Here is a 144,179-nt window from a genome sequence, read left to right on the forward strand (position 1 = left end):
AGAGGGCACTCCTGTTATGCTAGCTAGTCAACCGGAGGTCTAGAAGTTCTAGTTTACCAGTAACGACATCTAGGTAGTGTTTGATATGAAGTTAATGATTGACCGAATGGAATGAATCATTTCAAATACATGAAATAAAACATGTTTGCTGTCATTAATCAATGGAATGAATCATTCCTAATAAATGCAATTCCTTCTATATATAACATTTTTTATTCCTTAGTAAGAATTGAAAATGTTAAAAAATTATTATTATTATTATTATTATTTTATTATAGTATTAACTATTATTAAATTATTATTATTATATCGTATTATGTTATTACCGTTCCATTAATTGACAAAATATTATGTGTGTTGTTTACTATTTAATAAACAAATAATAACAAAGATGTGATTCATTTCATTGTAAACCGGTAATCAAACAAGGCAAATAAATAGTAATGATTCATTTCATTATTTTGTCCATTTCATTCCATTATCCCAACAATTTACAATGTGATACTTGTTTATGTTAGTTTATTAATCCTCTCGTGATATAGTGTATATTACTTATCCATACATGGTCAAGTTATTCTACAAAGAGAGATAAAAAAGAGAAAAATGAAAAAAAGTTTATGGCCATAAAACAAACCCCTCAAAAAATTAATTCATAACTCAAAATTAAATAAAAATAAGTAAACAACAGAAAACAAAAATGTTTCTCCGTCTTTTTCTCGTTCTAAAAAAATTGTTGAGAAAACATCATTGTGTTTTTTTGTTTATTTCGTCATTGATTGTGTATTATTTTTTATTGTTATTGTGTCTTTTTTTATATTGTATTATACCACCCAATATTGTGTTATATATTGCTCGGCATTGTGTTATATTATTTTTTATTTGTTTTTATTTATATTATGAGTTATGATTTTTTTAATATTTTTTTTAACTTTTAAGGGTTTTTTTAGGTCACAAATATTAATCACACTTCCCATTTTTGTCTCCATTTATGTATTAACCTTTTGTTTTCCTATACTTATGTTAGTTTTCTTAATCGTGTAATATTTTACAAAACTTTATTGCGGTAATTGTTTAATTGGTTCGATTGGTACATGTATGTAGGGTTGTCAACGAGCTGAGCTAAGCCGAGCTAGGCCAAGCTCGAGCTCGACTCGAATACATTTTGAGCTAGATCGGCTCGAGCTCGAAACTTTAGGCGAGCTGAGCATGGGAGCTTGAGTTTGGCTCATTCATAAATTGAGTCAACTCGGGTCCATTCGAAATGGCTTGAACCCTTTCTTTTAGTTGTTTTTGGCTTTTTTTATTAGTTTGAACTTAGCTATAAGATCTTACCAGAAAAATTACAACTCATATCCAAAATAATATTAGTTGGAGTTAATTTTATTCATTTAATTTTGTAATTTGAATTATTTAAATAGAAGGATTGGTTTTATATATTATGATTTTATAAAGTAAAACTGAGTGCATCTTTATGCGTATAAACATTTTATAGGTTCACAATGCATATCTAAGTTATACTTCAATGCTTTATTGACTTGTAAGTTATAATCTACACATTGATGTTGTAAATTTTTATATCTAAACATCGACAAAAACATGCACGTTGCAATATAGGTTTTGGTTTTTTTAAAAAACATAGTATATTTAAAGATATTGAAGGAAAAAATAAATATATAGATTTATCAAATTATTGGTTAAAGATGAGGGGTTAAATATGCAACAATTTCTAAATATTACAAACGTTATATAAAGTTTAAGGGTAATTGTTGTAACTGTAGAATGTGAATGAGAATTTATTTATAAGTTTATAGTTGCATATATATGTTGTACTTTGACGCTTCATTGACTTGTACATTAGAATCTACACATCGGTTTGAATTTTCTTTTATATCTAAACGTTGAAAAAAATAAATGCGTCGTAATGGTATGTTCGATTTTTTAAAAAAACATAATATATTTAAATATGTAGACGGAAACAAAAAAATCTTTAAATACTATTAAAGCAATACATTCTTCCACATGTCATTCTACTAGTTTGTCCACCTATGCCTCCAACTCACCATATTTCCATTCTAAGAGTCTCTCTAATGATGTCACGTGTCATATTAACCACAAACCTTAAATACATAACTCCCTCCATTTTTCATAACCCACAACTAATGCAACCAGTCATTTTTCTCTCTAACCTCTTCACGAACATACTAACCCTAATTCCGCCGCTCATATTCAACTCTAATTCCGACGGTCATATTCCGACTTCTACATTATTCACCATCAATTTTTTAATCTACCATGTTATTCTTCACTTCCATAGGTGGACATGTCTCCAATCGTTTGGATTCCGTTCAATTCACCGTTTGTCAGAGGAGATGTTATAAGGCTTTTTTTTTCCTCAATTGATAATTCTTATAACAAATCTATTCTCCGATTAGTATATTAAAGGTAATTAACAATCCATTCTTGCGCATATTGGTTTAATAGTATAATAAGATCCGATGAATATACTCCGGGCACTTTGTTTTGTTATAATATCCGATGAATATATTCCGGCCACTTTATTATAAGCATATTTTTATGTTTAATAAGATTTTCCGGTGAATTTGTTATTTTTTTTGTTTAGTGAATATTCATAATTGAATTTCCGTCCAAATTCTTAATTGTTTTCCGGGCAATTTTTTTATTGTTTTGTTTGTCCAGTTCTAAAATTCTGTCTACTTTATGTTTTTTTTCTGTCCAATTTTTTATATTTTTTCTTTACTAAATATTAAGAAACATAATTTCCGTCCAATTTTTAATATTTTTCCGGCCAATTTTGATTCAGTACACTTTAATATTTTTCCGGCCAATTTAATTTAATATTCCTGAAATATTAATTATAAAATTACTAATTTTTTATTAACATTTACTAATTATAAATATACTAAATTTACTAAACTAAATATAATATTAATTTTAAAATTAAAATACATATTAAATTATAATATTCACCTTCCACATATAATTTATTCGAGAATTTAATAAAGATCTTAATGTACATAACTGATTCCATTATTAGTTGACCTCTTGACTATAATTTGAAATTCAAATTCAAATTATTACTGACTATATTTAAAGGTTTGACTAAATTAACTATAATTAAGAAAATAATTTATGTTTTTATATAATATTAAATAAAATTATATAACCGTATATAATCATAGAGTTTCTAAATTTTTATTAATATTTACTGAATTATAAATTTAGTAAATTTACTAAATCATAATAGTGATTTTTAAAATTAAACAAAAAACAATAATATTGATTTTCCAAGTATAATCTATTATAGAAGTTTCTAAAATATTAATCTACATTAAAATACATATTAAATTATAATATTCACCTTCCACATATAATTTATTCTATAATTTAATAAAGATATTAATGTACATGACTGATTCCATTATTAATTGACCTTTTGACTATAATTTGAAATTCAAATTCAAATTATTACTGACTATATTTAAAGGTTTCACTAAATTAACTATAATTAAGGAAATAATTTATGTTTTTATATAATATTAAATAAAATTATATAACCGTATATAACCATAAAGTTTCTAAATTTTTATTAATATTTACTGAATTTAAATTTAGTAAATTTACTAAATCATAATAGTAATTTTTAAAATTAAACAAAAAACTATAATATTGATTTTCCAAATATAATCTATTCTATAAGTTTCTAAAAATATTAATCTACATTAAATTAATCCGTTATTATTCCAGAATTTTGTAATTTAATAATAATAATAATTGACATTTTTATAAAAATTTGAAATTCAAATATATTTAAAGGTTTGACTATAATAACGATAGTTAATGAAACTATTATGTTTTTTATTATTGTTATTATTATTTCATTTCTAAATTAAGCAACATATTATTATTAAATATTGAACGATTTTGATTAACCTTAAATATTGAAATATTAAATTTATTATATAATACTACATTCTAAATATACATTTTGAATATAATCAATCGTTTATTTTAGGAAAAAAAAAGATTTACAATAAACCGCTTTAATTATATTCAAACTTATTGTTTAGTCAAATATTCAGTTACCTACTATATGCTAATTGATATCATTTTAAATTTACAATTATACCTAAATTATTTCTAATCTATATTCAGTTATTATCTATAAATATATTACCTTGAGTTATGCATGTTGTTACGTCTAATATTAAATTTCATTTATAACAATTTCTATGTTACGGACTTTAACAAAAATAAACTATTGTCCAATCAATATATAACATACATGATGAGTAGGCAATTCTTCACACCATTTCCATAATCGACCCTATAACCTACCCTCTGCAATGTATGTAATGTAAATAACCAAATGACCCATTTTCTTTTTTGTTATGTAGTATGCACGCGGAGTTCGTGAAGATGACCCGTTTGGATGGGATGCCCCAAATATCTCCATTAGTTCATAGCAAAGGTTGTGGTGCGCATAACCCTCTATATCTATTAGTCATGTTGTGTTGTATCATTCGATTATAATAACAACAGTTCCATCTTGATTTATATTTTTTGTTTGGAACTTAATTGCATTTCAAAATTTTATTATCTTTATATTCTTTTTGGTTTCTCGTGCAGAAAGGACATTGTGAAACAAATGCTGCAATTGAATTCTTTATGAATAATCTTCAAGTAAGTCTATATATATCTGTACTATATTATTTACACTTTATTTGGTTTATTCTTATATTTGTTTAGTAAGTCTCATAAAGCAAAGTTTTCCCATCGACCAAAATCTTTGCTCACATCTTTGGATATGTTATATGATGATATCATTAATTTTGAGAATTTGGTTGAACTCAGTTACAGTTTTCTATTACTAGGCAATGGGCAACTTCAAACTTAAAATATGTGCAACAATTCAACGTCAACTGCAGGTACTAATTAGAAACATGGTTTTTATTACATGTTTTTCTTATATTTATTATTTTAGAAATATGGGCAACTTTGTGTGGCTTAAATGGTATTGCTTAGAATGATGCATAAGCCTTTTGATTTCAAAGTTTTAAAAGTCTGACATTGGTAAATATAGAAAGCTAGCCTTGGATTTCTAATTGTTTAAAACTGACCGGTTTACCCATAACTGGTAAACGTATCGGGCCACCTTTTCGTTTTCAAAATCAACATATTTTATTATTTATTATTTATCTCAATTAAACTAATTATGACTTTCTTACGGTTATATTATTAACAGTCTCTAATTATATAGATATTGTTATATGAGAAAAGATTGTTAAGGTATTTATTCGTGATCTGAAATTATATAATAGTATATACTCATAGATTCTAAGTATACTTTGTTTTATGATCAATCTTTTATTTTTCCAAATATAATATATTCTAGAAGTTTCTAAAAATGTTAATATTTTATTTTACACTAATTTGAAATTCAAATATATTATAATGTTTGACTATAAAAACGACAATTAAGGAGAGAGTTTAATGTTTATATATTATTCTTATTATTATTATTTTATTTTTAAATTAAGCAACTTATTATTGTCTTTGTTAACTGATTTTGATTAACCTTAAATATAGTAAACCATTCTAACTATACATTTTCAATATAAATTCTTTAGATATTGTTGTTAGATTTAATACAAGTAGTAGATGGTCAACACCCCTTTATATTTTCTAATAACTATAATTTGGAAGTTAAGATTTATTGGTTCCATATAACAACTTTAGTAATGTTTATATGTTACTAATTATTATACATGTTGTTTTGTGTGGTTTATATTTTATATAATCTGCTATTGTGTTGTAACAATTTTCAGGTGTGTTAGGAAAAATGATTTTCTTTTGGTTGAAGTTTTCAAGATGTTGATGATGGTTTAATAGCGAAGAACATTATGAGCTATTTTGTTGATGTGTAATGGTTGTTATGCTCAAATAAACTTCTTGTAATTTGAAAGTTTTAATATTAAGACAATATAAATTTATTAATTTTTTGTTGGTATGGTGATGTGTTTAGTGACAATGTAAATCTGTCAAGTTTTAATAGTTAAAGAAACATATGTTTGTTTAAATTGATTATGTTTAGTGACATGTTATTTCACCTGCGTATCACTCGGGCTATACCCTAGTAAATAAATATGTCAAGTTCTTGGATAAAGATGAAGGGTTAGGTGTGTAACTATTCTTATATATTACAAAAGTTATCAAAAGTTTAAGGGTAGTTATTGTAACTATTGAAGGGTAATTAGTGTAACTATAGAATTAGAATGACGGTTAGTGAAGTGTTGAGCAAAGGCATAAATGCCCTCAAATTTTTTAAAATGTTAGCATTCATAGTTGTACATTTTACATAATTAATTGGACCTTTTAAATTTTAAGAGTTCATTCACTCACTCTTTATATATAGTAGAGATAAACCCCTAATGTTTATTTCTGAAGAAACGTGGATCTACTCACTGGTAGCAGATTTACTTTCCTCGGGTGTGATTATACTATTTCACCGATGGTTCTTCTGGATCTGTGTTCTTCCACCTACAAAATGAACAGCGCCGTTACTTACCCCTCAGAAAGGGACAGAGGGGTCCTCTTTGGGGTAACCCTCCGGCGTGAGAATCAGTATATTGTGGAGAAGATGATAATGTGTGTAAGAGAATCTCAAGAGTATTGCTTAATAGCTGAATACCCTCTGATTGTGAGACTGTGTGTTTGTATGTAACTGACTGTGAGTGAATGTAATTCAATATGATTGAATGTGATATCACTGCCTGTAACTGTCAATGATTGAGTATGAATGTGTCATCAAAGTGGAGTTGATGCTGTATTTATAGTGCTAGGGTTTCCACTGATTTGGCTCAACCTCGTTGGCCTCCTCCAATCGCACTGCGCCACGTGTCTTCTGGGACACCTGGCGCTTTCTATTTGGTTGTAATCACGTGGTAACACATGTGTCATGCTGAGTTGTCGACCTTTCATTTGGCAGCTGTCAACATCAGCATATTCTTACTCCTTAAAAAGATGCCTTCTGGAAGGTTGTCTGACGTGCACAATCAAGGTTGCCCTAATCCTGATTTGGATAAGGACGAGGTTGATTATGTGCACGTGTGATATGCGCCCATCCTGAGGATGCGCGAGGTCTTCTCTTTATTCTCACGCGCAGATATTTCATGCGCAGATGTGATATGCACGAGCATGTGATATGCGCCGCGCGCTGATGCGCTGCGCGCATATGTGATGCGCGAGCATATGTGTGCCTGGGCAGATGTGATATGCACGAGCATGTGATATGCGCCGCGCGCTGATGCGCCGCGCGCATATGTGATGCGCGAGCATATGTGTGCCTGGGCATATGATGCCTGAGCATGTTTTGTATGCGCCATGCGCATAGGTTTTGGCTTTGTGCCTTCATAATGTCTTTGTCTTGTGGGTTGACCCGCCTTGCTCGGTGTTGAGGCGGGTACATACCTCTTCAAGCCCTCCCAGTCTAACGTGTATCTTATCTCGCGCAAGCGCGGTAAGATAGATATTAGACTTACTGATTTGGTCTTTTTAATGTGGTATTGTCGTTTTCTTGGTTGTTTTCATCGTTGCGCGAAGTTCTATCCATTTGGTTGAAACGAAGGGTCCAAACACGTGGTTAGTTGGTGGTGACGTGCGCCGTAAACGTGTCAGACGTTTCGTGTGCTCGAGGTGCTACAGTTGCCTTTCATGTCCCCTCGCACAGCTGTCTGGAACACGTGTCGCGCTCTCATTGGTTTGCACCTGCGAGTGGGGGCGCGTCTCTGCTCCGTGGCAGGTCCGTTACGTTTTTATGTCCCCTCAACAGTGTTAGGGACACGTGCCGCGCCCTCGTTGGCTTACACCTGCGAGTGGGGGCGCGTGAAATCCGATCAGTTACCACTTTTCTCTCTCCTGGGCCTATAAAAGCAGGCCCTTAAGAAATTTTCTATCTTCATCTTCATTGTTGCAAATTTTCGAATTTCTACCTTTCACATTCTGATTTGAGTGTATTCATCGATTCGAATCCTCGATTATCTGCTGCTGCAGTTGTATGTCTGATAGTTCAGACTCGTCTAGCCCCTCAATCACCTCTATTGCCTCTCGAAGACGCCGTGTGAAATCTGTGGTGATGTCGACATTGAAGCAAAAGGGGAAGGGGAAGAGGGTTGTTGAGACCACATCGGAGGAAGTAGGGAGGACCAAGGCCACCAAAAGGTGGAATGAAATCCCTTGCAAATTGAGGCAGGCCGATCTCGACAGCCTCATCGCCTCTCAGGGCTTTCCCACCCTGTTTGGCTGCATGTTGCCTGGGGCCGGGCAAACGGCGGCGGACTCGTCTCCCGGCTATATTTCACTGTACACCCATTTTTTCACCCACTGCAACCTTCGTCTTCCGATGACAAGGTTTGTAGGCGCGGTGTTACGTTTTTTCGGGATTCATATATCCCAAGTCCATCCGTTTGGACTTGTGCGCATGACTCATTTCGAGTTCATGTGCAAATCACAGCGCGAGGAGCCCACCCCTCGGCGCTTTCAATTTTTTTACAAGCCCAAGATCCAAGATTCTTGGATCTCTTTTATTCCTCGCAGTCAGAAGATGAAGTGCTCCACTGTTTCATTCAAGAGCCTTCATGACTGGTCTGAGAGGTTCTTTTACATAAGGGCTGGTGTGATCCCCATCCGCATGACGATGCGCGCGATCGATTCTGCGCCCGCGGATGCGGATGTTATTAAGAACCCAACCGGCGCCTGGGTTAAGAAACTGACCGCCGAACCATCCCCCGCCAAGAAAATTTGCGAGGAGGCGCTGGTGGGGGTCGGCATGAGTAAGCTGTGGGCCGACAGCGCGCTTGAGCCCGTTATCCAAGTCGACGGGTTGTGTAAGTTTATTTCATTGCTTTATTTCTTTTTCTGCGCGAACATAATTCTTTTGCTGATATCACTTGACTTGTTTTTGCGCAGTCACCATGGATGGCGCCAATGAAGAAACGTGGATCTACTCACTGGTAGCAGATCTACTTTCCTCGGGTGTGATTATACTATTTCACCGATGGTTCTTCTGGATCTGTGTTCTTCCACCTACAAAATGAACAGCACCGTTACTTACCCCTCAGAAAGGGACAGAGGGGTCCTCTTTGGGGTAACCCTCCGGCGTGAGAATCAGTATATTGTGGAGAAGATGATAATGTGTGTAAGAGAATCTCAAGAGTATTGCTTAATAGCTGAATACCCTCTGATTGTGAGACTGTGTGTTTGTATGTAACTGACTGTGAGTGAATGTAATTCAATATGATTGAATGTGATATCACTGCCTGTAACTGTCAATGATTGAGTATGAATGTGTCATCAAAGTGGAGTTGATGCTGTATTTATAGTGCTAGGGTTTCCACTGATTTGGCTCAACCTCGTTGGCCTCCTCCAATCGCACTGCGCCACGTGTCCTCTGGGACACCTGGCGCTTTCTCGTTGGTTGTAATCACGTGGTAACACATGTGTCATGCTGAGTTGTCGACCTTTCATTTGGCAGCTGTCAACATCAGCATATTCTTACTCCTTAAAAAGATGCCTTCTGGAAGGTTGTCTGACGTGCACAATCAAGGTTGCCCTAATCCTGATTTGGATAAGGACGAGGTTGATTATGTGCACGTGTGATATGCGCCCATCCTGAGGATGCGCGAGGTCTTCTCTTTATTCTCACGCGCAGATATTTCATGCGCAGATGTGATATGCACGAGCATGTGATATGCGCCGCGCGCTGATGCGCTGCGCGCATATGTGATGCGCGAGCATATGTGTGCCTGGGCAGATGTGATATGCACGAGCATGTGATATGCGCCGCGCGCATATGTGATGCGCGAGCATATGTGTGCCTGGGCATATGATGCCTGAGCATGTTTTGTATGCGCCATGCGCATAGGTTTTGGCTTTGTGCCTTCATAATGTCTTTATCTTGTGGGTTGACCCGCCTTGCTCGGTGTTGAGGCGGGTACATACCTCTTCAATTTCCATAAAACTAATACGAGTTTAAGTATTATAAAGTGGGCAGTTGGCTAATATTAGAAGTAGGTTTTAAGTTAGTTTGCATATAGTCACCCTTAGAAAAAAAAACTTACGATTACATGGACAAATCTAATCTCACAAAAAAATAGAATTAATTGTGAAATTTTATATATCAATATTTATATACTCCATGTATGCCAAAAATAATCAATTTGAATTTTCCTTAACAGTTTTTTATTATTTAGAAATTAGAATCGATTCAGAATTTCAATATTAAAAATTAAGAAAAAAAGAGAGAATAAACACATAGAAATCCATGTCATCAATCCACAGTCTCAATCAACGGTTCAAAATCACCAACACAATTTCACACGGATCACCAACAATACATTCATCCTCCCAATTTTCAAAACCTCCCTCCAAAAACCTCAACTATAAAACCACCTTAAAATCACTCATCCTCACCTCACCTCACCTCACCTTAACTCATTCAAAACAACTTCAAATCTTATACCCCCCAATCTCATTTCAAACATGTCTGGTCGTGGAAAGGGTGGAAAAGGCCTCGGCAAGGGCGGCGCAAAGCGACACCGCAAAGTCCTCCGCGACAACATTCAAGGAATCACAAAGCCCGCAATCCGGAGATTGGCGAGAAGAGGCGGAGTTAAGAGAATCAGCGGGTTGATTTACGAGGAAACCCGTGGCGTGTTGAAGATATTTTTGGAGAATGTGATTCGTGATGCGGTGACTTATACCGAGCATGCTCGTAGGAAAACTGTGACTGCTATGGATGTTGTGTATGCTCTCAAGAGACAAGGACGAACTCTTTATGGATTTGGAGGCTGATTATTTCCTGTTGTTATTTGTTTGTTAATTCGTAATTTGATTGTTGAATTTGAATTTTTGATTAGATGTTACTATGGGCATGTTTTGGATTGAGTTTGAAAATAACTTATTGGGTTTTCAAAAATCAATTTTGAAAAGGTTTGTATCTATGTTTGTTGAAATGTAGTTGATTTTGGCAAAATTGTTTGTTATTGTTGTTTTGGGACATGTGATAACATTTAAAGATGAGCTTGATATCATATTGTTACGCATTAGTAACATTCATTTGAATTTCTTGTTAAGATTTTCTTAAAAACTTTTTCTTAATAAAAAGCTCACCGCCCTTTGATGGTGTACCGTCCGAGTCATTTTAATTAATTTTTTTTATTCCCTACCTTCCTCTTCCCCCCACTTCACACACACCCGAACTACCAAGTACCTGAGTTTTTTTCTAAATGAGTGTTGATGGAAAAGTTATTTATCAATATGATATTGATTAAAAATTATTTATTAAAAGAGTGTTTAAAATTTTTTTATTTCTCACTTCTAATCTTATTGGATAACTTATAGACTTTAATACCATACCATTAAACTTATTTCTGTATAATTTTAATCTTATTGGTTACTAATTATATTTTAATACCATTAATTAAACCTATTTTTTTTATAATTGACCAACCAAATGTATTCTTAATATGAATAACAAAAATTAGTGTACGGTTAAAAGAATTATATGTTTTTTTTTTATATTCTCCCAATGAAATTCATTCAAAATAACATTTGTGCATCTGAAAAAGTAAATTAATTCATTGTGAAACCGTATAAACTTTTAAGCATAAAAATACTCACGCAATAGATTTCCTAGCAAAACATAAAAGTTTTTTTTTCAAAAGTGTTCCCTAAATCTTTAACTGAAAATGGTATTATTTTTTTTACACATTTTCTTTCTGTAAGTTTTTTTTATCAAGATGCGAAGTTCATATCTTATTCACACACACATGCAAAGTGAAGAAAAAAATGACCAGTGCCAATTTCGTAATTACGTTATTACGCTGCAATATATTTTTCAACTCGAATAATTTTATTACGCTAGTTCAATATGTTTTCTGTATCTTTATAAATAAACTTGTGTTTTTAATATTTCTCTCCAAAATTACATATAACAATTAAATAAACTTAGTTTTAATAAATCTCTCTATATAATTCTATAAATTTCCAAATAAGAGGTTTCTTTAACATATTACAATTTTGTATATTACCATAATTATATAGTTTATTTGTATATCATACGCAATATATAAAAATTAAATAATAAGTAAACTAAAACATAATGAATTGCATCTTGAATTCTTGATTATGCTTATAATAAAAAAAAAGTTTAATCAACTTTCGCTTGACGTTTTTGAAAAACAAAATCATTTTTTTTATGTTTTGCTAGGAAATCTATTGTGTAACTATTTTTTTTCCTAAAATATCTATATAGCTACAGAATGAAAATTTTACCTTTTCAGATGTTTAAATACTTAATGCTTAATAATTAATTTGACTTTTTCAGATGCATAAATATTTTTGTGCTTAAAAAATATTTTTATATGGTTTACTAAGAAGGTTTTTGCTTTTCAGATGTATAAATTATGCAGCTGATTCATTTTACACGTATACGGATTTTATTATTAATGCAAAAATTACATTTGTTTTGACTAATTATAAAATATAGGTTTAATGGTATTAAAATTTAAAATATAAGTTATCCAATAAGATTAGGAGTGAGGAACCAAAATTTGTCCAAAATCTCTATTTTGATAAATATTTTTGAATCAACACCTAATTAATAAATAATTTTCCTACCAACATTTAAGAAAAAATTCCAAGTACCAACCCCCGTATATTTTGGTCAATGGTCTTCGAATTCAATTATTTATATTTCATGGTTTAAAGTATTGTACAAGTTGTAACTAGCAGGCGATGATTTGTAGGAGTTTTGTGCTTATTAACCTGGCTATTGAGTATGTATATATCTCCATTTTTGGCCACGTGTTCCTTCCAGGTTTAATATACTATTGTGTTCAACAACAGCTTCCTTCTTGTGCTTTTTCACACTTTTCTTAGTAAGCAGCAGCACATTCAAATTTCAAACAACTTCATCTCTGATTACGTTGTTTGGGGGGTTTTTTCCTCTTTATAACGGTTTCTTCAATTTTGAACAGAATTCGAGTTGCTTCATCTTCGGTATGTAATGTTATATATCCTATTTTTCTCTGTTGGAAAGATATTAGATTATGAGTCTTTTTCTATATGTTGATTTTGGTTGAATGTGTATTATATTTAGACATTTTCTGTTCTGCTCAGATCATTCAAACATTATTTTTAGTTTGTTGAATCCATCTATCATTACTTTAGTTTCGTCAGGCTAATACAAATCTATCATGGTATAGTTTTGACTTTTGATAAAAGAAAATAACCAGATTCATTATAATTTAAAATAAGCCTCTAAAACTAAAGCATTGTTGAAGCATCTCTTAAGCGTTTGAAGATGCACGTCGATTATTAATTTCTAATAGTTGATTAGCCTCGATGCATGCTAACAAATACCTCAACTTACACAAGAGTAGCTGAGACCATTTTCCATGTTTGTTATTATTGTATAGAACTTATCTGTACTTGCAGCATATGAAGGCACCCATTAATTTATGTTCGAATTCTCTGTCTATGTTTATCATCTAGAAACTTCATATTTACCTTATGATGGAGTTGACTTCTGAAAATGGTCAAACTGGTTTTGGGATGTTCACTTACAACGTTGTAAATTTGGTTAAAAACCCTTATCATTATTTTGGACAAGTTTAATACGGATTTTGAAAGAAGAAATGGAGGTTCACCATTTTCTAATTCAACATCTTTTCATTTCATTTTATGTTAATATTTGTTTGTTTAACTAAATGACAAAAAATATTGTTCATGTTTGTTTGTTTATTAGATATACGAATATAAAGAATTGATCACTGAACGTTTGCTAAAAGTATGCTGACTCCATCTGAAGTTGCCATTAATGAATGGTTCAACTGTTCAAGTGAGTTTTTTGCTCTTTAATTTGAAATTTTATCTGTTAAAATTCAAGTCTTTATTGTCAGTTTCTTTACCTTTATGCAATTAAATTCTGAATATTTACTGTTAATCTATGTTTGATCCATGGAACCTCAGTTATTTGGCTAGAAAAAAAACATGAATTTGCCTCAAAACCAAACTGCCAACCAAGTGTTTGATAAAATGCTTATGAGAACCCGTGTAATACGTTATTGGCCTGCTCTAGCAGAGCTTTAATTGAAAACTAATTGAAAAGATCTGGTTATGCATAGTTAATAATTAAGAATAATTCTTCTTGAAAAGGGTTAATTTGATAAAGGGTTGTAAGGGCTAATTTGATGAAGGGATTCATGTCTCATGTTATAGGGACACCTGCTTTGGAGTCATATAAACTGTGTCAACAGAAAAAAGTAAGTTGTTTTATAAGACCGACTATATTTCTTTTTTATGTTAGGCAGCATAATCATTTTACGGGATATTTTTTAGCTGATGTGCTTTATTGGCTTGTAATATCAGGAGCTTGGAGGTTTCTCCAGTCTTATATGTTCCGATCATCTAGCAGGTTTCCAGATTTTTAAGAAATCAAGTGGAAGTTCTGTTTTTGAATTGATCACTAGACCAACTAAAATAAATGGTGTGCATTATGTTCAGGTAAGGCTTAGTTATGATTATATTGTTATATTTCAAGATTGGTAGCTTCAAATAATTCTTTCACCTTTTTTGTTACAAATGTTGCTAGAAGAATGAAAAGTTAAAGTTTCTGGTCAAAAGATGCTTTCTTTTTCTTTTTACTGTAAATAGTTCTAAATTCGTAACATAACGTTTGGTTCTTAATATGACAGTGTGTAATTATTTCCATGATATGTTTGATAATGAACGAGAAGGTCGTCGTGTTCACATTAGAGTTAAAGGAGTATATATATGGTTGTTCAAACAACTTCGAATGGTAATAACAGGTAGCATATCTTCTCTATTTTCAAGCAATTGAACATATATTTGTGAGTGCTTGTATACCTATGTACGTGTGTGTATGTATATATTTGTATATAAGTGAATATATAAACATGTACTTTTATTAAGTGCGCCATATGTATACATATGTATGCAGCTGATGATGTGAACATATCTGATAATGTATATTGTGATATTGTTAATTGCAGCGAAAGAGACGGAGAGTCTGGTCAAGAAGAGGATTATTTACTATCCAATTCATACCACCTGGTAATCCTTACGTTTTGCTGATGCTTATAATATTAAATGACAATCTAATAATTTTATGCATCTTTAGTTCTTTACACAATTCCAGCTTGGACTTTATTCATCACTTGGCTTCCAGGAGTCCACACAGATAAAATCAGAAAGAATACACAATGTAGATTGTAAATTGTGCACTCATAATAGTTGAGCATTATTTTAACAAATGGACGTATACAGCCTTAACTTTAATGCTATATTATTCTGACTTGACTTTAGAGAGTCAATTATATTGTACTTTTAGTCAAAGTAGACAAGATACCATTTATTTTTAGAATCCAGATGTAATTTTAACTCCAGGCTTAATATGTTGGCCAATTACCAATGCGGTTGATGGCCCGTTGGCAAACACAAAAATCTTTAAACACCAAGGTTTTGAAGTTCTTGGGTTTAAGTCTCACAAATAACATAAATTCGTCATTCAAGAAAAAGTTGTCTAATTAAATGGTTTTAGGTAAATTTATCATGAGTGTGGTTTAATTGACTTTACAAAGTTTGATATATAGTTTTTGGCAATGCATTTACCTAGACAGTTCCATGAATATAATTTCTCATAAGTTAAATAAGTTTTGTGTTTTTGTCTTAAGATATCTTATTTTGGTCATACGTAAAGAAAAATAGTTTTCACGCCATGACATTAAAACATTGTGTATTGATGATTTTAAAAGGAGAAAGAAATATAAACGTACATTGGTTGCTAAATAAACATACAAAATTTAAGTTATTCTCTTCGAAATCCAGGTTAACTTTTACATAAAGAAATAACTTAAATTTATTATCATAATAATGGATTCTATTTAATGAAATTGAAAATATGTTATGTTATAAAAACATGTTCATTTTTTGTAAATTGTATTTTAGCCCGTGTGTCACACGGGCATATAACCTGGTATCTTAATATATGTTAAAACTAACACACTCTATGGCTATTGAGTATCTATATATATCTTAATCTTAATATATGTTAAAACTTGAACACACTCTATAATAATAATATTAAATTATAAATTTCGTCTCTTTATTCATGGCTGAAATCACAAAATAAGTTTGAAAATTTGAAAAAAATGCTGCTAAACGTACCTCTTCATTTCATTCTTAATAAATATATCTGTCTCTAAAATTTTACACTAATACAATTTAAATATTTTTGTTGTTTCTTTTGTCATTTTTTATGCTTTATTATCATTGTTATTTTAAAAAACATCTTTTTTTAAATTTTTTTGAAAGTGTTTTTTGCTATTTTTCTTTTTATGTATATTAAAAACATTTTTTTCTTATTTAGAATTATTTTTCTAATTAAAAAAAAACGTTGTTTTTTCTTTAATAATTTTTTTTTCTATTCTTGCTTTAAATTTTTTTGAGAGTATTTTTTAAAGCAATTTAAGAGATAGTTTACATTCTTTTATAAAAAATCTCATATAATACTAATCTAATGTATCCGAACCTAACAAAAAATTTCAAATTGTCTTGATACCATTTTTATTAAAAAAAACTGAAGAAAGTATACAAAATTTTTCAATACATGAAAAAATAAAAAAAACTTTTAATAAGATTTCAAAAAAATAAAATAATAAAATCATTAGCCAAAATAGGCCGAATTGGTTCAAAGAGGATGAAGACTTCAATTTTGGGAGACCACACCACATCGGCTTAGACGCATATAAAAGAAAACATAGGATTTTTGTGAAAAGTTACGAATATGAATTGAAACTAACGTGAGAGAGTTTATGAAGGTTTACTATTGTGAATACTATAAATGCACCCATTGAAGATTTGAAGATGGTCTACAGTTCCATCTTGATATTGGTATAGCGCACGCGCTTTGTATAAATTTTTGTTACTTTACCACTAAACAAGGACAATCATGTTAAAAAGAATACTTTTAATTTATTTAAAAAATAATATAAATAAATGTACGAATTGATTCCGTAATGATACTAAAAATAAAAAAAAATGAGCACTTATTAATATATATGCAAAATGTCTCAGGCTTATTATTATTATTATTATTATTATTATTATTATTAATTGAAGACCTTAACATTAGTTTTCTATAATTTAACGTTGACGTTGGAATTCTATATGAATGCTAGGACAGTAGGATGCCGCTTCAAATAATCACATCTCGAATTACATTTGTTTTCACACATTAAAATCAATCAATAGGAAGCAAAGGTATTATCAATTACATCCACTAGTCTGTCTGTTCATAGTGTGGAGAAAATAGGCTTTAATGAATAATTGCATCGCTGTGCAGATGACTAATCAAACAGGTGTGCAGTTAAGTCAACAGCAGCAGCCACCACCACCGAAACTAGCTCGTTCAGACCTGATTTACGGTAATTTAGAGCCCTCAATTTCTTTCTTAATGCTGTATCATTGTGCACATCATCATTTGACATCTTTGAGTGCTAATATATGATTTTGAAATATTTAAGGAACTAGAGACGATTACCTCAAAATCACTGTTTCGCTGTACGAGGCATCAATAACATGTGACTGGAGGGCGGCCAAAGCCCTTTTCGACAAGTACCCGGATAGGAATTTGGTAAGGTGTGCAATCACCGAAAATGGTGATACATCACTTCATGTTGCTGCATCAGCAAGCGTTTCTAGAGAAGCGGTAGAGTTTGTAAGAAATCTAGTGGTTTTGATGTCAAAGGATGATCTGGAACTCCAAAATAAAAATTACAACACTGCTCTCTATTTAGCGGTCACAGCTGGAAACATTAAAGCGGTTAAAATTATGGCCGAAAAGAACAGGACCTTACCTACCATTGCCGGTGCAAATGGACAAATGATGCCGTTGTGCGCAGCGGCCTTGTATGGAAATAAAGACATGGTGAAGTATCTATACAATAATTTCAAGGGGTTGCGCGATGATGGCTGGACAGATGCAAATCGTGGTTGGTTGCTTGAGAAATGTGTCGAGAATGATATGTTCTGTAAGCCTTTAGCATGTAGAAATTTGTTTACTTCTCAAGGAAGATTAAGAATTGATCTAGGCTCTTGCATCTAGGATCTAGTAGATGAGATTACCAGTTTTCAAAATACCAAATTTTATATCTCTAACTCTTTCTAGAAAACTATGTATTTTTATTTTAACCGTTATATATATATATATATATAGAAAGCATTGAAATAGATTTGGGCCGTTGGATCTAAAGGTGTACAAAATCAGTTTTTTTTTTTCAAAACCAGGCCGGTTTAGTCAACACATGGTCAAAATCAGTTTGACCTAAACAGGTTGGGTTTAGTAACAAGTTTAAGAGTAGAACTTGTTCAAACCGAGCAAACATGTTAACCGGTTTTAGGAAAAAAAAACCGGTTTGTTTGTGAAATGCACGAACCGTCATACGAAGCGGCGGTTTGGTTTGACTGAAACCAGAATTAGATTCAAACCGGTTCGATTTCTAGTTAACCGGTTTTTATCTACATGTCTCCTTGGACCTAGGAGTGGTTGAGATTAATGGTTTCTAAAAACTGTATAGTTTTTTATTTACATGGTATAATTTTCTATTTATGTGGTATGTTTTACTTTAAAGTCTTCATACACTTCTTAGGAAACAATGATTTTCATAAACCCTTACACACAATTACTCTAGTTTTAGGAATAATTTATAAGAATAATTACGCTTAAAAACATAATATTACTCTACTTGTAATAATTCTTATATATATAGAGTAATTATCTCGTGTTGTTATATAGTTATAGTAATTATGATGTATAAGTAGAGTAATTATTGAGACACGTAATTTATAAAATAAAATTACTCTAGTTTTATGTTAAAAATTGTTCAAGTGTTAATGATTAACATCCTAATTGTTTTATAAGCAAAAATAGTTATTGTGTATAACTAAATAATTATTGAAACACAATTAATTACTTTACTTATGACACAAAATTACTCAATTATGTTGGTCATAATATGTTCGTCTCTTTTAGCATAATTACTCTATTTATGAAAGATAATTACTCTAGTTATCATCTAAAATATTTGCAAATGTTCTGTTATTTCAATTTTTTTTTATAAAATTTGATTCGTAATTTCAATTCATCATTCGATTCGATATGCAATGCTTCAGTTGATCAATTAGCCCAATCCACTAGCTTGAGTTAGTATAATTGATTGATTAGGTACAATTGGGTTTGCAACAGTTTGGTTCTCAAAAGCTTTAAATGATTGATTACTACTTGATGATGATTGATCGATTGAATTACTACTTGATGATGATTGATCGATTGAATTAATTTCAATCGATCGATTTTATAGAAGAAACCATATACGCAAGATTCAATTGATCAGTCTTACAACACGAAGCCAGATTCGATTGCATGTTTTCAAGATTGTCACCGAGCAATTTCTATTTTTCTCTTGATTGACACGATTACTAGGTTAATTAGTTTTAGTTTTGAACCTTAATAGAAGAATAATATTGTATAAAATGTTCGGTATTTATATGCATAGTACATTAGTACTTATTATTAAAAGATATTGAAAACATTTCCCTCACAAAGCGGTTATAAAATCTTTCTCAGATGTCGCATTAGAGATCGTGAAAAGTTAACTAGGACTTTGTAACGGGAGTGTACTTGGACTTTTGGCTCAAAAGCCTGAAGCCTTTAATGAAAAACCACTTAATATCATATCGAAGACCATCTCGTTGACTATACATATCTTCTCCAAGATGCTTATTTTAAACCATGCGGCGAATGACGTTGATAGCGGAAGTGGACATATAGAAACATCTCGAAGGTCTAGCTATGAACCAAATCCTAAAACAATCAAGTCAGGTAAACATCTCTGAGCGTTGTTTATTAGGCATCAATAGGTTCACAATAAGTCATTATATTCTATTGTGTCACGAATTTTGAATCTTATCTTATTAATTAATCCCAAACGAAATTGTCTTTAACCCCAGAACAATACAAGAAAGAAAAACACAAACTGGATATTTAATACACCAACAATTAGGACTAGTGGGTTGAAAACACATTAGGCCCAAATAGATCTAGCTGCTAGTATGCTACTAGGCTGCTACATTTCATTGCATCAATACCCTAGTTGATACAATATTAAACTGGATATTTAATACTCTATGATGTAATTATATAATTATTTTTACTTGTATATGTAATTATTCTATTTGATTCTCACGTTTATCACATTAAATTTATTTGTATATAATCCAAACCCTAGTAATCTACACAATATGGTGAGTTGATTTTTAATTTCTCATTATAAAACAAAAAATATTCAAAATTTATAAATACAAATAGATAAGAATAAATAAGAAAAATATCATAAATTATTATCTTTTCTATAAATATTGCATATTTTAACATATCTAATAATTAATAATAAAAAAACATTAAAATGCATTCAACATTTATAGTCTGGTCTGGTTTCATATGGTCGGTTGCCAGTATAAACCGCGAACAAACCGTTCACTACGTTTTGAAAATTTTGAAACCGACCAACAAACCGAAAGTAAACAAAGAAAAAGAAAAAAGAAGTCAAACCAATGACCGGTTTAAACGATTTCAAGGTTTTAACCGAACCATAAACACTTATTTGTTACGTGATTAACATGTTCAAACACCCGCTTGATCGCGCGGGTACCCGTCTAATCATAAAATATGAACTTGATCCACAATTCGAATGAACTAAAACACAACTATAAACACTATTTAATTTAATGAACTAAAGCACCATAACATTATTCAATAAAACATAAACCATCGAACACTTTTTAATGAACTAAAACACTATAATATACTAGCAAAACACTATAACTATGAACTAAAACACAATTTTCGTACAAACAACGATCACCACGACAACGATCTTTGTCTCAAGGCTAGAGGTGCAAAAAAACCCGAACCTGGAGCCAGACCTAAAATAAAACCCGGAACCGGTTTTTTTAAACCCGGGTTTTTAATACCCGACCCTACCCGTAGGGTACGGATAGGGTATGCATTTCTGTACTAAAACCCGAACCGGGCCCGATTTGTATCCGGTAATACCTGAAAACCCGAACCGGTTCCATACCCGGAACCGGGTTTTTCCAATACCCGATGTATACCCGAAAAATACCTTAAAAATACCCAAAAAATATCCCTAAAAAGTGCAACATTTTGAAAAATTCAATCTATACCCTAAAAATACCCTGAAAAAAGCCCGAAAAAACCAACAAATAAGGTTTTTTCAATACCCGAAAATAGGGTATTAAAATACCCGGTTTTAGAATACCCGACCCGAACCCGATGCATAGGGTATGGTTTTTAGAGGCAATACCCATACCCGAACCCGACCCGGTTTTTATCAATACCCGATTTTCCATACCCGGCCATACCCGAACCCGGTTCCATACCCAAACCCAGGTATTTGAAAAACTTGATTTGTGCAACTCTACTCAAGGCTATAGCTTGACATTCCAAACAATTCGCCACCATAGTTTAGGTCGCCGTCTTCGTCGATCAAGGATGGAGCAGTTGAGACCACCACATCGGACCACTTGCTTTTCTTTTGGCACGATAACATCAGTAACTGAAACCGATAAAAACTATAACGAATATGACGGAAACCTACAGAATTCGGGTAGACTTATCGCCTCAAAGCCCGGGACCGACAACACTCGAGGTTTACCAACGACCGATTTTTACCGACCAATATCACCCCATCAGTCCAGCTCAATTTTATTTTATTGTTTTTGCTTTGGTTTATGATTAGTTTTAGTTTTGATACCGTAACGAATGTAACAAAATCGATCAATTAACGTCGGGGCTTTACCGACCAAATGAATGTTGTTTTAAATTTTTTATATGTTACTTTTTTTATAAGTTAATTTGACAAATTTATTTTTGGGTTTTGACGCTCGGTTTTCCCAACGTTGTTTATACCGTAACCAATACTGACCGAATTCACGTCGGCTCACCGTCGTAACACTCGGGTTTTACCAACACCCGGGTTTTACTGGATAAATAGTTAAAACTAAATAATTAGTTATCTAAAATTGTCTTCTAATATTTAATAACATTACTAAGATAATTCTAATATAATATTATAATTCTTAAATCATCGTCATTCACTAATTATTATTTTCAAATCTTATTATTTATTAGTTCACCAATGAATCATGACATTTAACATGCAAATCTTCACATTGGAATTATTTAACCCCCAAATACATTGAGTTTTAACCTAGTCATATTATAGATATTTTTTCCCCACCTTTATAGATTAACGCGGTGATGGATGAACTACTTATTGATGATCAACATGTTATTTCATGTTTTATATTTAAAGAAAGTGAAATTAAAACTGGATTCTAAAGAGATTTTTGGTCGAGTCCTGACCCGTCCAATGAATGTAAAGTAACTTTTATATTTTGTGTTTTAGGAGGTAGAGGCTATGATGCCTTCTTGTAATAGGAAGCAGAAGAATATAGATGGTCTAACACCACATGAGTTATTCAGAGAGGAGCATAGAGAGTTGATGAAACAAGGCGAGAAGTGGATGAAAGACACTGCTAGCCAAGGTATGGTTGTTGGAGCGCTTATTGAAACAATCATATTTGCTGCAGCTTTTACGATTCCTGGTGGATACAACCAAAATGATGGGATCCCTATGTTTCGTTCAAAAGCAACCTTTATTGATTTCGTTATGGCAGATGCCATTTCCCTATCAATGTCTACTACTTAGATCATCGTGTTCCTATCTGTCCTCATGTCTCGGTATGCTGAACGTGATTTCATAGAATCATTACCCAAAAAGCTGGCGCTCGGTCTAGGAACCCTTTTCCTGTCTATAGTAACCATGGCCATAACGTTTTGCCTCAGTTTTTTTGTACTTTACCAAAAGGATTTATTATGGATGCCAATCCTCATTAGTGTGTTCGTCTTGATTCCTGTCTTCCTATATGTATTTTTTCACTTCGGTATGTTAGTTGATCTAGTTAGATTGACATACCGTTCTAGGTACCTCTTTAAACCCCTTAAGAAGATGCTTTACTATAAACACCCGATGGTCTAAGTGTCTTAACAACCGTCATTTTCCAACTGTAATGGCTTGTTTCACAATGTAATTTATAAATTTTATATAAAAGACTATGTATTTAATTTTTTTAATCCACATTTGTATTGTTGGCATAGTTATTTTTTCTGCTTCCAAGTCCTTGACTGTTTTGGCTTGTGGGCATCACTATACAAAAGTAATGTATATTAACTCAAGCATTAATGCTTGAGCACTTTGATAGTCATTACAAATTTTAGACTGCAATATGAAACACCAGATGTGCAGCGTTAACCATTTTAATATTTTATATATACTCCATTCCAGGAAAAATTGCATTTAAGATTGTAGAAAAGAACTAGAATAAGAAAAATGAACAAACAAGAGAACTTATTGTTAAAACTAAAAAGGTTCACAAGTGGATCACAGAACCAGAACAAGAACTCAGATTCTAAACATGCAGTTCCTTCTTGACTAACAGAACTTTGGGCTGCAGGTTTCTTAATCGAACAAACCAAATTGACAAACACAGGGTTCTTGTGTTAATGATAAAAAGAACAAAAAAACTCAATTTGAGCTAAACACAAATAGTATTAAAAGTAGATAAGATTAACTTAGTAATTATTATTTAAAATTCTTCTCCACTGAACCAGCGACTTTGTAGTGACTTATAATTTCAAGTTCAAGTTAATAACTCTCCGGAATAATTAAAACATATAATAGGATAAATTTATTTTAAATATATTATAATATCTCACTCATAGGATGGTGAAAACTAAATAGTAAGGGTGAGCGTGGGGTACGTTCGGTTATTAGCTAAATCTGAAATCATACCCGAACAAACTACCCATCAAAACACCATAACCGATCGATTCATCTAATCGGTTATTCGTGGTTAATTCGTTTCGGTCGGTTAATCAGTAAACCAATTTTTTTTTTTACATTGGCTAAAATTTTTTGAACTTAACAAAAGAATTTGACTACAAACAATCAAATCTCAAGGGGAGTAAATAAATGAACAAACATAAGTGAGGTCTAAGTTATTCCACAGTAAGGGAAAAAAAGGAAGGGGAATGAGAAGAAGTTGTTGAAAAAATTAAAAAAAAAAATACACTAAAAAATAATTTTTAGAAAAAATCATACTCAAAATAAAACAAATGAAAACAAGTAAAAAAACAAAACATGTTTACCTTATCTTCCTCGCTCTAAAAAAAAAGATAATGCTGAGGAAAAAAATCGTTGTATTATTTTATTTATCATTGTATTTTTTGTTTATTTTCGTCATTGATTGTTTCTTGTTTTACTTAACATTGTGTCTTTTTTGTTGATATTATGTTATATTTTGCGATCCATCGTGTCTTTTTTTATTTGTTATTGTGTTTTTTGTTTATTTTCGTCATCGTGTATTTTTTCTCAACATTGTGGCTTTTTCGAGTTTTTTTACGAGAAAGACGTAGGAAACATTTTTTTTTTTTCACTTTTTTTCATTTTATGTTTATATTTATATTTTAAATTATGATTTTATTTAAATTTTTTTAAAGAGTTTTTCTTATGATTACAAATCTTTCTCACACTTTTAATTCTGTCTTCTTATGTAATCTAACCTTATATGCAATTTTCTTTTATAGTTTTTAGTCAAACGATGTGGAACAACAAAACAATTGAATATAAGTATTCGACACACTAAAACACATGTATACACATTAAAAGGGTGCTCATGCAATGGACGGGAACTGATACGATCATAATAAAGATATTAATTAAGTTTAGTATATATTAATTAAATTTGTGTATTAGGCTATGTGTAGTGAAGGGCTACAATCAAAGGTGAATTATGACACGTGACGTCCAGTCAGCATGGAGTGGAAATTTGTTTTTGGGGTGTAATAGTGTAGGTGGTACAAGTTGGGCCCACAGTGTCTTTTTTATTATTTTTTTTTATAATTAAACTAATTAAATAAAAAACCAATTTATTTAAATAACTAAATAAAAATGCATTAAAATTAAAAAGAAATACAAAAAAATACATAACTAAAAATATAAAAAAACATAACTATAGAAAAAAATTAAAAAAAAAACATAACTAAAAAAAAGAAACTAATATCCGTAATATTCGCGCATTTCTTCACGTCGTCGTTGAAACAATAATGCGGCATCCTCGTGAAACCCCTCCGCTTTGAGGGATTCGTAGTAGTCTTTCATTTGACGTAATTCCAACGTCTGGTTCAGCTTTTGTTGTTGTTTGTTGGATGCTCGAAGGTCGTTTTCAATTACGGTGGCATTTGTTTCCAAACGACCGACCAACTCGTTTATTTCAACGGGCTCGTATTGAATCATGTTGACGACGAGCATTCCCCCTTATTTTTCCTCGATCTCCCGCGTGGTCGAGGCAACTCCTCTACCTCATCGTTGTCGGGTATATTAAAATCGTCGGCTAAATTAATCTTGTCGTCCAGGAAGAAGCTACGAGCATCGGAGGGTGTGTTTGGTGTGCTCGGATTTGTCGACGACAATGTCTTCGACCTTTTTGATTGTAGGGATGAGCCGGCTCGTCGGGCGACGGGAACGGTTGGTGCCCCGTCCCATGTTGCGCAAACGCGTAGTTTTTTACAACAATTTAAATACTTGAACGGTTTCCCGGGCCGCTCAACAGTTTGGCTCTGAGCTCGAAAGTCGCTCAAAGCTTGAGTTATAATGTCGCCGTCGTTATGCCCGCTACGCCAGCCGGGCCCCTGCAACCGATTAATTATCCCGACAAATTTTTGACTATCGGCGTTAAGCCCCTTCCAGTGGGCTTGAACCGCTTCTTTTCCCCGGTAGTCTTCGGGTTTATTGGTTATCGCGAGCCAAGCTTCAAAGACTTTCTTCCAAAACACCCCAGTGACTTGAAAGTTAGCTACAAATTAAAATTATTTGTCACAATTAGTATACATTTTAATAAACACTAAATACATTTTTAATAAATACTTAATATAAAAAACTTACCGACGTCGGGATCCTCCGAAATGACGATCCAAGCCCTTGCGAGGGCCACCTCCTTCTCCTCGCTCCAATGCTTGTATGGATCACGTTGCGCCATCGGCTCCTCCGGTTGTTTTTTTTTGTGTGTTTACGGGTCGGCCCGAACGCCGGCATTGTGTTTTGGGGGCTGAGATAGTTAGCGTACATGTTTAGGTTCGGGTCGGAAAATTGATACGGATAGCTCGGTTGGTTCGGGTTCATCGGGTTCCATTGTAAGTTCGGTTGGTTCGGTTGGCTCGATTGCGAACCATACGTTTGACATAAACCAGGGAATTGGTAGTTCGGTTGGTTCGGTTGGCTCGATTACGAACCTTACGCTTGACCGAAACCAGGGAATTGGTAGTTCAGTTGGTTCGGGTTGTTTCTAGGATTCATTTTGTTAATATTTTGTAAGATTTTGGGTATGATTTGTGTATAAAATGGAGAAGGGTGTATGTTTATATATATATATATATATATATATATATTGTTTAATTAAATAATTTTTTTTAAATATGACCGTTGTAACGGTAATATTTATATAATATTATTATTATTAAACTCTAGCTGGCGACAAGTTAACCCCGCCCCCGCCCCAAATCGCCCAAAAATCGCTTGGGGGCGGTGTTTGCGCCCTTCCTCGCCCCAAATCGCCCCCAACCTTCGCCCACTACACATGGCCTTATATAGTTTTTTTATTAGGAAAAGTTTAAATGCTAAGAGAGAGATGAAAAATGTGATTAGGATTTGTGGCTAAAAAAACCTTAAAATTTAAAAAAAAAATACAAATAAAAATCATAACTCAAAATATTAATAAAAATGAAAAAAATTAAAAACTAATATGTTTCACCGCTCATTCTGTTAAAAAAAATAACGAAAAGACACAATGGCGAGAAAAAAAGATATACTAGCGAAAATAAACAAAAAACACAGTGATAACTAAAAAAGACACGATAGATCGCAAAACATAACACAATGTCAAATAAAATATAACACATTGTTGAGTAATATAACATACTATCTAGAAATGGTCGTGGAAAGGGTGGAAAAGGCCTCGGAAAAGGTGGCGCAAAACGACACTGTAAAGTTCTCCACGACAACATTCAAGGAATCACAAAACTCGCAATCCGGAGGCTGCAAGAAGAGGCCGAGTTAAAAGAATAAGTGGATTGATTTATGAAGAAACACGCTGTGTGTTAAAGATATTTTTGGAGAATGTGATTCGTGATGCGGTGACTTACACCGAGCACGCTCGTAGGAAAACGGTGACTGCTATGGATGTTGTGTATGCTCTGAAGAGACAAAGACGAACTCTTTATGGATTTGAAGGCTAATCATTTAAGGTTATAATTAGTTTGTTAATTCATGATTACATTGTTGGAATTGAATGTTTGATCGGATGTACTATGTTTGTTGAAATGTTGGATTATGTAGCTGTTGATTACTATTGTTTTGGAACATACGTAGCACCATTTATGGATGAGCTCGTATCATATTTTCTTAAAGCTTTACTATCAGTCAAGTAGATAAAAATTTAGTAAATACCGGTATCAATAGGTACTAGCACCGATACCGAATTTCTTAAACACTTAGTATCAGTATTAAGATTCTCGATTTGATACTAATATTAGGTATCATTTACTCATCCATAACGCCATAATATCTTCTCGTGTTACATGTACTAAAGCTAATAATAGTGCAATCAGATAATGCACATGTTGACAATCCAACATATTTGAGGTTTTAGAATTGAGAAATCTGCAATTTGCCTCCCTGGTTTATATCGTCGCGAGATGGAATAATCACTGAAAAAGAATTTGCGAACTTTGACTCCCTGTGTTACTCCGGTGGGTTCTTCTGACTCCCTCCGTCAGTTGACCTTCCTTTGACCTGTTAAAAATTGTGAAATGACTCAGTTACCCTTATATCTTCATCTTCATCATCTAACCTAATGTGTGTTTTTGGTGTAAACGACCGACCAAATCCTTCACCGTTCATGATCCATCAAATTAATCCCACCAATCTTCAATTCAACCCTCACCATGACAAAACCCCAAGCGACGAAGACAAAGACCCAAAAAAACCGAAAACGTGGTTTTCTCTCCGGCGACTCGTCGGCCGGCCAAAAACCCAACAAAACCCGACATATACCAACAAACCATAACAATAACAATAACCCACCATAAACAACCCATAAAGACTCCACAATGTTATGTAAAGACGAGAAACGAGATGGTCGAAGGATTTCGGCGCCGCGGTGGCCGAAAAAAAGGATTCCGGCGCCGCGGTCACCGGAAAAACGAGATTTCGGTGGCCGAAACAACCCATAACCCACCACAAAACCCGAAGGATTTCGGCGCCGCGGTGGTCGGAAAAACGAGATATCCGGAATCCATGGCGGCGGTGGCTGCCGTGGCGGTGGCGTGGTGCCGAAGGTTAGGGTTTTTGATCGGAATGATTTATGGGTGTGGTGGTTGAATTATTGAAGCGATTGGTAGTGGGATTTGAGAGATTTGAGGGTTTGAGTGATGAAATCTAGGGTTTGAGGATTTGATTAATTGTTATGAAACTGATGATGAAGATGATGAGTTAGAGGATTTGATTAATTGTTATGAAACTGATGATGAAGATAATGAGATTAAGAGTTGATAATGAAGATGATGAGATTAAGAGTTGGTGGTGGGTTTGAGGATTTGAGGTTGATGACGATGAAGATGAGATCTGGTGATAATGATGAAGCTTACGATGCTGCTGCTATTATTATTATTCTTATTATTATTATTACTATTATTATTATATTTATTATTTATTAAAAGAAGATTACTAAAATACCCTTAATATGTTGGTATTATTACTAAAATACCAACAGTCAACTGACGGCAGGAGTTAGAAGAACCCGTCAGAGTAACACAGGGAGTCAAAGTTCGCAAACTCTTTTTCAATGGTTATTCCATCTCGCGACGATATAAATCAGGGAGACAAAATACAGATTTCTCTTTAGAATTAAAAAATCAAGGTTTCTCGAAGGGGTTTTTGATCGTAATGTGCTTCAGAACAATATTTTAAAGCATTAGCAATGAAGTCATATTTGGGTTTTTTTTAAGATACGAGTCATGCGTCATGTGATATTTGGACACTAAGCTAGATATTAAGACATCATCACTGACTTATGCGACATGTATAAGTTTATACGGGTCGTATTTGGTTAGCTTTAGTCATACTAAATGGACAACCTACGAATAATATGAACAGTTCGTGGTATTGACCTTTAGTAGATGACTTTAAAATTAGTATTTATAATTATAAATTTACAAATAAAAGATAATTCAGATTTAGTTAGTTTTAAATTATTACGATTAATATGGTAGTGACAAGTGCAAAAATGTTATAGGTTTTTATTCTATAGTATAGCTTAGATATTTATATAAAATGTTTCGAAATATATGAAACTAGTGTTTTACGTGTCGGGGCAAGTCGGTAGAACTTGACTGTGGTAAATCCAAGTGTTGCCGGTCCAAGCATTGAGGCGATAAGGCGACACAAATTCGGTTGATTTCGGTTACGTGCGCTATTATACCAGAAGTAAAACAACAAATATTAAAAAAGTTGAGGCGAATCAATGGGGTGACATCGGTCGTTAAAAGTCAATCATTGGTAAAACCTGATTGTTGTCGTTCCATGATGTTTAGAGGATCAGCATACGCGAATTCGGTTGGTTTTTGTCATGCTTGCTACAATACCAAAACTAACATTTGGTCGCTTTTCGTTACGTTCGTTACAGAACTGGGATTAAAACAAAACGCGTTGAGTTTACGCGAATTCGGTCAGTTTTTATCATGATCCTTAAAACACCGGAACTAAAACAAACAAAAACAGGAAAAACAATTGGCATTCGATCGGTTTTCGTTACGTAACAAGGACAGTAACTAAAAATAAACAATAAAAAACAAAACGTAAAGTCAAAATACCACCAAAAAGATGCCACCAAGTGGGGCTAATATCAGCTTTGCGACAACAAGGTTTCAAATTGTTTTATATAAATATAATAATAATTCTATGAAAATGTTAAAAACAAATTCTAAAAAGTTGGAAGTATTGTTTAAAACCCAATAACAATAAGATTTATCTCGATTGGTATAGAAAGAGTAATAGATTTTGGTTGTAAACTGTACGCAATCAAGTTCGAATCTGATTTAAAAAAGTTTCACAAGGTGATAGGTTTTTCTAAAACAAAAAATAGTGGACTATAATTACCTAGTAATATATGTTGGATTTTATCATTAGACCATGTGTAGTCATAAGGTTTATTTTTGAGTGTTATGCGTCATGTGACGTTCAGACAGAATTATGGTTTTTTACAAAAATAGGGTATAGTCATAAAGCTTCCATAACTTTGTTTATTTGTTTTTTTTAAATTCGTGTGCCTTCCACCAGCGTTTTATATAAAACGCCACCCAAAAAGCCTGAACTAAAACGCCTTCATAAAGCCAGGGGACGATATTCCCAGGCTTTATGACCTCATAACGTCTTCATAAAGCCTTCATTACGCATTATCTTAGTTACCTCAACTAACTTGGCTTTGTTCATTATAAGAAGAGAATGGTAAACCAATAGGAAAGCAACATCGTGGGCACTCTTTACCATGAATGTCATTGGATTCTATTTACGGGAACTGCAAAGGTCATGGCCGACCATCAAAACGAGGGCATTTTCGTAAATTTGTTTTATGTAGAAAACCCTAGATCCTTCCCCCTTTCACGTTATAAATAGTCACAATCCAATGGAGGCAACAACAATAGAGAGAGAAATTCAATATCCCTTGAGATCATCAAATTTGGGTCTTATCTTGAGGAAGAAATGAAAATTGATTTCAAATAATCTCTTGGAGATTACACAATTGTGAAGAAAGGTTTGTTATATTTCATCTTTTGATGTTTATTTTTAATTTATTCTTTTAGTGATATTTATTTTGATACACTCCTCTCTCTATATAAGTTATTAAGGGTGTGTATGAGTCCGTTTAGATTCAAAATAAAAATTGTAATTGATTGGTTAGGGCCGTTTTGATTAATCGGTTTTGAAAGTTACAGTGAGTCTTTTATGAGTTAGTTCACTCAAAACAATATACTTAGAGCATGTTTGAGATTGAGTTTGAAAAATGTTTATTGGTTTTTTTAAAAAAAACCATTTTGAAAAGCCTGTATTTGGAGCTTTTTAAAAATTGTTTTTTAACTTTTTTTAAAAGTTAAAAAAAATTGTGATTGCCAAAAAAACTCAGGCTCGTGGCTCGCTTGATAAAAGTTCGAATAAAAAACTTGATTTGAAACATCCTGAGCTGAGTTGGCTTATTTTTGTTATCGAGCCATAATTGACATAAGCTCAGCTCGATCATGGCTCAGCTTGTTGGCTTGATCTTAATCTCATTTACTTCATTTAACTTCAAAATCGAGCTAGAGCCTTAATTGAGTTGCCCCGTTTAATTTTGAGCCCGAGCTAAAACCATCCTGGCTCGACTCGTGAACAGCCCTAGCCAAACATATTTTATCTTATTGGTTTTTTGAAAATACCAATAAACCAATAAACAGTTTTAAACTTAATCTCAAACATGATCTTAGTCATTATTTTGGCTTGAAAGTTTGTACTTGAGTATTTTATTGCTATACTTTTTCAAAATTTCAAAAATAACATATTGCATGACAACCAATTAGGACCGCAACGGGTCAGCTGTCAGACCAAGTTACATGTTCACCAACAATGGTACACGCCCATCACCGCATTATACAGATACTATGGTCGGCCTACATGCGTACTATTGTGAGGGTACTGATTACACAGCACGATGTTGTGTTTGCGCATGTACCTCACCAGATCGTACATGCAACCAACTAGTATTTGAGTCAGACATGGGATTAAAAAAATACATAATAAAATTTATAATATTAAAGAAATACATGTAATCAGTTCGGTTTTGATGGACATGAAAACCTTCTTAACCGTTACCAATACAACGTTGTTGATTATCAAATGTACATTTAATCCTTCTGTTTTTCATACGGTAATTTGGTTATGGTTTTGTTAATTCGGTTTTAGGCACACCATTAGTTATGATAAATTTTAAAACTAAAGGATCTCTAGCGGTATCAAGGTGTGTCAAATGGAGTTTATAAGAAGGTTTGAATCGTATGATGGACAATGATTTAGAATTTAAGAGTTGTTTTAAAGGGTGTTTGTTAGCCGTCCAAAAAGAAAGGTAAAAAGAGTAGAGATTATATATAATTCCACCTATCGTTTTGGAGACGCCGAAAACAAATTATAAATTAAACTATGATTAAGAGTTAACATGTCAGGTTCAGGTTGACCCGACCCATTTAGAATTACTATCCAAACTTGAAATCAAATGTCTTATTTTCTGTTCCACAAGTTGTAAACTAAAACACAAATCTCATAAAGTTGAGAATGCTAGAACTAAGTCAAGTCCTTGTAGAGTCAGCCAACTCCCCAAAATCAATGACTGCTTGGTGCATCGCGTATATGATCATCTTCTTTATCTGCACCACACACCAGATTAGAGTTACAACTGTTGTTTCTACTAGTCGAACAAAGCAGGCCCAACAACAATGCTATATGTAATTAGTTAAATGTTTTGACTGTGATAATGATAACAGCGTTAATATAGTCGTGAATTGTGTGTTACCTCTAGTTTGTCTTCTTTGGCTTTGTGATTAACTGGCAGCTTACGAAACTCCTCTGTGAGTTGGATGCATTGTTGTATGTTTTCTGGTGAAACAAAATCTACAGCTACTTTGGTGCATGCCTGCAAATAAGAAGCACACGTTACAACTTTGTGATAATATGCGTGTGTATACACTACACACAAAGATGCATGATGTTGATGTTAAAACAATATTTAAACATTACTGTTACCAACTTCAATGATTGAATTAAAACATCAAGAGTATGGTTACCAATGTTGAACGATGGCCAAGAACAAATTAATCGCCAAAATTTGGGCTTAAAAACTTTCTGCCTAATTCTATTTTATATTTTTGTTAAAAATGATTGATTTAATTATTAAACGTTTTAAAATTAAGATTTTTGTACTAGTGTATGTATTGTTTTCTAACAATGCATAAAACTGGTTGGGCTTCTTTTAAGTTTCAATTTCAACAATTATACGATACAATCATACAACTATGCCCATTATTTTAGAACCGGAAGTAGCTTCTTTATACATACGGTGTAAAGGTAAGGTTGTTTACATCTTACCCTTCTCAGACTCTATCATAGCTTGCTATTGATGGGATATACCAAGTATTATGATGATGATGATGATGATGATGATAAACTTTTTATAGAAAAGCTAAACGTTGTAGTGCATAATGCAAGTGTCGATACCATGACAATCCAAACAATTTCAACAACAAAATCGATACACTGACATTATCGGAACAAATAATCGTTTGTATGGATTTCAACTAATGTTAAACAAGTGTCATTGTCAATATCCATTTGGCGTATCATAACTTTATATTTTGGGTTTTCTCTTTTGGTTGCTATAACGAGTGTTGATACGTAAACAAACCCGATAGATACCCATCGAATTCTTGCCGCATCACTATGAGGAATCATATCAAAAGATATACTCACTTGATATTAAATTAGACATATTCTCAAGTTTTTAATAGCATTTGTGATGAAATACAAATTCGCAATGTCGAATGGCCAATGACTAGAAATGAAATCATATTTAAATTATCAAAATAGACATTTTTGTCAAACCGTCAACCAAACTATGATACTAGATCTCGACTAGCAACATCAGTTGACTTATTTAGACGAATTCAATTGTTTACAAACAAATTGATTTCGAGGGAGCCTTGGAGTCAAGGCATTTAGAGCGAAAGCAAAAAATAAGGATATGCATGAAACTGAAAAAACCAAACTCCAACTGAAACAAGTGAAAAAAATACAAATGCTTGATTTTGGGTGGTTTTGGGGGTAACTAAAATCGAAAAAACCAAAATCAATGACTTTCAGAATCCAAAATAGTGAAACACAATGTTTGATACACAAGAATGACGTGTCGAATAAAATGTATAGTGTGAGGGAACGGGAATGAGTATTTGGTTGGTCAATAAAATTGAATCAACGATTATACGAGGAATCTCATTCACAAAAACAATTCATTCACACTTTTTTTTCTTCATGTCACCCTCCTTTCTCATCACCACAATCTAGCCATCATCGCCACTGCTATTGCCACCATCGTCACCACCACCATCGCTCTTATTCGAAAGGAGGTTGATTTACTCCAACTATCTTTATGCAAACAAAATTGTTGCATCTCTTTTTCATTACACTACTTAAAGCACAAAAGATACAAAACGAAGAATATATACTTGACAAGGAAATTTGATATACTATTGAGTTGAGTTTTCAATGTTACAATACAATAAAGAAACAAAAAACCCTTTAAAATCAAGTTGAGATTTATGGTTTTTCATGAGTCTTGCACACTATCATTAGTCGTTGTATGAATACAATAATTGGGATATTTGTCCATCATCACTCGACCAAAACATAACTTTGTTTTTAAAGGCATGAGGAGCTTTGATGGTCGAATTTTTTTAAATTCTGGTCAACTGCATAAGGCGTCACATTAGAGCACACCCCCATTACATTTTTAGTGTTAGCAACTCGTCTTTTTTTTTTCTTTTCTATTTTGACCAACCGGTCTAACATTGTGTTAGACCGATGGGGAATCACATGTACTATGGAATTGTAACTAGGGGTGTTTTCGGGGCTTTTTTAGGATTCGGTTGAGGTTGTTCATGCTTTTGGCTTGGAAAAAGGTGACTATAACCTACCAATTTAAAGTTCGTGTTAATCGGGTTTATTTATAAAATGAATTTTTTTTTACAAAAATTGAAATTCAAATATCAATAAAAAATATTGGGGCTTGAATCAAATACAAATAAAATTAAGTGTTAATTGTGAGAATCAAGTAGAGTAATTATATATACAAGTAGAGTAATTATGTAATTAAATTATACTCTACTTGATTCTCACAATCAACACGTTAATTTCATTTGTATGTTAACTTTTCTTATATATAATTTGGAATATTAAGTTTTGAGAATTTTGAACCTTATATTTTAATATAAGTAAAGTTAACATACAAATGAAATTAACGTGTTGATTGTGAGTATCAAGTAGAGTAATTATATAAATTAATTACACAATTACTCTACTTATATATATAATTTAAGACACCAAACGAGAACTCATCTATAAGAAATAAAGGCAATAAATGCTCGATTATTTAGGTTGGGTTTCTTTGGGTTTTTTGGTTCGAAAAAAGTGGCTCGATGACTGACATTAAAGATTCATGTCTAATTGTTACCCGTCTACTACATCCATTGTTGTAGAAAGCGCTTGTTACTATTCGGGCGGTGAGGATTAGCGAGTAATCGGAATTAAATGAGATTAACCAGGAGGATTAACTGGAGTCTAGTCGGGATTTTTACAACCGTGATTGCAGCGACACAAACTCGTCGTCACATCATGCACATCATATGCTTGTGATGCGCGGTATCGTTTTTGTACTTGAATAGCCATGAGACATACTATCTTATAGTAAGGAATAGGAATGGAGGTCGAAAGTCAATGGATTGCTTGGTGAGGGTGATCGAATTGTAATGCCTATCTCACACCACACAACCATGGTTCAAGACAAACCACATGTTCATGCATCTTCTTTCTTTCACAAAGGAATGAGAGCGAAGCCGAACCAATATCGTAATAAATTTTATAGGTTGGTATTGGTCGGTATCAGTACCATTAAAGATACCAAAAATACCCAAACCTTAATGGTACCAAACCCAAAGACATGAAAACCGATGGTTTTAGGTCAGTACCGGTTTGGTAACACTACCGGTACTCGACACATAATTGCTCATCCATGCTTTCACACGGGATTCATTCTCCATGTTTCACACTTACAAGCGTTACTCATATTCCTTGTTTTTATACTAGCTATCTATGGGTGACCATAGGCCTGGCCCAAGGGTGTGGCTGGGTAGTCGACGGCCATAGGCCCGACACCCCGATAGGCCCGAATTTTTTTTTAAACATGTATTTTTATGAAAAAAAATATGTATAATCAATGTTTACACACATTTATATAAACACTGGTTTGGTCTAGTGACAAAAATGTATGACTTATAACTAAGAGGTTGTGGGTTATAGTCTTATTTAAGACATTTCTTAGTGTTTTTTACACAAGTTTTTTAGATAACTCAAATCATAACCAAGTAAGCCCATGTAAAATTAAATTGTTAAAACACAACAAAATGTTCCTTTTACTTAAGGCCCTAAAAAATTTCGCCTTTAGCCTAAAAATTTTTTTGACTTCTCGGAGCCGGCCCTGGGTGACCACATGGGCGCTCACACCACTAGTCACCTTGACGTATACACGCAAGCGAATGTCTTGATCAAGTGTAGATGACGCGAGCATCTTGGTCCAAAAGTTAGGGAGATGCTATACATCAAGAAGATCCAAAAGCTTGAAACTATGTTTTAGATGGAGAAAATAAGGCAGGTGCTTGATTAGGGTTTCGATAGAAATAAATGAATTATGTTGGTTGGCCTGATAATTTTTCTTGATGAAAAAAAGGAAACGTGTAATTATGTAAAATATTATTAAAAAAATAATGGATAGGTGACGCAACAATTAGGTACGTGGAATAATTCTCCACTTGTTATTTTAGTTTGTTTGGGCCTCTCTCTCTCTCTCAATTGGAGAGACTCATGATACCACTCTAGCCGGACTATGTTGTCTTAAGCAAACCCACGTTGGCTTCAGAGTTTGGTTTGGCGTTCCCCTGAATAACCATGCTACTACCGTGACAAAAGTAGAACTTTTTAGCGTTACATACAGTGAGACGAAACCTGGACTCGGGATTCGAACTGACAACCACACAAGGTCTAGTTCACATCCTTCGTTCTCATAATCCACTAAAAGTGACACGAGTGAGGATCAAACTTTAGTGGAGTTTAGTCTCCACTAGAGAAACCAAACCTTCCTACCACTAGACAACAAATGGTGGGTATTAGAAATTACATATTTTGTAAATTAACCGAATATTACAAATTACATGCCAATATCTAAATTTTGTTTAAATTACACTGTCTCATTTTCCGTAACTATCTTTATCTCATTCATAAACAACATTTATTATGTAACAATTTATTATGTAACAGATACAAAAATTAAGCAAGCGGTGTATAGCAAGTAGTGACTATCCATAAAACTTTCAAGATTAGAGACACAAACGGAGATAAAGATGAGAGCGCTCAGAGCATTCGCATCCTTTCCAACAACTATCACCTTATATAATTTATCTAAAAGTCATATATTTTAAAACACACCACTTTTTCTATATCTATATATTCTAATATAAGATAATGACTAAGAACACATGTCACTTGAAAATTTATTCATATTATAAATTTGCTGGTCAAATTATTTATCTATATTTAATGAAAAATTATTTATGTTAGTGGAATCTAAAAATGTCAATTTATCATTTAATCAAATCGCTAATTACCTATATTAAATATGCGAGATTTATATAAATATAATCAAAATATTTATATATTTAATGAAATCAGATCTATTATTTTTTTATTAAATCAATTTATATACATTTTTTAGTGTAGGAGACGATGTTGTAAAATTTAATGAACAATATTTACATATCATCTAAGATGAAAAAGACAAAAAGAAATTATGAACGAATAGCAATTTTATTCTTGCATATTCATTCAACATATATGGATCAATGGAGTTTTAATCAATCTCTTTTGAAACTATAATCTTTTGTTATGATTTTTTTTTGTTGTCATTGTCATGAAACATTAGATCATCTTTTGTTGGAATTCACTATTTCATTAAAACATAGTTATATATGATGCTCTTTTGTCATGTCATTTGTAATGAAACATTTTATCATCTTTAATTAAAATTCGCTATTTCATTAATATATCGTTATATATGATGTTCTTTTGTCATGTCATTTGTAATGATACATTTTATCATCTTTTGTTAGAATTCAATATTTCATTAAAATATAGTAACAGATAATAAAATCACAGTTGCATCTTTTTTGTGATTATAAAGATATTCGTACGAATATTTCATTAGAAAATATAATTTGGACTTATAAACCATTTAATTTGATAAAATATAGATTTTTATTATAAATATAATAATCTAATTTCTATAGCTTAATTGTATTAGTTTTAAACATCTCATGTATCATACGGATTCTAAAGCTAGTATATATATTATAGAAAAAAAAACACCCACATCCCATTCATCATACTTATCTCTATATCTATTTATTATCATTTATTTTATATTTTTCTCTTTCCTACACGTTTTTACATAGTTCTAGGAAAGGATGTATAGTTTTATATAGAGTTACGATTACCCTCCACTGCTATACATTTTAGAGATGGGATAAGTTAAAAAAATGGGATGTAAAAGCTAAATGAGTAAAAAATGCTATCTTCTTACATATTTAAGAGATGGAGGACAGTATAGATTATGATGTTAGAGCATTCTCAACCCATCCTCTAAGATTATATGAGGGAATTTTTGCAAATTATAAGGTGAAGATAGAAATTGTAGTGATTTTTTGTAAATTTATGAAAACTTTGTTTGCCCCTATTTATTTTTTAATATTTGTTGAATTGGTTGTGAAAATAGGATAAAGAAAATTGTAATGATAAAGATATAAATAAATATTATTTAATTGAACAAGAGAGAGAAATGTTGTCTTATTATGTAATTAAAGATGAAGATGAGGGACGAATGCTCTTATTAGAGCATTCTCTAACCATCCAAGATTTAGAGATTCCTTTATTTTGTAAGAGCATTCATATTTTATCCACCAAATTTTGTGTTAACCCTTAACACCCTATCTAATGAGTGAAATGACACCATCTCTTCTCAGACTTTTTAGAAAACATTGTCTTCTTATTCCAACTCCACAATAGAGATATATATCCTCTCTATATTTTTTTTTATTCTCATTCTTTCATGCTTGAGGTACAAACCGAAACGCTTAAGATGTGATATTTTGAATAGTGAATCTTGATGTAAAGATATATGTAGGAAAATCTCTAAAATTTAGAGATGGAGATGAAGATTCGAATGGAGAAGAAAAAAAAGATAAATTTCTAAAATACGAAGATGGAGAACGAAACCAAAACTCCGTTGTGAGTGATTGATAAAGAATTTTTTTAAGTATAGTTATTGCGTCTTTGAGAAAATATATTATAAGAAAAGTTTTATTGCATTTATACAATAGTGCTACATTGTTAATTTTCTACGTTTGTCATATTTATACAATAGTATTGATTTATTGTGTCCACAAGCACATGTTTACATGGATACAAATCATGTCATGTTAGTGTGTTGAAATTAATAAACCCAAAGACGACTCATTAACCATAGCCAATTTATCAGCCGGGTTCTTTAAAAAGTTTGCTTTCACTCTTTCATATAAATGACATTGTCTCGTTTTTTTCCCTTTTGAGGCCATCCAAAAAGAGAGTTAAGCCCCCTCGCATGCGCCAGCCATGTGAGGGCAAAATAGTAATTTAGTATTATAATAACAATAATAAATATAGTAAAATTATAAGACTAACAAATTATCTGGGTGCCACCACCATTGCCCATGGGTGTTACAGGTATGCGGTGACGCGAATAGAGGGGGAGAAAGAGAGAGAGAGAGAGAACCTCAGAACGATGGGTGTTCCAGGTCACATTTTTTCGGTGGGTTTCGCAGGTGTGCGGGATTTTCCGATGGGTCTTGTAAGTCTCGATTTTCACAAGGTGGTTGGTGGTGGCTGGTTCACGTTAGGGATTCCGAGTTGGGGTTAGGAATTTAGGGGTTCGTGTAGGAAGATGGTGCCAACGTGATGGCGGTGGTTGCCGGCGGAGACGGTGGTTCATGTTGCCAACATGATGGCGGTGGCTGCAGACCATTTGAAAACTAATGGTAGTGGTGGTGGCTGGCTTTAATAAGATCCTGCCAACATGGAGGTGGGCGGTGAATAAAAAAAAAGTGTCTTTATTTTTGAGGTTGCCTCATGGCTAGTACATAGCACATGCCAGGATTTAACGGAGAAAGAATGGTTCGTTAGTTAAAAGGGTACAAGGAAAAACAATTTGCCATTTAAAGGACAGAGTGAAAGTGAACTTTTTAAAAAAGAGTCGATCCATAAATTGGTTATGTAGTAATTTTGTCTTTATGTAGCACACCCTCAACGATTAAGGCGATGTGTGTGTAGAGAGAGAGGAACGTTACCTTGAGATTTCGCACTTGATGTGGACATCCAGCAGGAATAAAAACCGCCTCTCCCAAACTTTGTTCAAATGTCCAAGGTTCAATACCTAAAGTACACACAATTAGCCAATTACTTAATTGTTATAAATTTACATGACAGAAACTAAATTAACAAGTACTAACTACTAACCATATTCCTTTTTTAGCTTCTTTTTATGTTCCTCCGTCAAGTAAAACGCTTGATCATGAATCGGGTGATAAACCTACAAAAAACCCATAAACCCTAAAAAAGTTTCCCAAAAAAAATTCAAACTCTAGCAGTATATATTACCTGCTCAACAGGACAACAATATGTATGTCTAAATTCTTTGGAGTGCTTCAATAAATATTCTTCTAACTTTGCTGTGTCTTCTCTTCGGAAGATGTCCCAAAGAGCACTAGCTGTACCCTCAGCAACATCAAAATCAGGTGAAATGTCACTAGGTTGACTCTGTTTGACTGCCTCCATATTTATGCTTGAAACATTATTATATTCTTCACTCCTTCCCCAAGATCCAGCAACACATTCATAGAGTGAACCCTTCTTTTCTCTTACATCCTGAGACCGGTGCCGTCTCTTTAACTCTTGGATTGCCATCTTCTGATCGATACTTACAGATACTTCAGCTGTGTGTGTCAATATGTTCACCTGCACGTCACAATTATTAATTAACAAAGAAAGCTAGGGACAAATTCATTATTTTGTGCCATTTTCTTTTTCGGCCCAGAAAACTTAGTTCAACTAATCAGGCCCAATACTCCATTATTTGTGCTATTTTCTTTTCCGGCCCCAAAACTTAAGCCCTAATAGCAAAACCGAACCCATCGTAAGACAACGAAAAGACAAAACCAAACCGTTTTCAAAAACTAAAAAACCAAATTTTCTGTTTTCGGTTCAGTTTGAGCCTAAAGCCGACCAAACCAACCCATGTCAAAGTGTGTAATTAGGAATGAGAAAAAAATATAAAAGCATACCGCGTCTGCCATATCACAATGAAGTTTAGTCACAGAATCCCCTCTTCCAAGCTCTTCAGCCATTCCATATGCAATATACGTCTTTGGACCCAAATCAGGTTTTATGACAGATGGCGGTAACTTTACAGCAAGATTGAGAAAACCCGCTCTAGGATCGGTGCATGCTTGAAAAGGTAATGCACTGATAAACTCATCACAATGGCGCGGTAGAAGATCCTCGAACTTATCAGATGGTGGCCAATCCTTTAGTTTTAGCATCTCGGGCCACGAGTTCAAATATTGTCTTCCTTCTGCATAACCTTTAAAGAATTTCCGAGTGCTAATTTCAACCTGCAAAATAACAATTAATAAGCAATTTGTATATATTAATATTGCAAATTACACTTCAAATGAAGTAAAATAGGAAACCACATTAGATTGGTCTATATTATTACAAGGATAGGCTAAATAATTCAGGAGGTTGTACGCATTAAAAACAGATGTTGGGCAGCTGTCAACGTGTTTGACCTGTTCAACTTATAAGGTTTAAATTTTTTATTTTCAGTTATATAACAATTTAATATATAGTGCAACCCACGTATTTTAGCCCAAATGTAGAAGAATCAATTAATTATTAACTAACACATAAAATTAGGCCCAAATTCAAAATTTTGCCCGCATATGTTTGGCCCAAAATTGCGAAAGCGAAAAAACAAAACCCAAACCAAAAAGACCAAAACCAAACGGTTTTCAAACATTCAAAAACCGAAATTTCAGTTTTTGTTTGGTTTGAGCCTAATATCAGCCCGTTTATCATTTACCAGCTAACTTATATACGTTTATAATTATTTAAATATATTTTTTATACTTGTAATTTTAATTAGTAACGTAATATACACCATTTAGTTAACTTTAGGCTCGAGCTCGAATAAGCTCAGTTCGATCGAGCTTTTAGCGAGCCGATTTTGAGTAGATCACAACCAGCTGCCTGTAAGTCTGTAACTACACGTACGAGAAGCTTGAATTACCTCACAACCAGCCAAGCAATCGATTGCCTTCACTTGTGACATCTTTGAACTCACATTGGGATCCACGTGTTCGCATAAGGCACGCCACATAACCGTGGGCTCCCAGCTCAAACCACGTGTCTGATCTAGAACCTTCCTTACAATTATGGGTTCACCTTTAGCCAAATGGTGTCTAAACCGAATAAGCTCCTCACCACTAACAACTTCTTTTGAAGAAGGATAATATAAGCAGTTATCCTTTGAACCTTTTCTATTGGATGCTTCAAGATACATCTTCCCACCAGTCGTAAACAAGCTCGTCATAATATCCGGTTGTTCAATTTTAAACTTATTCAATAAAAGCTCGGCTTTTGATTCCAAATTTGAAAGCCAGTCATTTTGTAAGATGTGTCTGAGCTCCAATAAACAATTGCCGCATCCGCCCATCTCTTTTGGTGCACAAAATAAACTTCCATCATCGTTAGCCACCCATCTAATTTCAGAATCACTGGGGCAATTTAGACTTTTTACATGGAAAGAATTTTGTAGCGGGTCTGGATCTGGGTCTGGGTCGCCCCCGTGAATATAATCAAAACCTCTGTCTGAGTACCCAAAGTTGACTTTTGTTTGACCATGAAGACCTGTGTTTCGTATCTCGTGACAGCAACTAAGACATAGCTCGTATGAACAATTTGGACAGCTTCTATGAAGATCAATGATTGATGTTGAACACTGGTTGCTGTGAAACCACACAAAATTATGGTAGCTGAAAATGATATACTCGATTATTTTATAACTTAATAACATTAATTATGAAAAATTTACCAAAAGACGCGTTCATCGGTGAAACATTTAGTCTGTTCTACTATAACTGAAGATTCGGATACCCCTGCATATTAACGAACACGTTTAAGCTGCAGAATTATTTATATTGCATAGAAAAGGGTTATTTAGGTTTTTTTATATGATTACCGCGAATGCGCGCTTCGACTGCTATCTCGTTTTTTTGTTCATCACATATTTGCTTTAGAAATGGGAGGAGTGATTGGATAACATAGTGAAGATGCTGTAACTTTTCATCGTCGGTAAGATCTATGTTTGGCATCTGTTGTTTGAAAGTGTCATAATAAAATGGCCATAACATACTAACATGACGTTCAATGACATGTTAATGTTTGCAGAAAAATCAAACCTTTAAATTTGAGTGTAAGCACAAGTTGCAATTGCAATTTCCACGACAATAAGGACATAACTTTGCAACTTCTTCTTCTGATAATTGAGGATACCTGTCAATATAATGTGACATTAGCAATGAGAATATGGAAAAAAGTAAAACTCTGAAAGAAGGGATGTTAGCATAGGAGTTACCATTGTCTGATGCACTGGATACAGTATATTTTCTTGTCACAATTTTTGCATGGAACAACAAACTTTCTATCATTTCTTTTACATTGATGACACTTCGAATCCCCGTTTCCATTTATCTGATCCTGTTAGATTATAGTGGCGAATATAAGGGGAAAACTATAAAATGTAAGAGGATCAAAGAGAGAATCTTTACCTTGATGTTGATAACAGTACTTGATATTCCACCTGATGAAGCAGAACTACAATCGCCTGTGATGTTATTTATTATTTTCATTATTGTATCATTTGAACTACTGCTTCTACTAGAATTAAACTTCCACATATGACTTTTCTCTTCTATAAAGTCAACATCTTTTTCCACTCTCTTGCCTTTGATGCTTCCTTTTGTCTTAACATTATTCATTGCTGATGAAAATACATTTGCATCTTCATCATCATCTTCTTCTTCATCGATGTTATATTCAGAATCATACTCGTTTACTTCATCCTCATCATCATCTACCCATACACCATAGAACATACCGTTTTTTACAAGTTGGTTTTTGTTAGAAACAAAACGACGCCTTCTTGATATGCGTACATCATGTTGGCTGCTGCTAACATCACTCTGTTTGCTCTTAATGCTGTCTGTGAGTTCCTCTTCCTGATTGTTGGTTGTTGAACATTGTTTTTTGTTTAAAGATTCTTCCTTGCTTGAATCAGCATGTTTTCCTTTATATTTTGAAGCCTTCAATCTTCTACATGATGATTCATCTTCATCATCTTCTTCCTCATTATAATCCTCATCAGAGTCACCATAGTCATTTTCAACTTTCACAGATGTTTTCTTGCTTACGGAGCATTTTGATTTATTATATAGCCCTTTAATTCCACGAGTTGTCACTGTCTTGATTACTTTTTTGGTTTTTGGTGCGTTTTCCTCCTCAAAATGTCTAGAAATACATCTTTTAGGCGAACTGCTGCGACTACTGACCATTTCTTTCTGGCTAGAAGTTTTTGCCCTTTTCATTGTTGACCCCTGGTCAACCCCTTTTCGAAAATTCATAACCTTTCTCTTTGTTTCAAGTTCAGAAACACTGGTTGAGGCTTTATTCCACATATTTATTTCGTTAGTAACAACTGTAGCATATCCACTTATTTGACTTTCCTTCTGAAACATAACCCCCACCTTCATTCTTCACTGCCAACACACAATATAGGTAGATATATTTAGCAAAACAGCAACATGTGCAAAGCCTGATATCAGATCATCTAATATTTTTAAATTATTTAAAACTGAACTTGATTAAATTAAACCGAATGAATGTCATAGTTTTGCTACAATCTGCTATCAAAATATCATAAACATTGTACAGCATGCTATCGACGTCATTGGATACCCAAAATTGAGGCTAAATGGACTCAGATATCAATAAAAATTAATTTTGAATTTTTTTTTCTAAATGATGAACACTGGAACATTGAGTCAAACACGGTTGAATCAAGTAAACAGAAATCTTAAAACCGAAGAAACTTATTATGTATTAATGTATATGCACCATTGTTATTAATATCTGCATGTATACTGTATAGACATCCATTACATAAAACCATCACACATATTTGACTTTCTATAAACTAAAGTTAAACAAATATATCCCTTTCAAATATTAACCAAATAAACAATTGCTCTATACCTACAACAGAGTCAACAAATCAATATTCAATCACACATGCATATAAAGTTATAAACCCTAATTGAGCTTGCACACACACCTTATACATCCAAATTCTTCAACTACATGCACCGTCTAGACGAATGCGTTTGTATAAAATTGCTCGCATTTACGTACAATCGAGAAAAAAACAGAACGAGTAACAGCTAATCGTAAATAAACGAAACTGAATGCAATAAGTACGAATTACTCACCGAATTTGTTAAATCGAGTATGTTTGAGCAGACGGAATCACGAGATTGGTACTATCGACTGAACAGACTTTGCAGCGATCGGATGGTTGGATGAATTGTATTGTATATTGGTATTGTAGGTGGAATTAGGTCAAAGTATAAAAGAGGAATTTCACAATTTCCGATCGAAATCTTCGATGTATTTATGGAGGTTGAGAGAGAAAGAATTGTAATTGTTAAACCTAATAATAAAGATACCATGAGATTTTCTATACATAAATATACCACGCTATCTATAAGTTGCTTACTTTTTTTTATTTTGTTATAAATTTATATGAGACTCATCCTTATCTTTAACTTTTTATCTAAAAAAAACATAATTACATAAAACATTTTTTTTTTCTTTTAAATTCGTTTACATTTCAATAACTCATGTATCCAGCTTCGTAAACAGTTATTTAATTGTTTTTTTTTATCATTTTATACACTTACAACAAAATACAAAAAATTAATTATGAAAGCATTTACATTGAAGTTTTTATATGTATATAAGAGAAAAAATAGAAGAGACAATTAAAACACCACATTTGATTCTCTTTAATAAACAAAATGTTATCGAACACTAAAATACATCTTTGTACTTTTCTATCTTTATATTTTGTTTTAAGTGTATAAAAAAGATAAAGATAAAAAAATAATTGTTCGTGATTAAGGTAGAGAATCGGACAACTCCTGTCAAGTGGGCGGACAACTTGACAGGAGAGCTTGCTCTTGTGGGCGGACAACTCTTGTCAAGTGGCAGGGGGCTCGAAATTTTCTCGTGGAACGCCTAGCCAAACGCGAATGCCAAGCGTGGGCCCGGTTAAGACAACATAGTCTTGGCCCGAGTGGGGCGGTTGGGACTCTCTCCGAGAGCTGTGGCTGATTATTCAACCACTATGAAAGTCATCGTTCAAAAAAAAGGTAGAGAATCGGAGATAATGGGTTGGATATTAAATGTTTTTGAAAAATAAATAAAATTAAAACGAAAGAAGATTGTAATTTTTGGTTTAATTATAGAGAAAGAGATAGAGACTCCAGTGTGAATGCTCTGTGCCTATAAATACAGTGATGCATTTTAGTTTTCTATTAAATTTTCTCTATTATATATCATAGAATGTAGTGGTGTTTTAGTTATTTTATATTATATAAAAAAACATGTATCGTATATAGTATTATGTTGATCGTGTTAAAATCGATCGGCTAAAAAAGAGGCTCAAAATGGCTCAATGAAAAATACTAATGTAAAGAGATGCTTAAATCAAATATACCCAGATTTCGTTCATTATTTCAGGCATATGACACGATCTCACTATTTATTGGAGTTTTGTGTGTTTCAGCTACATTATACTCTTATGTGGGTCATAATTCATCCAACCCATCAATTATATTTCATCAAGAACCTGTGATAAGTCCATAAATTTGGGTTTTAGGTTTAGAATGACTTAGGGGCTGTTTGTTTACATCTGAATGGAATCATTCAGATGTAAACATCTGATTCATTCAGACTTTAGACTGTTTGATTTCAAATATAAAAACACTTGAATGGTTAAAATTATGTCTGAATCATTCAGACTTGTTGTTGCTGCTGAATGGGACAGAGGCTCATTCAGACCTGACTCATTCAGATCTGAATGAACCAAACAGCCCCTTAAGTGTTCTTATTTGGTTGTATGTGGATTACAATTACATTCCTTAATTTATAAAGAGTTAATGACAATTTTCGTCCTTGTGGTTTGCAACTTTCGTCACTTCAGTCCAAAGTTTGAAATTTTGTCAATTTAGTCATCATAGTTTTAAATATTAGCCAATTACGTCTCATCCGTCTAACAGCATCCAGCTATGCCGTTAGTTTAAGGGTATTTTTGTCTTTCTCCTTTTTATTTTGAGTTAATGGTCATTTTCGTCTCTGTGGTTTGATATTTTTGTCATTTCAATCCAAAGTTTGAAAATTTATCAATTTAATGTTCAATTTAGTTCAGTTTTTTTGTCTATAACCCTGAAAAACATAATTCAAGCTCAAAACCGTCGAGCATCAACCAAAACAGGTCTGCATTTACTCTGTCGACAACAGTAATCATACACCTTCCCCTCGTATTTAGTTTCTAGACGGTTCCTAAACTCTTCCCCATGGTGGATTTCAATGGTAAAGTGGTCAAAACAATTCTCTGAAACCGTATTGTATGGAAAAAGCTAAAAATCGTTTCTTTGATGAATGCATAATAGTTAGGGGTTAGAGATTAACATATCATAACGAAAAACTGGGTCGAAAACAACCATTATACATTAATCAAAGAAACGATTTTTAGTTTTTTCTGTACAATTCGGTTTCAGGGAATTATCTTGACCACTATGCCATTGAATTCCACCATGGGGGAGAGTTTAGGAAATGTCTAAAAACTAAATACGATGGGGTATGATTACTTTTGTCAACATAGTAAATGCATACATGTGTTGGAAGTTGCTCGATGGTTTTGGGCTTAGATTATGCTCTTCAGGGAACTGAATTAAACTGAACATTAAATTGATAAATTTTTAAACTTTGGACAGATGTGTCAAAAGTATCAAACCACAGGGCCTAAAATAACCATTAACTCAAAATAAAAAGGAGATAGACAAAAATACCCTTAAACTAACGGCATAGTTGGATGCCGTTAGACGAATGGGATGTAATTGGCTAATATTTAAAACTATGAGGACTAAATTGACAAAATTTCAAACTTTGGGTTGAAGTGACGAAAGTAGCAAACCACATGGAGGAAAATGGTCATTAACTCATTTATAAACTATACTGCTAATCAACTTTTGTCTTTTGACGTAGGATTTTTCAAACCATCATCTGGTGCACTAATGGGCGTGCCATTCGTTACTTGCAACAACTTTCATGACAAATTATTATTTTAAACACCAATTTAGTACTCCTTCCATCCCATTAAAAGTGTCCACGTTTCCCTTTTTACTTGTTTCATTACAAATGTTTACTTTCAAAATTTATTAGTCAATTTTCAAGTTTACCATTAAACACACAACTAACATTAATAAATAATATTGATTGACCTAATTTCCAATGACATTATTGTCATTTGATAAGCAAAGAAAATAATAATTTAATCTACCTTAAACTTTGTGTTTTTAAAACCAAGTCATTTTAATCAGGACAATGGGAGTATAATTTAACACGTAACACCAAACTAAAGTACGAATACCTCGTGATCAACATGCATAAACTAGTTCAAGCAAATTCATTAAACAAGAACTTTAATCACCATATAACAAACACATTTAACATGCAATAATTGGGTCACGCCACACTATTGTGACCACTTTAATCACTTTTGAGCTTGTGATTTGATATCATGTGTTCACACATTGATCACGGCACCAATGTGATTCAAACTCTTTATTAGGATCACAAACACCGTCGCTAATCAAGTTCAGTTTAATATGCACATGGAACGTACACATAATAGATTAGTTATGTAGTTACACTCACATTCTTCATTGAAGTTAAACGTATGGATTGAGGGTCCCTTTAACTCATCTTTGACATAAGGGTCGATTTAAGACATACCACCTTTAGTCAATATGTAGCACACATATTTAATAGTTAGAACTTGTTTATCCAAGCTTTACTTATGTTTGGGTTTTAAGTCACATATCACCCTTTATTGACCTGTTTACTTGTTCCATTCATCAACTTTTCCCAACAATGGTGTTATCCACACTTAAATCACGGGATAACTCATTTTAGCACATCATTTCACTCGGCAAGCTATTTTTCATATAATTTCCATTTATCAAGTTTTCATATGACGCTTAACAACTTCACATCTAGATTCACAACAAATTAAAAGTTGTTTACCAAAGCATAATTCTTTTAAAGCATGGACTAAATATAAGGTGGCATCAAGTTTTACTTTATAGTTTAATTTACATAGTTATTTTCGAGCATATAACCTCGTCTCACTATATTACCCAAAACCCCCATATTGTAAACATAGTTCTTTAATAATTTATGAACTTTTGTATGCCTTAACAACATTGATTATACCCTTATGTGAGCCATTATTCATTCAAATCATCAACTATATTTCACCTAGAAACTACAATAGGTTAATAAATAAACTTGGAATTAATTAGAATGGCTTGCATGTTTTATTATTTGCTTGTACACAGATAAAGTATTTATACCGTTGATTTATACAGTATACTCATAATCAATTGGTGATCTTCTCCACATGACCACCAAGATCTGTCGTTCTCCCTCTATATATACAGTCTTCACACAATCACACCACATAAGGTTGGTAACTTGTAAAACAAAGATAAATATGACTCTCCCCAAACTTAACCAACTTTCAAGTTAAGTTTGACAAGTTAACATGATTAGTACCTATGCACTTTCATTATATATGATTTTCATCTTAAGTTCGTCCATTTTCATCCATTCACCCCGAATATGCATAACAAGTCTCATTTAAAATTGTAAACCTTAAAGTTAATAGACAATAAACGTAAAATAATAACATCCATCAACATGAAACATTAACTATCTTAGTTCGAATCATATAACTAAAACGATTTCATGTTTTTCTTTTTACATCTGATTCCATAGTAAAAAGTTGTATAAAAATTATCTTGGAGGGCATTTATTTAAGAACCAATGGTATGTTGAAAATCACATAATTCACTTGTCCATAGTGTTGTAAATATAATACACAAACGGTTACACACCACTCCCATCTTCTCTTCAACCACTTTAATTATCTTCTATGCATTATGTACAAATAAGTTATGCGTCATATGTAGAGGTGCACAAACCGATTTAAAACCCAAAACCAGTTCGGTTCGGTCAACAAAAGTCAAAATCCAGTTTATGATCATTTTCGGTTTGTGTTGAAACCAGTGTTCTTAACCGGTTTTGGCCGGTTTCAGTGGTGAGAATTGCAAGCCGGTTCTGAACATATGGTATAACCGGCTCCAAACCAGTTCTACATAAGACTATGTGTTATGGTTGAAGTCACCACCAAAATTCATCCTATCATATTCTACCACACGACGTTGACTGAACCTAACATTTCACCCCCTTGTCATTCTTCACTTTTTGCCCATCGCGGCCACTAGCCGGCTCGCAGCCGCCATTGAAGCCATCCCGTTGTGATGTGCGCCAGCCAGGTGGTTCACCTAGTTCAGTTGCGGCTGTATTCGCTACTCACAACATAGAGCCTAATTGGTTTCAAACCGATTCAGTTTCGATTCAATTTTCAGGTTTTGTTTCCCACCTATAGTCGCACGTTTCCAATAAATATATTTGTTTGTATACGGAAAACCCATCAAGAAACATACCACCACATTGAAAGTTATCTCTAGGGCTATAATGATTCTATAAATAACCAATTTCATTTTCATCAGTCTACCATACCATACCATACCATACCATACCGCCGTATGAACCCTCACTAACTTACACATACACAACAATGCCCCTAAATCCTTGATCTAACGCCTCAAATCCATCCACCAATAATCTATCAGCTTTCAATTCAACGGATCTCTGATTGCAATGGCGAAAACCAGACCAGGCAAGCGAGACTTGGACTCCTACACCATCAGAGGCACCAATAAAGTCGTCAGAGGTACTACACACACGATGAACCTTTATTATTGCTCTAATTTGTTTATTCTGCTTCAGATTTGGTTTCTAGATTTCGAAATCGACTGTTTTAGGATCTAGGGTTTTAGACGATACGAAAGCCCTAATTTCGTGGTTTGTTTAAAAATACTCTGAGCGTCATTGCATGCATTTACATCTATTGTGGATTGTTGCTTGTTGTTCTTAGTTGTATGTTTGTGTGTGTAAAGTTAGGGTTTGAACTGTTTAAAAGGTGAAATGGTATATGTTATATTGTTACCTTTTTCAGAAGATATCTTCAGTTAGGGTTTACTGTTATGTTATTACTATTTTTAGAAGATATGATTTGATTAGTTTCCTTTATAATCTCTTCCTTTGTTGTAAGAAAGGGTTTTATGATTCTATATCATATTAGAGTCTTAGGGTTAATATTGCCTTATCTAATATTTTGTGTATTTGAACTTATGAAGTTCTTTTTGAATTGTTTAAAGGCTCATTATATTGTTTGTGTTAGAGAGAATATGTTAGTCAGGATTTATTGTTATATCATTACGATAATAATGTTACATGATTTGATTAGTTTCCTTTGTAAAGAGAGTTTTCATTCTTGTATATGATATTAGAGCTTTAGGGTTCTTGTCTTCTTTCTCTTTTTTCCCCTCTCTAAAAGTATGTGTGTAAAGTTCATTTTGAAGAAGGGTTGAATAAGATCATTAATGCACACACACGCACACATCCTAGCAATGTTGTGCATTCAGATGAATGGATTGGGGACTCCTGCATTCATGACTAGTTGTGTTAGGCTGCTCTAGATGCTCTATTTTAAGTGTGAATTCATATAACTTGGTCTATTATACCCTAGTTCAAGTGATTTTCTTTATACAAGACCTAAGTAATTTCATAAAAAAATAGATGCATCTACATGGAATCTAGTATGCACATGCATATATGTAAAAGAGGTAAATTATAACCAACTTTGATATTATCTTAATTTGAGTAATTGTCTTTATTTTCACCCTTTAAAATCCAGAGACGTTTAAAAGCTTTAACAAGAACACTCAAAACATTCCAAAATTTTGATTTTGGGTGATCGTCCTTGTTATCACCATAAATTGACATTTTAGAAAGTTGGCTACATTTTTATATGTTAAAACAAAACTAGTTACCCGAAACATAATCAGAGTTTGTTACCTATTTAATATTTATTTGAATTATCTCTAAAAGAATTTGTTATGCTCAAGCATTCTCTAAAACAGTTGTTAACTTGAATGATAATCTTGGATCCACATTATTTCATTTTCATTTATGAGAAACATTCATTATTGTTCATAAACATGTGACGTGCATAACATAGTTATCAGTTAGCATGGTTCACTAGTGTTTTGTTCTATACATCTTTATTTACATGATTATACAATAACATTATGTTTTCATATGGTTTTGAAGTTGGAGATTCTGTGTTGATGAGATCATCCGAGAACGAAAAATCCCCATACGTGGCTCGTGTCGAGAGCATTGAGGCTGACGTTAAGGGAAATGTGAAGGTCCGAGTTAGATGGTATTACCGTCCCGAAGAATCAATCGGAGGAAGAAGACAATTTCATGGAATAAAAGAGTTATTTTTATCCGATCATTATGATACTCAAAGTGCTCATACAATTGAAGACAAATGTATTGTTCATACTTTCAAGAATTACACCAAGCTTGAAGATGTGGGACCCGAGGACTACTTTTGTCGGTTTGAGTATAAGGCTGCAACCGGAGGGTTCACTCCTGACCGTGTTGCTGTGTATGTTTTGACTTTTGGTGACTGATTTAAGTTCTTTTATGGTGTGACTTTTGATTATTGTTTCATGAATTCTGATTTGATTTTTAAAGGTATTGCAAGTGTGAGATGCCGTATAACCCTGATGACTTGATGGTACAGTGTGAAGCTTGCAAAGACTGGTATGTAAATTGCATTTCAAGAATCGAAGTTTAGTTTTCAACTTAAAACTCCAAGCCGTTGGTGAGCTTAAAGGAGCTTGAGCCTAAAAATAAGCTTGTTTAATACATGAGCCTGAGCCCAAGCTTCACTTATTCAGCTTGAGCTGGCTCTAAAACCTAAACGAGTCAATGATTTATGTAGTTTTTATTTAATATATTAAATATGTGTTCATATAACAAATTAATTATTATCAATATACAGAATATTATGATAAGAATAATCAAATAAGGTATATTATGTTATATATAAAAGCTATAACTAATAATATAAAAAATAATTATAATTGTTTAAAGTAAGTTTAATAAATAACAAGCAAGTCAAGCCTGAGGCCTTAGCTGAGCTCGATCTTGAAAAATTACTCAAGAGGTTTGCACGGGGTTTAAACAAGAGGCATGCCTCTTGTACAAGAGCAGATTTTGTGCATTGGGAGGTTGTACATATAACGTGTTATGTTGTATACAAAGGTTATTCATATATTAAACCATATATAGAGGTTGTTTATATCCAAGTTTTGGATACCTGATGATAGAAACCTATATTTAATTATAAAAAGTTTTAGACAAATACTTTACGTCTCGCGTACGTGATGCCTGCACCTCACATTGTCTTTAATCGCCTCTGTGCCTCATGCTTTTTAAAACCAACTATTTTCAACAACTGTTTTTGTGTTTATGGATATAGTTTTGAGCAATTCTGGGACGAATTTCACCGTAGCATAATAGTTTGATTGGACTTTTGATTTGCAGGTATCATCCTGCTTGTTTAAACATGACTATCGAACAAGCAAAACAGCTAGACAGCTTTATGTGTCACGAGTGTTTATCGTTAGATGGTAAGAGACCTCATAGTAAGAGTTCTGCATCTGCTCCAGCCAATGGCAAGGTACTATCGTATTTTTGACCATTATAGTTTAGTCTCGTGGTTTTTTGTCAACTATGTGGGGGTGATAAGAGGATGTTGTTTTTCAGGTGGAAAACAAACGCCAAAAGAGGTGAATAAGCCTTTAAGGTGCTTGAAGATGGTTGTACCATGTGTTATGGGTGTTGTACAGTACGGATTATCTTGCTCATGCCCTTGCTAAAATAATCTTGTAGTTTTAACTTTATTTAAGTGTGACTTTAACTCATCGCCTCGTAATTTGAGAATTCTTATGTTCCAACTTCAAAGTATGGTGGTTATGCATCTTAGGACATGATGATGAGAAACGTAATACGAAAATAATTAGTCTAAGGTAAGGTCAGTTAACTAATGTAACCTACCTATCAAAACAGCCTTTTCAATGAAATAATTAGCGGGTGGTTTTGGTTGGTGGCGGAGGCGGCAGTGGGTGGTGGCAGTGATAGAGGCGGTGGAGGTGATATAGAGGGATGAAATGAAAAAAAAATAAGGGGTGGATGGAATGAATTTGAGGTGTTTTAGGGGTAATGAAATGGAAGTGATAATGGGTGACTTAATTCCATCGACCAATCAAAACACATTTTTTTCATTCCATCGTAATGGTTCAATATATTACGCCTCTCATTCATGCATACCAAACGCTATCATTGCAGTAACATGATTTGTCAAAACTCATAACATGCCAAAAATATACACATTTGATTAAGATGATTAGTTGTCAAAAGTTTATATACCAAATTAAAAATCATATGTATTTTTATTTTATTCGTATAAAAAAACATCAAACCTTTGACTTGTACGTAATAAAAGTGTGAAACTAGATCATGATTTCTCAATCCAATACCAATGGCTTTGTTATTTGTAGGATTTGTTGAGTACAATTGTTGTTTTGTGTTAAATGAATTGATAGGTAGTAATCAGTTGTAAACATAAGGTTTAAACAGGCAAAGGCACCAGTTAACCAAACTACTATAGATTCAAATGATAAAAAATGGTTATTGCTAATAACTGGTTACAGATCTTAACTAGCTTTTGAGTGGAAACAACACTAACCGTTGAAGCACGCTAGGTTTGGTTAATGACTGGTTAACATTATTAAAATTAACCAATTTTGTTGTTCATATGTGAAATTCTTAGACTGACCCCTAATAAAGAGTTAATATCGATTATAATCCGGTTTCTCATTTACTAATTAATAATTAGTTTCGATTTCGGATTAATTTTGATTCGGTTAACTGGCTAGGATTTGTACCCCTACATTTGACTAAACAAATAAGTTCAAACACCAATATGTTCTGAGATCAAGTCTTTAATAAATTAAATTAAGGGGGTGTTTGGGATTCCTTATTATATACTTCTTTATAACTTTTCATTAAGTTTGATAAGTTACAATATTGTAACTTATGAAACTTTTTCTTTACAATACAATCAATCTCAGACATCTTATTACTTTTCAGAAAGTTAATAAGTTATAAGTTAGTGAAAATAAGCAAATCCCAAACACATGTAAGTTTGAACATATAACATTATAACTTTTTTACAGTTTTACTAACCTAAACTAACACTGTATTCTTGAGTTTTTTTCAATGGGATAAGAAAGGAAATGATAAGATTTTAGTTTAAATCTTCATTCTTGAGTTTTTTTTTATAAAAGAAATGATAGGAAAACTTGGGTGTTTTAAGTCCCAAAGTTTTCTTGCTAATTTGGCATGATTTAGAAAGAAAGGAAAGGATAAATATTTAAAATTACAACTTTACCCTTTAATCTACATCTAATAATTGTTTTGAAAAGGCTATATTTGTAAAACTACACATTTTTTTTTCCTTTCCTTTCATTTAAACTAAAGAATGTAATTAATAATTTCTTTTTTTCCTATTTCTTTCATTTTTCATTAAACTTGAGAATGCATTATATGCATTTACTTTCTTTTCTTCTCTCATTCTATCCAATCTTGTACTTTCCTTTCTTTTAATTAAAAACTCGAGAACGAAGTGTAAATATACGTGACGTATAAATAATAATTTTAATTAGGACTATTGGTTTTTATTGGTCCCAAGTATTTCATTTTTGCCGGCGCTGGTCCCAACTATCACTTTAACTGCCAACGGTCCCAACTTTCACACATGTGTCTGCCACCAGTCCACGACTAACCGAGTACTAACTCCGTTATGTTTTAGCTGACGTGTACATCCTACGTGTTAAAAAACGTTGACGTGGCTGCCTGCGTGTATATTAATAACAAAAAGTCCTTCTCCTCCTTCACAAATCCACAAATCTGCAAATTAAAGTCAAAAATCAAACTCATACCCACAAACCCTAGACTCCTCCGTACCATCACCTCAACACCGGACCTCCACAAACCCGAATCCGCAGCCGAACCGGATCTCCCGAAGCGGACACCGATTGCCGGAGCCAGGGTTGTCTCGAATTGGGGAAACTGCAGCCGGAGCCTCCGTGGTGCCTTTCCGACTCGAATTAACCGATCCTAAAGCTACCGAACTTGTTCCTAATCCACCGCCATGGTCTCCGGTAATCGAACCTGAGTTATTAACATTCTGAGCTTCAGTGGCGGTGGCGGTGTGTATCGATGTCTGTGAGGAGTTGTACGGTGGTGGATGATTGTTGGATCCGTCAGGAGATGAGGTATCGGATGATGATTGCATGGTGGTGCCGATGTCTATGAGGAGTTGTACGGTGGTGGCAATTCGAGATTTGGTTGGATTTGATTTGGTTGAAACTGTGGATTCTCGTTCTCTGTGCGACTTGCCGGGATTCGTAACCGCGATGGGGAGGCCGACGTTCTGGAGCGGCGGCGACGGCGTGGTTATTAAGGTAGGCCGGAAACTGAAGCGACAGAGGGGGGGCTGCTGTGGTTGCAGGTGGCCGGGGAGTGGGTGGCGGCGGCGGAGTGGTGGTGACGGTGAGTAAGAAACAGGAAGAAAGAAGGAAGGAGAAAGTTAGGTTGAATGGATTTGGTTTGGGGGGGTACTTGTATATAATAATAATAATAATAATAATAATAATAATAATAATATTATTGTTTTATTAGAAAAAGCCACGTCAGCAATAAAAATGACACATCAACGTTTTTTAACACGTAGGATGGACACGTCAGCTAAAACATAACGGAGTTAGTACTCGGTTAGTCGTGGACTGGTGGCAGACACATGTGTGAAAGTTGGGACCGTTGGCAGTTAAAATGATAGTTGGGACCAGCGCCGGCAAAAATGAAATACTTGGGACCAATAAAAACCAATAGTCATTTTAATTATGATTAATAAGTTATTATAAATCCTGAGACGACCCTAATCCTAATCTCATAGTTATTATTAACATAAAATGGCAATTCAGCACAAGAGCTCCGATCAGCCATGGATCCTTGAGGCATCAACGTTCGTGACGCTTGTCTTGATCGCAATTCACGTCCTTGCATTGGTACCTCGTCAATTTTAAACTTTTTTTCAATTCATTGGATCCAATTAAATCACTAATTTCTTGAACGTTTTTTTTTCTATTGAAGGTTTTTGCGATTTATAAATTAGCGACGGCGAAACAGCCACAGGGAAAACCAGAGCAATTGAAGAAAGTTAATTAGGGATTTCATGTATGCAGTAAGTGTTATTATTATTATTATTATTATTATTGAATAAGCAACCACAAATTTCTATTACTGCTGTTTTTTCATATGTTTTTCATTGGGCATGTATGGTGTTCGATGAAATGCCTCATAGAAACATTTTGGGTTTTAGTATAATTCTGTTATGATTCTTAGCTTCATTATTCTTCACTATAACTTGTTTAATGAGCGTGTCGTGTTCGATTTAACAATTAAACGGTTTGTTTTTGGTTGAACCAGCTTGTTATTCATACTGCAATCTGTTTAACTCGTTTTAATTAAATAGGTCGACCTGGTTTAAACTGGTTAAACAACCACCCGACTCGATTAACACTTTTACAAATTTATTACTACTCATCACCCCGTTTGAAGAAACACTAAATGACCCCGGCAGATTATGGATAATCTTACGGTTAAGTAGATGTTTCCCACGAGGGTTAGGTCCGGCAAAGATAGTTATTCTTCTTGACCTGCAAAACAGACACCGTGAGCCCGTCACTGAGAAGGGGGGGGGGGGGGGGTTCCTCCTTGTGACCACCCTCCGGCGTGAGAGTCAGACTAGATTGCTCTGAATGTAAGTGTATATAGAGAGAAATAGCTAAAGATAAGATTATATGAGATGCCGATACCGTTCCAAGGTGTTGGAGTATTTATAGCCGAAGGTAGGTTTCCAAGCAGGTACGACCAGCTGTATAATATTCCTTTTCCACCAACTATGGGCTATGTACGCGCCACGATGGGAGTTGGTGGGCAGGCAGCGGCTGATAGTGACATTTTGTACTAGAGTGTGCTCCTCCTCGTACTATTGTCGGTGAGCTGTCACCCTGTGATTGGTTCATGGGCTGCTTTGGTCAGATCTTGTCTATTTTGTCCATACCTTGGCAGGTATAGTACAAAAGATCTTCCAGAAGCGTACGGACTGGCTCTTTTGGGCGGGAATATTCCCGCCTTGCTCATTCCTTCAGGTGGCATTGCTGAAGTTAAGAGTTAGTGCCTTATGCGTGTAGTCTTACCGTTAGTGCGGGTAGCCTTCCTTCTTGGCTTGTACCCATAGCTGCGGGAACAGGCAGGGTACTGTACCAAGGGAGGCTTTCCTGCGGGAACAGCTGGCTTACTGCGTGTAAGGTCTTCATCTTTGAGCATGGTGGGTCCTGCAGGACCAGTTAGTCTTTGCGCAGACGTACCTCTTCAAGGTGTGTCTTGCGGGTCCAACTGGGCTTTGCGGGGACCTACCTCTTCACCGTTTGACACGTTTAGATAACTAAGTTAGTCGGTCATGTTTGAGTTACGCATTTAGTCTCTCCAGTTTCAGTTATACTTCCAATTCAATAAAAAATGACAACTCGAAGAGTAACTACATGATAATTTGCGGTATTTGATATTTCTCCTCAATCGCAAATCTCAAGATTCGCATTTTGAAATTCTAAATACTTAAGTGCTTCAAATTACCTGGTCATGTATGAGATGTTTGTCAAATTTTTCATAACCTTGGTTATTTTGTCTTTTATTATTCAATCTCCTATTTGACTTGATTGAAATGCTTTGTGGTTTTGTAAGTTTGACAGTACTTCTAGCATAAAGTTTGCCAAGGTTTGTTGAAGGGCCTCTAAGATCTGCACTTAAAAATATCTACACTAATTAGGTACAAGTTATCTATACTGACCAGCATAAAGTTTATGTTTATCGAATCCGGCAAATGCACTTATTGTATAAGTTGAACAACTCATGTACTAGATCAAGTGGAGCTGTTCAACAAATAATTAAATTTACAATGATGGTGTTTGAACTTGGCTTATATATTGATTACGTGTGATCACAAAGGACATGTCGCCTAATGGTATCATTGTATCAAAGTGTAAGAAAAATATGTCTTCTGACTCTCCTCCTATGAGATTGAAAGTTCAAGTCTAATTGTGGACAAATGACGTAATATAAAGATTAAAGTATGTGTTCTTCAAATGTTTCATAAAAACTTATTTGGGTTGAAGCTGCTAGCAACTCATTGGTGATCAAGGCTTGCACGGTGCATATGCGTATAGAGGGAAACCGAATTGGCTTCTAAAAACATACTCTTTCTAAGATCACACCTAAATGTTGTTTCATTGCAACAACCTACGGATAATTTCTTGTTTCTTTGTACCTAAAGCAACCGGGTGTGATTTAAATGTTGTTTTTTGAAACAAATTGTAGGTAAGAGTGTTCAGAATCCTCTTCCGCTTTCATATAATTAACTAAAATAAGATTTATCATAAAATTTGCTCATTTTTAAAACACTTCACATCAATTTCCCCATGTATATTCTTATAACAATATTTAGCTTGATGCCCGGACTAACAATATTTAGCTTGACGCCCGGACTCTTAAAAATCACATTTACATAACATCTCTATAAAGATCTATCTTTATTAGAAGAATGATCAATTTTGGAGTCTTTAATTCAGAATCTCCAATAAAATAAGTCACTTTTATAAAAAAAATATCATTTTATAGAAATGAGTCACATTATTTTATGTCATGCCGTAACAATTAACCATAATTCACATGGATGACTCGTATAAAGTTGACCTAGGGGCATAGAATATTCCCACCTAGATTCAACTATAGAATAAATAAAATTTAATACGCAAGCAAACCAACAAAATATATGATGAAAAATAAACTAGAAAATAGCACGAAACAAATCATTAGCATAGTTATCACTTATCACTGTGTTTCAAACTTTAGTGGCTTGAAAATACACCACCCTCCAATTTGGTCATCTTTAATGGTATCATATATTCATATATATGAGGAAAAAGTGCTTTCATTTTATGCCATCTATAATGGTATGTGAGAGGGGACGTGGCCCATGCATGTGGTGTGCGGGGCGGGAAATATCGCGTCACTCCACTGTGACTGTACGTGCATCATCACACTGTCACTGCATGTAACACCCCGACCAAAGGCGGATTATTCATCGGGGCGCCACATATTGTTTCATTACTCGTGACACTATTGGGTGTCAATATTTAATAAATATATTCATTCACGCACGCGCAACGTAAACACAAGATAACATAAATCAACATAAATCAATATATTATAAAACAAAATACTCGAACAATAATAACTTGTCTTGATACATTTTAAACTAGGTCCAAAAGTAAAAACATCCTACGTGTCCACAAGCTCCAAATGTAGCTACAGCAAACCTGAACATGTGTTAAAATAAACGTCAAACACTTGCGTGTTGGTGAGAAATCAAGTTTAATACAATACATAGATAACAATAAATCTGCGCGCAACATGTGTATGTCTGGTTTCAACAAGGGTGTAATCCGATCGGGACCAACTCTAAGATTCATAGACTGCCAGTGCTCACAATTGAGCTCACAAACAAGAAAGACTGTGCAAGTGTAAACAAAAGAGAAAATCATAAACGATTGTTCTCCCGTGTTCATCTAATGGTACCATGAGAACTGCGGAATAGACCGACAAGACGGTTAATGATCCACACATACAAATAAACAGCCAAGTCTACGTCCTCAACACATGGGATACTGCGCGACGAAAGTTCATAAACAGTTTAAGACTCTAAGTTTGTATGAACACATGAACATCCCAAAACATTAAAAATAAAAGGGATTAGGTACGAGATTACTCACTTGATAAATGATGCGGTGTAAGATAAAGCAAGAACCAACTTTAAACAAGCACAAGTTAACCTATAAATAAGATTATTGTTTTAATGATTGGTTTTAAGTCTAGATTATAAGTTAGCATAATTAATAAGTAACTTAAACAATTTATTATAATATATATGTATTGCCGGAAAAGCAGGGCAGAACAGGATAGAAGGCGAAGGCAAAGAGAAAGGAGACGGCAGAGGATCAACGGCAGAGAGCAAGGAAGAGGAAGATAACAAGTGTTTGTGTGTGATGTGTTAGAAAGAAAATAAGATTATTATTTATAGAGAAACCCTAGGGAACACAATCCCTAGAAAAGGGGAAAAGATCTCAAAAAGCAAAAGATTCCAAAAGCAAAAGATATCAAAAGATATGGCAGCTGCAGGGGGCAAATGAAAAGCTGACAGGTAACAGTAAACAGGCATGGGCGAGTCAGATAAAGGTACTGGTCAAGCATGGAAAAGCAGATCTCAAAAGATAATGTCAGTCACTTTTTCTGTCAACCAATGGGGTTGGTGCGCATGCTGCGCCAAAAGTGGCTTTTCAGACATAAGGCAGGTTAGGTCAACAGCACAGAAGATAAGACATCACAAAAGTAAACGGCTAGATTAAACAGAAGAAAAGACTCAAGACATAGCGCGAGAAAGCATCGAGCGCTGGCGCGAGGGCGAAGGCAGACAGAGAACAGTCCACAGCGCGCCGCGGAAAGAACTAAAATCCTTAGCGCGTCGCGGGAAGAACTACCATTCTTAGCGCGCTGCGAGAAGAACTACAATTCTTAGCGCGTCGCGGGAAGAACTTCCGTTCTTAGCGCGCTGCGAGAAGAACTACAATTCTTAGCGCGTCGCGGGAAGAACTACCGTTCTTAGCGCGTTGCGAGAAGAACTACAATCCTTAGCGCGCTGCGAGAACAGTTCGCCTCGCGTATCGCAGGAACAACTGGTCTTCGCGCAGGCTTCCTTGTAAGGAGTCTGGCGCGTGGAGCTGCGCAGACAACCTTAGGCGGGAAGAAACAAAGGACACAAAAAATAAGAGAAGGGGTTCAAGGCTTAAGGGCGGGACGGCGACAAGAGAGAAAAGAAGGCGGAAAGAGAGAAGAAGAGGGACGGGACGGCGGGAAGGAAAAGAGAGAAGAAAAAGGAAGGAAAATATATTATTATTATTAAAAGTAAAATATAAGTATAAATAAATATTATATCATAAAAGAAAGAGATCGGATAAGAGAAACGGGTACCTGGGTCGGGTCGGATCGGGGCAGATGTCACAGTCTCCCCTACTTTAAGAAATTTCGTCCCGAAATTTATCTCGAAGTAGGTTGCGCAGAGAACAGGTGCGGGTACTTGATCTTCATTTGATCTTCCCTTTCCCATGTAAACTCGGCTCCGCGCTTGGACTCCCAGCGAACTTTCACGATAGGGATGCGACTGCGCTTGGTTTGCTTAACCTCGCGATCCATAATCTCAACAGGCTTCTCAACGAAATGCATAGATTCATCAACTTGAACTTCATCAAGTGGAATGTGAAGGTTCTCGTCAGCTAAACACTTCTTGAGATTGGAAACATGGAACGTTGGATGCACATTGCTGAGCGCGGGCGGCAGGTCAAGTCTGTAGGCAACTTTTCCCACACGCGCGAGAATCTTAAATGGTCCAACATATCGAGGAGCAAGCTTACCTTTCTTCCCAAAGCGGACAACACCCTTCCAGGGCGACACTTTGAGGAGAACAAGATCACCAACTTGAAAATCGAGAGGCTTTCGCCTACAATCTGCGTAACTCTTCTGTCGGCTTCTGGCAGTCAGCAGATGATCACGGATCTTGGCGATTTTATCGGTTGTCTCTTGAACAAGTTCGGGTCCTGTGATTTGAGCTTCACCCACTTCGCTCCAACAAATCGGGGAGCGGCACTTACGACCGTAAAGTGCTTCAAATGGGGCCATACCAATACTGGAATGATAGCTGTTATTATAAGAGAACTCGATCAAAGGCAGGTGCGAATCCCAATTACCTCCAAAATCAAGAACACAAGATCGGAGCATATCCTCAAGAGTTTGAATAGTTCGCTCAGACTGTCCGTCAGTCTGAGGATGATATGCCGTACTCATGTCCAAGCGAGTTCCTAGCGCAGATTGGAGAGATTTCCAAAAGCGAGATATAAAACGGCCATCGCGATCGGATATGATGCTCAAAGGAGTACCATGGCGGCAGACAATTTCCTTGACATAAAGCTGCGCAAGTTGCTCAACACGGTAGTTTTCACGAATGGGCAGAAAGTGAGCAGACTTAGTCAATCGATCCACTATTACCCAAATGCTATCATGTTTGCTTGCTGTCAAAGGTAACTTGGTAATAAAGTCCATCGCTATACCTTCCCATTTCCACGTAGGAATTTCTGGTTGTTCGAGCAAACCAGATGGGCGTTGATGTTCAGCTTTTACCTTAGAACAAGTCAGGCATTTAGCTACGAACACAGCAATATCCTTTTTCATACCGGGCCACCAATAAGTAATGCGCAAATCTTTGTACATCTTATCAGCGCCGGGATGAATAGAATACCGAGATTTATGCGCTTCACTCAGGATATTAGCGCGAAGATTCTCATCAAAGGGAATCCAGATGCGATTGAGATAGCAGAGAATTCCACTCAGATTAGGGACAAAGTGCGCTTCCGCGCCACACGCTAACTCGGCGCGAAGGTTACCATTACTGATGGATGCGCGCTGCGCGTCGCGAATGCGTGATTCAAGATTGCTCTGAATCGGCGCAAAGTGAAGCTGCGTGCGCGGCAAGATACAGTTAAGCTGGCTGGGTTTACGGCTGAGCGCATCAGCTACCACATTAGCCTTACCAGGATGATACCGGATCTCACAATCGTAATCGCTGATGAGTTCGTTCCATCGGCGTTGTCTCATGTTGAGTTCCTTTTGATCAAAGATATGCTGAAGGCTTTTATGGTCAGTGTAGAGGATACACTAGGTAGTGTCTCCAGATCTTCAAGGCAAATACCACTGCGCCTAGTTCGAGGTCGTGAGTTGTATAATTCTTTTCATGAACCTTGAGTTGCCTTGATGCGTAAGCGATAACCTTGCCTCGTTGCATAAGAACACAACCGAGACCTTGGTTGGATGCATCGCAATACACGACAAAATCATCATTACCCTCAGGTAGCGCAAGAACAGGAGCTTCACACAACAAACGCTTGAGCGTCAGAAAGGCTTCTTCTTGCTTCGAGCCCCAAATATACGGTTTACCTTTGTGCGTTAGAGCTGTTAGAGGCAAAGCGATCTTCGAGAAGTTCGAAATGAAGCGCCGGTAATAACCAGCTAAGCCCAGAAAGGAACGGATCTCGGTAGGAGTGGATGGCGTAATCCAGTTCTTGATTGCTTCAATCTTGGATGGGTCGACATGAATACCCATCTTGTTCACAACATGGCCAAGAAACTGTACTTCATCAGACCAGAATTCACACTTGGAGAGCTTGGCAAAGAGCTGCTCGGTTCTAAGCTTTTGCAATACCAACCGAAGATGTTGCTCATGCTCGGCCTTGGTCTTAGAATAAATCAGAACGTCATCGATAAACACAATCACGAATTTATCCAAGAAAGGCCTACACACCCGATTCATTAGATCCATGAAAACGGCGGGTGCGTTGGTTAAACCGAAGGACATGACCAAGAATTCAAAGTGGCCATAGCGAGTACGAAAAGCAGTCTTCGGAACATCTTATCGCGGATGCGCAACTGGTGATAGCCAGAGCGGAGATCAATCTTGGAGAAACAAGAGGCACCTTGGAGTTGATCAAAGAGGTCGTCAATACGCGGTAAGGGATACCGGTTCTTAATGGTGAGCTTGTTCATCTCGCGGTAATCAATACACATGCGAAACGTACCATCTTTCTTTTTAACGAACAACACCGGAGCACCCCAGGGCGAAGAGCTAGGGCGAATGAATCCCTTAGTGGTCAACTCTTGAAGTTGGCTTGCCAATTCTTGCATCTCAGCGGGCGCAAGACGGTAAGGAGATTTAGCTACGGGGGAAGCACCAGGGACAAGATCAATACGGAACTCGACTTCACGAGCGGGAGGGATACCAGGAAGATCATCAGGAAAAACTTCAGGGAAATCACGCACAACAGGGATATCGCGAAGCTTCTTTTCTTCAGCAGGTTTAACCACATGGGCTAAGAATGCAATACACCTTTTCCGCATGAGCCTTCGGGCTTCGGCGCAAGACATAAGTTTAAGACCACTGGAGGGTTTCTCGCCATAGATGTGAAGATCACCAATTTCTCGAGGAATGCGAATCAACTTCTTGGCGCAAATAACTTCGGCGCGATTATTCGAGAGCCAGTCCATACCAATGATAACATCGAAACTTCCAAGAGGCATGGGGATGAGGTCGATCAGAAAATCATTTTCGTTAAGGTTAAGCGTGCAATCTTTAATCACTGAGTTAATTAAAACAGTTTCACCATTAGCCAATTCAACTGAAAAATTTTCTTTTAAATCGCTGTGCGGTCGCGCAAGCTTTTGCTCAAACGCGCGAGAAATAAAACTTCGATCGGCGCCAGTATCAAAAAGTACAGAAGCATAAAATCCGTTAAGCAAAAATGTACCATTAACTACGTCATTATTCGCTTGCGCTTGGTGCGCGGTTATGTTAAAAACTCGTCCGCGCGTCACTTGATTCGAAATCTGGTTCACCGGATTCGCTTGCGTAATCTGAACTTGTAGTCTCGGGCACGCGTTCCGGAAATGACTGGGATCACCGCAGTTAAAGCACGATCTGGGTCGTGGGTTTTGGTAGGTTGGTTGTGGGTTCTGCGGGTAGACTGGTGGTGTTGGCGCAATTGGATTGGCGGGAAGAACTCTACAGTTTTCCGCCATGTGACCAGCGCGGCCACATCGGTGACAAAGTCGACACGGGGTTTGGGTTGGGTGGTGAAATCTACAGGTTGGGCAAAAGGGGTGGTTTCCTGTGTAGGGTTTCTTAGTTGGCGGGGCAGGGAGTGCGGGATTGGTTAGGGCATAGTTGTGGACTATAGGGGGTGTTGGGTAGGTCGACAGTGGGTTAGGCGCGTATACTGGGGGTTGGTAGGTGGGTTGCTGGACAATGGGCGGGCTGTTAAGCGCATAGGCTTTGCGCCTGCGCTTGAGGTTGTTACGACTTGAGGGTTCTGGTTTGGTTTCTGTTGGTTCAGGGGCAGTCTTGGTGGGTTTGGTCTTCTCAGTTCCCCGCAGGAACAGGGTTCCTGCTCTGACATGGTTGTCGCTGAGCACAGCGGCCAACTCGATGGCGTCAGAGAGGGTTGCTGGGTTTCTGGCCCATACAGAATCTTGAATTTCCATGGGGAGACCCCCAAGGAATTTTTCTATGGCTCGGCGGGAAGGGGTAACAAGATGAGGGACAAGCAGGCTTAGTTCATGGAAGCGCGTCGCGTACTCGCGCGCTTCGCCACTGTATTGCTTAAGATTCCAAAATTCCTCCTCCAGGCGCTTAACTTCGTTGGGAGGGAAGAATTCTCGCGTCAGAATTTCCTTGAATTCCTCCCATGTCATGCTAGAAGCAGCTTCTGCGCCACGCGCATGAGCTACTCCATTCCACCATGTAAGCGCTCTAGATTCCAGGACACTGGAAGCATATAGGGTTCGTCTGTCAGGAGGGCATTGGGTATGGAGGAAAGTGTTTTCTATCTTCTCGAGCCACTGGAGCATCACGGTGGCTCCTTCAAGCCCTGTGAACTTTGGAGGGTTACCCGCGTTAAAGGACTTAATGTTATAACTGGAGGTATTGTTTTGGCTCAATATATTTATTAAATATTGACACCCAATAGTGTCAATAGTAATGAAACAATCTGTAACACCCCGACCAAAGGCGGATTATTCATCGGGGCGCCACATATTGTTTCATTACTCGTGACACTATTGGGTGTCAATATTTAATAAATATATTCATTCACGCACGCGCAACGTAAACACAAGATAACATAAATCAACATAAATCAATATATTATAAAACAAAATACTCGAACAATAATAACTTGTCTTGATACATTTTAAACTAGGTCCAAAAGTAAAAACATCATACGTGTCCACAAGCTCCAAATGTAGCTACAGCAAACCTGAACATGTGTTAAAATAAACGTCAAACACTTGCGTGTTGGTGAGAAATCAAGTTTAATACAATACATAGATAACAATAAATCTGCGCGCAACATGTGTATGTCTGGTTTCAACAAGGGTGTAATCCGATCGGGACCAACTCTAAGATTCATAGACTGCCAGTGCTCACAATTGAGCTCACAAACAAGAAAGACTGTGCAAGTGTAAACAAAAGAGAAAATCATAAACGATTGTTCTCCCGTGTTCATCTAATGGTACCATGAGAACTGCGGAATAGACCGACAAGACGGTTAATGATCCACACATACAAATAAACAGCCAAGTCTACGTCCTCAACACATGGGATACTGCGCGACTAAAGTTCATAAACAGTTTAAGACTCTAAGTTTGTATGAACACATGAACATCCCAAAACATTAAAAATAAAAGGGATTAGGTACGAGATTACTCACTTGATAAATGATGCGGTGTAAGATAAAGCAAGAACCAACTTTAAACAAGCACAAGTTAACCTATAAATAAGATTATTGTTTTAATGATTGGTTTTAAGTCTAGATTATAAGTTAGCATAATTAATAAGTAACTTAAACAATTTATTATAATATATATGTATTACCGGAAAAGCAGGGCAGAACAGGATAGAAGGCGAAGGCAAAGAGAAAGGAGACGGCAGAGGATCAACGGCAGAGAGCAAGGAAGAGGAAGATAACAAGTGTTTGTGTGTGATGTGTTAGAAAGAAAATAAGATTATTATTTATAGAGAAACCCTAGGGAACACAATCCCTAGAAAAGGGGAAAAGATCTCAAAAAGCAAAAGATTCCAAAAGCAAAAGATATCAAAAGATATGGCAGCTGCAGGGGGCAAATGAAAAGCTGACAGGTAACAGTAAACAGGCATGGGCGAGTCAGATAAAGGTACTGGTCAAGCATGGAAAAGCAGATCTCAAAAGATAATGTCAGTCACTTTTTCTGTCAACCAATGGGGTTGGTGCGCATGCTGCGCCAAAAGTGGCTTTTCAGACATAAGGCAGGTTAGGTCAACAGCACAGAAGATAAGACATCACAAAAGTAAACGGCTAGATTAAACAGAAGAAAAGACTCAAGACATAGCGCGAGAAAGCATCGAGCGCTGGCGCGAGGGCGAAGGCAGACAGAGAACAGTCCACAGCGCGCCGCGGAAAGAACTAAAATCCTTAGCGCGTCGCGGGAAGAACTACCATTCTTAGCGCGCTGCGAGAAGAACTACAATTCTTAGCGCGTCGCGGGAAGAACTTCCGTTCTTAGCGCGCTGCGAGAAGAACTACAATTCTTAGCGCGTCGCGGGAAGAACTACCGTTCTTAGCGCGTTGCGAGAAGAACTACAATCCTTAGCGCGCTGCGAGAACAGTTCGCCTCGCGTATCGCAGGAACAACTGGTCTTCGCGCAGGCTTCCTTGTAAGGAGTCTGGCGCGTGGAGCTGCGCAGACAACCTTAGGCGGGAAGAAACAAAGGACACAAAAAATAAGAGAAGGGGTTCAAGGCTTAAGGGCGGGACGGCTACAAGAGAGAAAAGAAGGCGGAAAGAGAGAAGAAGAGGGACGGGACGGCGGGAAGGAAAAGAGAGAAGAAAAAGGAAGGAAAATATATTATTATTATTATTAAAAGTAAAATATAAGTATAAATAAATATTATATCATAAAAGAAAGAGATCGGATAAGAGAAACGGGTACCTGGGTCGGGTCGGATCGGTGCAGATGTCACAGTCTCAATAGTGTCACGAGACTGGGAACGTTGCGGCGGCCATTTCCTGGGAACGTTGCTGTCTACGCCTGCGCGAGGCTTCTCTTCTCTGAAATCGGCGAGATAGCGGAGGCATTCTATAAAAGTTTTAATTTTTTAGTTAATATCTTGGTTTTAGCGCAAAGTTTAATCTTATAAAGCTTGGTTTCGAGGGGTTAGATACCATCAACAGTTAAGGTAAACATGAATTTGAATGCAAACTTAATACAGATAACAAATTCGAATCGAGAATCGACAATTCATGTATCACCATGACTTTCCGAATTCTCAATTTAAAATGACGAGTAAACGAGTATTGGAGATTGACGATTCATGTATCACCATGACTTTTCAATCTTCAATATAGAATATACAAGAAAATGAGTATTGGAGGTTGACAATTCATGTATCACCATGACTTTTCAAGTCTCCAACCTCAGAACATAATCGTAAATGGAATTTGAAAATCAACTATTCATGTATCACCATGACTTTTCGGATTTTCAATCCCAACAAACGAATATGTAAGTAAAATCAATAAAAATCGAAATTCAGCAAAAATCGAAATATCGCGAAATAAAACATAAAACCATACGCTGCGTCTGCGCAAGCATATTTATAAATAACGAGTAATTAACAATAAGCGCGCAAACATGAGATTTCTCTCATGCGCTAGAAGGGACTCTTAGGTATTCTAGGCAGTTACGTCTAACCACCTATCCTAAAGTCAACGAGCTCTGATACCAATCTGTAACACCCCGACCAAAGGCGGATTATTCATCGGGGCGCCACATATTGTTTCATTACTCGTGACACTATTGGGTGTCAATATTTAATAAATATATTCATTCACGCACGCGCAACGTAAACACAAGATAACATAAATCAACATAAATCAATATATTATAAAACAAAATACTCGAACAATAATAACTTGTCTTGATACATTTTAAACTAGGTCCAAAAGTAAAAACATCCTACGTGTCCACAAGCTCCAAATGTAGCTACAGCAAACCTGAACATGTGTTAAAATAAACGTCAAACACTTGCGTGTTGGTGAGAAATCAAGTTTAATACAATACATAGATAACAATAAATCTGCGCGCAACATGTGTATGTCTGGTTTCAACAAGGGTGTAATCCGATCGGGACCAACTCTAAGATTCATAGACTGCCAGTGCTCACAATTGAGCTCACAAACAAGAAAGACTGTGCAAGTGTAAACAAAAGAGAAAATCATAAACGATTGTTCTCCCGTGTTCATCTAATGGTACCATGAGAACTGCGGAATAGACCGACAAGACGGTTAATGATCCACACATACAAATAAACAGCCAAGTCTACGTCCTCAACACATGGGATACTGCGCGACTAAAGTTCATAAACAGTTTAAGACTCTAAGTTTGTATGAACACATGAACATCCCAAAACATTAAAAATAAAAGGGATTAGGTACGAGATTACTCACTTGATAAATGATGCGGTGTAAGATAAAGCAAGAACCAACTTTAAACAAGCACAAGTTAACCTATAAATAAGATTATTGTTTTAATGATTGGTTTTAAGTCTAGATTATAAGTTAGCATAATTAATAAGTAACTTAAACAATTTATTATAATATATATGTATTGCCGGAAAAGCAGGGCAGAACAGGATAGAAGGCGAAGGCAAAGAGAAAGGAGACGGCAGAGGATCAACGGCAGAGAGCAAGGAAGAGGAAGATAACAAGTGTTTGTGTGTGATGTGTTAGAAAGAAAATAAGATTATTATTTATAGAGAAACCCTAGGGAACACAATCCCTAGAAAAGGGGAAAAGATCTCAAAAAGCAAAAGATTCCAAAAGCAAAAGATATCAAAAGATATGGCAGCTGCAGGGGGCAAATGAAAAGCTGACAGGTAACAGTAAACAGGCATGGGCGAGTCAGATAAAGGTACTGGTCAAGCATGGAAAAGCAGATCTCAAAAGATAATGTCAGTCACTTTTTCTGTCAACCAATGGGGTTGGTGCGCATGCTGCGCCAAAAGTGGCTTTTCAGACATAAGGCAGGTTAGGTCAACAGCACAGAAGATAAGACATCACAAAAGTAAACGGCTAGATTAAACAGAAGAAAAGACTCAAGACATAGCGCGAGAAAGCATCGAGCGCTGGCGCGAGGGCGAAGGCAGACAGAGAACAGTCCACAGCGCGCCGCGGAAAGAACTAAAATCCTTAGCGCGTCGCGGGAAGAACTACCATTCTTAGCGCGCTGCGAGAAGAACTACAATTCTTAGCGCGTCGCGGGAAGAACTTCCGTTTTAGCGCGCTGCGAGAAGAACTACAATTCTTAGCGCGTCGCGGGAAGAACTACCGTTCTTAGCGCGTTGCGAGAAGAACTACAATCCTTAGCGCGCTGCGAGAACAGTTCGCCTCGCGTATCGCAGGAACAACTGGTCTTCGCGCAGGCTTCCTTGTAAGGAGTCTGGCGCGTGGAGCTGCGCAGACAACCTTAGGCGGGAAGAAACAAAGGACACAAAAAATAAGAGAAGGGGTTCAAGGCTTAAGGGCGGGACGGCTACAAGAGAGAAAAGAAGGCGGAAAGAGAGAAGAAGAGGGACGGGACGGCGGGAAGGAAAAGAGAGAAGAAAAAGGAAGGAAAATATATTATTATTATTAAAAGTAAAATATAAGTATAAATAAATATTATATCATAAAAGAAAGAGATCGGATAAGAGAAACGGGTACCTGGGTCGGGTCGGATCGGGGCAGATGTCACACTGCAGGTATAACCGGCGGATTGTGAGCATGGTCACAAACTTGGAGCATGAAAATTGTACCGTAAAGCAAATTAATTTTACCCCCTAGTACCAAGGATACATGTTTATAAATTAGTTTCACCCCCTAGTACCAAGGATACATGTTTATAAATAAGTAATGGTTATTGAGTTGCATTTAAATTTAAATTATAAATGAGTACTTGTCCAATTTTGTTTTTGAAATGTAAACTTTTATAAACAACTGAACACCCAATAGGCAACCTTCACAACCCATAGAGAAGCCATAAAATAAAACCCAAAGAGAACTACTTGAGAATTTACACCAATTCAACCAATTTATACTTCTATGTTTTGACCTATATTTGAATCAACGAAATCCAGAAGACTTGATATCCCCAATTAACTCTTCAATCTTAACCTCTTTTCCTTCAAAATAATTTCTAGTTCCTCGCCTTCCATAATCTCCTACAAACAATATACAATAGGTTTATATGTTAATTAATAGTTAGTTTATAATTTATAACATGTTAACTAATAGTTAATGCATAATAGGTTTATATCAATAAAAAAATTAAATTCTAAATCATTTTAACTTGGGTCGGTGTCAAAATTCAATGAGATCGGTGTCAAAACTCATCAAGGGTGTTCATGATCATGTCATATATATTAAGACTTGTATGTCATTTCCAAAACTTAAGGAAAACTCTTGTAACTTGTCTTAAAAAATGTATAATTAGCAAATAGCAATTAGCATCCATCCACTCCACAAATCACAAAAACTCATCAATGGCGGAACAGAGAGAAGCACTAATTACAACAATCAACAAAAACAAGTCAAAGTCAAACTACTGGATCATCAACACTCTGGAATCCACAACCTTCTCCGGGATCTTCATCGGCCAATCCAATTCAAACCCTTGGAAATCAGCTATTTCATATATAATCTTCTTCATCTTCACAATCGGAGTTCCGATACTGTCACATATTGTATATCAATGCAACGATTGTGACGACGACCATCGCCGGCCGTACGATTTGATCGTGCAGCTGTCGTTATCGGTTTGTGCAACTCTTTCGTTTCTTAATTTGTCAACGTTTGCTCGGAAGTACGGTCTCCGTCGGTTTCTGTTTCTCGATAAGTTGCCGGATGTTAGCGTTAAAGTACGCGATGGATATTCCGATCAGCTTCATGTAAGTTTCCCGTTAAAAGCATTTTATTTATATTTAATTGAGGCTCACTTCATTTTATTTTATTACTATCAAGGAACTCTATAAGATAATAATAATCAAGTTTTGAAACTGTTTCAATCACTTATAACATGTTATGTTCTAATAATTTATTTAAGTTTTCCTTTTGTTATAATTTTAGATATTTTACATAGATAACAAATTATGTAGTTTTTTTTAAATAGTTTGACATTGAAAAATAATTTTTAATAAACAGACAAAATTAGTAAAAATTAAGAAAACTTGCAAAAAAAAAAAAACTAATTTTGTCAATTTAAAAAAAAATATTTTTACTAATTTTGTTTACTCAATTTTTACTAATTTTGTCAATTTTTAAAAAAATATTTTGTAATGTCAAAATATTTTTTTTAAAAGCCTATATAACCTGCTGTCCTGATAAAATATATAGGATTAGAATAAAAATGAAGCTTTAGTTACCTGATTGAAACAAAACATTTTATAAGTAACTTGATTGAAAAAGTTTAAAAACTTGGTTACTATTTTATATAGTAATCCCTAATATCAATATATAATAATAGTATATCAATAAAATACTAAAATAAAAATTATTTAGACTTGTGAGCTAGCTAGCTTGATCTCGGTATGTGAAGTTTGACTTGAGCTCGTTTGCTAAACGAGTCTCAATAAAGCTTGAACTCGGGCTCAATTAAGCTCGGCTAATGATTAGTTTTTAGCAAACTGATTTCTCGTATGTCACGAACAGGCTCATTTACTCCACTAGGCGTCACCCTAACATGACTTTTGTAATCTGTTTATTTAAACGAGTCAAACGAAAATATAAGTTATGACTTATAATGAAGCTAAGCTGTAAGCATGTTATAATATATAGTTAAACCAGTTGTAAACAGGGTGAACGTAAGAAGTATATTATATTATTTTAAATATATTTTAAAGGGGTTAAAAGGGTCGTAACGTGTTGGAAATTGGAAGGTAGGTTGGGTGAGGTGAACGTTGACCGGTGGGATTGAGCCATCTGTTTCTCCTTTTATTTAATGAGCCACTTGCGTAACCTCAGACGAACCAAATTAGTACACGATGAGGATGTTGTAAATATAAAATGTTTGGAATATTTCTTTTTTAGATCAAATTTTAAATCAGACCAGGCAGATTTATTTAACTAAAGAAAGAAGGAGGATTCTATTAACTTTTTTGTTAAAGTTGTTCTTTAATTTTTTTTTTTCAAAATATGTTACTGTTAAAACCTATCTTAAAGTATTTATTTGTTTATTTTTTAAAACAATTTTTTTTAGAATTTCTCTTTTTTAAAAAGCTTAACGTTTCATAACAATAAGTTAAAAAATGATTGATTTGGGTCACCTAAATGTTGACATTTATATGATATATGTTGGAAATCAGGCTAAAGAACACAAGCATGGTATTTGGTCTTAACTAAGATCGACACTTTCTGTTTATTATTCTTGACACAAATTACATGGTTCTAATCTATTTATATTAATATCTTTCTAAACATATTTGGACTCAAAACTGCTAACTTCTAGACTAGATAAACTTGCAATTTGATCAAACTATTAAACCAATTAGCATACTAATACATTGATCATATCTCTTGACTCTTACCAATTAGGATTAACTTTCAATTGACTACATGACTGTTATAAATGGATCATATCTCTTGCAATTTGATCAAACTATTTAGTGCGGGTCAAACTAAGATATTGACTACATGACTGTTTATATATGCAGAGATCAATGAAGCTATTGTGTTCATTCATTATTCCATGTTTTGTTGCTGACTGTGCTTACAAGATCTGGTGGTTCAGTTCTGTTGGAAACCAAATACCCTACATTTCCAATATTTACATAAGCCACACATTAGCTTGTGTTCTGCTTCTGTCCTCTTGGCTATACAGAACATCACTCTTCTTTCTCGTGTGTGTTCTGTTCAAGTTAACATGCGGGTTACAGATCCTTAGGTTTCAGGATTTTGCTAAAGTGTTCGAGAGACAAGCCGATGTGGGGTCCATCTTGAAAGAACACCTTGCCATTAGAAGAACTCTTCGTGTTATTAGCCGCAGGTTTCGTGTGTTTATTTTATCGACTTTGGTTCTTGTTACTGCCAGTCAGTTTGCTTCTCTACTTGTTACAACTAAGTCTGGGTCGCTTGTTAATGTTTCCACTGCTGGAGAACTTGCGGTAATGTTTATTTATTTATTTAAATATATGCCGTTAGTTAGAGCTGGCAAAACGTGGCGCGTTGTGTTAAAGTGGTCGTGATTATGTTTAACTAAACGTATCATTTACTCAAATACCTACACGAACACGTTTAATAAGCGTGTTACATGATAATGTGATATGACACTTTTAACATGATTACTGACATGACTCAGCTAACACGGTTAATAAATATAAGACGTAAGTAGTATGATAAAATAAAAGTTACTTAAAGTTATAATGCATAAAATTTATAATGAACTACATTGGCTATTTTTTTTAATGGCATAAATTACATTAGTTGGTTAAGGGAGAGAATTTAATTATGATGTATTTAATTGTTTTCCAAAATTATAAATATATATCATTTTGAAAAACGGGTCTTAAACGTGTCATGTTGACCTGTTAATCCATTTAACACGATTATTTAAACGTGTTATTCGTGTCATATACGGCTAAGTGGGTTCAACCAATTTAGACACATTTTTTTTGTGTCGAGTTATCGACCCATTTATGACCGAATACGCTTCACTCAAACCCTAGCCCGCTTAACTTTGTGTCGAGTCATGTCTTATTAACAGGTCGTCTCATAATTATAGTAAGTTTGATCAAAATGTAAACAACTTGAACGGGCTAGGCTGGTCAAACAGGTTAAAAGTCAACCTGGTTTTATCCAAAAGGCTTAATCCTCGTACGCTGTTTTAATTTTTAACTTTAATAATCATCATTATAATAAGTTTGGGTTTTGATTATGTTGCAGCTGTGCTCATTGACCCTTGTGAGTGGTTTATGTATATGCTTACGCAGCGCTGCAAAGATTACACACAAAGCTCAATCTGTGACGAGTTTGGGAGCCAAATGGCACACGTGTGCCACCATTGACTCGTTTGAGAATGTGGGTCCCACCGAGGAGACCCCCGTGGCTAGCGCTAATAACCATTTCAATGCACATATGGATTCGGACATGGATGAAGGAGAAGAAGATGAGTTGGACAATACAAAACTGGTTCCGGTTTATAGGGATACAATCTCATACCAGAAAAGACAAGCTTTAGGTAAGTTAGCGGTGTTGGTCGGTTTTGGGCTCAAACCGAACCAAAAACCGAAAATTCGGTTTTTGAGTTTTTTAAAACCGTTTGGCTTGAGTTTGGCTGGTTTCGGTTTTTCTGGAAAACCAAAAATTCGGTTTTTGAGTTTTTTACAACCGTTTGGCTGGTTTCGGTTTTGCTGGCTTTATCATTTAGGCCTTAAATTATTGGCTGAAAAAAATTTGGCCCAAAATAATGAATCTGGGCTTAAATGTTTTTGTTAATCAATAATCAATTGATTATTATACATACGGGTTACACTATTTTATTAAATTCTTATGAATTATTTAAAATTCAAACTTGAATATTTTAAAGGTTAATTCTTCTTTGTTTTTCTTTTTCTATTTTGATTTTAATTAGTTTTTATACACGACCTGTTCTTTCTTAGAGTTCTTTTACAAGTAGTCGTTTTTATAGTTTCCGATCGATGTAAAACACAGGTTTATATCCTTTTGGTCATATCATGACTTTATTTTACCAATTTTCTCTTCCAGTTTTTATACCAAGTGTTGGTATCGTACCAGTACCGTGGTGAATCGAACCGATGCCACGAAGCACAGGTTATATAGCCCACTAGTTTCAACTATAAATGGAAATGCATATATAACCTAGTAAATCACTGTATTATAAAAAAGTTAGGACTTTTATTTATAACCATTAGTAACTTTTAGTAGTTGATGAAAAACATATTTAGGTGGAAACAACCCGACCCGTTACCCCATCTGACTGTTTATGTGTTTTTTTTTGGTTTCGTGCAGCGACTTATTTTGAGAACAGCAGATCTGGGATCGCTGTGTTTGGATTCATGTTGGACAGAATGTCACTGCGTATGATCTTCGCGGTTGAAATGTCACTCACTCTTTGGTTGCTTAAGAAAACAATCAATTTCTCTTAAACCGTGTTTCTGAGGTTCTATCTAAAATGCCAAGTTATCGCCACTTGGCATCCTGTGATTGGTCGCAGTATAATTGAGATTTTGATATATTGTCTGCTTGGTCTCCTGTTTATGGTACACACTGGCATGCTACAATATGTCAAGTAAGCTAGTCATCTTGTATTCAAGATTTCGCCTTGTTGCCACGTGGACAATGGGATAGTGCTTGGTGTTCTAGGATTAGAGGGATCTGAGGTGTCGTGTAGGAATACTAATGCTAGGGTTTTGTATTTATTAATTGTTTTGTGTATTTGTTTGTACTAGACGGGTGTTTGAACCTGTTAATTACGTACAAATATAAGTGTTTATGGTTCGGTTAAAACCTTGAAATCGTTTAAATCGGTTATTGGTTTGACTTATTTTTTCTTTTTCTTTTTTACTTTAGGTTTGTTGGTCGGTTTCAAAATTTTCAAAACGTAGTGAACGGTTCGCGGTTATATCGGCAACCGGCCATATGAAACCAGAAAAGACTGTAAATTAACCTAATTGCAATATGATTCATTTTGTAATATTTGTTGTTATTATTTCACGTCCTAGATGCTCCATTAATATTTACCATTTATGTGACTAAAATTATCATTTTTTATTTATGATCATCTCAAGTATCATTTATGTTGGTTTTTAGTTAAAATTGATGGTATATTTAAATTATTAATTATTTTAAACTAAATTTATTATTAAAGTTTAAACTGTGAAACCAAATTGGAACCAGGCCGTTAGTAACGATTCAGTTTCAACTTTCAACGGTTGAGTTTGGTTTTGGACGACAAACAATAAGTATTAACGGTTGGACTCATAAGTTCAACTTAAAAACCACCAAAACGACACTGAACACTCCTACGTAACATATTAATTTATTTAAAATGAAAAAAAAATTACAACAATATCATATCCAAATTAAGAGAATAAAATGCTCGTTTTTATGATGCAATTTGTTTATAAAAATATTAGCGTATGAAAAGGCTATAGTCATAAAAAATCATGGGTGGAAAGTTAGTTTAAAGGTTAAATTAAAAACATAATATGGTTAAAGATGAGGGACCAAACTTGTAAGTTGAATGGATTGTGTTTAAAAGACATGTTTACCCTTACTACACATGTACCTCATGCTTTAAGTCTTGTAAATTACTTAAAATGAGTGTCTTAATTTGCCCTTGTTTGATGTATTATATCTAACTATCTATATAATTGCCTACCATGAAATCATACATGTCACTCTCATGTTGCTCCTCCCATTCTCTAGAGCCACCAGATTTCTTGATTTCTAAATGGAGATTTCTCATGCATTTGACACAAATTCGCGAGTATGGGTCTTACCAAACCCGAATAGTCTTTAAATGAGTTATAACATCTCATTTATTTATGAAACTCTTTCATAATCAAACAATAATTTTTGTGGGTCATGGGTCTCACCAAACCCAGATAACCCTTAAACGGGTTATAACATCTCATTTATTTGTGAAATAACTAACCCCTTAATCATCAAAGAATAATTTCCACGGGGTATAGGTCTTACCAAACCCTAATTGCCCTTAAATGGGTTATAAGATCTCATTTATTGGTAAACACTTTCATCGTTAAACCATAATTTAATTTATCTCTTTTACATGTTCTCCGTTGTTGGTGTATCATCTCCTTTGCCGGTTAACTTCTGATACTACCCACCATCGTCAACTACATCAATGTCCCCTTTTTCATTAGACAAATATTGTGTTCATGTTTGTTCATTTAAAAAAATCAACATGCTCATGTTCGTTAAAAAACTCAAAAACATACACATCTCAATTGAAAAACCCAAACGCTAAAAAATATAATAACAAACAAATATATGTGTATTAAATTAAAACAAAACTACGCTAAATATAAAATAAATCATCATAAAATAGCAAAATGATTAAAAACTAAAACTTGAATAAACTCCTGTAACACGGGAGGATCAAACTAGTATAGTATAGATACTTGTATTTACATATATTTTCTCTTTGTAAATGTCAGCCTACCAATTTGACATGTCACGGTGTGAGTCGTGTGACACATTGAGTGATAAGAAATCAAGTTCATTCCGGCAAATGTAACTATAAGAGGGGACGGAGTGAAGTCGAGAAAAACATGGGAAACAAAAGGTGTTGAGTGAAAACAACCACTCCGGTTTTCCCACTCCAAATTTTACCGAAAATTGGAGAATAATTCATGTTTATTCCCGAGTTCATTTTTCTAACTTTTGATCATTTAAGAATGTTTTTCTAAGGATATGTCTGAAATATATTCCACTTTATAAATTTAAAACAAATAAAAGAATCTCATTACAATAGAGATGCATGTAAGCGGGCAACAAGTTGTGCCGCCATCTCTTTTTAAATAGTCATGGTACCGATAAAAAAATAATGAATTAAACAAAATATTTTAACCCTATAGTATAATAAATTAAACAAAGTATACCTCAATTTAATATAATTTTTCATACATTTAGTACACATTGTTCACAAACCATGAATCCAAACTACCTCGTAAACCAAAACAACAATGTTAATTGAGCGAGCTTACACAATGGTTCATGCGAATAGTGGATGATTGAGGTAGCAACGTTGGTGATGGTGTGACTCATACCATCAATGTTCCAATCACATGTCACAATTTTCTATCATGTTTATACATTCGTGACAATTTCCATACCCGTATAGGGCGGGATAGGTGTCGTTTCATTGATATCGACAATAATAAAAGTGGGACCCTCTTGTACTTCTCAATAATAATAATAATAATCACCATTCCCAATGTACTCATCCAATTTTCTTTCATTACAATCCCTAATTTGACGAGCAACTCAACAACCACTTGATCAGCAGTACAGTACAATGGACAAATCAAAGATTGGCAGACGATTCGAAGGCAAAGTTGCGATCGTTACAGCTTCAACTCAAGGTATCGGTTTCAGTATCGCTCACCGCCTCGGTTTAGAAGGCGCCTCCGTCGTCATCTCCTCTCGCCGTCAGGTCAGGTTCTTCCTTCAATTTCGACTCACCTCTTGTAATAATATAATATGATCGAGTGTCAAAACACATATTGAATCTCAATTGCTTGTTTCTATTCAGAAAACGCATAATTAGGGTTACGTGTTCACTTCATTTCTGTTTCTGGACGAGAATAGAACGCAATTCACGTTCTTTTGCTTGCTTATTATACGAGTTGAAATTAGGGGTTTAATATCAACTCGGCTCGAGCTTGACTCGTTTTGACTTATGAGAGCTTGACTGGCCGGTTTATTATTTGTTAGTTAGTTAATACTATAATATACACTTTTGATTAATTTTATATATTTTGAGGAAAACCTTAAACGAGCCTAAGCCCTAAGCTCAAATCAAGCTCGTGTCCCGTACCTTAAGCAAACCAAACTTTAGCTTGAGCTTGAGCTCGAGCATTGCTATGCAGTGTGAAACTAATACGTAGAGGTTCAAAAGAGATAATACTTAGCAATACACTAGTCTCGTTTAAGATTGACGAGCCTAAACGATCTTCTCATACAAGCTCAATCTTGGGCTCGATAAGTAAATGCCATTTATTTGAAACGCAGGATTGATAAGGGCCGTCTCGTTTCGAGCATTTTGTCGATTCGAGTAGCTCGCGAGCGGCTCGGCTAGTTGTTTGTTTCTGATTCGAAAACACAATTTTAGGGTTACATGTTAAGTTAATTTGTTTTTCTGAATGTGAATGGAATGTAATTCTGATCTGTTTCTTTGCTTGTTTATATGAGCTGAAACGATCAAATTGATGTTGAAGATGAAATTATTTTGTTTTAGAAAAACGTTGACGAGGCAGTGGAGAAGCTCAAGGAAGAAGGAATTGAAGTGTTTGGGTTAGTATGTCATGTTTCTAATGCGCAACAGAGGAAGAATCTCATTGAGCAGACTGTTCAGGTGAGGATGAACTTTGATCTGTTTAGTGTTCTTACGAGGTTTGCTAAATCTGGGGAAGAATCACGTGTGATTTTCAGCTGTTTAAACGAGTTCACGTGTGTTTCTTGATATGATGTATCCCTGGTTTCATTTTTCCATTTGATTATGATCTTAGGATTTCTGTAATTATCTATATGTTTCAAATGATATTGAATTTAGGGGTTTGGATTTAGTCTAAACCGGTCCAGGTCAGTTTCAGGTTGACCTGTGGCCACACTTAGCTTAGCGGGGTGTGTCTGAGTCAGCCTAATGGATCTGCGGTTGACCTTTTTAACCCGTTTATATATATAAACGTTTAAAAATGTGATTTTTTTGTCATAGCTTAAGCTAAATGAGTATTTTGTATTGAAGTTTAAAAGATAAAAGAGATATGAGCATCAGCTTTATGGTTATGATGTAATTATTTTTTATACATTTGTATTTTTTGTTCTAAATTTTTAATCCTAGTGTCTTAATTTTAATATGCGAAAAATTTAGAATAATTTGTTTTGGGTTAAACGGTGCGTGTCTGTGTCATTCCGTGAAAACTCGTGTGGCGTTTGGGTTTATGACACGATTTTGAGTTCGTTTCGTGTTCGGGTTTGACCTGCCAATACATGAACACGACCCGTTTAACACTTTACTTGAAATTTGAATGCACCAATAACTTGTTGGTTATGGCTGATAATGTTCTGTGCCTATTGTTGCAGAAATACGGAAAAATAGATGTAGTAGTGTCAAATGCTGCTGCTAATCCCTCAGTTGATCCGATTCTCAAAATGCAAGAGTCTGCACTTGACAAGCTTTGGGAGATCAATGTTAAAACCTCTATACTGCTTCTTCAGGTAAGCCTTGTTATATTAAATATTAATCTTTAAAATCAAGAAATATGAGTCAGTAATCTTGCAATCTGGATCTTCAAACAGGATGCATCCCCACACTTGTCAAAAGGTTCATCAATCGTTTTCATTTCCTCTATCAGCGCTTTCCAACCACCAGCTGGCTTGGCGATGTATGGTGTCACAAAGACTGCTCTTCTCGGTCTTACCAAGGTACCAATGCACGTTATTTATCATCTTCCACAATACATCGAGTCAAAAACTAAAATATATAATTTTAGTTTCTTTTATTTTGGTGCTCGTTTAGGCTCTTGCAACCGAGTTGGCCCCACATACTCGTGTGAACTGTGTCGCTCCTGGATTTGTACCTACACACTTTGCTTCATACATTACCAACAACAAGACCATTGTGAGTGTCTTTGTTCCTTGGATAATATGCTTGCAAAATTTTCATGTTTGAACTTTAACAAAATGTCTAAAATACCCTTGTAGAGGAAGTCTTTGGAAGAACAGACATCCCTCAAAAGGCTTGGGACGACAGAAGACATGGCCGCAGCCACCGCCTTCTTGGCTTCTGATGATGCTTCGTATATAACCGGTGAGACAGTTGTGGTCGCCGGAGGAGCATCTTCAAGGTTATAAATGTCTTTTGGGTCACTTTAGAGTTGCCTTTGACTTCAAAGTCCGATTTTAATTTCTCGTGGTTGTTTTCACTAGGGTCTCTCCTGGCTTCTATTCTACATAAAGCAGCACTGAATAATTATCGTTAATTGACATTTCTACTTATAATCTATAATCTATATACCATCACTTTAATAGTTATGGATCCATGCTAATTGGTTGTTCGTGAGCGTTTCTCATCAGCTTCTATTCTACATAAACAATACTAAATAATCTCTATACCAGTTGGTTGTTTATATTAGGGTTAAAGGTTTAGAGTAGTCAATATTGAATAAAATATTACATATTGACATTTTTACCAATAAGCTATATACAATCACTCTTAGTACTTATGGATGTATGCTAAGGACTAGTTTACCACACACACGGACGTTAAGACATTTGTAATCCGTATGTCGGACGTGCACGCACACACGATTATAACATCAATAGTTTGTAAATATGGATCCTATTTATAACACCTAACCACCATCTGTGAATACTAGCGTCCCACTTAGAAAATATATGCCTGTATTTGAAACCAACGTAATGGACAGAGAAGCTTAATAATACTTCAATCGTAAATTCTCAAAATTTCAAATGATGTATATTATTATAAAGTAAATACGGATCTTGTTATTTAATAATGGTTGGAAATGATGTTATTACTTATTACGTGCTACGTATGGTTAACTTCAAAATAAAAAAAGATACTGGTTGTATATTCATGTTACCGGTCGGATTTTGTAAGAAAACTAAGTGTAAAATTCATGACAATCTAAAAAAACTGATTTGGGCTTGAAATAGGTTTAAAAGTATAAGTGCAAAATTTATGATAAACTTATAACTTTTACTTGATTCCTGAAGAAACGTGGATCGACTCACTAGTAGACGATCTACTTTCCTCGGGTGTGATTATGATATTTCACCGATGGTTCTCTGGGATCTGGGTTCTTCCACCTACAAAATGAACAGCACCGTAAACTTACCCCTCAGAAAGGGACAGAGGGGTCCTCTTTGGGGTAACCCTCCGGTGTGAGAATAAGAGTTTGTAGGAGAAGATAATAATATGAGAGTAAGGAAATTGGAATGTATTGCCTAATATAGCTGAATACTCTGTCATTGGGTCTCTCTCCTTGTGGAGTTGATGTGGTATTTATAGTGCTAGGGTTTCCTATGATTGGGCTCAGACCCAATTAGGGCCTTGTTGGCCTCCTCCAATTACTTTGCGCCACGTGCCCTTGAGACACCTGGTGCTTTTTCATTGGTTATAATCACGTGGTAGCACATGGGTTTTGCTGAGTTGTCCACCTTTCATTGGCAGCTGTCAACATCAGCATATTCTTATTCCTTAAAAAGATACCTTCTGGAAGGTTGTCTGACGTGCACAATCAAGGTTGACCTAATCCTGATTTGGATAAGGACGAGGTTGATTATGTGCATGTGTGATATGCGCCTATCCTGAGGATGCGCGAGGTCTTCTCTTTATTCTCACGCGCAGATGTTTCATGCGCAGATGTGATATGCACAAGCATGTGATATGCGCCACGCGCAGATGTGATATGCGTGAGCATGTGATATGCGTGAGCATGTGATATGCGTGAGCATACGTGATGCATGAGCATATGTGATGCCTGAGCATGTGATGCATGAGCATATGTGATATGCGTGAGCATATGTGATATGCGCCATGCGCATAGGTTTTGGCTTTGTGCCTTCATAATGTCTTGATTTCAAGCCTCTTGTCTATATCTTGTGGGTTGACCCGCCTCGCTCGGTGTTGAGGCGGGTACATACCTCTTCAAGCCCCCCAGTCTAATGTGTGTCTTGTCTCGCGCGAGCGAGGTAAGATAGATATTAGACTTAATAGTTTGCTCTTTTAGTAGGGGTTTGTCTTTTTCTTCTTATTATTCATCGTTGCGCGAAATTCTATCCTTTTTGTTGAAAACGAATCGTCCCTGTACGTGGTTGGTTGTTGCTGCCATGCGTCAGTGATGGAGACGTGTCAGACCTTTCGTGTGCTCGAGGTGCTACAGTTGCCTTTCATGTCCCCTCACATAGTGTCAGGAACACGTGTCGCGCTCGCGTTGGTCCGTACCTGCGAGTGGTGGCGCGTGAACTCTGGCAGCACCTGTATAGTTTCTTTTCGTGTCCCCTCACACAGTGTCAGGGACACGTGTCGCGCTCGCGTTGGCTTACACCTGCGAGTGGGGGCGCGTGAAGTCCGATCAGCACCAATTTTTCTCTCTCCTGGGCCTATAAAAGCCAGCCCCTTTGAGTTTTTTATCCTTCATCTTCTTGTTTATTCAGAGATTTTCCCTTTCATTCTATTCCGATTGCCTTTCTGCTTCCAGATCTCTGTTCTTCAGAAGCATACTTTGTCCGATTTTATAGTTGTATGTCTGATAGCTCAGACAACACAATCTCCCCCATCCATCGCCGTGTGAAATCTTTAGTAATGTCTATGTTGAAGAAGACCGGCAAGGGGAAGAGGGCTGCTGAGGCCTCATCGGAGGAGGTAGGGAGGATCAAGGCAGTGAAGAAGTGGGATGAGATCCCCTGCAAACTGAGGCAGGCCGATTTTGACAGCCTTATCGCCTCTCAGGGTTTTCTCCCTGAGTATGGCTGCATGCTGCCGGCGGCCGGGCAAACGGCGGCGGACCCGCCCACCGGCTATATATCCCTTTATTGCCATTTTTTCACCCACTGCAACCTTTGTCTCCCGATGACAAGGTTTGTGGGTGCGCTGCTTAAGTTTTATGGGATTCATATATCCCAAGTCCATCCGTTTGGACTCGTGCGCATGACTCACTTTGAGTTTATGTGCAAATCTCAGCGCGAGGAGCCCACCCCTCGGCGCTTTCAGTTTTTTTATAAGCCCAAGATCCAAGATTCTTGGTTCTCATTTATTCCTCGCAGTCAGAAGGTCAAGTGCTGCACTGTTTCATTCAAGAGCCTTCATGACTGGTCTGAGAGATTTTTCTATATCAGGGCTGGCGTGATCCCCATCCGCATGACCATGCGCGCGATCTCTTCTGCGCCTGTGGATGTGGGTGTCTTCAAGAACCAAACTGGCGCCTGGGTAAAAAAGTTGACTGCCGAACCATCCCCCGCCAAGAACATTTGCGAGAAGGCGCTGGTGGGGGTTGGTATGAGCAGGAGGTGGGCCGACAGCGCGACTGAGCCCGTTATCCAAGTTGACGGCTTGTGTAAGTTAATCTCATTGCCTTACTTCTGCGCGAATATAATTCGTTTTGCTGATATCATTTGACTTGTTTTGTGCAGTCAGCAAGGAGTATGTCCACGCCGCCTATGATGAGCATATGGAGGGTGGCTCCGTCGCGCTGGGCGCTGGGGAGGTTGGCTTCCCCGATCGCTTTGATGACATGTTCATCCCTGTTGATCTGGGATTTCTCTTTGACAGCGATGCGCCTGGTAAGCCTTTGTACTTATGCTTATGCCTTTATAATACCAGATTTGGCTAACCTTTCTGTTGCGTGTAATGTAGACGCGCTTGAGAACTACGAGCTGGAGCTCGCGGAAGAGGAGGAGGAGGAGGAGGCGCCCCAACTAAAGCGTAAGGCTAAAGGGAAAACTGGCGCAGGGGCCAGTAAGAAACAGAAGAAAGATGATGCCCCTGTTGTTCAGGATCCTCCTACTCAGGCGAAGGGACTTGAGAAAACCCAGGGGTTTACCACCAAGTTTTCCATGTCTTCCCAGCCTCAAAAAGTGGGCAGACCTCCTGTCCACACGAGGTATGGTGCCACTACCTCCTCCCTTCGCGCGTTGGAAAAGGGAAGCGGCGTTGCACCTTCGACAGGTATACTTTGCTTATCCTTTGGTTATCTTTTATGGTTCTATGAGCGCGATTCTGATAGAATTACTAATGAATCTTTGCTCACTCAAATGTTTGTAGAGCCGGCGACCTTGGTGGATCAACCTCAAGCGCAACAAGATGCCGAGGCTGCGCCGGAGGTCGCTTCGAAGTCCCCTGTTTTACCCTCAAAAAAGGGGAGAATGGACTTCATGGCGATGTTTGACTCGCGAACGGCGTTGCGCCAAGGTATGTATTGCGCTTTTATTTTCTGACTTTTTCCTTTTAGATCAAGTCATGAACCATATCTTTTTGTTGATTTTTTCATAGGAGTCATAGCTGGCGTACAAGCTGCTGGCGGCACTCCTGGCGCCGGTGCCAGCGCCGTTGGTTCTGCTCCTGCTCCTGCAAGCATTGAATCTCCCCTCATCGGGATTACTAAGGAGCAGGAGGCCGTTTTACGCGCCGACCTGGCGGCGTCGAGACCTCCCTCACATCCTCCTGCGCACAGCCCTCCTCGCGAGACTGATTTTGGTTCTAGGTCGCAGGAGAAAAGGCCTGTTTCAGAGGAGGATGAGGAGTTTGAAGTTGAAGACTCCGACGGCGGCCGCGCCAGCCCTGCAGCGCCACGAGATTTTCCGGCGCAGTCTTCTCGTGGGGCTGGCGCTGACTTTTCTGCTTCATCCCCGCAGGTATAGGTTCGTTTTTGCTCCGCTGCGCGGACTTCCATATTAGTGTTTTGATGACTTAGATCATTACTTTGTGTTTGCAGGAAGCCGATCACATTTACCGCCCGAGATGGAACATTACTGAGGACAGCTCATTTCAGTCCATGGGTGTGTGTGAGGACTTCTGGGCTCATTCTGTGCCTCCCGCTGAAAGGAGGTTTCAGGAGGGCCGCGCTCGCGATGACTTGCTCAACGATCATCTGTTTGCTGGGTCGGCTTTCTTTGCTGCCTCCCAAGAGCTTCGCTATGATTACGTAAAGGTACGTGATGCTCTTGCGGAAGCCAAGCAAGAGGCTAAAGTGTCTGCTTGGCATCTTTCTGATGCTCGAGAGAGAGCTGAGAAGCTCCAAGCAGAGCTCAGTGAGAACAGAGCAAGTGCCAACACCGCCTTCGTGAAGCGCGGGTATGAGCTACAGGCTGCGCGGGAGAAGCTACAGGCGGCCGAGGCGGACGCGGCCAAGTACGCACGTAGAGTGCGTGACTTGGAGCTTGATGCGGAGGCGCGTGACCAAGCTCTCGTCCAGTCTATAACTGACAAATCATCACTGGAGAGTGAGGTTGCGCGCCTGAAGAAGGAGCTGGCGGCCGCGCAGGCCGAGAAAGATGAAGCCTTGGCGACGGCAGCGTCTAGCCAGGAAGCACTCGAGCTTGCGCGAGCGGAAAAGGAAGAAGCCCTGGCGGCAGCAGCGTCCGACAAAGAGGAGCTGAAACAGACTAAGGAAACTGTTGAGTTGTTAAACTCTCAGATTCCTGCTCTTGAGACGTCTGTTGCTTCCCTCGCGCAGGATCGCCAATGGCTAATCTCACAGGGTATGACTCGTTGCGCTTACGCGATGAAATACTCAGACGAGTTTCAGGCCCTTGTGATGGATTGCAACGCTGCCGCGCGCTTGGTGGGTCGAGCTGAAGGGTTTAAGGATGGCTATGAATATGGCATGTTGAAGAAGAACCCATCCGACTACCCTTATCAGAGCGACGTTGCCTGCGCGGACATGGCCGCGATGGGGGAGAAGTATTTGAATACTCCCATTCCCATCCTTGCGCAGGTATTTTAACCTTAATGAGATTACCTTGACTTATTTTCCAAGTCTTTTTGTACTCATATTTTTCCTTATGATTTGCAGATATCCGCGCTTGCTGAACAGCCCGATCTCGGCGCGCTAAAGAAATTACTTGACGAGTGCGAAGGGGCTGGTGGCAGCGATGATGGCGCGGGGAATGCTGCCCCTGCTAGCGGCTCTGGCGTGGCCAAAGGATCCGCTCCTGACACTATTGTGATAGAAGACTCCATTCAGGACGAACAACTTGACTATGGTCAGTTTGGAGATGACGAGGAGCGGGCTGCGCCAGATGCTGAGGGCGGTGATGAGGACTATGAAGAGGCTGACGTCGACGTGGAGACTTGAGAAGCCCTTCATGTTTTTTATTTTTATTTGTAGTTTGTATCTCATCATCTTGTAAACTTGTAAATTTCAATGCTTTGGAATGAAATTTTGTTTTTCCCTTCTTCGCATCTTGCGCATTCCCCATTCATCTCTTTATATTGCATGTTTACTTGTTGAATATAAGATATGCTTGCACGTTGAAATAAGAACAAGGTTGTAAGGAAATTATTATACTTAATCCTTGTCATATTGTAAGTGATTTTGCCATATCTTGATTATGTTGACACGTGCCTTGGCGTTTTCATTATTCCTCTTTTGCGCGACGTTATCGCGCATTTATTATATGGAATTATGAGTTTTTTAGCCTTTACGTGTCAATATGTGTTACTCAGATATCCATTACAATTTCATGCACGACCTCGACCTGAGACCTTAACAACTATGTTTTGGCATTTGCTTTGCCTTAGTTGTGCTTAGGTATTTTTATGGTCAGGCTGCGCAGCATGTAGGATGGATGTTGTGAGTGATTTGAGCTAAGGCTCACATTATTGGGCTAAGGCCCTGAGCTAAGGCTCATATTATTGGGCTAAGGCCCTGACGTTTTAGAGTTAAGACTCGTTAACGCGTTTGAGCTTGAAGCTCGCGCATGTATGTTTTACTTCGTTTTATTTCGTTTTGATGTCAATACAATGTTGTCATATTGCTCAAAATTAATAAAGGGAAGTGTGAAACATGTATGCAAAAGGTAATAGAATCCACATTAAGAGAAGATAGCGCGTATCATTATTCATAATGGCTTAAAAAGCCTTGATTACAAACTTGACAATTTTTACATGAAACATTTTCTAAGCTGTGCCGCGTTCCATGCGCGCGGGATCTTCTTTCCATTCAAATCTTTTAAGGTGTAGGCGCCTTTTCCCAATTCTTCCGAGACTTGATAAGGTCCCTCCCAATTGGGGGACATTTTTCCCGGGGGTATCGCGCGGCTAGCTTCATTGTTTCGAAGGACAAAATCATTTTTCTTGAAGTGGCATTTTTTCACGCGCTGGTTGTAATATTTTTCCAGTTTTTTCTTGTATTTGGCTTCACTGATGATAGCCGCCTCTCTGCGCCCTTCAAGTAAGTTGAGATCCAACCTTCTTTCGCGCTCGTTATCAATCTTGCTCATCATGAGCACTCTATGGGATGGGCATCCAATTTCTGCTGGAATCATTGCCTCCGTTCCATAGGTTAGGCTGAACGGGGATTCGCCATTGCTGGTTTTGCTTAATGTCCTGTGCGCCCACAGGACATTAGGTAGCTCGTCAACCCAAGAATGGGATTCTCCCTCTAACCTTTTCTTCAGCCCATTCAGCAAGCTTTGGTTCGCGCGTTCCACTTGGCCATTCCCCTGAGGGTGGTATACTTAAGTGAAAATTTGGTTGATGCGCAATTCCTTGAGCCAGCTGGATATCTTCTTGTCAGTGAATTGTTTGCCATTGTCGCTCACAATTTCCATGGGCAAGCCAAAACGGCATATGATGTGGCTCCAAATAAACTGCTTCATTGCCTCGGCTGTTATTTTTGCTAGTGGCTTGGCTTCGACCCATTTTGTGAAATAGTCTACCGCCACTACCAAAAATTTTACTCGTCCTTGCGCTTGCGGTAGGGGACCCACAATATCGATTGCCCATTTGTGGAAAGGCCATGCGGAGGTCACCGGAATCAAGTTGTTCTTTGGCCGCATGGTGTTTGGCGCATAGCTCTGACATGCTTTGCATTTTTGGATCTCTTTTAAAGCGTCCAAGTACATGCCTGGCCAATAGTAACCTGCGCTCATTGCCTTGGTAACAACCATGCGCGGGCCAGCATGTATTCCACAGATTCCTTCGTGTATCTCTCTAATCACATAGCTTGCTTCCTCAGCATCTAGGCATTTCATGAGCGGTCCAAGATAAGAGCGTCGATATAGTGTACCATCAAGCAGTTCATAGTTTTGCGACTTGTGTCTTATCTTCCTCGCATGTGCGCGATCGTCTGGTACTTTTCCCTCCTTCAAGAATTCCATTATTGGAGTTATCCATGATGAAGGGGTTGTATGAGTTACAAGGACAGACTTCGCTCTGACCGACGGGTTGCTCATTACTTCTACTCTGACATCTTTGCCAAAGTGATCGAAGCTGGTTGATGCCATCTTGCTCAGCGCGTCGGCAGATTTGTTTTCACTGCGCGGAATATGAATGATTCTGAAGCAGTCAAATTGCTCGATGAGCTTTTTCGCCTGCTCTAGATACAGAGGCATGGTGTTCTCCTTGGCATCATAAAGGCCATTGACCTGTGCTGCTACCAAGTATGAATCAACATGGGCCTCTAGCTTTTTAACTCCGAATTTGTGCGCGATGCGCAGGCCAGCCAGCAGGGCTTCATACTCAGCTTCATTGTTGGTGCTCTTGAAGTCCAACCTGATGGCGTAAGTATATTCATGATTCTCTGGATCCACCAGTTTTAGGCCTGCGCCGGACCCTTCGTTGTTTGAAGCTCCGTCAGTGAACAATCTCCAAACATTTTCTTCATCATTGGCTCGCGGAGGATCTGCCTCGCGCTGAGCCTCTTCAATTTTTCCTTCGGGGATTTCTGCGATGAAATCAGCTAAAACTTGTCCCTTTATTGCTGGACGGGGCTTATAGGCGATCGTGTGTTCTCCTAATTCCAGCGCCCATTTTGTCAGCCTTCCTGAGAGCGCGGGACGCCGCAAGACTTGCTGGATGTTGTAACCAGTCAGAACTTCAATAGGATGACCATTGAAGTATCTATGAAGCTTGCGCGACGCGTGTGTTAGTGACAAAACTAACTTTTCCATGATGGAGTAGCGCGTCTCAGGATCTGTCAGCACCCGACTCACATAGTATATTGGCGTTTGGATTCCCTTGCGATCCACCAACAATACTGCGCCGATGGCGCGCTCTCCTGCTGATAGGTACAATGTCAAAGTTTCACCAGGAAGTGGAGCTGTGAGCGCGGGCAGATTTATCAAACATTCTTTTATCTCACTGAAAGCTTGCTCGGCCTCAGGAGTCCATTTGAATTGGCTTTTCTTTAAGCAATTTCTCAATGTGTTGACAAATGGGGTAGATTTGCTTGCATGGTTCGCTAGGAACCTGTTGATTGAAACCAATCTACCATTCAGCTTCTGGACTTCTTTCATGGTGGATGGCGAGGGCATGTCAATGATGGCCTCCACCTTTTCTGGGTTCACCTTGAAACCATCCTTGGTGACCATTACACCTAGAAATTTTCCCTCTTGTACGCCGAAAGTGCATTTGCTCGGATTGAGCTTCATGTTAACTTCCTTTAGGCGCCCAAGGGTTTCTTCGATGTCTTTAAGCATTTGTTTTTCCTCCATGCTTTTGATCACCAAATCATCCACGTAGACTTCTAGGTTTCTTCCAATCTGCTCGCTGAAAACGGCATCCATAAGTCTTTGGTAGGTGGCTCCCGCATTTTTCAAACCAAAGGGCATTTTTGTGTAACAAAAAACACCCTTGTCGGTTCTGAAGGCGGTCTTGTCCTCGTCTTGTGGTGCCATTTGAATCTGGTGATAGCCCTTGTAGGCATCCAGGAAACATTTGAGCTTGAATGGCGCCACGGAGTCCACCTTTGCGTCGATGTTTGGGAGGGGGTAACAATCCTTTGGGCACGCTTTGTTGAGGTCCTTGAAGTCAATGCACATCCTCCACGACCCGTTACTTTTCTTTACCATCACAGGATTGGCTACCCATGTCTGGTATCGTATCGGGCGGATGATGTTTGCGCGCAATAGATCCTCAACCTGCTCATTCATGGCCCTCGCCTTCTCATCCCCCATGACTCTCTTCTTTTGAACAATTGGCTCTACAGACTTGAACGTGTTGAGAGAATGTTGCGCCAGGTCTCGCGGAACCCCAGTCATATCAGAGTGTTGCCACGCGAAGACCGACATATATGCTGTGAGCAATCTTTTCATTCTCAACCTCGTGTCGTCTGATATCGTAGCGCCAATTGTGATTGTCTGCTCCGGGAATTTTGGGTTGAGAATCCATTCCTCTGGCGCGTTTTCTGCCATTGGAAGTTTCATTCTCCCTTCTCGTGGCGTACTTGTCACTGCACACAAATGATCTCGGTATACAAAAGTTACACCTGTTGGTGTTGGGAACCCTAACGCGCCGTGCGCTGGCGACGGTATGGCGTTGAATTGGGCAATCGTTCCCCTACCCAAGATCATATTGTGGCAAGAAGTGGTGGGCAAGACCAAGAAGTTGACAACTTCGGCTCGCTTGTGTTTTTCATCCCCCATGGTTAGTTCAAATTGTATTTGACCTAGGGGATGAATGATTTCATTCGAAACACCAGAGATTGGTGCATTCACAATTTCAAGCCTTGCTTGGTCTGCCGGATCCAGTTTTCTGAAACATTGCTCATACATGATGTCTGATTCGCTGCCAGTGTCCCCCAGGACTTTTGACACTTCATAATGAGCAATGTGTGTAGTGATGACCAGAGGACTGCTGATGGAAGGGCCTCCCCTGATTCTTGGGAAGATTACTTGTTGCTCGCGCCAATCTCCTTGGATTTGCGCGCTTCTCTTTCTTGATATTTGCCCTTGCCTTCCTCCCTCGGCTACACAGATTCTTTTGTACTTTTTGCTGGCTGAGGCTCCTTCTGATTGTTCATTTTCTGGTCTTGAGTTTTTCACCAGGTGAGCCAGCTTGCCTGATTTCACATCTTTTTCAATTGCATCCTTCAAGTGGTGGCATGCATCAGTGTTGTGTCCTGTGGACTTGTGAAACTCACAGTACTTGCCACTGTTTGATGGTCCCTTGTAGTGTAGTGGCTTGAGGCTTTTGAACTGGACATTCTCAGTGCTTAACACCTGTGAAGGCGTTTTAGTGAGGGGAGTCCATATTCTTGGCAGAGGTCTGTTAGGATATCTGCCGCCTTCCCTCTTGTCACCCTCCCCACGATTACGAACGTCTTTTTGGGGCTGGGGTGAGCTTGGTTGCGCCTGCTTTTCTGCGGAAGAAAAACTGGTTGGTTGCAACCTGGACCATACAGAGTTCTGTTTGCCCCTTCTTTCGTTGCTGCGCGGTGTCTCAGCTTGATGCCCTCTTTCTCTCGCTCTATCTTGGGCAATTTGTTTTTCATTTCTCGCGAAGACTCGCGATGCTTCCATTAGCTTGGCCCAAGTGGTTGGCATGCCATCTCTGCTTACGAGAGCTCGGCGGAGTTGATCACTGCGCGCGCTTTGTATAAAGGCCACGCGCAAGAGTTGCTCAGTGATACCTCCGATTGCCAGAGACTCCTGATTGAAACGAGTTATGTAGTCTTCAATCGTTTCATCATTCCTGCACACGCAGTGCATGATGTCGTCAGGGTCGCGCGTGTGTCTGCGCTGCTGTACGAAGTGGGCTTGGAACTTTTCCAATAGTTCCTCGAACCCATCGATTTGCCCAGTCGGCAAGCTCTCGAACCAGACACGCGCCGCGCCCGTGAGGCAGCGAGCAAACATGTGACACCATGTTGGCATCGTCCAGCTTTCTAGGTTTCCAGTGTTGTAAAAACCTTGTAAGAAATCGTCTGGATCTGTTGTGCCGTCATATTTGCCCAAACCACTTGGCATCTTGGTTTTGTGCTGAATGGGGGCCTTCGCGATGCGCTCAGTGAATTTTGAATGTTTCACCAAGATGGCTGGCCTGTACGGTGTGGTTACGTCCACTTGCCCTCTAACTGGTGGGTTGTACGGTATGTGCAGATCCAGATCGTCTTTGGCTCCAGGCGCCATGTTCACGTGCGCACGGAGCTGTGAGCCTCCTGCATGAGTATCTCGCGTCCTCCTCATGCTGTGCACTTCTTCATCACTAAACTCAGCGTGTGCAGTGTGAACAGAATGACCATCTTCCGGCGCGCGCGCCCTTTTTGTTCCATGAACGTTTTGCTTGTCAAACGCTAGCCTTTGTGTTAAGTCGGCTGTCTTTTTGTGTTTGACCAGCTCATTGTACTTGTCCATTAGACGTCGTTGCTCGTTTATGAGCCATTCTTTGGGGTCATTGGTTTCATCTTCCGGACCCATTGGTCCTTTTTGTTTCGCGCCGGCAAGATTTTGGAACGTGAGATCGTCTGGAGGAGTTTCAGTCTGGCCATGAGGAGTTGTGATGAAGGGACGGTTACTGGTGGTGCGCGTAGAATCACGCGGCACCCTCAGAAACTGCTGTCCCTCATTAACATCCTCACGTTCAATATCCTCCAGAACTTGATCAACGTTACGAACGCCAGAAACCATGGTGAAAATTTGTTTTTTTTAGAGATCTGATGAGATCTTGTTGCCGTTGTAACAGGTGATGGCGCCAATGAAGAAACGTGGATCGACTCACTAGTAGACGATCTACTTTCCTCGGGTGTGATTATGATATTTCACCGATGGTTCTCTGGGATCTGGGTTCTTCCACCTACAAAATGAACAGCACCGTAAACTTACCCCTCAGAAAGGGACAGAGGGGTCCTCTTTGGGGTAACCCTCCGGTGTGAGAATAAGAGTTTGTAGGAGAAGATAATAATATGAGAGTAAGGAAATTGGAATGTATTGCCTAATATAGCTGAATACTCTGTCATTGGGTCTCTCTCCTTGTGGAGTTGATGTGGTATTTATAGTGCTAGGGTTTCCTATGATTGGGCTCAGACCCAATTAGGGCCTTGTTGGCCTCCTCCAATTACTTTGCGCCACGTGCCCTTGAGACACCTGGTGCTTTTTCATTGGTTATAATCACGTGGTAGCACATGGGTTTTGCTGAGTTGTCCACCTTTCATTGGCAGCTGTCAACATCAGCATATTCTTATTCCTTAAAAAGATACCTTCTGGAAGGTTGTCTGACGTGCACAATCAAGGTTGACCTAATCCTGATTTGGATAAGGACGAGGTTGATTATGTGCATGTGTGATATGCGCCTATCCTGAGGATGCGCGAGGTCTTCTCTTTATTCTCACGCGCAGATGTTTCATGCGCAGATGTGATATGCACAAGCATGTGATATGCGCCACGCGCAGATGTGATATGCGTGAGCATGTGATATGCGTGAGCATATGTGATGCGTGAGCATACGTGATGCATGAGCATATGTGATATGCGTGAGCATATGTGATATGCGCCATGCGCATAGGTTTTGGCTTTGTGCCTTCATAATGTCTTGATTTCAAGCCTCTTGTCTATATCTTGTGGGTTGACTCGCCTCGCTCGGTGTTGAGGCGGGTACATACCTCTTCAATTCCTAAGAGCTAAGAAGACTTGAAATGGTGTTTTAGACTTTGTGTTCGTAAATTAAGATTTACAAAAAAAAATAAGATATTATTTTGAATGATAAGCAATAAGCTATTTTTGGACGGCAAATTCTTGGAACTTGCACCCATAACCTTTAAGTGTTTAAGAGACTCTGTCTTTATCATTGCGAAACCAACCCCGGGCCAACTAATAGGATGATTAATTGTGGATTTTGAAACCGTTTGCACTTTAGTCAAGATATCATAACTCGTTTAAACACTTCCACAACTATATGTTGAACCCTACCTGGTGGGCGTTTGGTACCCCTCATGCAACTTTGAAGTTCCCATTTCAACTTTAAAGCAAGGCTATCAATTCGTGTCTTAATGTGTTTAACATGTTAGAAACGATGTGCTTAACACAAGTATCAAACATGCATACGACTCGTTGAGCTACTTTATATGCTATGGCTATAATACAGTTTAAGTTTCATGTACTAATAAGGAGAAATGATGAAGCCTAGCATAATAATTTTATTTATTTAAAAAATTAAAAAAATCACATACCACACTTTCTTTATTAATAGGTCTTGCCGTGTGTTAAACATGTGCCTATATAACAGTCCAACTTTAAAGAGTCGTTCTTACAACTTGCTCGTTTTAAATCAATATATGGTATACACATAGTTCTAACTACATTTTCAACAGTATTAACACTTCAAACTATTGGAACTTAATTCATGGCATTTTGACACATTAACAACATAAGTATTACCAACTTCTTGTCAACCAAATAGGTTAGTAACACATCAACAATATATTTAACCCGTTACAACATACTAGCATTGTGGGAACTTGTGACTCTCATCAAATCATTCACTAGTGTTTTATAACATTCGACCATGCGATTCATATTCAACCTTTGTCACATCAACCTGGTGACTTTTATCAACTGCCACTAGTGAATATGTTCAAAAACTATATGATCAATACATCTTACCATCTCTGGTCATTTTACGCAAATCCAGGTAATATGTTCCCATTTCCATGTCTAAATTTCCTAGGGTTTGATTTTTCCGTAAGATTTTTTGCTTTTCTGCCTTGACTTGTAAATAAGTCAAAACATTTTCACATATAAAAACAATTATCCATTTCATGTCGAGCCACCAATAGTTTCTTTACAAATTATGATGCATCTTGGTAGCACCCACTCGCTCCCTCCTGTTGGTCTTGCTCCAACCTGGATCACCACATCCTTCTCCTTTGGTAACTCCGATCGGTGGCCTTAGGAACTTTGCTCTCCTTGGGAAACCCGCCCGGCTCTTGCCTCAGCTATTTAAGGCTGCCATCATCTAGGGTTATTCACACTTCAATAAGCAATTAAGCATTTTCATTCAGATAACTTATATGCATGATCTGTTGTCAATCTTTGTTTCTAATTTATACCACTCATAAGCCATAAGCATTTGATTGTGTTTGTTTTTGTATTGCTTTTGTTCTTGTCTATTCCAAATATGATTTTTACTTGAGTTGGAATTAAAATCAAACACGCTTATGATAATATATATAAAGCTAAAACATCAAACACGACAACTTTACGAACTACTCTAATAGATATAAACACTCAAAATCATCATATTATCAAAAGGTAATGACATAAGATGAAAGGGGAAAAATACTTTTAAGAGAAAGTTTCCAAAAGACAACCATTTCAACACTAAACTTCCAAACACTTACAGTTATGGAACTCTAAAGCAATTACTCTAAATCTAAATAAAAAGTTTGACTTGGATTCATCCATAAGGTTTTAGTTTACTCGAAATCTTCAAAATCACTAGGCAAAGTCAATACCCGAACCAAAGGATTGTTTTAGGTGCGTTCTTGACTTCTTCCATTAGCTTCGAATGATAAGAGTAAACATTGCCTGCTTATATCCCCTTCATATAGTCCTGATTTATGCTACAAAACACACAAACTAGAGCAAAGAGTCAATGATAAGAATAAAATCCAGCATATTGTAAGTAATATAGATCCTCAAAGAGCGTTGAAATAAAAAATATGCAACTCAAAACGGGGCTCGCGGCACAACTTGTTAACTGTTTGCCTTCCATTTCGATGTAAACGCTACTTTAATGAATGATTAAAGTCGTTCAAATATTCAGTAAAGAAAAGTTTGATTATTTACGAATTATCTAAAATACTCCTTAATTTTAAAATGACTTTTCTTAACTTAAAAATGTTGTAAATTTATGGATAGTTTACTTGTTTAATTCATAGTACCTTTCTGTCATGATAAAACAATTTAGCCACACCATTCACATAGAAATTTGATGGAATGCATAGTGTCTTACCATGTGAAACAACGATAACAATGGTTATGCATTCTCCGGAGTCACTGCGGCTTTGATCCTTTCGACAGTGCACTTAATAAGACTATTAACCATCGCAACGGAACCTAGAGATAGTTTTGCTGTAGGAACCGAATCAACCAGAATCTGAAACGCAACAGTCAGTAAAGATCCACCAGTTCCAACCTCTACAATCCTTCCACCTTGATGTTTTCCTGGTCCATCTGGAAGTATAGCAAAACCAGATGGCAGTAAAGCCACATAGTCAGGGTCGCCGCCATTTAACACCACGTTCATTGCTGCAATATCCACTGAAGCGTAGATGACATAGGAACCTGTTGAATCACTTGAACTCTCCTGAAGGATAAGCATGTTTCCTTGGCTCGAATTCGAACTCTAGAAAACGATAATCAACGGTATAGTACATTATAGGTGACGCATATTCGGACCATTTTTATTATTCTAATGGAACTAAATCTTACATTTACTCGTAGAAGCGAGACACAGTTGCCTGGATCCTGACCATTGGCGATATGTGCCATTTTTTGAACCAGTCCACCATTCGAAAGAATGTCCCACTGCATTTATGCGTGCAACATAGAACCGATGAATAAGCGATGGTTATTTATTCGTTTATGAATGTGTCACACAAAATTATTATAGGAACATATATTTTGAGATTTGTAAAATGAAGCTATTTATATTTGATGTTTATTGTTACCTCACTCCTCGAGTTTTCATCACGAAGAAAGTCAAAAACTTGTTTAGGTGGAACAGGAATCCAAAACGATGTAGCAGCACTTAGCACGATACCAGGAGGCCTGCCCGGATCATCCACACTCTTTCTAGTCATAACACGGACATCATCTGCTCCACTACCCGATAAGGTTGTCCATGCGTGAGTAGTCGAAGCTCCAACTCCGCTACAAAAACTCAAAACCATTCTCTCGGAGAGTTTCAACATACTCTTTCGTCCTTCAAGAGTTGTTATAACTGCCCAAACATTAATTATCATTGTCACTCTCATGGATCAAATACAAATGTACTTGTACAGTGTTAATTCAAGTCTTAATTAAAAAAATAAGTAAAAAAAAAACTAGAAATAACATATTACATGTGATGATTTCTGTCCATTTACTTTTAAATTGGTCTATTTAAATAGGTCAAAAGGGTGAAACGAAATATTAGCTGAAAATGAAACAATTTAAATAGCTAGTTATACATGTTAAAAGTATCTCGTTTTAATACAACAATTAGATTACTATTAGAATAATATCAATCTTATAATTATATTTGAGATGGTAACTATATAAAAAAATTGGACTTTTGGACTAATTAATGGATTTTAACTGCTCAATTTATTAATACAAGTTTTACCTCCAATGTCACCTGCAGGAATATTATTAGCCATTGCACTTGCAAGCCTTTCACACTGCCTATCAAGTGTTGCTACCCATCGTCTTGCCCCAAATGCTAAACCAGAGTTCACTAGCAACCGATAAATATCATGAACGGCTCTGTCATCAACTTCGACATGTTCAACCCACGTAACCTTACAAAAAGAAAACCAGAACAAGGACTCTAAATGTTAGATGCTTTTCTTCATCATATTCAGTAACATAGCCAAATAAAAATATTTCACGAAAGTTTTTAACAGTATTTGCATAAATTTGTACAGAATTTCCAACAGTAAATATGTATTTAGTATCCACTAATTAAACACTTTGACAAGTACTTCTAGTATAAATCACCACAATATAGAACTTTGAATAATGTTCACCTTTGAGTACCCATTGGGAAGTTCTTGAATTAAACAACCTGATGGCCTTCTTCGAGATCTTGAAATCGCGGAAGAGCGTAAGTTGTCCAAAGACACATCAACCACAGCCCAGGTCCCGTCAGGGTGTTGTTTACAGTACCTAACAAAATAGTATTCTCGGGTTGGGACAAATGGTGAAGGAACTTGATACTCCGTTGTCATCTGTAAAATATGATACGAGTTAACTATATGCTTTCTTAAATTTACTTACTTTTAAACATATATTTATTTTTTCTAATCTCCTATGCAACAATTTTGTTTTACTTAATTTTTCTATTCTTAGTCTTATATCTTTTGTTAACTCATAGGTGTGACTTCTATTATTTTTATACATTTATATGACTGAAATTTGTTGGTTTTACAGTGAACCATTGAGATATAAACCAATAAATGTTTTACCACTTGTAAGGCTCCATTGTAGTTTCCAGCCACTCCAGTGGAAAGCACTTCTAGAGTCATGGCTCTTGAAACAATCCCAGCAAACACATTCGACCATTGATTCTGCAAAATCATGATCATATGTAAAAGTTTATACCCTAATTCAATTCACATTAATCAAAAATATCAACACAAGTAATCTTTTCCCATACCACATCCATTAAAATCTCCACAATATTGATATGACTCATGATGACAACTATAGATTCCCTTGAAGCTTCTGATCTCAACTGTTTCGGTCCAATGCCTCTTGGAAAGGTTTGTGAGTATTCTTCTTCATTTAAGGTCTCCGATGAGTTATCAGAGCTTCCAAACCACAAAGGCTCATCAGACTGGGCCATCCTAAGCAGCTCTTCCATCGCTGCTACAGCTAGTTCGACTATAACTGGCTTGTCAGCCTCACTAGGGCCTGAAACTGACCGCAGAAGGCTGCTGGTTCCAAACACATCGTCTACCATTGCAGGTTGTGAACTAAAACTGGCTATTGGTAGATCAAGAGAGCGTGTTGGTCCGTTGTGTGAGAGATTCGGGTAAGATAGCATTGGCTTGCCAACATATTTTGCGGCTATTGCTGATATCCTATCAATCTGTTGAAATGATAAAAAAACAAAATCACCTTTTTAGATCACTATACTTGGATTTTCATATCAAATAAACAAGCATTTTGAAGAAACAGTGAAATAGATTATACTTTTGGGATTAATTAGTACTTAACACATAGCCATTTTCCTTTGCTTTTAAATTCTTATTCAAGTGAGGGTATAAACATATAAACATATAAGACACCCTCCTAGGTGCATAAAAAGTCCACATTTAGATTGTCAATACAAGAAATTGACAATTTGTTCAAAATCCCTTAGCATATTTTAGAAGCAAAAAATCAACGATTTAAAAGGTTGATTCCTTGTTTCTAGAAACAACAAACTAAAAATCTTTAGAATTATGGATTTAAGAGTTTGCATGATTTACTTCTTCACGAAGGCGAGCATTTTCGATTCTGAGTTGTTGTTCGTCAAATGACATCTCCCCAAGGGCCGCAGGGCCACCACAATTTGGACAAGTAGCATTAGCGAGGGCTTCTTTGTATCGTAGGTTATCCATTCGTAGCTTTTCATTTTCATTCCTCAATTGTGAGTTCTCGTTGCGTTCATGTTGAGCCTAAATTAACAAACAAAATGCACAAGCAGCTAGTTACGTTTAATATTCTTGAAACACATAGTTAACATTGTACACGACTGAATCCAGCCAACAGCCTTGAGTTCAAATGATCACAAAAGAGCCTCTTAAACTATTAGTCTGTGAGCTCAATATTATTGTAGAAGAAGATCAAAATGGGTTAGTAAGAGTGGCTATACCAACCATATACATTTTTTGTCTTCATTTCTTGAATTTTATACACTATTAAAATTTTAGCTATAACTTTAATTTAAAAATTGTTTGAATTTTCATCTGTTACTGGAAATAATATGCTTAGGAGAGGCTAAACCAATTAAAATCAATTATACATTTTAAATTTACCAATCTGATCATTAAAGAGTATCACCAAATTGATTGTGTATTAATGGGCTCATAGTATAGAACACAAAGCTTTACCAAGCAGGTTAAGATAAAGCTGGTTTAAAAGCTAAATTTCTCTAAATTTACAAATTAAATGAGCAAGCATTCGCCCGGTGTGTACCTTCATTTGAGTCCTTTTGTTTTGAAACCAAAACTTGACTTGCAAAGGCTCTAAAGTTAATCTTCTTCCAAGTTCCTTTCTTTGTTTATCATCTGGATGTGGACATTCTTTGAAAAACCTACATTCAACAAAGTGCATGTGCATAAGAGTTAACCTCAAAACAAAAAAAAAACCATTATAAGTTAAACAAAAGTACAAGAAAATGGAATTGATCTAATGAACTTACGACTCGAGTTCTTGTATTTGATGTTGAGTGTGACGGTGGTAACGTTTCTTCTTGTTGGGACGTTGATTGGGATCTTGGTCATCACCGGAAGGAGCTTCCATTATATCGGTGCCGGATTTGCTTTCATAGTCCTCATCTCTAAGCATATCAAGCTCATGCTCTGAACTCTTGTGGCTCATATCAAGAAGAGAATGGTGACTCTCAAACATGTTGGGTTGGAACATTTTCCTTAACTCTTTGCATTCCTAATAAATAATGGTTTTACTTGATGCTCGTTATTCAAAATAATCCACAAGTAAAATACTAAATGACAAATTTTAAATATTGAATTACAAAAATGTAATGAAGACTGATAGTATAAATATTATTCGCCTTTTAATATAAACTTAAAGTGAAAGAGTCCAAAAAACTACTTTAATCATACATATTTAAAATCAATAAAAAATAATTTTATCAAACTTGTTTGGGAAAAAAACAATTTATTAAAGTTTTATAAAAATACAATTTTGACAAGTACAAAAAAGTACAAAAAAGAACAAAGTAGTTATTTATTTTTTCAGATTTTTATAGTTTGAAAGTGAATATCAAAATAATGATAACAATAAAAGTAATTAATGCTAACAATATAATAATAACAACAAATTAACATGTGATTCAATAAATCAAAGATAAACTTGTGATATACAATTAATTACGAGAATAAAAATACAAATAACTAAAAGCGTGAACTTGAAATTGAAAGATCATCAGTCAAATGATACATTTAATAAAGAAAACGAAAGAAAATCAGATTTTGTCTTGTATTGATGATGGTATTTGAGCATAGTTATTAGACATTAATTTTCATATTAAATATACTTATAACATGTATTAAATTAGTTATTTTAATTTTAAAGAGAAAGAAGACATAAGAAATAAGGTTTGGGTTATCGATAACTTGCGGACGTAGTAAACGAAAATTTATTGGAGGTCAACAAATCTCTATCTTCTTTGAAAGAACAAGTCAACTTAAAAAACATAAAAAAGCTTATGCATATATAACTCATCTTCCACCATGGACAACAAAGATTATAGAAAAATTTGCCGTTTAAAAATAATACTTTAGCTGTTTAAAGAACTAAAAAATTGTCACCCTTTATATATATATCTATAAATGTAAAAAAAAGTAGATTATTGAAATAAAATTACAAACCGTCATATGGGTAGTGAAATTTTATAACTATTTTCCTGAAATCCGATCTGGTCTCAACAAATATTTAAATTTAAAGACTAGTTTCTTTTATCTTTATGACATGAAAATTAACAAAGATAAACTCATACTTAATCACCAAGAAATTCTTTATTTCGGGATAAATCAAATAAAATTAAATGAATCCAAAATTTTGTTTTGATCTTAAACAACAAAAGAAACATCATAGTATATATCCCAAGAAAATATACATGTTTATACATATTCAGAAAACCTAGCAAACCACTAACTTTTCTCTCTCTAAAAAGAGTTTTTTTTTTAGGATTTGCTCTTGGTTTATAATTTTGTAAACAAAAATCAAACCACTTAATAAATTTGGAAAGTGTAAAGAAACATAAATCATAATTTTTTGGCTTTGTAACATATGGAATTTGAAAGACTTCTTTTGTTCCATAACAAAAATAAAAATTCAAGAAGCCTTGGAAAGAAAGAAATCTTTAAAGTCTTATCAATTTCATAGAATAATAAACCCAACACAATTGAGAAGGGTTGTATGGTAACTTACTGGTATATATTTAGTCTTGGTTTGGCTGGTTTTATTAAGATCAAAAGATACAGGCAAAAGAATCAACTGGAAAATACTTCTAGGAGAGTAAAATTGTGGTTTTCATGCTTGTTAATTTCCATTGAAGCTACCTGTATTTTTCTTGTGAATAGAATTTAAGAAGAATGAAGAGAGAGAAGGGAAAGGAACAGGTGGAGAATTGAAGAGATGAGAGGGAGAGATAGAGAGGAGTAAATGCAGTGTATAGAAAGGATGCAATTGCATTTATGGGAGGAGAGAGAGAGACTTATTGCAAGCTGGTGTTCAGACTTTGTATGATCTCTTCAAACACACCGTGTGTAATGTGTATAGCCAAAGAATTTTTAAGGGTGTAAATCGTGTCAGGTTGGCAAGTTAAGTATTGAATTGATCAATTCGAACGTTACCCGTTTTTTTATTGGTGTTAAAAACGCTAATCCTAAGTCCTAACCTACACACGCTAAAGCATGTAACCCAAATATGGTATGTTTGACCCATCTAAATAAGCGGTGTCAAACCGCTTGACATCTAATAATCGTACATGTGTTGGTTGTCTAGTAGTTACTTAATTTGCTACATCTGAACTATCAGAGGTAGAATACGTTTTTTTATTTAAAATACATTTTTAATGATTTATGGAGTCTCTTAATCTTAATGAATAAGTTTTAAAAACATAATGGCAGATTCATAGACCTCTTAGTTGGTCATGTTTCTTAATGGGTTCTTCAGGGGCGGCCCTAGGGGGCTGGGTGGTCAACGGGTTAAACCAAATAGCCACCGAATCGGCTGGGTAGGAAAAAACAGGTTAAACTCGTCATAAATGGGTTCAGGGGCGGCCCTAGGGGGCTGGGTGGTCAACGGCCCTCGGCCGGCTAGCCCGACACCGCTATAACCGAATTTTTTTTAAAAAAATTTTTAAAAAAGAAATTATATGTTTTTTTATGAAAAACAATAAGTTTATTTAACGTTTGAACTCAATTATATAACAACTTGTTTGGTATAGTGGCATGGGGTATGACTCTCAACCAAAAGGTTGTGGGTTATGGTCTCGTTTGAGACATATTTAAGCTTGTTATATACAAAATTTTTTACACAACCTAAATTATAACCAAGTAAGCACATTTAGAAATTAAATTGTTTAAACCTAACAAAATACTCCTTTTTACTTTTAAAGGGTCATAATATTTTTTGCCTTCGGCCCAAAATAATTTTAACAGTTCTTGGAGATGGCCCTGAATGAGTTGGGTGAACATGGTTAAGTAAACAGGTTGATGAGACGACATTTTTACCTAAGCGACTTTAAAACGACCTGTTGTTTAAACGAGTTAGTTATATTGACTAGGGTTGTGCAACGGTTCAGAACTGCGAGAACCGAACTGGAACCAGAACCGAAAATGAGTGAAAAATATAACCGGAACCGGAACCTCTTATAGTAAACCGGTTCGGTTCCAGAACCGCTAAAGCCGGTTCTCGCTAAGCGGTTCTCGCTAGAACCGGTTCGATCATTTCTTAATCAAACGAGTTATGCAAACTTTGCAAATTGCAAAACAAATTTATACAATTGTATGTCTTCTTTCATGGTAAAACTAATTTAGATTACAACATGAACATCCTTTATTAAAGCCTAAGTGTTGAAGTTAAATAAATCATTAGCAACGATAGATTAACGGAAGATCATATCATTTTAAATTAAATTACATTGATAGCTTAAATCAAAATTAATCATGGTTGCTAGTTCTTGAACGTAAAGAAAGAAGATTTGAATTAAAAAATGATTGAATGGATGCCGGTTAATAAGTTACCCTATAAAAAAATGGGGATCGGTAAATTTATTTAACACGTTTTGAATATTCCGGTTCTTCAGTTCCAAGTCTAGAACCGCCGGTTTTACCCGGAACCGAACCGGGAACCGTTTAATGCAAATTATGAGAACCAAGAACCGAACCGAAACGCACATTAGCGGTTATGAGGCACCGGTTCGATTCCGGTTCCTCGGTTCTGACTGTTCCGAACTGTTTTTTGCTCAACCTAATATTGACCCAAAACTTGATTTATTTTCTCATTCTAATCTATGTTCATGTTGTGTGTCATAAATTGTCACGCATATAAATATTTAAGTAATGGCATCTCTCTTCTTTAAATGCATTTTTTTCCTAGTTGTTTCAATATTGTTGCTTTAAGCTATATAAGCAGCTATTAACACTACCTAAAGTCGATTTTTCAAGTGTTATTGTACGTATGTATATCAATGTATGTATATGTCTACCGCTAGCTTTTATCCTCGTATTACTGAGTTGTTTTACATTATTTGTTTCAAATATATATATTTTTTTGAATTTTATTTGTCGTAAAAGAGTTAATAATGTAATTAGGATTTGATGATAAAAGAGTTTCACAAATAAATGAGTTGTTATAATCCGTTTAAAAATTTATCTGGTTTTGGTGAGACTCATGACTCGCTTATTTTTTTTTACTATAAAATTATTTCTTAATTATAAGCATTTTTATTAAAAAGATAGGATATTAATTTTTAGTATATCCTTATTTTATAGAACTTTTCATATCAAATATCTGGTGAGATAATTTTTAATTTAATGAGATGTTATAACCTTTTAAGGTTATCAAGGTTTGGTGAGACCCATACCCCGTTTAAGGTTATCAAGGTTTGGTAAGACCCATACCCGTGAATTCAGGTCAAATGCATGAGAAACCTTCATTTACAAATAAAACAATCTGGTTGCTTGAGAAAAAGTAGTGAGCAACCAGAAAACTTTTAAAGCTTTTGTTTATATATAGGGTGTTGCTAAACGTACCTCATTTCCTTCATTTTTACAAAGTGCACACTCTCCCTCAAGTTTTACATTAATACGATTTAGACATTTATGTTCATCCTTTGTCATTTTGTCATATTTTATTATCATTATTAACTAAAAGAAAGTTTTTTTTTATTATTTATATTGATTTTCTTTTCCTTTTTTTTTGCATATTATAATATTTTTTTTTTGTTTTTTTAAATAACAAAAATTGTTTATGCAAAAAAATGTTTTTTAAATTACAAATAAAAAAATATTTTTTTTCTATAAGTGTTTTAATACTTTTAGGGTGTGTTATTTTTTTAAAATAATTTTTAGAGATAACTTACTTTAAAAAAACACATTTTTTTCATTAATAAAATAGATTAAACAACATAAGACTTAATCAACAAGTTGGTTCTTTTCTCATATGACATTAATCTTATAAATTCAAACTTATCAAAAAATATTTAAATGATCTTTTTGTCGGGTGTGAGACATATGATAAGATAAATATAAACAAACGTTTTATTATTTTTATAAAGGCGTTATATCATTATTTTTTAAATGCATTTTATAATGATAATAAATATTATTATTTTCATAAAGAAAAGTAAACACAAAAAAATAGAAAATGAAAAAAAATTAAACTTTATAGTATTTGATTTGATATTTTAAATGAGACTTGAAATGACTACAAATATTAAACGACATTAATATGTCAAATAAAATTGTTGAAGGAACTGAAAGTCTAGGGGATGGGTACACAAGTGGTGTACGTTTAGCTTAACCCTTATATATATTATAGCAGGGCCGTCTATGGGGGTATGGTGGGGTAGTCGACGGCCACAGGCCCGACACCTCGCTTGGCCCGAATTTTTTTTTTTACAAATTATATTTACTTTTATGAAACAATATATGTATATTCAATGTTTCAACACAATTACATGACCACTAGCTTGGTCTAGTGGTAATGGTTATGACATCTAACCAAAAGGTTGTGAGTTCTAATCTTACTTAAGACATTTTTAAACTTATTTTTATTCAAAATTTTTTAACACAACTCAAATCATAATAAAGTAAGCCCATTTATAATTAAATTGTTTAAACCCAAAAAATATTCCTTTTACTAAATGCCCAAAAAAAATTTCGCCTTTGGTCCGAAATTTTTTTCGCATTCTCGGAGTCGGGCCTGTATTATAGATTGATTTTTACAAGATGTTGAGTTGTTTTGGCAAGAAAGAAAAAAAAGAAATCGAATGTATAATTTACATGGTTATAGTGGTATTTAATTTGTATTTAATGAGCATAATTAGAGTTTATATATATACATTTAACAAAAGTAAAAGATTAGATAATGCCATGAAAAAATTAACATATTTTTTCATTTTGCATTTGAATTAGTTCAACCTAATATTACATTTTAATATTGTGGAATTTGTTTAATATATCTATCTATATAATTGTCTACCATAAAATCTTAGGTGTCGCTCTCAGGTTATTCCCCCCATTCTCTGGAGCCACCAGATTGCTTGATTTTCAAATGAAAGTTTCTCATGCATTTGACCCGAATTCGCGGGTATGGGTCTAACCAAACACGGATAAATTTTAAATGGGTTATAACATCTCATTTATTTGTGAAATTCTTTCATAATCAAACATTTATTTTCGCGGGTCGTGGGTTTCACTAAACCCGGATAACCCTTAAACGTGTTATAACATCTCATTTATTTGTGAAATATTACCTTAATCATCAAAGAATAATTTACACGGTTATGGGTCCTACCAAACCTTAATAGCCCTCAAATGGGTTATAAGATCTAATTTATTAGTAAACACTTTTATCATCAAACCATAATTTAATTTATTTTCTTCACATGTTCTCCGTTGCTGGTCTATCATCTCCATCGCCGGTTAACTTCCGATCCTATCCACCATCGTCAACTACATCAACGTCTCCTTTTTCATTAAATTAGACAAATATTGTGTTCATGTTTGTTCATTTAAAAAAATCAATATGCTCATGTTCGTTTATGTTTGTTAGTTAAAAATCTATAAATCCTACACATCTCAATTGAAAAAACCCAAACATTAAAATATATAATAACAAACTAATACATATGTATTAAATTAAAACAAAACTACGTTAATAAATAAAATAAATCATCATAAAATAGCAAAACGATTAAAAATAAAAACTTAAATAAACTCCCATAACACGGGAGGATCAAACTAGTAACTATATATACAATTATTTTTGTTTTTTTAAAGTGCATGTTAATTGGGCAAAAATCGGTGAGAAAACATTCTGAGTATACAAATGTTGATCATATAACATGGGATATTAAATTTTAATAATTTTAACTTTAACTCCTTAGTCGATATTGATCCCAATTTAAAAAATTCATTCTAACTTACAAATTATTTTCTCTACTGAGTCTTTTCTAACTGGGGTATAACTAAGTTAGTTTTTGATGGATGTGGACGCTGACATGGCACAAACATTTGTTATTTGATGAGGTGACTAGACTGCTTATGTGGCACTCTCATCACAACTACCTCCACCACCACAACCACCACCACTGTCATTGCCGCTATATCCACCACCACCAAGTCCCACCATATCAACCCCTAATCCAGGATACCCTATCTATTATATATGCATAATAGAAGGTTTGGTACGAAAAAGATGAAGAAAAAGAGCCAAAAGGTTGGGGGTTTATGGGGTGGTAGTGGAGGCGGTGGTGGCAACATGCGGTGGTGGTGATTGCTGATGGTGGTTGTGGTGGAAATATGTATGATGGTGGTGGTGGTGTCGATGTTGGTGGAGGTAAATGTGAGGTTGTGTTGAAAGTGCCACATAGGCCACCTCATCAAATTTTTGATGTTGTTGCCATGTCAGCATCCAAGTCATCAAAAAACTAACTGGGTTATATTCCAGCTAAAAAATGCTCGGTGGAGGAAAATAGTTTTTTAACCTGGGATTGTGACAATAAATTTTTTAAATTGGAATTAATATCGGTCAATTAGTCAAAATTAAGATTATTAAAATCCAATATCCCTATAACATGGTATGAACTTAAACTTTTTTTTTAAGCAACAAATCTCTATCATTTGAAAGGCTTCAATTCAAGACCTCCTAATCCCCTATATTTTAAAGGTATCGCCTTTGCCATCAACCACCAATCCATTGGTGGTAGGAACTTTATAGTTAAAGCAGCTTGAAAATTAATTTGTTTCACCTAACTATAAAAATTTTACATGTACGGCAACAAACAAAGATATTTGGTATTTATAAATAGATAAATTAGTTGCGTGGATTTAAAAATGTGATTTTAATTCGAGTGATTGTTGGTGTAACAATAAAGATGTGTTGAGACTCGTAATTGTCTACATACCTTCTCGTCTGCTGTTATTGAACTCCCACCGTCGACTGAAGGAAAAATAAAATCCAAAAGAAAATATGTTATTCAAAGAGGGAAGATTTAATTTATTTTGTTCATATTAAAATTTTTTATTAGAATAAGAAACAATGTAGTAAATCTCTTATATGTGTTAAAATTTACTTGGACACATGATCTTTATTTCTTCTTCATAATTATCTCTTGAGATCAACCATAGCACCTTAATATACTTTAGTGACGAAATTTGGACATACACGTCGAGGGGATCTGGTTCAATACGTATAAAAATTATTATAAACCTGAGGGGGGGCGGTCTCAAAATTTCGGCCGGAGACGGGTAAATTTACATTATGCATAAAAATTTCCGGCCGAAAAAAGATAAATTTACACTACCGAGCAAAAAAACAGAAGGGTTGGCTCAAAATTTCAGTCGGAAACGGGTAGATTTACACTATGTATAAAAATTTTTGGCCGAAAAAGGATTAATGTACATTACCGAGCGAAAAACGGAGGGGGCAGGCTCAAAATTTCGATCGGAAACGGGTAAATTTACACTATGTATAAAAATTTTCGGGAGAAAAAGGATTAATGTACATTACCGAGCGAAAAACGAAGGGGGCGGGTTCAAAATTTCGGTCAAAAACAGGTAACTTTACACTATGTATAAAATCTTCGGCCGGAAAAAGATAATTTTACACAATCGAGCGTAAAAACGGAGGCGACCGGGGCCAACCTGGCCCCAACTAAGCTACGTTACTGATGTCCTTTGAGTTTACCTTAATTTTACACTCCCTCTCAATACCGATTCTTTTCATTCCCATGCTTGAACAAAACTTGATAAACTTCTATTAGGTGAGACACTTCGTTAACACGTCTGTTAATTAATTGCTTATTATAACTATATCAATGTAGATCAAACTGATTTCTTCTACACTTCTCCATTACAAAGTGGTTATGTACTTCAGTGAGTTCAGTGTGTTGTATTAGGACTTGTTATGACAGAAAAGCTTGACCTTCTAGTCAACCTTTTAATTCAGTTCATCAAATAACCGTACTAGCTAAACTAGTTCTTGGGTTGCCAACGTTGATGCTCGATACTCATCTTCGGTTGCTAACAATAAAACAGCGGGTTGTCGCTTACTACACCATGACACCACACTTTCTCCAATAAAGAAGACATATATAACTTGTTCTCCGTTCATTTTGATCACCCTCATAATGCCCATCATAGGTGCCAGGGGAGTCTTAAAGGGTGTGCGAGTCACATCATCGGTCGGGACACATACAGGGGCCCAAACTTTTTTTATGCATACTACATATAAATGTTTTTTGGTGTTAAAAATAAGGTTATTTGCAATGGTTTATGAGATAATTACATGCTCAAAATGGTTTCTTCTTATAATAAATCGATCGATAAAAGTTTATCCATGTACATTAGCGAATAAAAATATTTGCGTTAAGGCCTACGATAATGGTTTATGAGATAATTTTGGCTCTTATATTTTCAGAGACGGCCCTTATAGGTGCCTTTTGAGTTCAACTTTCGCCTCCCTCTTGAACTCAACTGCTACCCCAATTTTGTTTTTAACGTGTCGTAGTCCCCATCGTGCTGCAAAACCGATTACCTAGATATAAAGATTGTTAGCTGTCTTGATTTACGCCTTTAATTAATTACTAACACAAGTAAATTGCTATAAAGGTTTAGAAAAGTTATATGTTTTAATAACATATCATAGTAATTTATTATATAATGACAATCATATTTAAATATTGACATTTCTATAAAATCTTGTTAAAGGTTTCATAAAATAACGTTACAACTAATGTGGGACTTACTTAATTTGTAGAAACACATTCATCAATGCATCATAGATAGGAAATCTCATGTTCAAATATAGGTAATGGAGTATATCATTGATGCAAATTATAGGAAAAACATTTGCCACTAAATGAGAAAAAAGTAGTTATAGAAAATAAAATGGCTAGATATTGGATGAAATTTTATGGTTAGAATTAAAACATTAATCCGTGTTTGAGAATGTAGTATTTAATAATGTTATAAAAAATAATTAAATAAATACAAATATTAAATTATATAAAAACAGTAAGCGTATTTTTTTTGACTTAAAACTATCATTAAATTCATTTAACTAAAAAAAAGGATCTAGTTACAACAGAGGTAAGCGGGCAACAAGCTGTGTCACCATCACATTTTGAATGACAAATCCGATCCACCTCATCATAAGGAAATGGTTTAATCCTTATGTATCTAAGAGTAGAATTAATATTTGTTGCTAAAAAAGTATAAAGTTATGAGATATATATATATATATATTTATGCTCTTTAACTCTACGTAGCTAGATGTTGCGGTTTTTGCCCATTTTCATTCCACCTCACCACAAGGAAATGGTTTAATCCTGCTTAACCCCTCTCCTTAGATTAATTTTAAAACAATTCTTAAGTTAATGTGTGTGAGTGTAGAGTATTTTAAAGTCCGTTAACGCTTTAACCCGTCTCAAACGCCCCTTAACCATGAGAGAAATGGTGTTCCGCTCGTTAATCTTTATCAAATCAGCCTCAACACCCTGGACATCAAGAACCCAAGGCGTTGAGGTATGCTATAACTCATTTCAACTCCACATTCATCACATCACACACTTTTCTCCCTTTCAAGGAAATGGGCTAACCCCTGTAACTCCACCTCACACATTTTTCTTTATATTAATATTAACAATTAATTTAAATACAATAATTAATAACAATATTTGTATTTCATTAATTTTTAGTTAAATGACTGAGAAAAGAAACATAAAATGAAATCTCTGATAGCAGAAGCATACATATCAAAATCTTGGGGGATCAAATTTTTATAAACATAAAAATGGATACAATGATTTCTTAATAAAAAAAATCTCCATGTGCAGGTATATTAACATCTTGGAGGTCAAATAATTCAACGGCTCCTTTTAACACGTTAATAGCTTAGCTCATGTCTAGTTTAACGAAAGTAACGATTGTGTGTGTGGGTTGGGGGGTATTTAACGCTTTTCACAACTCCATATCAGCTTTAACTCATGATATGTTATATTATACTAGAGACGTTAGGTGTATGTTAAAAAGGGCACGTTAAATTAATATGTCAAACTGCAACTCAGTTGAATTAAATATGAGTTACATACTTGACACTAAAAGTGTATAAATTTCATAATTTTTAATGAATTAAATAAACAGAGTTTAGTTATCAATATGCACTACAAGAAATCAGAATTTCACACGGAAAGTAATCAGATTTGGAGTAATTTAAAGAATTAGACTTATTCATAAAACTAAATAATAAATTTTGTTATGTGAAAAGAAATAATTGATAATAAAAAGAAAATTAAAGATAAAAGGTTAATTTATAAGAATAAAGATGTACTCCACCTTAAAATTTGTGTTTTTTAAACATGAACACTTATAATGAGACGGAGGGAGTATTTATTTTGTTAAGAACAAAACGGTTTCGAATAAAAAGAATATATCCAACATGATTTAGTACTTTTGAAGCGTCTTCATTTGGCTAGTCGATTACTTCTAGCTGGTTTAACTGGTGAGCCGAATCTGTACTTGGATCATGTTCTCAAAATTTATATCTACTGTTTGCGCTTTCATACTTTTATTAAGATTGCAAATCCACACACACACACAAAAAGATAAAAATAAAGTGGTTCGTATTTTAGTAATCCAAAATAAAGTGGCCCGTAGCCCAATAATTCAATTCAAGCCCACGACTTCGAATCCTGTAAGCCTTAACTAACAAGTTAACCCATACAATCAGTTAATTGGGCTCACTGTCTCTTTTAGTACCGACACATTTTAAACACACAGCCCAATCACTACTGATTCTGATTGTGTTTAATTTAAAATACAATAAGCTATAAGTAGAGGTGCACAAAAAACCCGTACCCGGAACCGGACCCCAAAAAAATACCCGGAACCGTTTTTTTATACCCGGGTATTTTATACCCGAAACCGGAACCGACCTTACCCGTAGAGTATGGATAGGGTATGCATTTTGAGGTCAATACCCGTACCCGGAACCGTACCCGATTTATACCCGTAAATACCCGGACCCGGTCATACCCTATACCCGATACCCGGTTATACCCGATACTCGATACCAATTTTCCAATACCCGAAATAATACATGAGTTTTTATAGTATATTTTTATGTTTACTTCACAACTTTTATGTTTAAGTTTTTGTAAAATGCATATTACTAAGTAAATAATTTGTAATTAAGTGAATTTATGGTTTTTGTAATATAGTTAATTATTTTTATACATTACAAAACAAATTTAAATTTTAAACAAATTAAAAAATGTATAAAAAAATTATAAATTCAAAACCGGGTATTAATATCCGGTTCCAATACCCGAACCCAATCATACCCTACCCGGGTACATAGGGTTGAGTTTTCTCCTCAATACCCTACCCGAACCCTACCCCATTTATCTCAATACCCGATATTCTAATACCCGATCATATCCGAAACCGGTCCATACCCGAACCCGGGTATGAGGAAAAACCCGATTTATGCACCTCTAGCTATAAGTTAAAACAATGGTTCAGAAAGTAAAAATAAATAAATAACTGTAATTAAATTCGTTACAGTTGTTAGCATTATTTAACTATTAAAAGTAGTAATAATAATAATTTGAACATTGTCTATATATAAATGCAAGTTATAACTGTAATACTTATTTCATAAAGTAATATTTTTATTTTATAAAAATACATAAATTTTTCTTGGTAAATATTTACAGTTTTTTTAATTATCATTACATTAAAATGATTTATTTATTACATAACTATGATGAGATATTTATTTAATTAGTTGTATTATAATGAAAAATAAAGTTGTATTATAATGAAATTTACTGTTAAAAGTATTTGATAAATGTTGAAATGTTTAAGAAAAGTTTAAAAAGCCAGATCAAATTTATTAATATGATTAATTGGTTGCGATATTGTTGTATGCATATCCAATATATATGTAGTTATATAATATATTGCATACATTACGTACGCGACTCGCATCCCGTCGATTTCAAATAACACGCGGTGACAATATTGTAATATTCATCAAATCGTTGCTCCCATCGATTTCATCCACCTTCAATGTGACCGTTCAGCAATCCGTCACCATCAAACGATCCTGTCCACCGTCCACCATCCAATGATTCCATCCACCGTACACCATCTTCCTTCGTCACGACCTGTTAATAAAATTGACCAATTGAAATTGAAATTGTTGAACTAATTGACCAATTAAACTTTGAAATTGGTCCAATTAATCATCAATTTGAAGTTTCAATTGATCAATTTTGAGTTTCGAGTGATGGGTTTTAACTGAACGTTTAAAGTTTTAAGTGCCATTTGCAGTTGCATACGTTCCATATTTTGTTCATATGATCGAATCAATGATCAAATTAACGGTCGATTGACGATTATTTGATGATTTTGAGATTATATGAAGTGATTTCAGTGATTAATTCCATGTTTACAGGTTTTTAATTTTTTTCTGTTAGTTTTAGAAGTTCTGAACACCCAGAACTTCTTAAAACTTCTAAACTTTATTAGAACTTCTAAACTTTTTTTAACACCCAGAACTTTTTAGAACTTCTAAACTTTATCAGAACTTATAAACTTTTTTTAACAACCTGAACTTCTTAGAACGTATTAGAAAGTTTTAAAGATGTTCATTGTTTTTTGAACACCCAGAACTTCATTGAACGTTTTAGAACGTTTAAATATGCTCTTTTTTGGTCAGAACGTTTAAAGGTCTTCAGTTTTGTTTCAGAACGTTTAAACATAATATTTTGAACCCTAATCAGAGCTCGATTGAGTGCGTTATTTCTGCAAATCCATAATCGATTGATGATTCTAAAGCCTCTTACACATCAATTCGATTGATTAAATCATCAATTTTGGTGTTTATTTTGGTCAAAACGTTTAAACTTTGAGCAGAACGTTTAAACATGAACCCTAATCATAGCTCAATTAAGTGTGTTAATTTGTATTTTCATAATTGATTGATGATTCTAAAGCCACTTACACATCAATTCGATTGATTAAATCATCAATTTTGATCAATTTGAAGATTTTTAATGTTCAGGGACGTTCTATTTCAATTTTGGTTTTTGACTTTAGAGATTTCATACTTTAAGCTGTGATTAGAGTTTAGAAATTGGATTAGATTGAGTGACAGGTTCCGAATTTGGATCAGAGTTGATTTGTAATCGACGAATTTTGATCGCGAACTACTGTTGGGTTATTTACGAATTTGCCACCGCGCGTTTTTTATTCAAACGCTCTGGAATGTCGTGTACCTAATGTATGATAAGCCATTATTGTACGTTAACCCACCCCGTTCCCACTAAACTAAACTGTTTAGATACATATCAACCCTTGGATCATTTTAATTTAAATGTGATCCGTTTAAAGTCGACGGTTACGTAAAAAGTTCTTCTAGAAGCGGAAGTTTACGGCGGTTCCACATTCTCTTTCATACGCTCTGGTAGTCCGCCTTTTCCTCCCCACGTCGACTGAACTGAAGCAAACTATGCTATTTATTCTCCTACGGCCTTCTTCTTCTTCTTCCCTACCTCTTGGTTGGCTGTGTGAGAGAACAATCTCTAAATCGTGAAGCTACCCATCACCGCCAAGCTTAGTCAGAGACCTTCATCTGATTTATACCGGTGGGCATCCTCAAAGTTCAAGCATCTGTCGCCCGTGAGTATTTTGTTGCAAAGGAGAAGGAGTCGCAACCCTAAATCTGAACAAAGCTTAACTATAACTATGATGTTGCGGGAACAATTCATATACAAAGTCCAATTTCAATTCTCATATTCGCTTTTAGTCTGCCTCCATGCTCAAAACTGGTCTTGAACCTACCTTATAAATTGCCTTGGTCATTGCCAAATTGTTAAGAGTCACTAGGTTGTGGGTGATGACCAAATTCCAATTCTATTTTGCAGGTGAATCTGATAGAGGCATCAAAGATATAACTGCATTAACTAAGGTAGTTGCTATACTTTATTCATACATCGCAAAAAGTTTTTTTGGAGTATGCTCAAGTTGTTCATGTTTTGTACATCCACACAAAAATGTTACTTTTTTTTACTATGGTTACAGGTTATCTGCTTAATGTTGGCGTAGTCCCTGGTGTACCCCTATTCAGTTTGGAGTCTGATGTTAATCTTAAGACACGTGCATCTGTGGAACATGTATTTTCATTGGACTCATTAGATGTATGCGGTACTCTTGGCCTAAATTAGTCGTCTTGCCTCTATTATATTATCATCGTTTATTTTTTGTTATGTCTACTAATGTTTTCAATGGCAAAATATTAAAATATTGCCAATCCTTGATGCCTATCAGGATTGTAAGTTTGTTAATAGTACTAAAGAGACCAGCCTACTTAACAAAACCGTTATAATGATGAAGGTAATAAAAGTTTGCAGGTGGTATTTGTCACTTTAGGTGCAATCAAATGCTCCGGAAACTTGCATTAGGCCAAAGCTGTAACAATTGAGATCCAAACTCCTAAAGGTAATAGTTTTGAGGGTCAAAAATACAGAAATATTACTGCTATAGAGGATATAACTGGATTTAACCAAAAAACCATTGGAAGATCAAATTGGCATTATTGACAATCTGGAGATTGTCAAGAGATTGAGTTATAGGTAATGCCATGTTGACTTTATGGTAAAAAAGGAACTTTTGACAATTGACAGTGTTAATTTTTTAGCTGGCAACTTTTTGGTTAACAGTGATCTAAAGGCAAAAGGTCAAGTCCCGGATCGATAATCAACACACGAATTTAAACGACTAACTCTCGTTTATATTAATCAGAAAATCTTACTCAAAAAACCGATTACAACTCTATCAAACCCTAACTCGGTTTGACACTTGATGAACCCTAACTCGGTTACATCTCGTGTGTGTATCTAGATGAACCCTAACTCGGTTGCATCTCACACCCCACTCTATAATGTCAAACCATATATTGGTTTATATAGGACTAACCTAACTTGTTAGACAAGACATTACCTATTATAATTACAATACAATTAGGAAATATAACCACTATGACCTACTTGTCAATACTGGTTCTTCAAGTTCACCGACTTGTGACTTGGAGTCTGAAATTACTTCCAACAATCACCCCCTAATTTCCGACTCGAAATAGACAGATCTTTGTCTCCAAACTTTTTTTCTTCACATGCCTGATTCGAACCATGATCTTGACCTTCTCGGCTTTCACAACCATCTTAGCCTTGATCTCCCTAGAACTTTTCTTGATCCTTAGATGTGTTCTTCGGCTCCCCCGAACTCGACTACCTCTGTGACCATGTCCCCGACCATTCACTCGGTCGTATGAACACGCATAACCACTCATTTGGCTGCAATCCAGGTCATCTAATCGAGTGAACAACAATCTTCCTTGATCTTCTTTTGTTTCCGAATCAAAACATGAGCACATCTTTCAAATCATTGGTCAAAACATAACTCGTTCAACCCATCAAAAAACGAACTTTTGAATTGAACCCCCTTGTCCAACCCAACAACAATAAAAGGTGAACAAAAACTTCTTGAACCAACAAAAAAAAAAGTAAAACCAACTTGTTTTTTTTCTTGTTATTCCTCGTCGGTCTTCAAAAGAAAATAAATAAGACAACTCTTGTTTTTCTATTTTTCTTTGAATTCTTCCTGGCACCAACACAATATGCCCTCTTAATTGCTTCAAGCAACAATTATTCAGATCTCCTTTGGTAACCTAAGCCCCCTGTTGACTTTTTGTGACACCTTTTACAACTTTCTATGTTCCTCAAAAATTAATCTTATTTATTTGAGACCTTTTGGCGGTGAATACTCCCCGCCGTAAAACCAAAACAAACACCCTTTGTTCGATTCTAATAATCCTCCACAAGCCACCAATCGTCGCCTGTGTTTAATCTCTTGCGGATTGCCAAACAGCCCCTGAAATTCTGATCTCGATCACGACTTTGATCGGTTGATCAATAAACACCAGAAAAACTTTCAGGTCACCAAATCTCAGCCCGTCGCCAACCCTTGTCTCAATCGTCGACCCTCGCCTCTGTTATTCGATCACAACTTGATCGAACTCTCCTTACCGATCACGACTTTGCTCGATAAACACCAAGAGCGTAACCGATCTGATACCAATTCAAGTCCCGGATCGATAATCAACACACGAATTTAAACGACTAACTCTCGTTTATATTAATCAGAAAATCTTACTCAAAAAACTGATTACAACTCTATCAAACCCTAACTCGGTTTGACTCTTGATGAACCCTAACTCGGTTATATCCAGATGAACCCTAACTCGGTTGCATCTCTTATGTGTATCTAGATGAACCCTAACTCGGTTGCATCTCACACCCCACTCTGGACTAACCTAACTTGTTAGATAAGACATTACCTATTATAATTACAATACAATTAGGAAACATAACCACTATGACCTACTTGTCAATATTGGTCCTTCAAGTTTACTGACTTGTGACTTGGAGTCTGAAATTACTTCCAACAAAAGGGAGGTATTCTAATTAGTTTGTTAATTGATTCTAAAGACTTGGTTATTCATTTTGATGTATTTTTCTAAGCCAATTCAAATCATTAATATGTGATAATATATGAATACATTTTCATTTGAAATGTTCAAATGCATCAAGAATGAGATTTATTTATTTACAGTTGTAATTGATTATCAAATATCCAAGCAGGAGGCTGATTCTTTGCCCAAGCCTTTGACGTTGTTAGTCTTACTATTGTTTTGTTATTTTCAGTTATAGCTGACTAAAAATATGTTTGTTTTCTTTTTTGTAGATATGATATGTAGATCAGCTCAGGTATGAAGATTTCAAGAGATTGGATAACTTGTGGTATAATCCTATGCAGATTTACATTCATCATTGTTTTTAGCCAAGTGGAACAGTGTGATGATTATTTAGAAATTGAAGAAGTGGATAGATTTGATGTGTTGGTTTGCGCTAGGATTCTTCATTGCCATAACATTAAGTTTGCGAGTAGTAATTACGGAAATGAATCTACTGGCGTGCACTTTTTGCATATGGAATGTTGTTTGTTATGTATTGTGACAGGTAGCTATGTTTTCATAATTTGGTTTAAGTATTGTTGCTTTTGTTGTTGTGACCAAGAGTGGAATATATCAAGATTTTAGCTCATTCGTCTTGTAACCTAGCTGAGTTAGACCTCATTTTATGACTATATATAAAGCATGAGTGAAGGACCTCTTAAATTTTAAGAGGTACCACTCTTGTTGCATATTGTCCAACTAACAATGCATAGAATTTCAAAAATGTAGGGGTAAAATAATCTTTGCTTATTCAAAACAATATACAATAATGGTCCTTCAACTTTAATCAAGTTTTGTTAATGTATTAAATAATTACATATATTCCCCTTAATTATTAACAACTACCCCACGACTTTTTAACGCCCGTAACTTTTTCACACGTTAATATTTTTTCTAAAAAATTACACCATATAAACGAGAATTTTATTATCTTTAATTTGAGTATGGTATTGCTATAGTTTATTAATTTTTAAAAAACTAACATGTTACGTGATTACCGGTTATTACCGGCAATGGGTTAGGCATGCTCGGCTAATGGTGTTGGAATGGGTTAGGGTTGGAATAAGTTGATACAAAAAGGGTTAGTTTAGTTCATGTCGGGATGGGTTTATATCGAAAGGGTTCATGTCAAAACAGGCTTCAGGTTAATACGTTTTCGGGTCGAAACATGTCCGTCAAAGAGGATTGGGTTAAAAGTAGTTTATTTGAAATTATTGTACATTTCATCTTTGCTTCTTGCTTTTCGCCACATGTTATGCGCGTTTAAGCATCAGTTACGTGGATGGCATTGTTTATACATACCGGGTTGCTCGCGTATAGGCATTATGTGACGCGCTTACTGACAACGGTTACACACTCGATGCCACATTAAATTCATACCACCATCGGGTTACGCACAACCGTTGCGAGGTTACAAAACGTGCTAACACCAGTTGCGTTTGCGCGTACACCGCTGCATCGTACGGGCAACTGGCTAGTATGTCAAACTGGATAAATGTAGTGAATACGCACTCACACACATCTATGATTTTAGATATTCATGTGTAAATCATTTTTCAGGGACCATGTTCCCCTTACACTATTTTGCATCAACCCAACCAAGAATTTTCCGATGTGGCCCGTTACATACATAACCAACTCGACCTAAATCAGAAACTTCCTTTTGCTCTTTTTTAATCAAATACTTTTTTTTACTTAAAATGCAAAGAAAGAAAACTTATGTTCTTTATAACATCAAACAACCCGTCGACCGAACGGGTATAAAAGTAGTTGTATAGGTTGTACCTTTTTGACACTGGGACAACTATGCGAAGGTTAATATCTTTTTTTTGAATGATGGATTTATATGCTTAAAATAGTGGCATGGATTTGTGAGATTCAATAACGTCTGGATAATTTGATTAGAGACGTGATACACTTTTAGATTAAATTATTTCAGCAGCTCACCTGTAAGGCCCCGTTACTGGTAGCCCTACTTTCGTGTTGGATTTACTCATAAACACAGTTCTAAATATCAGAGTTAATTAAAACATTTACGCGAAATATAAAACTTTCATAAAACATTACATAATTCATAACTTGTCTCAAAACATCCTTTGTCTTTCAACATTAAATCATTAAAATTAAAACATCATAAGTCTTCAGATGCCAGACTCTTGTTCAATGCCACGTGTCTCCTCAAGCGAGCTGCCTCATCCTACTCACCTGCGTGCATACTAAAAGTCAGCTATGCTGAGTGAGTTCTAGTTAATCATACACTATACAATACAGATAAACTCATATTCTTTCATTCATACTTTCATAATTTCTTACTTTCTTACTTTCATATCTTACGTTACAAAGAGCATTACGCCCTACATTCCTCGAGTATTATTAGGGCTCGGTACCCTCCTTCCTCGAGTATTATTAGGGCTCGGTACCCTCCTTCCTCGAGTATTATTAGGGCTCGGTACCCTCCTTCCTCGAGTATTATTAGGGCTCGGTTTCCCTCTTTCCTTGAATATTAGTAGGGTTCGGTTCCCTAGTTCTCGAATATTAGTAGGGTTCGATTCCCTCTTCGTTACCATACAACCATACATCATACCTCAAGTATTATTAGGGCTCAGTACCCTTTTCGTAACCATACAACCATGCAACCGTCAATTCCTTCTTTTATTAACTTTATCACGTTCATACACATAAGCATACATATCATACTTACCTTACACATAGCGTTACAACCTGACAGTACGTGCAATACCCGAAGATCGTTCACGTACCATCAAGCAATCATTCATACATATCATATCATTCACATAAGGCATACACTTATCTCTTAGGATAAGCGTATTAACAAACATATTGAGTATGCACACAGCCCCGAAAACATAACACATAAATGGGGCTAGAAACTCACCTGAACACGGTTACGTTCACCGTTAATCGTAATCCCTTTCTTCAGTTCTGCACGGCCGACTGTATAACAAGTATACGTATCAATTAACTATCACTTCTCATAATGTATTTCTATCTTTATATGACCCACAACGAACGGGGGTCCGGGGGCAGCGCCCCTAGCAGCGGGGTCTAGGGGTGGCAGCCCCTAGCAGGGTCTAAGGGGCAGAGCCCCTGGCTGGGGTCGAGCTGCCAGGTCAGCTTGGAAAAATTTTATTTCCATTAACTGTCTTAACACATTTTTCATTAGATTTTTAATTTATTTTCTAATCGAACTTGACTTTAGGCGAAGTTAACCCTCGGGCGAACTTAGCTCTAGGCGAAGTTAACTTTAGGCGAACTTAGCTTTAGGCGAAGTTTCCAGCTAGGCGAACTTAGCTTTACAGCGAAGTTGCCATCAGGCGAACTTGGCTTCAGGCGAAGTTGTCATCAGGCGAACTTGGCCTCAGGCGAAGTTACCAGTTAGGCGAACTTAACTTTACAGCGAAGTTGCCATCAGGCGAACTTAGCTTGCAGGCGAAGTTCATCAGGTGAACTTAGCTTGCAGGCGAAGTTCATCGCTTTGAAGGCGAAGTTGCCCAGTTGCAGGCGAAGTTGTCCAGATCAGCCGCTGTTCGGTTTCTGGCCAGCATTTCGAGCGATTTTAACACCCTTGCTATGGTTCAACATCACCCACTACGCTTCCCGACCATTTTCGGTCGCTTATACACTAAAAAGCTTGGATCTTTAAACTTCAAAGATCAAGAATCATACCTTTTTGAGCTTGTTAGGATCTCGTTTAACTTGTTAACACAGTAATCGCTCTCTCTCTCTCTTGGATCTGCCCGGTTCTTCCCTTGGTCCGGCCGGCGAAGTGTGGTGTGTGTGTTTTTCTTTTTTGAGTATTAGAAAATGAAAGGAATGAAAGATATCTTGGGTTTAGGGGATATTTATATCCCTTAGATCCCATTCTCATTTAACCCATCTCAATTAATCTAAGTCCATGATCCGCTCCTTACCCGATATTAATTAATAACGCGAAATCACTAAACATAGCTTTCTTTATTCATCATTAAAATTTTAGGATGTTACATCAACCGAAAATTCAATCAGATACACCTCAGAAATTGACAAGAACTTATTATGATGATCGGGAGAATATTAGAACCAGAGATATCGAGAGTGACCAAACCAACGATGAAGAGTTATTATGGAATTAGAGTAAAGAAATTATATTTCTTGTGCAATTATTTTAATTAAATTCAAATTTAATTAAAATTGTATTTCATTTTATTTTATAATTTTACATGTGACAATTTGACACAGTGTGTTTGTCCCTTGGACCTTATCTGGGGCTGCTACTATCTTAAATGAAGGAACCTTTATTAAACGCATCATATCTGTCATTTCAAATAGAGGAACCACTAAAGTAATAACGATATCACACAACTCACATCTTATAGAGCATCTTGCCTGACTTTGCACTGTTCAAGACACGGCAAATGACGAATCTTGTGTGTTTCATAGTGGTTCCAACATCTGAAATGGCGAAACACAAAGGAATTCTCTAACGCACTAGACCAATACTGGCATAATCTGCAACGATTTAGAATCCGTCATTTCAAACGACAGATCGTCTAGAAACCAAAACGTTTTCATTTCCCTACTAGGAACAACATAACCATATATAATTTTGCCTATTTCAAAAGTAATTGTACTTTTCATTAAGACTTATACCTACTTGAGACGAAACCGAATGCATTTTGATTCGAATGTGTATATATACAACCAAAAAGAACACGTATCATTGTTTTTATCTCCATGACAACATCCTTTGTCCATGAAAAACTTTCATAGCATTGTAACCATCACAATCTTTGCCTCTTTCCTTGCATGATCTGATTACACGATGATCTCAAATCCCACATATATACACCACATGATTATCGACAGCAAAAAAGAAAACTTAACATAGGTTGATCATGGCTAAATCTCGAAGACCCTTGGTGATATGTTGTGTTGTGACTGCTGTTCTTTTAATAATCATCATAGTGACTTCAATCACCCTCTACTTCACTCTTTTCAAGCCTAAAGAACCTAAAATCACCACTCAAAGTGTCACACTTGAATCGTTCTCAACGAATGTTTTCGATATTACAGATACAAATGTCACGTTAGGGATTAGTCTCATGGTTAACAATCCTAATTATGGTGGATTTAAGTATGAAAGTAGTACGAGTTACGTGACTTATCGTGGAGATGTGGTGGCTGTAGCCCCTGTGATTGCAGATACAATCCCCGCTCGGGGACAACACAGTGTTGGCGCGAACGTTTTGGTGATCGGTAAGAATTTGGTTACAAATCCAAACTTTTTGATGGATCTTGCATCTAACACTTTGAATTTTACTTCAACAACAAAACTAAAAGGAAAAGCAATAGTTTTGAAAGTGATCAAACAGAAGGCTACAACTTATAGTTCTTGTGATGTTTCTCTTCACATTATTGGAAAAAATGCAACTTCAGATTGCAAATCAGAAGTTAAGTTGTATACCTGAGTTTTGTAAATATTGTAATTTCTTGATCGAGTTTCAAATGATAATTATTATTTAAATAGATACGGGAGATCCTTTTTTAAGCCTTTGAATGTACTTGAATATCGGATGACAATTGGTCTTCTGGTCCATTGTCATGTGGATGATGATTAAGACTTGAGATTTTAAGGTCTCAGCTTAAAACTTGCTCAATGGGATTTTCTCGTAGTGGTGGGTTTCCTCATTAATGGTGTTCCTGAGTGAGTCTTATCTAGGACGTCAAAATCAGTATGAATGATTGACATCTCATAACAGAAATGCTCACTTGGGTATTATGGGTTATTTCAAACGTTGTTTGAAGAAAAAGAAAGCTCGAATATTGGATGATCATCTCTCTTACGTCTTTATCACTTAATAGATGGCGACAATTTAAAAAGATGTTCAAATAAGAAGTTTGATTTTCCTGAAAACGTTAGAAATGAGGACATTTTGGTCCAACTCTTCATCTCAAAACCCACTTATATCTTCACCCACCCCCATACAACCACCACCACCGTCACCACAACTGCCACCCATCGCCACCACCTCGCCGGAAAATTCATCGGAAAAAGGTCGTTGGAAAACGGTCACCGTCTCCGGCTCATCAATCGTGTTTTTAGCATTGAAAACACTATGAAATAAATACAACGGAGAACACACAATTGTATAACACAAATTCATAAAACACAATTTAGTAAAACAAAATTTTGTGAAAAATAGCTTTGGTAAAACACAATTAGTAAAATACCCTTTATTTTTTTAGTTTTTAAATAGCAATATAATACTCATACTAAAGATAAAAAAAAACGTTTATTATTATGGTGATTTTTTTAAATGTGGTATTTACAGACGTTTTAAAATGACAAGAGAGAAGCAATTAACATTTATCTTGCATGTGAAGGTCGATAAAGTCAACAGACATGTTATTTCTTTTGTGTCATTACTCTTATTTCACACTTAATTTCACCATGATTTAATCTCAACAATCAATGTCCACATTCAATTGAATAAATTACTAGTTATCATTTCTAAAAAAACATACTTTCTGTCCTAACCTATCACTACTTTTTAACTCTCGATAGCGCAAAAGAATAATCATTAATTTTTTGACAAAATTACAAAAACTGTCTTTTATATTTATCCCAAATTTCACTTGTAGTCCTTTATCTTTTAAATTGATGTTTATTGTCATTTACGTTTCAGAATCATACAATGTTTGTCCTTTAGGCCTAACCCTGTTAAAAATCTTCGTTAAGTTGTGTCACGTGCTGCTCACATGGGGGTATAATCGTAGTTTCAGACCCCCTTCACATTTCCCCCCATTTTAAACCCAATCCAACCCGATCATTCAATAAATTATAACAAAAAAATTACGGTTATACCCTCACGTGAGCAGCACGTGACACAACTTAACGAAGATTTTTAATTGGGTTAGGCTTAAATGACAAACACTGTAAGATTCTGAAACGTAAAGAACAATAAACATCAATATAAAAAATAAATGACCACGGATGAAATTTGGGGTAAATATAAAGAACAATTTATATAATTATGTCTTAATTTATTAGTATTTAGTGATTGTAATATAAACTTGTATGCAAGGTTTGTTTGGTACTTTGATGCTTTACCATGTGGATATTGGCATATTGCCATGATGTTATTTGATAACACACATTACACAATTTTGGAGACACCAGTTTAATAATTTATATTTTGTGAGGATTGAGTTAGTTTTTTTAATTATTATATTTGTTACTTTGGTTGCAAACTAGTTATTTTATTTCTAAAACACAAAAAACAATTATTAAAATAAATATCGAGCAATAAGGACTTTTATTGGTTGTCTATTAGGTTATGTGTAGTGAGGGGCTACAAATAAAACGATTTGTGTAATATGACGTTCAATCAATAAAATATTGGTTTTTGTTTTAAGGGTGTAGTGGTATGTGTATATATATGTATGTATATATGTGCCACACGCAAAAGATTAAAATAATTATAATTAAAACAAGAAACCATGTGACAAATACATGTCGGCCACCACCTTGTTGCCCCTTTTATCGTCCCCCCCCCCTCTCGACACCTTTGTTGCCCCAAAATTATTGTCCACTACGCGTAGCCTAATAGATCTATCTTCTTTATAAATAAAAAGAGTAAAGTGTCATTTTCGTCCTTATGGTTTGACAAATAATGCGAATTTAGTCCAAAAAGTTTATATTTTGCATATGGACCCTCCACGTTTCTCAATTCTTGCCAATTACATCCAAATAACTAACCCTATTAAATTTAATCGTTAAGTCAGGGGTAGACATGTCTTTTTACTCTTTCTTTATTATAATACCTATTTCATTGAATTGCGGTTTTCGTCCCTGTTGTTTGTCGAAATATGCGATTTTTGTCCAATAGTTTCAAGATTGCAATTTTCGTCCCCATCAAATTTGCGATTTTCATCCTTGTAGTTTCATTTCACTTGCAATTAAACTCGAATTTATCCGTTAAGTATGTTCGTTAACCCATCCGCGTGCCCTTCACGTGATGACCAATTTTGTCGTTTTTCTCCCAAAATAAACCCCAATCCTAATTCGCAAGCCCCTCACGTGAGGGGCTGGGGTGTATTTGAGAAAAAAAGAAAAAAAAGGACAAAACTGCCCCTCACATGAAGGGCACACTGATAAGTTTAACGACCAGACTAACGAAATTAGTGAATTCGGTTGAAATAAAATCATAGAGACGAAAATAAAAAATTTGAAACTACTGGACTAAAACCGCATATTTAGACAAATCATAGAAACGAAACCACAGTTCACCGAAATAAATATTATAATAAGGAAAGAGTGAAAAGACATGTATACCCCTGACTTAACGATTAAATTTAACGTGGTTAGCTATTTGGATGTAACTGGCAAGAATTGAGAAACATGGAGGGTCCATATGCAAAAAAAAAACTTTTTGCACTAAATTTGCATTATTTGTCAAACCACAATAATAAAAATGATACTTTACTTTAAATAAAAATGGAAAATTATTATAATGCACACGCTAGACCATATTTTTCAAATTGATATTTTTTGGCATGCAAGTTTCATAGTTATTCTCAATCAAGCCAATCAAAGGAGTCAAAATCAGACTTGCAGGACAGGCATTCTAAAAGCTTAGTATGTGGCTAGCTAACACACTTGACTCATGTAATTCATGAAGTGCACGCTTGGGGATGAGCCGTTTGACATGTTGCAAGATAAATTAGCTTGCAAGTTTACATCACTAGCCGATAATATCATCTCACCTTACATGCTAAATCATTTTCACCCGCTATAGCATTCAGCTAATCCAGACCTTAACCCACAGGTTTTGTCTTGTCAAGTCCTTAACCTTTAGGCTTCATCAAGTTCAGCCTTCAGCCTATGTTGAAGACCGAAGCTTGAAATGTTAAATGCCAAACTGGCGATGAGTGTTAAAGTGAGAGAAGATGAAGGCTAATATAACCTTCAAGGTGAGATGATATTATTGGCTATTGATGTGGACTTGCACGCTAATTTAACCTGCAACATGACATAGGTCTCATCCTCAAAGCATATACGTGGCGAATCGTACGAGTTAGGTGCATTGGGTGCCGACTAAGCTTTTAGCCTACAAGTCTGATTTTGGCTCATCTGATTGGCTGGATTCCAAAACGTCTAAATAACTTGTAGCGCTAGGTGGGTAAGGCAGGTAGAGATTTTGAGAGGATGCGATGAAAACAAAATTTATTAAATATCCGTCAATATGCTATAATTTAAATTATTAAACACTAATTATAGTTTTAAGTTTAAAAACAAAATTTACAAAGTATCACAAATTTAAAGAACGAAAACCGTAATTAATTATAGAAGTACTAATAGCTTTATATCTTGATACTGACCCCGTTTCATTTTAGATATCCACGTGTCGAATTGCTAATGGAACCATACGAAACCTAATCCAAGTTGTCCAAAACTCGAAACCTCATTGGTCAGAGGCATATCCAGATTATCCATTTAAAAAAGGTAAGGTCTAAAACCCATCATCACATATTATTATTATTATCCATTTGATATCAGTAGTAACACAATGGCTCAATCTGTGAAATCAATGGCCGGCCTCAAACTCAACAGCTCGACACGATTGACCCCGATTGCGAATGGTCGAGTCGGTGTTGCTCGCACCGGACTAGTTGTTCGAGCCTCGCAGGGACAGGTTGATCAAAGTGAGACTAGCCGTCGAGCTGTGTTGGGACTCATTGCCACTGGGCTAGCCTCAGGCTCTTTTGTTCAGGCTGTGCTTGCTGATGCTAAACCGATCAAGCTAGGCCCACCTCCACCACCTTCTGGTGGACTTCGTAAGTTTCCGAATACTATTTGTCTATTTCAGTTCTTATACATATATGATAATTTAGAAACAAGACACGAAAATAATCAGATTTTAGGTTGAGATAAGCGAGTCTTATTTGGGCTGTCTTCTTTAACCTGTTTGGTTAAACGGGTCGTCCTGCCAACCTGAAAAAGGTTGACTCACTAATGTGGTTTTGGTTGCAAATCGGTTTATGTATTTGCAACCAAAATTTTGCACATTTCGGTCGCAAAGGCCAGTACACGTTATTTATACAATCCATTCATCCAATTAACACGTTTACAACTTGTTTCTTAACAGTAACCGGTTTGGCATGTTTAAATAAATATGTGAAAGGGGCACGGCCGCCTCCAAAAATTCGATGGTCTTTGTTGGCCTTGCATGAGCTATAAAAATGGGCCATAAAATATATTAAAAGAACTTAAAAACTCATATAATATATAAATATAACAAAGAAATAAAAAACTTATGGGCCTCAAACCTCGATGGGCTTTACACGATTGCCTAGCCCGCACATGCTCTAAGCCGGCCTTGGAAAGGGGTCGTGTTTGGGTTGACTTATTTAACCCGTTTGGTTAAATAGTTTGGCCAGCCAACCTATTTAATCAAACATGTTGACTCACTTATCTGTTTAACCCATTTATGTACATCTCGTTAACTCAATTAACATATTCACAACTTGATTATTACCCGCTAAATTGGTTAAAGGAGTCGTGATAGATTCACATTCTTAAGTTGTGCGGGTTAGGGGTGATTTTGTTTTTTTGCCACGAATAAGACAATCCATCAACCCAACACGATTAACACTGGTGAATATATGTGTATTGGCAGCGGGAACCCTAAACTCGGATGAAGCAAGGGACCTTGACTTGCCATTAAAGAACCGGTTCTACCTCCAACCGTTGCCACCATCAGAAGCGGCGGCACGTGCAAAAGAATCATCAAAGGAAATCCTAAACGTTAAAGAGTTCATTGATAAAAAGGCATGGCCATATGTCCAAAACGATCTTCGTTTGAGGTCGGAATACCTCCGGTTTGATCTCAACACGGTGATTGCATCAAAACCGAAGGACGAAAAGAAACAACTCAAAGACCTCACCGGGAAGCTGTTCCAAGACTTGGCCGATGTAGGGGTTTTAATTACCTATTGATTATAATTTAACACCACCAAATTTATGTTTATTGATCTGACCTTTTTCTAATTTGTTTGGATCAGTTGGACCATGCGGCAAAGATTAAAAGCTCGGCCGATGCTGAAAAGAGTTATGCAGCGGCTGTATCGAGTCTTAATGATGTTCTTTCGAAGCTTGGTTAAACTGAAGTTTGTTTGTTAATGTCATGAATATATGTTGTTATTTCTTCGGTTGAAGATGGTTTTGTTGGAGTTTATATTATGTGAATTAAAGCTAATAAAGCGCATAAGTAAAAAATGCATGTTTGAGTAGGGTTCTAATGATCCAAGCAATTTGTTTATCATTTCAAATCATTCATAAACTCGATTAATTTAGATAGCTAGTGTAAGTCGGGTACTTATTGGGTATAGACCGTGTAGTCTATATCATTGTTTTGTCCCAATAACCAATGAACAAGTATCGTTCCAAGCTTAAAATGTCAAACGAATTGGGATGTTAAAGCACTGATACAAACTTAAACGGTCTTAGGTGTCGGTCATTGTCGACATACAATTAAGGTGATGCGTGCGTTGCAGCATTTGAGAAGTCATTAATAAGGGAAAGTTTTTGGCATTTGGTCATTGGTCAACGCCCAACTGGAGATGGTCAACGCCTAACATGTTTAGGGTAATAATTTTTGATGATTTTGTTAGTTGTGAACCATTGCAGGTTTGCAGCTCTTCTTATGTGGCTACATTGAACGACTAAACTTTTACGTTACATTGTATAGGGTTTGAACCCGTGACCTCCAATTTCACACCTTAATCACCTTACCACCCCACCAAAATGAAAACCACATCGATCAAGGTTTTTGCTCTTAAATAAGTAAAATGAGAAGTGTAAATTAAAAATATGTCTAATAATGGCTTTTTTGTTTTCGAGGTGGTAATTCATGACAAAATAAACATGGTTTGGGTTAGTTAACACGACCCATTCGTTAAACATGTCAATATGAACACCACTCATTTAATAAACGGGTTAGCCTAAACACAACTGGTTTAATAAATGGGTTGCTTTCTCTTTTATCATTTTCTTTTCGCCTTTCCTCAGTATCCATTTCTTCCTTGAGCATTGCTTCAACTAGTTTGGTGACATTGATTTCATAATGAGTTGAATCATCTTCGTTGTCATATATTTCCATGTTTTGATGTTCATCTTCAGTGTGGGTAAAGTATAGATCTTGCATTGTTGAATAATATACTTGTTCATGAGGATTTTCTTTTGAATAAGTCATTACTTCCTTTCATTTCGACATCATTTGTTTCTTGGATCTACTTGATACGTCTCCATACGTGTTCTGATTTGGAATAATTTGGACTAGCGGGATGCTATAATCAAACGAATCTAGGGTTGGAGTATAAACATATTCATTTCCACACATCTCTTTTAATTATTTTTCACAAAATACAAGGCTTGATCATGAGAGAATTTTCTTGGTATGTTGCCTTATCTCTCTAAATTTGAGAGGGTCTTGTGGCAAGATACAAATTGTTTGTACTTCAAAAACCATTTAATATAATCGTGCTGCTACATTTTATTGTTCTATCTCTTATTTATTTTTGTGTCTCTTACTTATGCGAAAAGTAATGTGTAAAGACGATTATAATGGTTGTGAAGAATGTTGTAGTATACGACTAGGTTTCCATAGGGGTAATTATAGGGTCCTAGTTTGGATACCCTCTATACACCTCGTATAGGGCTATACGAGGCTCTATATGATGTATAAGGGGGCGTTTTGGTGTCTCTAGAAAACCCCTAATTATACTCTCTATATATTTACAAAATATACTCTTTAATATATCCAAATTACAATGTGTCTAATCTTCCCTCGCAAGTTAAGGCTGGAGAGTGACCTATAGTTTGGAACGTAAAATAGAAATCATTGTGTGTTTTTTAGTAGCTAAGATTGTTCTTGTGACATTCGTTAATTTCGGGTCTCGTTTGTATTCGTTTATCATGTAAACCGACCCATTTTGTAAACCAAAGCTTATGATATAATCAAAATGATGGATTTTATGTTACAATATTGTTTTACACTTGTTGGGTCTTGAAAACATTCTTTTTGGTCCTTAAAACTCTTTAAATATGACTTAAACCAAACTTTGGGGACTATTATTGCCATTTACCAAAAACTTGTTTGACCATTTCAACCATCACATGCATCTTTACCCTATTTGTATGAACCATACTCTTATCATTATAAAAGCAAGGCTCCATACACCATTTTGGTTGTTCATCTTCTCCAAATCTCTCTCAAATCCAAGTATTCATCTTCAACATTTTGTTATTTTGATTTCTTAAGGTCAACTAACTATAGTATTTCATTTTAACTTGTTCATCTAATATTACTAACACTTGAATATGGTGGTACAACATATATATAATACACACCCCTTGTTTCCTTTATTTGTTACTTCACCGACTCCGGTTGGTTAAGTTTCGAATGTCATAAGGCAAGGCTTCATGGAGGACTTCGTGTTCTTGATATATATTTACACACACATAACTTATTATACATATCACTTATGACTAACTTCTAACCCTTTTTAGTTTGTTCATCTTATTTACAAGTTCCATGGTGTGGGTTTGTATAAGACTAACCTCGGTTTAACCGAAACTAGTCCAAACCAGAAACCGAACTTTTGTTTACTAGTTTTGTTAAAATAGTTGTTTAAACATGTTTATTGCTAGATTTGAGTTTCAAAAATCATTTTTACAAGTTCTTTGATATTAAGCATATGGAATCCATCTATGAACTCGTTGGGAAATGGAAACCGAACTAAACCAAAACTTTTGCTTAAAAGACTTGTAGTTAACTTTTTAGTTGTAAAATTTAAGTTTTCTTCATTTATAAACCAATATACAAGTTCGATGATATTTGGGCATGTAGAAACCATCTATGAACTATTTGTGAGATGGAGACCGAACCAAACCGAACTATAGCGACTTTTACTCGCTTAAGACACACAAGTGTGTTTTTAGCTATCAAGACTTGTATATTTCTTTAAAAATAGTTTACAAACTGATTTTAATTATTTTCTTAAGTACTTGGAATTGTTGGATCCAACTTGATCTCATCACATAGTTTGGACCGACAAAACCGAACACTCGCTTAACGTGCGTTGTTAGTTCTAAACAATAGATCTACATACTTGGTTAAGTGTTAGTGTATTTTAATGAGTTATCTCATAACAATTAATATGTTGGAAAGTTGACTTTGGGTTTGACCATTTGTCAAGACCCGAACCGACAACCCGAACACTCGTTAAAGACCCGTTTTAGTATCTTTGTCCCAAAGGAACTTGCATTTTAGCATTTTTCCCACCTTATTACTTAACATTTGTTAAGTAAATATTAAGGTTAGATACTTTAACCCGGTTTTGAGCAAACTTACGTTTTTAAAGGATTGTTATTATAAATTCTTAAATAGTTACATTTTAAACCTCGAACTTTAATTGTTTACTTTTTACAACAATTATTTTGTTTAAAGATCTTCAAGACAATCATTCTAAATCCAAGATTTTATTGTCATTTAGGCCTTGCTCGTTAAACTTCATCCATTCGGTTATTCATCTTTTACCGATCAAGTTTTATACTTGAACGTGAGTAACTTCATACCCCGTTTTCTACCTTTTATTTTGGGGGTGACATTTCATCTTATCTAAACTAAATGTTTTATACTTGGGTCTTAAACCACAAACGTTGTTTTATACTTTACTTGAATAATTGCTCGATTTGGTGTTCTATGCTTATTTGCCTATGTGTTTATCGCTTTTGGATGGTGGAACTATAAATCCTAGACCATTTGACAACCCCTCATGACAAGGTGTCGTTAACGTAATGCAATTAACGATAACTATAAAATCCTAAACTATTTGGCAACCACTTATAGTTGGGTGTCGCTAACTTGTTAGCGATAACTATTTATCCAAGTTTATAGCTATTATTTATGGTTTTGTATACTAGTTTTGTGGCTTTTCATACTATATATCTATTGTTCAAACTTATGAATTGCTCACCAACCTTTGTGTTGATAAACTTTATTTTATGAAATGTTACAGGTTTGCATCTAGGTTGATTTTGGAGTTCGGTGAAGAAAACGTCACAAATACCGTTAGGATATTAGCAAAAATGAACAATATTTGATTTGCTATATTTTGTTATATTTTGTTGTATTTGACTTATGAATATTTGGTTATGTGACATTTTCGATGTTGTGAAATGAAATGAGTTTGTTAAATATTGTCGCTTTAAATAGTGTCATGCGCTTATGAGCAATCGTTGCACCCCGGCATGTTCCGCCGCCTTTGGTCGGGGTGTGATAGTTCTTCTAAATCCATCTAACACGCTTACAGGGCCAGCCCTAGGGTGGGGCTGGGTGGTCGACGGCCCCCACCCGACACCCCGCTTGGCCTGATTTTTTTTATAAATATATGTTTTTTATGAAAAACGATATGTATATTTAATGTTTAAACTTAATTACATAACAAATAGTTTGCTCTAATGGTAAAGGGGTATGACTCCTAACCAAAAGGTTGTGGGTTTAGTCTCATTTGAGACATGTTTAAACCTATTTTTATTTACATGACCCATATCCTAACAAGGTAAACCATTTATAAGTTAAATTGTTTAAACCTAACAAAATACTCCTTTTACTTAAGACCTTAAATAATTTTTTGGACCGAAGATGCCATTTGGTGTGAATAATTGTGTTTTTGATAATGGCTTTATGAAGATGAGTGCGATTTGATCACTAGTCGATATATATTACGCTCGCAATTTTCCTTGAGCAACCTTTTCTCCAACAAAATGAAAGTCAACTTCAATATGCTATATTCGTGCGTGAAAGACTAGATTAACAATGTGGTAGGTCACATAAGAGAGTTGGCCCAAAAGTTGTGTCTATCTTTTTATTTGACGATGTTATAGATGAAAAGACGAGGAAGAGACTTATCATGACATGACAGAAAACCACATGGATTCAACCGGTTGATTTTTCTTTTCTAGAGATTCAAAGTGGTCCCGTCCACAAACAACATGAACGCAAATTGAATTTCTCTCGAATATGTATGATATACTCCTTCCATTCAATTAAAAGTGTCCATATTTCTATTTTTTTATTTGTTCAATTATAAATGTCCATTTTCAAAATTTATTAGTCAATTTTCAAGTTTACCTTTAAACACACGAAACTAGCATTAATAAACAATATTGATGGACCTAATTTCCAAAGGCATTATTGTTATTTGGTAAGCAAAAGAAATAATCATTCAATATCTTAAACTTTATGTTTTCAAATCATGAGAGTTAAAGAGGGACTAAGAGATTAATTACTAAATAAGAGTTTGGATCAAATACAAATGAAATTAACGTGCTAAATGTGATAATCAAGTAGAGTAATTATATATACTTGATTCTCATGTTTAGCATGTTAATTTCATTTGTATGTTAACCTTCCCTTGTATGATATTGAGATAATAAAAAATACTATTTTTTTCCTAACTTTAAGGGTCTGTTTGGTATGGGGTAATGGAATGAACGACGGAATGGAATGAACGTGGTAATGGAATGGACAAAGGAATGGAATTGGTTATTACCATTCCAATGAAATGTTTGGTTACCATATTGGAATGAAATGAATCATCACTTTATATTGTTGGTAGGTAAGAAAAAAATAAAATTAAATTGGTAGTGAGTGGCGGTGGTGGTGGGAGCGGTGGCGGTAACGGTGGAGGTGGTGGTGGCGGTAACAGTGGAGGTGGTGGTGGGCAGCGATGAATGGGCGGCGTGTGTGATGGTGGAGCGATGATTGATGGATGCGGCGAGTGGCTGGAGGTGGTGGGTGGGTGGCACTGATGGTAATGGTTTGTGGAGGTGGGTGGTGGCGGCGATGGACGCCGATGGTGGTGATTGGTGGCAGTGGCGGCGGTGGTGGGCAGCGGTGATGGTGGGCGGCATGTGTGATGGTGGGGCGATGGTTGATATATGCGACGGGTGGCTGGCACCGATGGCGATGGTTGGTGGAGATGGGTGGTGGGTGGCGGTGGACGGAGATGGTGGTGGCTGGTGGCAGTGGCGGCGATGGTTGGTGGTGGTGGTGTGTGTTGGTGTTGGGTGGTGGTGGTGTTGGGAGGGTGGTGGAAGTGATGTAGGGTGAAGGAGGGAATGGAATGAAAAAAAAAACATGGGGTATGGATGGAATGAAATTGGGGTATTTTAAAGGGAATGGAATGGACTAGGTAATGGGTTATTCCATTCCTTTGATCAACCAAACACAATATTTTCCATTCCCTCACAATGGGTCATTCCATTCCGTCCTCTATTCCTGCATATCAAACGCTACCCAAGCATTAAGAGTGTGAATCTAAAAAGATAAAATCATCTACTCCATTAACCATAGACGTCACGCAACATAGTTTAAAAAGTAATAACTTTTCTATAACGTGTAACAGAATTTTCTCATAACTTTCAAAAATCATAAGCAAACACTATAAAGACAAAAGCAACTCATCATGACCATAACTAAAAGCCCAAAACAACATAAAACATCCATATGTAACCAAACATCTCTTCATCTCTCAACTCCTCGTAATTTCCCACATTCTCTGTCCTGCCATCACAAACAAAACATCAAGTTTTACCGCAGCCCGCTGAAAAAACCGTAAAAACAAAAGGTTGGTATTGGACAAGATCAAAAACAAGTCACGGATTTTGGCTTCTTTCGATCTTGTGACTGACAATAGGTTGTCTAAATTACATGAAAGCTTAACCTTCATAATTTTCCGTGAATAGGGTTGACTTTATGCTTGATCGAAATTAATAGTCATTATGCTTTTGGTTACAGATCAAACAGAGGAAGGTGCACCAGTCGGATGAATGTGTAAAGTTTGACTTCAATGGAGTCAACGGATTTGGGGTATTTATGGACTTGTAAAAAGGGTGCTCAGAAAATATCTGTTTGTGATGAAAATTTGGACATGAAATCTGATAGCTTTCAAGTGGTGGACATGGAAGCTTTCTCACATCTCACTAACAAAGATGCTACATTTAATTCAAGATTAAACGTAAGCTTCGATTCTCTCTATTTTGTTTTGTATTTTTTTTATGCAGTCTTCTTTGTGCTTGTATAAGCATCACATGCTTAGTATCACGACGTAAAAACGAAGTCCCTACCCAAGAGGTTAAGGGCTAAAGTTCCACGATGACGTAAAATTTAAGAGTAAATTCAATAAAAAAAGTGTTTCAATTAAACAAACCGTTTTAATTAGCCGGTCCAACTAATCAAATGAATAAGTTTAGTTTGACTTACCTCAAAATCATAATTAGCGGTTTGGTTTGAACTTGTTTTTAATAAGCACAATATAAATTATATTTGTAATAACTGAATTTTCTTTCTTTCTTCTTCTTCTTCTTAATTCTGCTTTTTATTTTTTAATTTAATTTGTTTGTTATTTGAAATGTGCTATACCTCTTGTTTCTTTTACCAAAATATGTTTTTTTTGTTAAATTAATTTATTTGTCTAATTATTAGTTGCCAAGGAGTTTATCCAGAAAAGAAGATAAGAAGGTGAGTAATCCTAGCGTTGACAATGAGAGAGATGCTATCTTTTCACCTAAAGGTAACCACTTTTTTCTCCTTATTTTATACTTATAATTATGAAATATAACAAAACAATTATGGATCTACTTTTTTTTTTTGAAAGGTGAATTTCTTAATCCCATATTAGGAGTGGGGTTTGAACCCATAACCTCCCTAAACCTTAGTGTATTAGAAGCTTTGCCTCTAACATTGGACCACAACCCCAATGACCAATTATGGATCTAATTAATCATAAAACATATTTGTTTAAAATACATTTAAATACCAAAAAGATTTGTATTTATTTTCATAATAACATCCAAGAGGTAGTGAGGAAAACGTATGTTTTTTTAATTAATTTTATTTTATTAGAAGTTATATATATATTATATATAATACACCAAACAAGAGCAAATTAAGACACTCATTTTTAAGTAATTTACAACATTTAAAGCATGAGGTACATGTATTAGTAAGGGTAAACATGTCTTTTAAACATAATCCATTCAACTTACAAGTTTGGTCCCTCATCTTTAACCATATTATGTTTTTAATTTAACTTGTAAACTAACTTCTCACCCATGATTTTTAAACGACTATAGCATTTTCATACGTTAATCTATACTATATAATAAATAAAACTTTCTAATGCCACATGTCATCACCAAAATGTTTCTCACCAAATTTTCCCTCCTCTTTCTCTCATATTAAATACATTTCTCTTTCTTATTAATAGTTTTGTATTTCATTTTTTTTCTTTTTAATCTTTCATTTTTCTCTTTTTAATAATTTTTTCTTCATTTTAAACAACTAAATATCAGCATAAATATGTTATTTTTTTTGTATAAATTTATTGTATTGGTTATTAATATTAATTTTTATAAATAACCCATTTTCACATTTGATTTTGAATAATGATGCAAAAATTAAGGTTTTAAATATATTATTTATTAGTTAATTAATATTAAGGTTTTATAATAAATGATATTATTGGAGGAGGAGACAAGATTAACTTAAATTTAAAATTCCAATAAACTTTTACTTACTATATATGACTGTTTACTATATTACAAGTTTTTTCTTTCAAAACTTTAAAAGACAAATTCACTATTAATGTATTCTCAGTGTTTATGTTAATTTAAACGAGCCAGTTTCTTTAACTGGCTAAGGTATCAAACATGGTTAAGATCAAAACAGTTTATGATTATAATGAGTTCGTTCACAGGTTGGTTTAAAAAGTAACCATTTACAACTTCATTTTTTAATTGATTATTTAATCAACTCATCGTTTATGTTAAGTTCATCATCATAAAAATTCAAAAAAATATAAACACTAGATTATATGTTTTTGGTTTTCAGGTAGATAAGACAACTTCTTATCTTTGGCATACAAATGTTAGACATTAGCACACTGTTAATCAGATGACAAATTGGCTGTGTATATCCTTCTATTATTGAAGTTTTCAAAAATATAGAATTCTTTAGTGAATGAGTTGTACTTGCACAAAAAAATGAGGTCGTTCAAAAAATTAACAAACGTTTGTTATCCATGTTTTCGGGAGATGAAAATAGTACCATTTTTCAGTAAAACGATACATTACAAGAAAATATTAGTTTTCTGATGTTTTAAATGGCCTCAAAATCTAAGGTTGTCAAGTCATAGGTTAGTCCTAAAGCCGATATTGAAGTGATGTTACTTAAAATAAAAAAAACTAGAAAATTGGTCTATGCAATGAAACTAAACTACACATGAAAATACAATATGATAGCCGTGTTATAAAAGCCGAAATCATATCCAGAATTAATATTGGAACACATACTTCTATTCGTAAAAAATCCCACACCTTTAGATAAAATAATAAATTTCAAAGAATGAAATTCCACTTTATTTTTGTTTTGCAATGATGATTAATAAAAACTAAATTCAATATTTATACAATTAATTTTAGCTTATGGTCAGTTATGTGTTGGATTATTTAGAGTTTAAAGCAGAAACAAAGTGAAACTACTAAGTTTCGATATATAAAATAAAGTTACAAATAAAACTACAAATATTGTGTACAAATAAATATTTTGAAATTTATGAATTTTGTAACAACTTTTTATTTTCATATTGTGTATTGTGTAATTTATTCTATCATATTGAAAATATTTTTTGTATTTTAGATTGTGTTATTATTTAAATAAATTTATTTATTTTAACCCGTGTGCTATACGGGTAACTAACCTAGTGTTTTTATAAATAAATTGCACCATAAAAACGAGCATTTTATTATCTTTAATTTAGATATGATATTGTTATAATTTTTTTTAAATATATTAATATGTTACGTAGGGGTGTTTAGTGTCGGTTTTGATGGGGTTTAAGTTAACTTGTGAGTCCAACCGTTAATACTGATTTTTTGTTGTCCAAAACAAACTCAACCATTGAAAGTTGAAACCGAATCCTTACTAACGGCTTGGTTCCATTTTGGTTTCATAGTTTAAACTTTAATAATAAATTTAGTTTAAAATAATTAATAATTTAAATGTCACATCAATTTTAACTAAAAACCAACATAATATGATACTTGAGATGATCATAAATAAAAAAATGATAATTTTAGCACATAAATGATAAATATTAATGGAAGATCTAGGACGTGAAATAATAACGACAAAGATTACAAAAGGAATCATATTGCGATTAGGATAATTTACAGTCTTTTCTGGTTTCATATGGTCGATTGTCGATATAAACCGCGAACCAGCCGTTCACTACGTTTTGAAAATTTTGAAACCGACCAACAAACCGAAAGTAAAAAAGAAAAAGTAATAGAAAAAAGAAGTCAAACCAATGACCGATTTAAACGATTTCAAGGTTTTAACCGAACCATAAACACTTATATTTGTACGTGATTAACGTTTAAACACCCGCTGCATCGCGCGGACATCCGTCTAGTCTATTAAACAAGTGGTTATGGATTTAAGTCGTTGGCTCTTTGCACAAAATTTTCATTAAAAAACAACATAAAATGTTTTTTAAAACGTATTATGCAATATTCTAAGATGGATCATCAAGGTAAGGCTTTTTGAGTTAGGTTAACTACTAAATATAATGTTTTGTGAGTAGATAAACAATTAAGTGATTAACCAATACCTAACTCTAACAGAGTATACGTGTCGTATAGAATCGGATAATGACAAAGGAACATCACGTTATATGTTAAGATACTATCAAAAACATTTAATAGATTAAAATACAAAGTTAAAGAAATAGAAATTAGTAAGTTTTTTTTTGAATGACTTATTTACAGATTAATATAACTATTTGAATAAACCTTTCATATTATATCGACTTCTTTACATACTAACAAAATTATTGAAATAAAATATTTTCATGTTACATTAACTTATTTTAAATTCATCTTTTCATGCTTGATTTTTTAAAATTATACACACACATATTTCTATTGGTGAAAAAAATATTTATTCTTAATTTTTAACCTCAATTACCCAATTTAAATATTTAAAAAGCCATTTTTATAAAAACAATTTTGCACAACCCAAACATAATCCAATAAGCTAATTTCAAAATTTAATTGTTTAAGCCAAATAATAAAAAAAAACTTTTACTTATGCCCCAATTATTTTTATCGCCTCAAACCCATAAGTTTTAACGATTCTCGAGAACAGACTTGATATGAAAAAACAAGTTTTTCCTCTTAAAATAAATTAATTCTTAATGTTGAGTGAGTTCTTTACAATAAATTAATTATTTTTCATCATTTCTTTAATCTTTAATAGATGATAAAACAGTTTTTTCCTCCTTTTTATATGCATATTAAATCAAATGAAATTTCTTAGTAAATATATACATCATCAATTTAATTACATAAAGTTCAACCCAATCAAAGAAAATTATTCCTTTCTGTTCCTATCCATATGATCTCAATTGCACATGCAACTTGAATTATTTGATACGTTTGCGGTGGAAAAGTTGGTTTTCTTTTTTTTATTTAATTTCCTTTTCTTTAATGTTAAAATTTCGTCAACTCCATTTATCTATTTTATATTATTGTCGTGATACTGATAACGAAATCCATAGGTAATCCGGAGTCACAAAGTCACCACCAAATAACAATAATTACTACCGCCACCGCTGCTGCCACCAGAACACCAGTGAAAAGTATACATATGGGTAAAAGATCAAGTAGTTTCAAACAAACATCGATCATCAACCCTCGGAGAATATTGTTCTTTTTTGCCACATTGTAAGAACAATCCTCATTGATCATGCATTCTATTTCTTTTAATTTGCTTCAAATAAATAATTACATTTTACTTTTAAAATATATTTTTTTATATAAAATTCTAAAAAAGGAGAAAAGAAATGTTATCAAAAAGTCATTTCTCAACGAGGACTTTCATCTAATTAGCATAATTAATTAAACCGGGTCATTCATTTATTCAATTTGACCCGCAATTTATTTATAATTTTTGATCAGTTACTCATTTCATTTGACACGCATTATGGGTTTATAACTAACACTTGATGCGTACTCACTTTTAACAGGTCAAGCATGGGAACCATCCTACTGATATACTTCACTCTCTCCTTGGCCAAACGTAATAATGACCACAACTTGCTTGATTAGTTGCGAAAATTTTTACGAAAAAGAGTGCTAGTGCTTTAAATCTTTACATACACATGTGAAAAATCTAACATGCGTACATTTCTTTAATGGTTGCAACTTTTTGCCTTTTCATTTCCTTTATACGATGCTGTAAATATGGATTTATCCCGTTTCATTAATTGTTAAATTTAAGAAAGTAATGTTATTTGTCCCTTTTTCTTGATATTATTTCATCATGTTGTGGTCCAAAACTTTTATTAGTATGAAATTGTGACATTTTAGTTGAGCTTTGAGATTCTTTGTAGTCTTAATAATTGTTACAACCTTCAAAAGTGAGAACACATAAGTTCAAAGTTTATAATGCAAAATAGATACATAATATGTTTAGCAGAGCCATGGTTATACAAATTATGTTATATATACCTTGTCGCACTTACTATTTCAAAACTAATTAAGTAAATGTGACAA

The 144,179-nt window shown here is 35.5% G+C and overlaps 9 protein-coding genes and 1 long non-coding RNA gene across 11 annotated transcripts; 8 read left to right on the forward strand and 2 right to left on the reverse strand.

Annotated features, from left to right (window-relative positions):
- Positions 1-10,522: 10,522 nt before the first annotated feature.
- On the forward strand, positions 10,523-10,869 carry LOC143545799 (histone H4). The gene has a single exon (XM_077037615.1). The coding sequence runs from the start codon at positions 10,558-10,560 to the stop codon at positions 10,867-10,869; it is 312 nt and encodes a 103-aa protein (XP_076893730.1). The 5' UTR covers positions 10,523-10,557.
- Positions 10,870-13,527: 2,658 nt separating this feature from the next.
- LOC143545800 (uncharacterized) lies at positions 13,528-15,784 on the forward strand. The gene is made up of 3 exons (XR_013137496.1): positions 13,528-14,888; positions 15,093-15,153; positions 15,239-15,784. It is a non-coding gene; the product is annotated as an uncharacterized LOC143545800 (long non-coding RNA).
- A 16,718-nt stretch (positions 15,785-32,502) lies between these two features.
- LOC143545821 (lysine-specific demethylase JMJ26-like) lies at positions 32,503-45,862 on the reverse strand. The gene is made up of 13 exons (XM_077037631.1): positions 45,836-45,862; positions 44,120-45,106; positions 43,927-44,048; positions 43,751-43,844; positions 43,531-43,663; positions 43,384-43,447; positions 42,580-43,297; positions 41,573-41,902; positions 40,890-41,246; positions 40,749-40,821; positions 40,580-40,665; positions 32,896-33,015; positions 32,503-32,749 (listed from the first exon to the last, which is right to left on the reverse strand). The coding sequence occupies exons 2-13, from the start codon at positions 45,098-45,100 to the stop codon at positions 32,672-32,674; spliced, it is 3,156 nt and encodes a 1,051-aa protein (XP_076893746.1). The 5' UTR covers positions 45,101-45,106; positions 45,836-45,862; the 3' UTR covers positions 32,503-32,671.
- Positions 45,863-51,121: 5,259 nt separating this feature from the next.
- Positions 51,122-54,638, forward strand: LOC143545822 (chromatin remodeling protein EBS-like). Its single transcript, XM_077037632.1, has 5 exons — positions 51,122-51,489; positions 52,932-53,274; positions 53,364-53,432; positions 54,219-54,354; positions 54,441-54,638. Exons 1-5 carry the CDS (start codon positions 51,417-51,419, stop codon positions 54,465-54,467), a joined length of 648 nt encoding a protein of 215 aa, XP_076893747.1. The 5' UTR covers positions 51,122-51,416; the 3' UTR covers positions 54,468-54,638.
- Positions 54,639-73,050: 18,412 nt separating this feature from the next.
- LOC143545801 (uncharacterized) lies at positions 73,051-77,823 on the forward strand. The gene is made up of 4 exons (XM_077037616.1): positions 73,051-73,476; positions 75,238-75,687; positions 76,466-76,760; positions 77,552-77,823. The coding sequence occupies exons 1-4, from the start codon at positions 73,072-73,074 to the stop codon at positions 77,686-77,688; spliced, it is 1,287 nt and encodes a 428-aa protein (XP_076893731.1). The 5' UTR covers positions 73,051-73,071; the 3' UTR covers positions 77,689-77,823.
- Positions 77,824-80,581: 2,758 nt separating this feature from the next.
- Positions 80,582-83,177, forward strand: LOC143545802 (tropinone reductase-like 3). Its single transcript, XM_077037617.1, has 6 exons — positions 80,582-80,720; positions 81,525-81,641; positions 82,370-82,504; positions 82,586-82,711; positions 82,806-82,907; positions 82,991-83,177. Exons 1-6 carry the CDS (start codon positions 80,583-80,585, stop codon positions 83,138-83,140), a joined length of 768 nt encoding a protein of 255 aa, XP_076893732.1. The 5' UTR covers position 80,582; the 3' UTR covers positions 83,141-83,177.
- A 14,758-nt stretch (positions 83,178-97,935) lies between these two features.
- LOC143545823 (homeobox-leucine zipper protein MERISTEM L1-like) lies at positions 97,936-104,939 on the reverse strand. 2 transcript variants are annotated; one of them, XM_077037634.1, is made up of 12 exons: positions 104,615-104,939; positions 102,861-103,105; positions 102,635-102,752; positions 101,926-102,114; positions 101,109-101,543; positions 100,918-101,019; positions 100,480-100,680; positions 100,077-100,251; positions 99,421-99,692; positions 99,188-99,277; positions 98,703-99,095; positions 97,936-98,326 (listed from the first exon to the last, which is right to left on the reverse strand). In XM_077037634.1, the coding sequence occupies exons 2-11, from the start codon at positions 103,082-103,084 to the stop codon at positions 98,727-98,729; spliced, it is 2,175 nt and encodes a 724-aa protein (XP_076893749.1). In that variant the 5' UTR covers positions 103,085-103,105; positions 104,615-104,939; the 3' UTR covers positions 97,936-98,326; positions 98,703-98,726. The 2 variants fall into 2 exon arrangements, with proteins under 2 accessions (XP_076893749.1, XP_076893748.1); XM_077037633.1 differs by having other exon boundaries at positions 97,937-98,326; positions 99,182-99,277.
- Positions 104,940-125,391: 20,452 nt separating this feature from the next.
- Positions 125,392-125,964, forward strand: LOC143545846 (uncharacterized). Its single transcript, XM_077037655.1, has one exon. The coding sequence runs from the start codon at positions 125,392-125,394 to the stop codon at positions 125,962-125,964; it is 573 nt and encodes a 190-aa protein (XP_076893770.1).
- A 4,080-nt stretch (positions 125,965-130,044) lies between these two features.
- On the forward strand, positions 130,045-131,785 carry LOC143545803 (oxygen-evolving enhancer protein 3-2, chloroplastic-like). Its single transcript, XM_077037618.1, has 3 exons — positions 130,045-130,333; positions 131,176-131,471; positions 131,561-131,785. Exons 1-3 carry the CDS (start codon positions 130,066-130,068, stop codon positions 131,657-131,659), a joined length of 663 nt encoding a protein of 220 aa, XP_076893733.1. The 5' UTR covers positions 130,045-130,065; the 3' UTR covers positions 131,660-131,785.
- A 6,716-nt stretch (positions 131,786-138,501) lies between these two features.
- On the forward strand, positions 138,502-144,035 carry LOC143545804 (uncharacterized). Its single transcript, XM_077037619.1, has 4 exons — positions 138,502-138,580; positions 139,048-139,135; positions 143,183-143,348; positions 143,651-144,035. The coding sequence occupies exons 1-4, from the start codon at positions 138,524-138,526 to the stop codon at positions 143,730-143,732; spliced, it is 393 nt and encodes a 130-aa protein (XP_076893734.1). The 5' UTR covers positions 138,502-138,523; the 3' UTR covers positions 143,733-144,035.
- Positions 144,036-144,179: the final 144 nt, after the last annotated feature.

The sequence above is a fragment of the Bidens hawaiensis genome, unplaced genomic scaffold (assembly GCF_021521415.1).
Source record: "Bidens hawaiensis isolate Kalapana, Puna unplaced genomic scaffold, B.hawaiensis_p1.1 tig00014039_1, whole genome shotgun sequence".
NCBI classification, from domain to species: domain Eukaryota; kingdom Viridiplantae; phylum Streptophyta; class Magnoliopsida; order Asterales; family Asteraceae; genus Bidens; species Bidens hawaiensis.

Excerpts from the sequence above, each read along its gene's own strand:
- LOC143545799 (XM_077037615.1), top strand. The coding sequence starts at position 10,558 with ATGTCTGGTCGTGGAAAGGGTGGAAAAGGCCTCGGCAAGGGCGGCGCA.
- LOC143545821 (XM_077037631.1), bottom strand. The coding sequence starts at position 45,100 with ATGAAGGTGGGGGTTATGTTTCAGAAGGAAAGTCAAATAAGTGGATAT. Across the intron at positions 41,247-41,572 it reads ATTGTGATATGGCAGACGCG|GTGAACATATTGACACACAC; the intron begins GTATGCTTTTAT and ends TGTGACGTGCAG. Across the intron at positions 32,750-32,895 it reads CCAAAGAAGACAAACTAGAG|ATAAAGAAGATGATCATATA; the intron begins GTAACACACAAT and ends TGTGTGGTGCAG.
- LOC143545822 (XM_077037632.1), top strand. The coding sequence starts at position 51,417 with ATGGCGAAAACCAGACCAGGCAAGCGAGACTTGGACTCCTACACCATC. Across the intron at positions 53,275-53,363 it reads ACTCCTGACCGTGTTGCTGT|GTATTGCAAGTGTGAGATGC; the intron begins GTATGTTTTGAC and ends TGATTTTTAAAG. Across the intron at positions 54,355-54,440 it reads CTGCTCCAGCCAATGGCAAG|GTGGAAAACAAACGCCAAAA; the intron begins GTACTATCGTAT and ends GTTGTTTTTCAG.
- LOC143545801 (XM_077037616.1), top strand. The coding sequence starts at position 73,072 with ATGGCGGAACAGAGAGAAGCACTAATTACAACAATCAACAAAAACAAG. Across the intron at positions 73,477-75,237 it reads GATATTCCGATCAGCTTCAT|AGATCAATGAAGCTATTGTG; the intron begins GTAAGTTTCCCG and ends TTATATATGCAG. Across the intron at positions 76,761-77,551 it reads CCAGAAAAGACAAGCTTTAG|CGACTTATTTTGAGAACAGC; the intron begins GTAAGTTAGCGG and ends GGTTTCGTGCAG.
- LOC143545802 (XM_077037617.1), top strand. The coding sequence starts at position 80,583 with ATGGACAAATCAAAGATTGGCAGACGATTCGAAGGCAAAGTTGCGATC. Across the intron at positions 81,642-82,369 it reads TCATTGAGCAGACTGTTCAG|AAATACGGAAAAATAGATGT; the intron begins GTGAGGATGAAC and ends CTATTGTTGCAG. Across the intron at positions 82,908-82,990 it reads TTACCAACAACAAGACCATT|AGGAAGTCTTTGGAAGAACA; the intron begins GTGAGTGTCTTT and ends ATACCCTTGTAG.
- LOC143545823 (XM_077037633.1), bottom strand. The coding sequence starts at position 103,084 with ATGTTCCAACCCAACATGTTTGAGAGTCACCATTCTCTTCTTGATATG. Across the intron at positions 102,753-102,860 it reads CAAATACAAGAACTCGAGTC|GTTTTTCAAAGAATGTCCAC; the intron begins GTAAGTTCATTA and ends TGTTGAATGTAG. Across the intron at positions 102,115-102,634 it reads ACAAAAGGACTCAAATGAAG|GCTCAACATGAACGCAACGA; the intron begins GTACACACCGGG and ends TTGTTAATTTAG.
- LOC143545846 (XM_077037655.1), top strand. The coding sequence starts at position 125,392 with ATGGCTAAATCTCGAAGACCCTTGGTGATATGTTGTGTTGTGACTGCT.
- LOC143545803 (XM_077037618.1), top strand. The coding sequence starts at position 130,066 with ATGGCTCAATCTGTGAAATCAATGGCCGGCCTCAAACTCAACAGCTCG. Across the intron at positions 130,334-131,175 it reads ACCACCTTCTGGTGGACTTC|CGGGAACCCTAAACTCGGAT; the intron begins GTAAGTTTCCGA and ends GTGTATTGGCAG. Across the intron at positions 131,472-131,560 it reads TGTTCCAAGACTTGGCCGAT|TTGGACCATGCGGCAAAGAT; the intron begins GTAGGGGTTTTA and ends TGTTTGGATCAG.
- LOC143545804 (XM_077037619.1), top strand. The coding sequence starts at position 138,524 with ATGGAAGCTTTCTCACATCTCACTAACAAAGATGCTACATTTAATTCA. Across the intron at positions 138,581-139,047 it reads CATTTAATTCAAGATTAAAC|TTGCCAAGGAGTTTATCCAG; the intron begins GTAAGCTTCGAT and ends TCTAATTATTAG. Across the intron at positions 139,136-143,182 it reads TGCTATCTTTTCACCTAAAG|GTAATCCGGAGTCACAAAGT; the intron begins GTAACCACTTTT and ends CGAAATCCATAG.